The sequence below is a fragment of the Lepidochelys olivacea genome (genome assembly GCF_965140295.1).
Source record: "Lepidochelys olivacea isolate rLepOli2 genome assembly, chromosome: 24".
Classification (NCBI taxonomy): Eukaryota; Metazoa; Chordata; order Testudines; family Cheloniidae; genus Lepidochelys; species Lepidochelys olivacea.
The window spans coordinates 10,918,841-11,061,305 of record NC_140434.1 but is presented as its reverse complement, the minus strand read 5'-3'; the positions used below and the strand labels follow the sequence as shown (position 1 = coordinate 11,061,305).

General features: G+C 48.7%; 3 protein-coding genes, 1 long non-coding RNA gene and 1 pseudogene across 7 annotated transcripts; 1 reads left to right on the top strand and 4 right to left on the bottom strand.

Moving 5' to 3' along the window:
- Window positions 1-159: 159 nt before the first annotated feature.
- On the bottom strand, window positions 160-2,175 carry LOC311512741. The gene is made up of 2 exons (XR_014709551.1): window positions 2,100-2,175; window positions 160-1,095 (listed from the first exon to the last, which is right to left on the bottom strand). It is a non-coding gene; the product is annotated as an uncharacterized lncRNA (long non-coding RNA).
- A 27,135-nt stretch (window positions 2,176-29,310) lies between these two features.
- LOC311512771 (NACHT, LRR and PYD domains-containing protein 12-like) lies at window positions 29,311-55,840 on the bottom strand (annotated as a pseudogene). The gene is made up of 11 exons (XR_014714636.1): window positions 55,725-55,840; window positions 53,841-53,900; window positions 50,519-50,685; window positions 47,080-47,257; window positions 43,205-43,270; window positions 40,256-41,992; window positions 37,747-37,833; window positions 34,877-35,047; window positions 34,355-34,522; window positions 31,113-31,174; window positions 29,311-29,763 (listed from the first exon to the last, which is right to left on the bottom strand). The product of XR_014714636.1 is annotated as an NACHT, LRR and PYD domains-containing protein 12-like (transcript).
- Window positions 55,841-59,311: 3,471 nt separating this feature from the next.
- LOC311512379 (NACHT, LRR and PYD domains-containing protein 12-like) lies at window positions 59,312-93,558 on the bottom strand. The gene is made up of 10 exons (XM_084613588.1): window positions 93,519-93,558; window positions 81,999-82,066; window positions 81,472-81,638; window positions 79,535-79,712; window positions 78,073-78,138; window positions 75,234-76,968; window positions 70,884-70,970; window positions 69,530-69,700; window positions 68,159-68,326; window positions 59,312-64,122 (listed from the first exon to the last, which is right to left on the bottom strand). Exons 2-10 carry the CDS (start codon window positions 82,030-82,032, stop codon window positions 64,041-64,043), a joined length of 2,688 nt encoding a protein of 895 aa, XP_084469714.1. The 5' UTR covers window positions 82,033-82,066; window positions 93,519-93,558; the 3' UTR covers window positions 59,312-64,040.
- A 6,268-nt stretch (window positions 93,559-99,826) lies between these two features.
- CFAP126 (cilia and flagella associated protein 126) lies at window positions 99,827-106,418 on the top strand. Of its 2 annotated transcripts, none has more exons than XM_084613988.1 (5): window positions 99,827-100,207; window positions 101,952-102,014; window positions 102,528-102,608; window positions 103,511-103,687; window positions 105,190-106,412. In XM_084613988.1, exons 4-5 carry the CDS (start codon window positions 103,532-103,534, stop codon window positions 105,883-105,885), a joined length of 852 nt encoding a protein of 283 aa, XP_084470114.1. In that variant the 5' UTR covers window positions 99,827-100,207; window positions 101,952-102,014; window positions 102,528-102,608; window positions 103,511-103,531; the 3' UTR covers window positions 105,886-106,412. The 2 variants fall into 2 exon arrangements, with proteins under 2 accessions (XP_084470114.1, XP_084470113.1); XM_084613987.1 differs by lacking the exon at window positions 99,827-100,207 and adding an exon at window positions 100,692-100,780 and having other exon boundaries at window positions 105,190-106,418.
- A 5,748-nt stretch (window positions 106,419-112,166) lies between these two features.
- On the bottom strand, window positions 112,167-132,382 carry SDHC (succinate dehydrogenase complex subunit C). Of its 2 annotated transcripts, none has more exons than XM_084613872.1 (6): window positions 132,360-132,382; window positions 123,467-123,523; window positions 121,657-121,758; window positions 120,631-120,692; window positions 116,375-116,538; window positions 112,167-113,192 (listed from the first exon to the last, which is right to left on the bottom strand). In XM_084613872.1, exons 2-6 carry the CDS (start codon window positions 123,472-123,474, stop codon window positions 113,088-113,090), a joined length of 441 nt encoding a protein of 146 aa, XP_084469998.1. In that variant the 5' UTR covers window positions 123,475-123,523; window positions 132,360-132,382; the 3' UTR covers window positions 112,167-113,087. The 2 variants fall into 2 exon arrangements, with proteins under 2 accessions (XP_084469998.1, XP_084469997.1); XM_084613871.1 differs by lacking the exon at window positions 132,360-132,382 and adding an exon at window positions 132,275-132,356.
- Between the last annotated feature and the right edge of the window lie 10,083 nt (window positions 132,383-142,465).

Sequence of the window (142,465 nt, the reverse complement as noted above, 5' to 3'; positions counted from 1 at the left end):
GAATGCATACAATAGGACCACAATTAGCTTGATGAAATTCTGGGGTTACACACCCCTCAATTCCAGAGTAACCTTAGGCACCAAACTACCTGTGTGAATCTGGGCCAGACTGGCTGGTCAATAAGGAAGGGAGCAGAAAGGAAACTCAGAAGGACGATATTATGATTCAGAAGCATTTTAATGTGAATCGGAATACAAGTACACAGAAAGCGACACAAAGAATTCAGAATTAAAATAATATCTCCAAGGTATCAAGAAGGGCTACAATGAGTCACTGGCTCCAAGGTGATGCATTTCAAACCAGATGTTCTTCATTCTTCATCACAGCTGTAGATTTTACAGTCAAGTTCTCTTTGCAACCATTTTAAGGTATTAGTTTCATCACAGTCAGAATCAAATGAGACAAAGCACAACTGAAACCAAGGATGAAACTACCTCTCCAGTAAACAACATATAAAGCAAAGTTGAAAGCAGAAACAAATGGCACAAATGCATAAAAGGACTAGAACACGTAGGGCTTGATTCTCATTGACACTAAGACCCCTTTGCAGGACTTTGTAAGGAGCCTGCTTCATTTACTGTGTCAGCGTGACCAAAAGGGGCCTTCATGGAATTAAGATTCACACCCAAACACATTATTCTAGAAGAAGCAGAGAGTCTGGAAGGCAGTAGAGGAAACAGTCAACCAGTGTAACCGAGGAAATAGAGATATGGGGCAGATTTACTGAGATGCTGAGCACTCACAGCACCCATGGGAGTTGAGGGCACTCTGCATTTCTCAAACCTATTGCCCACAAACTCATCTGTGAATCTTGCTTAATTGTTTCCTGGTTTTTCCACGTTCCGGGTCTATTCCTCCTCGGCGAAACATGGCCAGCCCTTTCCAAAGCCGTGCCCCCAGCCCCAATGGCAAGGGTAAGGGTACCAACAACCTTTGGGATAGCCCCAACAACACTTGTACGGCCTTCGGCAATACCATGGCCTACAGTAGCCGTAACCTCTGGAACCACCCCAGCCCCCATAGTGGTAGGGCTTGTAATACAATTCATCACTAAAGTTTTCGTCAAAAGTCATCTTTCTGTGTCGGAGGTAAACCTGAAACACACAACAGGGAAAAGAGTCAACATAATGCACTAGGGTCATAGAGTAAAAGGTTCAATGCTCAGGGAAATGATGACCCAGACCCTCAGTTCCTGGATACATGTTGCCTCTTAGTTCCTCCTCCTAGCCGCCTTCTTCCACTCACTCTTCTGAATAACAGACTGGCAGTTTGGCTTCTAAAGTTTCTGAGCCAACAATACTTGCTAATAAAGGAAGGGAAAACCGTGCTCTGAAATGTCCCTAGTCTCTGTTTGCCATATGCTGGAAACGGGTGACGGGATGGATCACTTCAGGATTACATGTTCTGTTCATTCCCTCTCAAGCACCTGGCATTGGATACTGTTGGAAGACAGGATACTGGGCTAGTTGGATCATTGATCTCACCCAGTATGGCCGTTCTTATGTTCTAAAATACTTTTTTCAAAACAAAACATTAAGAGCCAAGTCCTGAGCGGGTAGATAAGGGCACTGTTCAGCTGAGTTCAAGGGTCTAGACTAATTTACCTAGCTTTGGATCTGCATCTAACATTGCTACTAGAGCAGGTAGGAACATAGAAATTTCCATGCTGGATCAGACCACAGCTCCTTCTCATTGATTATTCTGTCTGAAATCTGGCCGAGTACCTTCTGCTACAGAATAAGGAACAACACAGTGACCTATTCTGAAAAAAACTGGGGAAGTTTCATCCTAACTCCCCTAACTTTAAAGCTGAATATGGAATTATTGAAAGCTACTGATGGGATTCCAACACCTAATTCCTAGTGATAGTAAACATGAACTCCTCTCCCAAATGCCTAGGCACCTCTGAAAATTGAAGCATTTACTTCTAAACCACGAATGCATCAGTGCCTGCAACTTAACAACTACTGTGTTATTGGCAAACCCCCTTTACCGTGCCAATAATCACAAAGTCATGCGCAAGATGCAGTCCTAAATTAAACCGTGACTAACGGGACATCGCAATAGCTCTCGAGAGAATGAAACAAATGGGACTTACCCCGGTCGCTGAAGAGGATAAGTCAAGAGAAGTTGTTAAGGAGCCTGGAGTTGCGAGCGCTTTTATACAATTTCTTAGACTGCCTGGAGAATACGAGACACCCTTTTGCTCAAGGTCTTAATTAGTTAGAAAACATATTATGCTGTGCGAGTCACTCCTTCAATTGATATAATTTGTTTTCAGGATTATTACCATGTGTTTTCAACCTCACATGGTCTGACATGCGCCAGACAGCCTATAGGTTTCTTCCTCCCAGAAGTTACCTACTACAGGACAGGCCTAACAAAGAAAATAACAGAACGCCACTAGCCGTCACCTTCAGCCCCCAACTAAAACCCCTCCAACGCATTATTAAGGATCTACAACCTATCCTAAAGGATGACCCAACACTCTCACAAATCTTGGGAGACAGGCCAGTCCTTGCCTACAGACAGCCCCGCAACCTGAAGCAAATACTCACCAACAACCACATAGCACACAACAGAACCACTAACCCAGGAACTTATCCTTGCAACAAAGCCCGTTGCCAATTGTGCCCACATATCTATTCAGAAGACACCATCACAGGGCCTAATAACATCAGCCACACTATCAGAGGCTCGTATACCTGCACATCCACCAATGTGATATATGCCATCATGTGCCAGCAATGCCCCTCTGCCATGTACACTGGTCAAACTGGACAGTCTCTACGTAAAAGAATAAATGGACACAAATCAGATGTCAAGAATTATAACATTCATAAACCAGTTGGAGAACACTTCAATCTCTCTGGTCACGCAATCACAGACATGAAGGTCGCTATCTTACAACAAAAAAACTTCAAATCCAGACTCCAGCGAGAAACTGCTGAATTGGAATTCATTTGCAAATTGGATACTATTAATTTAGGCTTAAATAGAGACTGGGAGTGGCTAAGTCATTATGCAAGGTAGCCTATTTCCTCTTGTTTTTTCCTACCCCCCCCCCCAGATGTTCTGGTTTAACTTGGATTTAAACTTGGAGAGTGGTCAGTTTGGATGAGCTATTACCAGCAGGAGAGTGAGTTTGTGTGTGTATGGGGGTGGGGGGGATGTGAGAAAACCTGGATTTGTGCTGGAAATGGCCCACCTTAATTATGCACATTGTAGGGAGAATGGTCACTTTGGATGAGCTATTACCAGCAGGAAAGTGAGTTTGTGTGTGTGGGTTTTGGGAGGGGGGTGAGGGGGTGAGAGAACCTGGATTTGTGCAGGAAATGGCCCAACTTGATTGTCATGCACATTGTGTAAAGAGTTGTCACTTTGGATGGGCTATCACCAGCAGGAGAGTGAATTTGTGTGGGGGGGTGGAGGGTGAGAAAACCTGGATTTGTGCTGGAAATGGCCCACCTGATGATCACTTTAGATAAGCTATTACCAGCAGGACAGTGGGGTGGGAGGAGGTATTTTTTCATATTCTCTGTGTATAAATAAAGTCTGCTGCAGTTTCCACGGCATGCATCCGATGAAGTGAGCTGTAGCTCACGAAAGCTCATGCTCAAATAAATTGGTTAGTCTCTAAGGTGCCACAAGTCCTCCTTTTCTTAATGGGAATGATGTAAAAGATTGTCAGAGCTGTAACAGGTGCAAAGTCTGCCATTAGATGGAGGTCTCCACTTTGGTCCTGGTAAGCCATGTGGGCTGGTGTTGGTGGCATTGCACAGTTCTCCCTGCAATTCGTAGGAGGGAGAGAGCATTTTTCAGGGACCCCTCCCCATTTACATTAATTCTTATGGGGAAATTGGATTCGCTTAACATCGTTTCACTTAAAGTCGCATTTTTCAGGAACATAACTACAACGTTAAGCGAGGAGTTACTGTAGTCCAAATAAGTGTCTCTCCTAGTGGTGCAAGTACGGCGGTAAGTCCGGTATTCCGTACCAGTCAGATATTTATTCTAGCCAGTACGCTGTACTGCAAAGACACAGAACAGCCCCACGTCGGCAGCTTCTCCAGCGTGGCTGTACCGCCCCAAGCCCTTCCACACACCTGAGTCTCCTGTCTGGGGTCTGTACAGCAGCCCGGCCAGAGGACAGGGCTGGGGGTTGTGCTGGTGTCGGTAAAGCCACTCCAGAACGGCTGGCATGGGGCCACCAAGCGGCCCCACATTCTGCTCCTTCCGCCACTGCGGTTCTGGAGAGCCCTGCTCTTCAGAAGTCTCCAGCACAGTGGGAGTAGGACAGAGGTCCCCCCCTCAGGTAACGTCTCCCATGCCCAGTGCTGCACCCCTGCACCCAGCCCAGGGCCACTGCACTTTCCCCACCCCAGGATACCTATGGAATGGGTAAAGGGGGGTTCTCTCCTTCTCTCCATATGTGTCTCTCCCCACCCCCAGCACATTGCACCGCTCTCCCTGGCAGCTGCAAGGGGAGAGGGACACAGCTGCTTCTGCCTGAGAGAGCCTGGCTGGGAAGCAGCTGCGGTCCACACCCTGCCTGGACACAGGTGCAGGAAGGGGAGGGGAGCTCCTCCTCCCTCGGCCCTTTTCCCAGGGCCCAGGCATGGAGAGGACCACTGCTGTCCCAACTGCCAGAGACAGGGGCCGAAAGAGCAGGAGCCCCCTCTCCCCTCCGGCATGTTTCTCGCTCACTCATCCCCTATGCCCTGCAGCTGGGACGGCAGCAGGTAGCCCCTGCCCACGCTCTGCTGTGGGGACAGGGGCCAAGAGCCTCCCTCCTGCCCCGGCCACCACTGCCTCCCAGCCAGGCTCTCACAGGCTACAGCAGCTCCATCGCTCTTCCCACCTGGCTGCCAGGGAGAGCGGCTGAATGTGCCAAGTGGGGGAAGCGCAGGGAGAGAAGGACAGAGCCCCTCTCCCTCCCTGCCCCGCCAGGCCAATCTGGGGGGCACTTGGCCCCCTCATCCCTCCTCCCACACATCGTCTCTGGTCATAGTTTCGCCCCACTGATTCCATCTTACCTACCAATACACAGTTCCTGGAGAAGGAGACATAATTCATGGCCCTCAAAAAAGAATCTTTGCCCAGACACTGGCAAGTGATGGACTCCCTGTTTGCAACACCATTTGTCCTGCTCACCGATAATGCAGCTCTGCGCTGGCTCCAGACAACGCAGGACTGAAATGCCTGCCTCACCCACTGGTACTTAGCATTACAGCCGGTCTGCTTCCCTGGAGAACAGATGAAGTTGTGAACGTTCAATGAGTGCACTGATAGGGCCACTCAAAGTTGAAGGTATGAGAAGGAGTGTACGACCCCTCTAAGGGGTAAGCCTGGAGATCCCAAATAGAACAGCCTGGGTGCAATGAAGAGGACTCCCTGCTCCAGCCTAGTGACCATTCAAACAACAAGAGGAAACTGAGGAGGGGGAGGCGACTACAAGCAGAACAGCCTGTCCTAGGGGTGATCTCCCTCCAGCTCTGGAAGGTTAGCCTGGGCAGGCACAGGAACTTTGCACTTTATTTTGCAGGAGCCAAAGTTGGATCTGGAGTTAATGACCTTAGGTTTCTTGTTACATGTGCTCCTGCCCTGGGGTTCATTAAGAGAAACACACTTCTTTGAAACAACGAGGAGTCCTTGTGGCACCTTTGAGACGAACAAATTTATTTGGGCATAAGCTGTCGTGGGCTAAAACCCACTTCATCAGATGCATGGAGTGAAAAACACAGTAAGCAGTATATATTTGAAAAAATGGGAGTTGCCTTACCAAGTGGGGGGTCAGTGCTAACGAGGCCAATTCAATTAAGGTGGAAGTGGCCTATTCTCAACAGTTGATTACTTTTGTAGTGCTAACGAGGCCAATGCAATGAAGGTGGACGTCGTCCATTTCCAACCATTGACAAGAAGGTGTGAGTATCAGCAGAGGGAAAATTACTTTTTCTAGTGACCCATCCACTTCCAGTCTTTATTCAGGCCTAATTTGATGGTGTCCAGTTTGCAAATTAATTCCAGTTCTGCAGTTTCTTGTTGAAGTCTGTTTCTGAAGTTTTTTTGTTGAAGAATTGCCACGTTTAAGTCTGTTACTGAGTGTCCAGAGAGACTGACGTGCTCTCCTACCAGTTTTTGAATGTTACAATTCATGATGTCTGATTTGTGTCCATTTATTCTTTTGCATAGAGACTGTCCGGTTTCACCAATGTACATGGAAGAGGGGCATTGCTGATGGCATGATGGCATATGTGACATTGGTATATATATCACAGTGGAATAGGCCACTTCCATCTTTATTGAATTGGCCTCGTTAGCACTGACCCCCACTTGGCAAGGCAACTCCCATCTTTTCATATATGTATTGCTTTCCATGGTGGCTAGGTGTTACCCAGGGTTGTCAGAACCCAAAGCAGTGGTAACTTAACTGTTTCACTCCAGGCAGTGACAGGAATAAATCAATGGGAACACAGCACTTCCAGCTGATGAAAACTTGATGCTAGTAAGCGTGCTCTTCTCTAAAACTAACATTTATTAGATTTAAGCACACACAGACATAAGCAATAGGTTTAGAACATCCCAAATAATTACCTCAAATCTGAGACGGTATCGAGTAATTAGCAGCAGATCAGCAACGGCTGGACACTTCTCCACTGGGGAATATGATGTCAGGAAAAATGTCTTGCAGGATAGCTTCACAGAACAGTTCCAAAGTACACTCTATTATCTCGTCTTTTTATAACCAATTTTTACAAAACCTATAGCTCCTAGTGACCCCTACTGGGTCATCACTTCTCCTAACTTCAATCCATTGCCTATCACCAAAACTTTCCTAATATTCTTAGCCATAATAAGCTTCTACCTAAATGTCACCCAAACTCAAGCTCTCAGTCCACTTATTTTCTTTTAGTCTCAGTTGGCTGGTCAGTGAGGAATGGAGCAGAAAGCAAAACCAGAAGGATGATATTATGATATGACAGAATCATTTCAATGCATCTCGGAAGCCAAGTACACAGAAAGTGACAGAAAGAATTCAGAATTAAAATAATATTTCCAAGGTTTCAAGAAGGTCTACAATCAATCACTGGCTCCAAGGTGATGCATTTCATACCAGATGTTCTTTGTTCTTCATTACAGCTGTAAAGTTTGACAATCAAGTCCTCTTTGCAACCATTTTAAGGTATTAGGTTTCAGAGTAACAGCCGTGTTAGTCTGTATTCGCAAAAAGAAAAGGAGGACTTGTGGCACCTTAGAGACTAACCAATTTATTTGAGCATAAGCTTTCGTGGGCTACAGCCCACTTCATCGGATGCATAGAATGGAATATACAGTAAGAAGCTATATATGTACATACAAACAGTGGTGCACTGGAGCCAGTTCTCATGGGTTTGCGTGAACCAGTTTTAGAACCGGTTGTTAAAAATTGTGACGGCTTCCTGAGCTCCCGTCCGGGAAGCCTCCCCCGGCCCCTGCCCCACCATCCCCCCTCTCGCAGAGCCTCAGAATTAAAATGATATTTCCAAGGTTTCAAGAAGGTCTACAATGAATCACTGGCTCCAAGGTGATGCATTCCACACCAGATGTTATTTGTTCTTCATTACAGCTGTAAAGTTTGACAATCAAGTCCTCTTTGCAACCATTTTAAGGTACTAGGTGGATCCCAGTCAGAATCAAATGAGGCAAAGCACAACTTATGCCACGGAAGACACTACGTCTCCAGTAAACAATTTATACAGCAAATTTGAAAACAAAAGCAAATGGCAGACATGCAGGAAAGGACTAGAACACGTAGAGCTTGATTCTCCTTGACACCTTTGCACAGCTTTGTCAGGAGCCTTCAAGTGAGTTCAAATGTTTTTTCACCCAAACTTAAGGCCTCTGTTTAATTGTTTGTGTCAGAGTGACGTAAAGGAGTTTTCATGGAATTTAGATTCATGCCCTAACAGGTTATTCTAGACGGAGCAGAGAGTACAGAAGAGAGGGAGGAAACAGTCAGCAAGTGTAAGTTGGGAAATAGAGATATGGGGCAGATTTACTGAGGTGCTGAGCACTCACAGCTCCCATGGGAGCTGAGGTTGCTCTGCATTTCTGAAAGCCATTGCCCATCAGATCAACCGTGAATCTGTATCTTGTTTTCCATTTCCTGGTCTTTCCATGTTCCGGGTCTATTCCTCATGGGCGAAACATGGCCAACCCTTTCCGTAGCCGTATCCCCACCCCCATGGCAAGGGGAAGGGTAGCAACAAACTTTGGGATCGTAAAGGACATAAATCCACACGTGTAGAGATCAAGCATCGGAGTTTATTACGTACAGAGCTGACGGAGTGTCACCTCGCTTATTAGGCTCAGAGACACTGTCAATCAATTGATTACAATGGAATATATGGATTTTCCATGGGCGCGGAAAATGACGGGGTAGGCAGTCCCACAGGGATAAAATGGATTTTTATGGATTTTATGGAGGGTAAAATGGATTTATTTGGGGTTGGACCCCTTGGGAGCTGCGCATCTGAGTGTTAGAAACAGGAACACTTCTTAGGCCATTTTCAGTTAAGCCTGCAGTTGTTAGGGGACGTAGTTCAGACCTGGGTCTGGGTTGGCAGCAGGCTAGCGTCTCTGGCTCAAACCAGGCAGGGCGCTGAAGTCCCAAGCTGCCAGGGGTAAGAGGCTCGGAGTAGTCTCAGCATATCAGTTGGCAGTTCCCAAGGGGTTTGCTGTGATCCAACCCGTCTTGACTAATGTTGTCTTGTAATTCAGTCTAAGAATGTTCAACTGAGAGAGTAGCATGTGTCATGAGAAATTGGACTATGTGGTTTGAGCTCTATCTCTGCCCTTGACTCCTTGTGTAACCTTCAGCACAATGGACCTCTGTTTATTTGCATAGAAAATAAAGAGACTAACACTCTTGTCTGATGTTAAGTGGTATCCTTAGAACTCAGGATACCAAAGCACTTCACAAACAGTCATTAAAGTTCTTTATATGCAAATGTCATATGATTACAATAATAACAGCTTGTTCACAGAAGATGTCTATGTTTTAAGTAATAGGGTCACTTTAAATATGTATTGCAATTTCTCTCATTTGTAGCTCATAATCAGGTCCTGATATCTAGCCTCAGAATTTGTCGCTTTTTGATTTTTATTAAATAGCTGGTCCGTGGTTCGCTTGTGTATAAAATTCCATTTTATAGATTATGGGCCAGATCCTGAGCTGCTGTAAATTGTTACTGCTCTGTTGACTACAAGGACATCTGAAAATCGAAGAAATGCTCTTCCCTTTCCATGGTTAGAGGAAGCTCTCTTTGGAGTGGATGGAACAATTTTAGTCTTGTAGCTAGAACACTTAATTAAGGGTGCGATTTACAGAGCAACATATGTGTTTCCAACACCGAGATCCGATGATTTCTAACTGAAGACAGGAAATTTAATCCTTTGAAAGATGTGAATAATCTCATAGCGCCACTTTCATTGAGGCATTTTGGGAAGAAACTCCTCCACTTTCTTCTGAAAAGGGCCGTTTCAGTGCTCTACTTCATTCGGAAGTGGCTGGTACTCGTTACTGTGTGAAACACAATAATGGATTCAATAGACCTAGTCTGACCTAGTCTGAGAGTTCCTCTGTTCTTATTCTGGAAGTAGCAATTTTAGAAGCAGATCTGAAATTGAGGTAAATTATCATAGCTCCACTGAAGTCAGTATAACTGAGCCAATTTAACCCAGCTCACAACTGGTCCTTAGTATTTTGTCCTGAAAAAAATAATATTTATTTGCCATTCATTCATTAGCAAGTATTGCTGCCTCACAAGTTTGACAAACAAAAATTCCATGAAGGCCCCTTTAGGTCCCTCTGACACAGTAAATTAAACAGAGCCTTTAAGTGAGGGTGAATAAAACATTGACACTCACTTGAAGTCTTCTTATAAAGCAGTTTGAAATGGTCTTAGTGACAATGAGAATGAAGCCCTCTGTGTTCTAGACCTTTCATGCATAGATACCATTCTTTTGTTTTCAACTTTGCTATATCAGTTGTATAGCGGAGAAGTAGTTTCATCTGTGGCATAAGTTGTACTTTGCCTCATTTGATTCTGACTGGGATGAACCTAGCACCTTAAAATGGTTGCAAATAGGACTTGATGGTCAAACTTTACAGCTGTAATGAAGAACCAAAAACATCTGGTGTGAAATGCATCACCTTGGAGCCAGTGATGGATTGCAGACCTTCTTGAAACTCTTGAAATATATCCTCTCTACTTTGCATTCTTTTTGTCTCATGCTGAGTACTCCTCTTCTTACTCACATTTAAGTCATTCTGAATCATAATACCAGCCTTCTGCTTTTCCTTTCTGCTCCGTGCCTTATTTACCAAGCACTGTGGCCCAACTTCACAGAGCTCCTTAGATGCCTAACTCCTCCTGAAATCACTGGGAGAGTGGCACTTAAGGCCATGTCTGCACTACAAAGTTAAGTCGACACACGACCACCGCTATGAATATACTGCTGTTGCATTTCCACACTCTGCTCCTTGGGTCAGCAGAGCATAGATACAGTAGCAGATCTTGCATTGGCACAGACAGCAGCGCACAGTGGGTGGCTATCCCACAGTGCAACCGGCCCCAGGGTGTTTCGGGAAGGGCTTGCAATGCCTCATTAAGGTCGGCTCAGTGTCACATGATGCAGGTTTCTCAATCGCATCATTCCATAGGCATCCTACTAGTTTCCAGATGCTTTTCAACTGCCCTGGTAACCTTCGAGCCATCCATCCATGTCAGAAAGCATGGGTCCTGCACGGCTCTGCAATATCGTCCTGTGGGTAATGAACACAATGGTATGAGAGGAGCACAATGCAGGGGGGTAGGGGGCTAGACACCACTTCCCTGAACTCATCTCCCACCTCATAGAAGCGGCATGTCTGTGGAGCTGCATCAAAACCAACTCTTGGCCTCCTGCTCTGCCTGCTGTGCCTGCCGCAGCTGTTTTATTTTTACTCTGCTCTGCTGCGTTTCGCTGTCATGGCCCTTCTCCTCCGCGCCCGGAGTAACTTTCTGTGGCTGGAGCGGACCTGTGCCTGCTCCGCCTCCTCTTCCCACACACCCAGGAGACCCACCATCTCCCGTGTACGCCAGGCGGGAACATGTTTGCTGCATGGAGCCCCCATGCTCAGCTGGGCAGTAGCTATGTCAGCTCTCCACACCGAGCAAACGGGAAGAGCAAGTTCAAAATTTCCCGGGACTTTAACAGGGGAGGGGCACAGCCCTGTGAACCTGGCTGCAGGAGAGCAGAGTTCAAAATGGTGTCCAAAGTGGTCATGGTGGGCATTGTGGGATACCTCCTGGAGGTATCTAATAGTAATTAGCAGCAGGTGAGCAATAGCTGGACACTTCCCCAGTGGGGAGAATGCTCTCAGGAAAAAGTGTCACGGGATAGCTTCAGAGAACTGCTCCAAAGTACACTCAACGATCCATGGTGACAGGGTACAGCAGGGCAGCCGTTTTAGTCTGTATCAATTAAAAAAAAAGAGGAGTTCTTGTGGTACGTTAGAGACTATCAAATGTATCTGGGTATCCCTTCACATTCTTGGCTTCCAAACAGCTCACTAGGAAAAGATGTTATTGTAACCCTGTTGGTCCCAGAATTTTAGAGAGAAAAGATGGGTGAGGCAATATATTGTTGATGGGACCAGCTTCTGATGGGAAGAGAGACAAGGTTTTCAGCTTACAGAGAGCTCTTCTTCAAGTCTGAGAAATGTATTCAAATGTCACAGCTAAATAGAAGGTGGAACAGATTGTTTACCATAAATAATTAACATCCATTTTAAGGAATCATTCAAAGCCCACCTGTCGGCCTGACAGGACAGGTATGGCACCTCTTTCATTACAAATTGCACCCTGCATATAAGTTGCGTATAAAGAAGCTAAAAAAACTCACAAGACGCTTAACTAATGTTGTCTTTTAATGCAGTCTAATAATGTTCAACCCAGCAAGGAGCATGTGGCATGATAAATCTGACCACATGGTTTTATTTCTGTCTCTGCAACTGACTCCTTCTGTGACCTTCTGCATAATGTGCCTCTTTTTATTTGCATAGAAAATAAGGAAACAAAACTTGTATCAGATGTTAAGTGGTGTCCTTAGAACTCAGGATACCAAAGTACTTCACAAACAGTCATTAAAGTTCTATATATTCAAATGAACTTCTCCACAGGGTCTTCAGAGGTTTATAGGCCTTGTAGTGCCCTCCACCAGAGTGAATGCCAAATCATAGGGCCTCAAGAACAACTCACTGAAGTCAACGGAGAAATACCATTCATTACAGCGTGAATTGAATCAGATGCTTTATGGTAGATGTGCAGAGCATGCAGAGCACAGGCTCCCTGACATTGCAGTGGTTAATGCCAGAATATCCCAAACAAAGACCAGCATGGCTTTGAAAGACCAGACTGGATTCTTGTACATGCTAATGATGCTCAGTTCCAGATCTGAATTTGCTTCAGATACATTCCCACTGTAACTCCAAGGAAGTCACGAGAATGATACCAGGAATGTAGTCTACCCATGAAAATGTTCATATAAAAGAAACCTGCACGTTGTACTTTGCCTGAGAGGTTGAGATTACACTAATGAACATAAACACTGAGGAAACAATTAAATACATTGAAAGAGTCACAACAAAGAGTCCAACAAAATGTGTTTTGTAACTAATAAGGACCTCCTGCACAAATGGTGTCTTCGATCCTCCAGGCAGTTTCAGAAACTGTATAAAAGCTCCTGCCACACAGGGATCTTCTAACCTCTTCTCTTCACTTACTCTCCTCGGTGACCTGGGTAAGTCTGATTTCAATCAATCTCTTGATAACTACTGAGGTGTCACACTAGTAATGTTTTCAATTCAGGCCTGAATCTTCTATGTAGTCTCTGTGATTCTCAGCACTTGTGAGGAGTTTTTTCACAACTTTATGTAGTTAAGTTGCAGGTATTAGCAGATTCATGCTTTAGAAGTTAAGGGCGGGATTTGCAGAGCCACATATGTGTTTCCAACACCGAGTTCCTATGACTCCTCACTAGAGACAGGAAATTGGAATCCCTTTGGTAGCTCTGAATAATCTCACAGTGCAACTTTCATTGAGTCATTTTGGGAAGAAACTACCACACTTTCTTCCATAAGGGGACATTTCAGTGTTCTACTTCATTCGGAAATGGCTCGTACTCCATACTGTTTCAGACAGGACAACGGATTCAATAGATCACCGGTCTGCTCCAGTCTGACAGTTCCTATGTTCTTCTGTGTGCAGGTAGCAATTTTAGATGCAGATCTTAGGCTGGGGTAAATTACCACAGATCCACTGATGTCAGTGTAGCTGAGTCGATTTAATCCAGCTCATAATCTGGTCCTTAGTATTTTGTACAGAAAAAAGAATATTCATTTGCCATTCATTCAGTCGCAAGCATTGCTGTCTCGCAAGTTTGACAAACCAACACACCACAATCTGCTTACGGAGAGAAGTGGTCCGACTGCTGAGGCAAAATCCGCGCTAGGAAACTAACATTATGAACTTTGTCCTTGACATACTTTGTATAAACATTTTGTAAAAGGGAATAAATATCTCATTCATGCAAGGTAAAAATGGCCTATAACATATGTGTAATCTACGGACAGTATTTTTCAGAGAAAGGGATTGAGAGGGGATCAAAGGGGTTGATTGAGAAGGAGGTTAAGAGTGTGTGGAAGAAGAGGATTAGGAGGATGAAATGGGAGGCAACACGTAGCCAGCAACTGAGGGTCTACGTCATCATTTCCCTGCTCTCTCACTCTTTCTCCACTGAGCTTTGACCCATTTATTCCACCAACTCCCATGCATTATACAGTAGAACCTCACAGTTACGGGAATGGAGGTTGTTCATAACTCTGAAATGTTCGTAATTCTGAACAAGCCATTATGGGATGCTCCTGAGGGCACACTGCTCGGAGTGGGGGGTCACAGCTCTGCAGTAGTGGCCTGGTGAATGGGGGTAGAGCAGGCAGCTGGTTCTAGCCGCCTAGCAAGCGTGGTGAATGAGGCACCCTGGGGCACCAGAGCGTCGCATGCAAGCAGGAGCTCGGCTCCGACTCCAGCAGCTTACACTCCAGACCAAGTTTCAGTAGCCCCTCGGGAAATTTCTTTCCTGTGTTCTGAACTTGCAAGCTTGTTCCCCTTCCAGCCGGAGGCAGGGAGAGGGGAAAACAGCATTCACCACCTCCTACCTGTAAGTGGTTGCCCTGCACCGTGCCAAGTATGGAGTAGGTTAGGATAGGCAGCTCAGATGTGCCCAACTTTAAGATGCAATTGTTAGGCACTGTACAGTATTTGCTGGTTTCTTTGTTTGTTTGTTTGTTTTTGGCTTTGTTGCTGCCTGATAGCTTACTTCCGGTTCCCCATGGTGTCCAGTTGACCGGTTAGTCTGTAACTCTGGTGTTCGTATCTTTAAGGTTCTACTGTATTGACTCTTTTCTCTTCTGTGTGTTTCAGGTTTACCTCCGACACAGAAAGATGACTTTTGATGAAAACTTTAGTGACGAATTGTATTATAAGCCCTACCATTATGGGGGCTGGGGTGGTTCCAGAGGTTACGGCTACTGTAGGCCATGGTATTGTCGAAGGCCGTACAAGTGTTGTTGGGGCTATCCCAAAGGTTGTTGGTACCCTTATCCTTGCCATTGGGGCTGGGGGTACGGCTATGGAAAGGGTTGGCCCTGTTTCGCCCAGGAGGAATAGACCCAGAACATGGAAAGACCAGGAAACGGAACACAGGATACAGATTCCCAGATGAGCTTATGGACAATGGCTTTCAAAAATGCAGAGCGACCTCGACTCCCATGGGAGCTGTGAGTGCTCAGCAGCTCAGTAAATCTGCCCCATATTAATATTTCCCAGGTTACACCTGATGATTGTTTCCTCCACTGCCTTCCATACGCTCTGCTTCTTCGAGAATAATCTGTTTAGGCGTGAATCTCAAGTCCATGAAGGCCCCTTTAGGCCCCTCTGACACGGTAAATGAAGCAGGGGCCTAATTGGTGGGTCAAAACAATGAACACTCATTTTAATGTTCATTAAAGAGCCATGTAAAAGGGGTCTTAGTGTCAATGAGAATCTAGCCCTATGTGTTAGAGCCTTTTCATGAATATGTACCATTTGTTTCATGAATATGTACCATTATTTTCAACAGGACTATAAATGTTGTGTATTGGAGAAGCAGCTTCCTTTTTGGCTGAACTTGTGTTTTGTCTCGTTTGATTCTGACTGTGATTAAACAAATATCTTTACATGGTTGCAAACAGGACTTGATTGTCAAACTCCACAGTGATGAAGATAGAAAAACATCTGGTGTGAAATGCATCATCTTTGAGTTATTGATTCATTGTAGACTTTCTTGAAACCCCTGAAATATATTATTTCTATTTTGCATTCTTTCTGTCTCTTGAGGTGTACTCCTCTTCTTTTTGACATTAAAGTCATTCTGCATCATAATACCAGCCTTCTGGCTTCCTTTCTGGTCCATTCCTTATTTACTAACCACTGTGGCCCAGATTCACAGAGCTCCTTAAGCACCTAACTCCTGTTGAAATCATTGTGAGCATGGCACCTAAATACCTCTGTGAATCTGGGCAAGTGTGTAAACCTACACTCCTGCACAGGGAGCCAGTGCTCGCTCACACATCTTCAAGTTCTCAGATCATGGAAATACCATGAGACAGTCACACCTTGGCTTCATAAATAGTACTACAGGGCAAAGAGAGCCTGTGGGTACGTCTGCATTGGAGCTGGAGTTGTAATTTGTAGCTCGGACTGAGCTAGCGCACTAAAACTAGAAAATTGTGATTTTCAATCAAATCTCACAATTTTCAGAGCCTGACTCATGATTTTTGAATAACTGGGTTGACTACACTGCCAAGAGTTCAGGCTGTAACACAGTGCGCATTGATAACGCTCCATTGACTTCAACACTGCTGTGTGGAGCTGTGCAACATTTTTTGGCCAACATTTTTGATACAAATATTTATTTTCATCAAAATGTTTTACAAAACAGTTCATTTAAACCTTTTTAATTAATTTTTTACAATAGAAATACAGAAAAAACAAACATAAGCCCTACAGCTTGAAAACCTCTGTTAGTTCCAGAGGCGACACATGGGATGGTCACGTGCACCCCCAGAACCTTTAGATTGTGTCCCCCCAATTCTCAATAGTTACATGTCGCCTCTGCTAATGATCATTTCAGCTGCAACTGTGAAATATAATTAATTGGTTTAATTTCTATACTGGATAAGTTTGTTATTCATAAAACGACAGTCTAGTTTGGCCATTCATTAAGCAGAAAACATCTCAAATAAGACAGAACAGAAGGAAAGAAGCAAAATTGAACCCCCTTCAAAAAAACAAAAAGTGAGGGTACTTGGTTTTATGTGTGTATGTATGTGTTGATGGAGAATCAAGACCCTAGTGTAGAATTTGTGGAGAAGATCTTTCCAAAGAAGCACTTAAGCTGGTAAAACTTACAAGACATCTGAGGTCTTTGCATGTGGAAACCACTGACAAGCCAGTGGAATATTTTGAAAGAAGGGGAAATTTCTTACTAAAATCAAAAAAGACAATATACACTGTGTCAACTGTACAAGAGAAGGCTCTCAAAGCATCCTACAATGTTGCAATTAGGATCGCTAAAAACAGAAAGTCACATGCAATTGCTGAAACTTTCATGATGCCAGCTGCAATGGATATGTGCTATGAAATGTTAGGGGATGAAGCTGCTAATAAATTGAAGAATGCGCCAGCAACAAACGACACCATTAAAAGGTGAATTACAGATGTGGCAGCTGACATGAAACACCAGTTGTTACACAGGATTCAAGTATATGGGAAATAAAGCTTACAACTGATGAATCTTGGGATGTGTCTGGTGAGGTTCAGCTGTTGGTTTATGTGTGATACATCTGTGATGGGAAAACAGAAGATCTGCTGTTTTGCAGATCACTACCAACAAAAACAACGAGTGATGAGGTTTTTAAGTATCCGGATAATTTCATGACAAGCAACGACCTAGACTAGGGGCAGTGTTATGGTGTGTGCACAGAAGGTGCAGTTGCAATAATGGCGAGGCATAATGGGGGTGCAAAAAAAATTACAGATGTTGCACCTTTTGCAAAAGTAACGCATTGCGTGCCTCACAGGGAGAACCTCATGAATGATGCCAGATGACCTGAAAGATGTACTTGACGAGACAATAAAAGTTGTTAACTTTATCAAAGCACACCGATTGAATGTATGTATTTTTTTCAGCAATGTGTGCAGAAATGGGTAAATTGCATCACAACCTTCTCCTACACACTGAGGTCAGACGCCTTTCCAAGGGAAAGGTTTTGAATTGCATTTTTGAGCTTTGTGAGTCTCTGAAAGTATTTTTGGACGAGCAAATGTACAAATCTACAGGTAGATTCTCAGAGGAGAACTGGCTGGCTTGGCTTGCTTATCTTGCTGATATCTTTGATCCCCTGAATCAACTAATATTAGCAAGCGAGGGCACCACTCAGCTCTTGTCAAATTGTCAAACAAAGTGACTGTGTTCATTGAGAAACAGGATCTATGGCAGAAATGAGTGCACCAAGGGAACATGGGCATGTTTCTGCTCCTTCAGGTCTGGTGGAGGAAGGAGACCTCATGCTGTTTCTTTGCTAAGATATAGATCTCTTTCTCCCTTCCCTCCTCCCGCCCCCCCGGGCAACTTCTTGCCAAGAATGGCCACTTGATAGGTGATGGTCCATCCGTTTTTTTTGACACCTGGCTTGCCCTTTGTCTTTGAGAAAACATTCACCCTCTAATAGACATAAGGTAAATGTAGTGACTCATCACCTGTCATAGAGGAACAATTCAGCTGTTTAAGGACACGGTAAACTAGGCCTTTCACCCAATCAGCATGCTGGGTCTCAGAACTTACCATGCCTCAGCTCTGCTGCATTCATTATTTAAGGCACAAGAGCAAACTATCCCACTGCATAGGAAAGATAGAAAGTATGGCAGGAGACCACCCTGGCTTAACCAGGAGATCTTCAATTATCTAAAAATCAAAAAAAGAGCCCTACAAAAAGTGGAAACTAGGTCAAATTACAAAGGATGACTATAAACAAATAACACAAGTATGTAGGGACAAAATTAGAAATGCCAAGGCACAAAATGAAATCAAACTAGCTAGAGACATAAAGGGTAACTGTGGTGGGGTGGCTGTCCCACCCCATGAGAAAAAGGGCTGGAACAGGCCAGAGAGGCTGCGCAGACCAGCAGCCAATTGGCAAAGGCCTTTGGGGAGCCAATCAGGGCAGAGCAAGAGGCAGCCAATCAGGGCTGGGCTAGGCCCTATATAAAGGGCTGTCTAGCTAGGGAGAGGTCAGTCTCTCCCTGACTAGTAAGGAGCTAGCACCTTGGCCCGCCCTGCGTAGCAGATGATAGCTCTAGCTGCAGCCTCTGCTACAAAGGGCAGAGAAGGTGCACGGGGCCATAGGGCAAGTGGCCCAGGAAGAATAGGTGGAGAACAGGGGAACTAAGGAGGGCAGAAAGAGGCTGCTGCTAGAGGGTCCCTGGTTTGGGATCTAGAGTAGTGGGTGGGCCTGGGTTCCCCCCTTACACTGCACCTGGCCACAGAAGTTGTGGCCAATACAGACTGCAACTTGCCCCTGAACTAAGGAGATAGACTTTGGGTTGTGGTTGGCCACTGATGCAGTTGCGAGTCCCAAAGACTGCTGTTAACCAACTCCCTGCCCTGCCTGGCCCCCCGAAGCGGGTGAGTCTGGAGTAGTGGGCACTGCCGAAGGGCAGTGTCCTGAAGTGGATGCTGCCAAGCGGGGAGCAATGTGGGTCCCAGGGCAGCAGAATGGACAATGGGCAAGACACCATGTGCTGAGGATGCCTTGCAGTGGACAGAGCTAATTCCTGGAACAACCATCAGGAGGTGCCAGCGATGGTGAGTCTTGACCCTGTCACAGTAACAATAAAACATTCTACAAATACGTTAGAAGCCAGAGGAAGACCAAGAACAGGGTAGACCCATTACTGAGGCGGGGAAATGTGGAAATGCAGAGGTGCTCAATGACTTCTTTGTTTTGGTTTTCACCAAGAAGGTTGGTGGTGATTGGACGTCTAACATAATGAATGCCGGTGAAAATGAGGCAGGATCAGAGGCTAAAATAGGGAAAGATCAAGTTAAAAATTACTTAGACAAATTAGATGTCTTCAAGTCACCAGGGCCTGATGAAATATATCCTAGAATACTCAAGGAGCTGACTGAGGAGATATCTGAGCCATTAGCAATGATCTTTGAAAAGTCATGGAAGATAGGAGAGATTCCACAAGACTGGCACTATATTCTCCCTTTTCCAATCTATAAAAAGGGAAATACAGACAAATCAGTTTAATTTCTGTCCCTGGAAAGATAATGGAGCAAATAATTAAGCAATCAATTTGCAAACATCTAGAAGATAATAAGTAACAGCACGGATTTGTCAAGAACAAAGTGTGTCAAACCAACCTGGTAGCTTTCTTTGACAGGGTAATAAGCCTAGTGGATAGGGGCAAAGTGGCAGACATGATATATCTTGATTTTAGTAAAGTTTTTGATACTGTCTTGCATGACCGTCTCATAAACAAACTAGGGAAATACAACTTAGATGGAGCTACTATAAGGTGGGTGCAAAACTGGTTGGAAAACCCTTCCCAGAGAGTAGCTATTGGTGGTTCACAGTCATGCTGGAAGGGCATAATGAGTGGGGTCGCGAAGGAATCAGTTTTGGGTCCAGTTCTGTTCAATATCTTCATCAATGATTTAGATAATGGGATAGAGAGTACACTTATAAAGTTTGGACAATACCAAGCTGGGAGGGGTTGCAAGTCCTTTGGAGGATAGGATTAAAAGTCCAAATGATCTGGACAAACTGGAAAAATGGTCTGAAATAAAGAGAATGAAATTCAATAAGGACGAATGCAAAGTACTCCACTTAGGAAGGAACAATCGGTTGCACTCATACAAAATGGGAAATGACTGCTGCGGAAAGAGATCTGGGGGGGTCATAGTGGATGACAAGCTAAATATGAGTCAACAGTGTAACACTCTTGCAAAGAAAGTGACCATCATTCTGAGATGTATTAGTAGGAGTGTTGTAAGCAAGACATGAGAAGTAATTCTTCCGCTCTACTCCATGCTGATTAGGTCTCAACTGGAGTATTGTGTCCAGTTCTGGGTGCCACATTTTAGGAAAGATGTGGACATGTTGGAGAAATTCCAGAGAAGAGCAACAAAAGTGATTAAAGATCTAGAAAACATGACCTATGAGGGAAGATTGAAAAAATTGGGTTTGCTTAGTCTGGAAAAGGGAAGATTGAGAGGGGACACAACAGTTTCAACATGTTACAAGGCTGAGGGAGAAGAATGGTTGTTAATCTCTGAGGCTAGGACAAGAAGCAATGGGCTTAAATTGCACCAAAAGTGATTTAAGTTGGGCATCAAGAAAAACTTCCTAACTGTCAGGCTGGTTAAGCACTGGAATAAATTGGCTAGGGAGGTTGTGGAATCTTCATCACTGGAGATTTTAAAGAGTAGGTTAGACAAACACCAGTCAGGAATGGTCTAGATAACTTAGTTCTGCCATGATGCAGGGGACTGGACTAGACCTCTCAAGATCCCTTCCAGTCTATGATTCCCTTACCTTTTGCATATGCCCCTTCCCTTTTAATTCAACAATGTAGAATAAAAATACATAGTGTGTATTATTGTAAGCTATTTTATAAAAAAGTAGGCCTTGTACAATTTTCTCTGCAGTTACACATGCAGAAACATGGTACTGTAATTTCAGTTAAAAAGTTAGCTTTACATTCATTTTCAATTAACAAGCCCCTTTCCACATATTTTAGGGGATATAACCTAAAGCTTTCAGCTGAAGTTCTTTATCATGATGAGGGGTGGTGCTACAGGGATCTGGGCCATCCACCAAATCCCACTGGTTTCCCTCATTAGGCAAGGTAGGTCTTCCAGCTGGGAATCAGGATGTGTAAGAGGTTAGCAGTCCCCAGAAGGGTAAGGGTTTAGGTCATAATGCTAGGATCTGGAACACTGTCATTTCTGGTGCATCATTTCCACTGACAGTGAGGCTAGGAGGGACTTCTGGTGATACCAATCTCTTATCTCATCCATTTCTTTTCCTTTTTATTTAACCTTTATTAGGGTCACTCTACTTACAATCAGATTTCCAGTAAACCCCAGATATACCTGGTGACTCCAAGGCAGGGCTGAGAACAGCGGCAAATCTGATGTGAACATGAGTAACAAATTCTGGGGTTTGGCTACAAGATCAGAGTAAAGCAATCCAAGACCCTAAACACATTCTCCTCTACTGAGGCCAGGATGCCTTATGGCTTTGCTGTATGTCCTACCCTCGAGACATTGCCCCATCCTGTTTGGGCTGGTAGTGACAGTGGCCCACCCACATAAGTGCTGTCTGATGTGGAGCCTCTGCTGTGGTGGTGTTGGCAGGGGACCCCCAGAGCAGTAGGCTTGAGCTCTCATCTTAGGCTCTCGGCAGACTCAGGCAGAGGTGGTGGCAGTGGTCACACTCAGATCTCATTCAGATCAGGTAACTTGTTTTAAATGAATGTTGCAATTTACTCACCATTATGGGAGTCCAGAATGTGCACCTGTGGAGCAAGTGGCTAGAGCACTGGAGTGGGACTCAGGAGGCCTGCACTCTATTTCTCACTCTGCGGCTGGCTGGCTGGGGGACCTTGGGCAAGTCTCTTCCCTGCTGTGTGCCTCAGATTCCCCATCTGCAACATGGTGATAATGATACTTGCCTCCTTCATAAATGCTTTGAGATCTATGGAAGAAACATGCTAGATAAGAGCTAGGTGTTCTTATTATGATCCAGCCCTACCCACCTAAGTGTGCCTCTAAACAGCTCCTCCATTACAGCTCACCCAAAACTGCTTCTGCCAGGAGCTCATACTGACCCAGGCCCCCTCCAGGTTCCCACTCCAAAACAATCCCTCAGGTGTTGTACCTAAGTCTCTCCAGCTCAGACCCTCACCTTAAACCACCCACCCCAACATGTTGCTCTAAACTTCTTCCCCTCTGTCACTCACCCAAAGACAATCTCACTTGGGTGCTCATCCTAAACCATTCTCCATAGTCCTCGCCCTAAATAGCTCTTCCTAGGATGTCATCCTAAACTGCTCCCCCAGAAGCTCATGCTAAAGCACTGCCCACACAGGAGCCGAAATTTATTGTTTTAAATATCTCCTAGACCATTTTGTTTGGGCTTTCATCACAGGGCCTTCATATGGTACTAATTGCTTAAAATCCAAAGCACAGATACTTGAGGTCTCTCTGAGTGTACACTCAACAGCAAACCTTCAGTTCTTTACATTAAAGAACAGAAGGAAAAATACAATTTTTTAAAATAAAATTTCACCACTTTCCTTAACCCAGTAACCCTGGCATTGGGGAGAGCACTTTCCACTTGGCTGGTCCCGGCATCAGTTGCACTTGTGGATTCTGCAACTTCTTGGTGGGTTCAGTCAATTTTGCTTCATTCTGTGACCTTACCAGAGGGAGAGTGTTTCCTACATCAAGGGTCAGCAAAGCTCTGAGGTGTCCATGGGGGTTATCCCCTGTTTTAGGGTCAGAGGTAGCAATCGCTTATTTCCATTGGCACTTGGACATCCGCTCTTAGTTTTCCTGCTGCTTCCATTGGCAAATTTCTTTGCTTCTGTTAGTCAGAAAGTTTAATTCATTCCATGGATTGTATTTCAGTATTAGCCTGGACTAGGGACTGGGCTCCACACTTTTTATAGCCTTCTATCTTTTAACATTCCTTTTTTTTCTTGTGCTAGACAATAGCTGTCACTTCTAAATGCAACAACCATTTAGAAAGGAAACAACCTCTTATAGTCCTCTAAATCAATGGACACAGGCCAGATATTCTTTGATTGTATCTAATACCTTCCACGTCACATCTTCCAGGACTTCTCATAGGACAAGAGACATTACAGTGGAGGAACAAGACAAATTATTCACACAGAGCTGAACATCTGATAAATCAGGCAAACAAAGGTTTGAATCATAGAATATCAGGGTTGGAAGGGACCTCAGGAGGTCATCTAGTCCAACCCCCTGCTCAAAGCAGGACCAATTCCCAGTTAAATTCCCAGGTTGTTTGGATTTTGTGGGGTATCAGTCAGCTTGCTCCATTTGACCTTCAGTTTTCTGGGTCTCTCAGTCAGTTGGCTACAGCTTCCATCCTCCTACCTGGCCCATGGCTCACCTATAGGAGACATAGGGCACTCGGCATGGGAAAAGGGACAGTTATTCCTGTCGGTCACCTGGCAGGGGGTTTCCTTAGGTAGACTGAGAGAGATGGGAGTCTTAGCCACAAGTGAATGATGGGAGTCTGCTTTCCTCCTGGCTCTTGTCGTGGGACATCCCCAGTCAGATGCTCTGACCCTCCTGGGCTTAAAGGTGGTTCTTGGCTGCTCCACTACATGAGGGCCTGCTCCCTGCAGCCTTCTTGTCTGGAGCTCCAGACACACACACACCTCTCCCTCTCTATCCTCCTCACCCTGGAATAACCAGCACTTCCTCTGTCTCAGGGTGAGATTTTAAAGGGGCTGTGCTCTCTAAACCCCAAGGGAATACAGAAGGATCCATGTTTAATCAAGCTTGCATCTTTTCTCAGCATAATAGACCCTTGAGTAGCACCAAACCCTACTCCTATTAATTCCATTGTTCTGGCATCGTATCTGTTATGAACCCAGGCACTTCCTCACCTGGAATTCCCTGTAGCTCCTGCAGTAGGAAACTGCTGTAGTGAGTTAGGTTGATACATCAGGCTGGTTCATGACTTTTCCTATTTCATTTATTGCTCTTTTTCACTTTCTTAAACAGCTGTCCTGTTATCCTAGCATCCTGAATATCCTTTTCATCCTCCCCTGCATCCTCATTCTGTTTATTTATTTAACTTTGTTAATAGGTTTTGTAAGTGAACTCTCGTTTTCTGATTTACCTCTCTCAATACTGTGATATCCATATGAGTCCATGCTGATCTCCTAGTACTGGTCCTGTGTCTCTTATCTCCCTTACCCTGACTCTCTTCTCAGGCCACCAAATTTCCTTCATTCCACCCAATCCATTGATTGTCTGTCTGAAATTTTGCACTATTTTTGCAATAATTTGCATATAGAAGTGCATGTATTTTGCATGCCAGAGCTGCTGTGGTAATGAAAAATTGGTTATTCAATACTACAGGTATCATTTGGTACTGTACTCTACTATATGTAATCTGATGTTTATAATTTATCATTTAGTCCATTGTCAGGTCCTGCTTCTGTTTCTGGGCATGGTTCATCATCTTGCTTCAATTCTGGAGTAGGAGGCATCCAGTTTCTCTAGTGTTTTCAGGAGGGATAGTGCATGGTGCTCTGCCAATCCTTAATCACATTCAAATAGAAGGTCAAAGTCTCAGGCACTTTCTTGGCATGGTGGGCTGAATCATGGGCAGCAATTCGATGATCTGCTAAACTAACTGTAGTATTTCCTGCATGTGTTAACTGTGCATTATGCATGGTTAGGTTAGACTTTACCATCCCATTTAAACACAGTATCCCTTCTAGGTTCCCCAGGCCAAAACTCTACAGGTTCCTTATGCTACAGGTTCCTCCACCTTGGCTACAGTCCAGTCTGTACCAGAACACCATAGGCTTTCCTGCATGAGTACCTGGAAATCCTAAGGCCAGGGTGGCATTCTTCCCCACGTGCACTGTCACCATTGTGTCCCAAATACCTGAAAGAGAAATATTCCCACTTCCCTGTTGTTCCACAAGTAGATTCACTTCTGTGCCTCCCTCTGTATGCTTTCAGCTGCAGAGGGTGTAACCATTGATTCACCACCCCTTGTTCATGCTTTACCTGAATCAGATATACTGATGGACTAGCTTGTCCTTACATGGTAGGGATCCTCCCAACTGGCTGTTGGAAAAGGCTTTTTATCTGAGGCCTGCTCTACACTAGGAAATTAGCTTGGTATAATTACATCGCTCACAGGGGTGGAAAATAGAAAGCAGAAAGTGCTAGGTCTCCAGAAGAATTCTCTCCCCCTCCCCCACCCCCCCAGCTACCGTTTTTCAGAGAAGTGGATTGCCCGTTCCAATGGGAGAAGCCCCCTGTTGGAGCATGTAGGGTATTCCCTGAAGCACCAGTCCTGCTGCTGCAGCATTGTACAGGGAGGCCAGCCCTGAGACATTCTGCACGAGCACCTTGGCTATCAAAATACCCTCCTCATTTTTCGGTGGGTCTCCTCTAAATTAAGCAATTCATGTTTCTAAACTGACATTTTATTTTTGCATTTCAGCTTTGAATTCATTTTTCACAGGTGAGAGAACTCTCTTTTTGTTTTGGCCAGGGCTCTGTGAACGGCTGTATTTTAGCAAAGTTCTGTTTTACAGCTGCTTTGATTTCTTTATTCTTTTCTGAATCTCCACCAACTTAGATCAATACTTCTGCTGCTACACTTAAAATCTTCTTCTAAAAGACAGTGTTAGCTGCTGTGCTACTCACTTTCTTATTGAACTTATAGTTTTCTCTTTTAAAATGTGTATAATCATCCACATTCCCTTTAACACTTACCCTTTTAACACTGGCCCTACTCCAGACTGTCAAGTCCCTTCTGAGGTCTGCAGTGTTCGTAGAGTCTGTGCAAAACTCCTTCTAACTTCACATTCACGCAAAGACGATGGCGGCTGAAAGATTTCCCAGGAATCACATGCATGCAGAGCCCGGTGTGGAACAGGCTGTAACTGCTGGTTGTTCACAAGGGAGTGCATGTCTGTGCTGCCTGGCACAGTCGTGGTTAAAGAAAACCTGTGAGTTCAGCTAGCCCTGCCCCATTATACCTGCAGCCAAGGCCAGGCCTGGAGGGGGAGAAAAGAAGGGTGCCTGGCTCAGTTAGGGGCTGACTGGTGAAAAGGTAGAAGCTCTTAGTTTGCCTGCCTGAAGGCACGGACCAGACCAGCAACCTGCCAGCTACTGGAGAAAAGTAACCCTTCCCCTGCTAAGGGGAGCCTGCAGGTGTGCCCCAACTGCAAGGTAACAGGACCAGTGCAGCCACACCCCAAACTAAAGAACTTTCATAGGCAGCAGCCCAGGAAAACAGGTCCTGAACACATACCCTGACTGGGAGAAAGATCCATCTCCCCTGTTGTAGGGGGTTGAGTGACACAGACTCCTAGGCCAGGACCTGGTGGAGAGGGAGGGTCAGGTCCTCCAACAACCCCCCTGACCAGCTGCCCAGCCACTGAAAGCCTTATCACAGTGTCCTTGGGGGGAAGCAACAGTGGCTGTGCAGGGATCTGGTGCAGATGGGCCCCAATGAGAGACACTAACTGAGCCTGCCTTAGAAATCCACAAGCTCCTATTTGCTTAAGTAGAGACTGGACCCAAGGCACGAGGGCTGAAATCCCTGATTCTCAATAGGACTTCCCTAGGGACCTAAACAAGCAACGTTCTTGCTCCCTTTGAATTCAAACTCTAAGACTTTGTACCTAGAGGATTTGCAACCTTTCCCTTTCCTGTGAGCCCTAGTAAAATCACCTTTCCCTTCGCCATGTGCTAAGGGGTAACTGGGACCCACCAGGGTGAGCACCTACAAGGCCAAGCTGCAGAAGCATCTGCAGTGCTTGCTGCTGAATTGTGGTACACCTCTTTAATCTTACACTCCATCACCTGTGTCTAGGGGGAAAAGCAATTGACATTTGAAGGCATAAGAAGGCTGCAGGGCCGTCATATGCCACCTGCTGATATTGAATTGGGAAACGGCCCTTAAAACATGATAGCTTTGGGAGATCTTGCTGAGTTTTGAGCTAGAACCACAAGACCCAGCAATGGGACTCTCTTCAGACAGTAAATGTGCTGGAGAAAGAACATTGTCAACAATGCTCTATGAGTGAAAACAAGGATTTCTTGTTGTAGTGAGGTTGCAACCTTATTTACAGCATTTGGTGCTGCAAACATTACAAGTTATATTAGAATTTATGGACAGATAACACAATAGGCAAGGCTTAAAACACACCTTGCCGGTAAAGTACAGCATGTTCTGTACCTAGATCATTAACCATGTGATCAAGGCAAAAAATAGATCCAGGAATCTGTTTGTAATCACAGAGAAATTACCTTACCTACCTTGTCTCTCTCCAGAGCAGCTCTGTTATTAATTTATTAGGGTTAATTTTTATTTCACTAGCACCTACAGTCCCACTCTGAAATCAGGGTCCCACTTGACCCATGGTACTTACATGGCCCTCGGCACCATAGGACCCCACCCCACCCCAGGAGGCAGGGAAGTGCTGTTCTCCTCCTGGTTCAGATGAGGAACTGAGGCATGGAGAGGCTGAGCAACAGGCCCAAAGTCCCTGTGGTACAGGAGGGAATCGCCCCTGGGTTTCTCAAGCCCTAAGCTAGTGCCCTGACCACTGGGCCATCATTTTAGGTATTGGACAATCTCACAGTCCCTGCCTAAAAGTTTAAAGCTGGGGGGGGGGGGGGAGATTAATGCTTATATTTCCAAAATGAGCTCAACTCCCATTTAGACACCTAAACAAAGGTTTCTCCCAATTTCCAATTCTGACCTGAAAGGTTTTGATTCATGCATGGTCTGTACCCTGAGAGGCTAACAAGTTAGTCAGACACAGGACACTGAGAGTTAACAAAGAAAAAGAGAAATGTGATGGCAGACAGCTGGTAGCCCAAATCCCTCCTGCACCAAGCCCAAGTAGCTGGGCCTGGTGCAGGGGATTCTATGAGCACTGGGGCTTGGGGTACCCCAGGCTGCAATGCTATTAGTAATTTTCATTGTTATTAAACAGTAATAGGCCACCAATTGCAATCTAAATTATACAAACATAAACTAGGAATAGAATAAAAACCACTTAACATCTAAATTAGACACTTGTATGAACAGAACAGGAAATAAGCATTCCCCTCTACTCGGCACTGGTGAGGCCACACCTGGAGTATTGCGTCTAGTTGTGGGGGTCCCCCCACTACAGAAGGGCTGTGGACAAATTGGAGAGAGTCCAGCGGAGGGCAACAAAAATGATTCGGGGGCTGGGGCACATGACTTACGAGGAGAGGCTGAGGGAACTGGGCTTATTTAGTCTACAAAGACGAGTGAGGGGAGTTTTGATAGCAGCCTTCAACTGCCTGAAGGAGGGTTCCAAAGAGGATGGAGCTCGGCTGTTCTCAGAGGTGGCAGATGACCGAACAAGAAGCGATGGTCTCAAGTTGCAGTGGGGGAGGTCTAGGTTGGGTATTAGGAAACACTATTTCACGAGGAGGGTGGTGAAGCACTGAAATGGGTTACCTAGGGAGGTAGTGAAATCTCCATCCTTAGAGGTTTTTAAGGCCCAGCTTGACAAAGCCCTGGCTGGGATGATTTAGTGAGTGTTGGTCCTGCTTTGAGTAAGGGACGGGATTAGATGACCTCCTGACATCTCTTCCAACCCTAATATACTATGATTCTATGTCTCAGAAACCCTTGAAAGAAAACTGTTGGCAAATGTTGCTGCTTTAATTTACACTGCACTTCCTAATTCTGCTAACCGGGACCAACCCAAAACCTACCTGCCACACATCTGTAGACGTCCCCAAACACAACTTCCTAAATTTCCCCAGTGTCACCCTTCTTTACAGAAAGAGTTACAGGAACACATGCAAACTGCAGGCCTCTCATAGCTAGGAAACAGCATCTCAGTGCAATGTTATAGCCAGAGCCGTTTAGGAGCTGTGATGTCCTCTCTGTAAAAGCAGAGCCATCCCCAGTGCAGGCTTCTAAAGGGCCGAATGGCACTCGGTGTGACCAGATGCCTAGGATGAACCACTCTGAGAATGCTATAGTCAGGGCGGAGTGCAAGAAATAGGGCAGGAAATCCCCAGAACTGGTGTATTCTAAAATTAGATTCACCGAGCCAGTAGCAAAAGAGCCTCTGCAGTATAACACTGCTTAACCAGAAGCCAAACACAGTCCCCTTTAGGCACTCCAGCCCTTGGCTCCCATCCAAAGAGGTCTAATATAGTGAGGGGTGATTGAAAACCTAATTCACCATATGTGTGGTTCTTATTAATCCTAAAGGATCAGACACTTGCCTTCAGATCAATATGTACCTCAGATCTTACCCAAATATCACACTGTCAGCCAATCTTTAGTAAACTAACTAAACATTTATTAAGAAAAGAACAGAGTTAAAATGATTAATAGATTTATACATATAAATGATTCCAAGGTCCTTAGATCAGGATTGTAGCAGTGATGTTACAGACAGCTGGCTTGCAAAAGTCTCTCTGGTAACATCCAAAAGATTGGAAGATTCTCAGTCCATAGTTCAAAATACGTTTTTTTTTTTATTGTAAATCTCCAGTCCAGAGAATTGGAGCAGGAAAGAGACAAAATGAAGATGTCTCAAGTGCCTTTTATATCTTCTGCCATGTGCATGGAAAGTTACTGTCCCAAACAAAGCCCACAGCCCCTGTGCCTAGTCCAAGGTCACATGAGCATATCCCATGCCCCTATATGTTTTGCTGAATCACGGGGGGCGGCCATTGGCTCCTCACTGTCTGAGGCATCCAGAGGCAAAGCTGTCTGAGTGGGATGAGTTTCTCCAACGGCCTGGCTGGAGATGATGGAAATCTATATCTGGAGGCTGTCACCCAGAAATACAACACATTTAAGATACAAGTGCATAGCCAATATTCATAACTTCAGATACAAATATTATACATGCATATGAACAGGATAATCATACTTAGCAATTCATAACTCTTCTTACTGATCCCTTACATTACATACTTTGTACAAGATTTATGGAAATTGTGTGACACTGGTAACAATGGTGATAGAAATGGCCACCTTTCTTTATACACAGCATCACACTCAGTTTATGGCAATTCTTTTTGCTGTAGTTGCCATGTCACACAACAATACAAATCTGAAGTTTCCATGACAACAATGGGTTTGGAATCAATTCAAAAAGAAATAAACTATGTTGGGAATGACAGCATATTTAGACCTGATTGAAGCCTGCTTTAAATTTTAAGAGTCTTTTCTGATAATATTTCACAATGTATGCATAAGTAAAACTGTACATGTGAAGAAACTGCAGTGTAATCATGTTTGGTTTGTGTACGTGTAAGAAATTGAAGAGTACTCATATTTGTGAGAAAAAGAAAAGATAAAGTAACTAAAAAGCTAGAAAACCCCATCTTGAACTAATACTAACCCTGTACTGACAGAGGAGGAGAGTTAACATGGAAATGAGACTAATACATAAGCATAAGTTAAGAAAAGCATACAAAAAGTCATAAGTCTGTAACAAAGGGAGGTTGAAGGTGTTTTGTCCAGCGCTGGAAGTGACTGCGATGGAATCATCCTGATGAGCTTCCCACTTGTAAATGATCACTGCTTACTGAATGTTTTCCCGTGATAAAGATTGGTTAGACCCATCTGCTGAGTAAGTGAATCTCAATCCAACAAACAGGTTGACTAATGGCAGTAAGAAATGAATTCGAAGAGCAGCCCATTGCACCAGTGCTGGGGATGGAAGTTTTGGCAGGGTTTCCAGGAAGTTATTTCCAGGTGTTTTACATGTAGCAGAATGTGCATCAGATTTTTCCCCCCGCCACCCCTTCCCCCCCTGTCTTACTCCCACAATAAATCATCCCAGTGGTGGTTAAACCAGGCAGTGCATTCAGAGAGGTGCAATTCCCAGAGTCAAGTGCTGTTATCACAGGATGGAAGAGCATAGCAGCACTGTCAGATTAAAAGAAAAGGAGGACTTGTGGCACCTTAGAGACTAACCAATTTATTTGAGCATGAGCTTTCGTGAAGCATCCGATGAAGTGAGCTGTAGCTCACGAAAGCTTATGCTCAAATAAATTGGTTAGTCTCTAAGGTGCCACAAGTCCTCCTTTTCTTTTTGCGAATACAGACTAACACGGCTGTTACTCTGAAACCTGTCAGATTAAAGAGTCCTTTAAATATGAATCTTCAGACCTTCTCTCTGAAGGCTCCTCAGCTGCCTTTCCACTGCTGGAGAGAAGTCGTTCAAACTCAATCTAGGAACAAATCGGGAAAACACGCAGGGTTATTGTCTGGGAACCCACAACCCAAATGGTTATAACTCTAGTACTGTTACAAGGCAAACTTTGGCCAGTAGTCCTGTCCTATTCCTATAGGAATTGGACATGTTACCAGAGACCTGGAATATCTGTCTTCCAGGATCAGTCTGTTTATAGGACTCTATGCTCTCTGTCTTTCTGAGAGGTTGCAGTAAACTTCTCTATCGCACCTTACATTTTTCTGCAAAAACAACTCCATGACAGATGCTAGTGTCTTACTGCAGGACTCATTCAATATTATCTTTATTTGTTAAGCACTAAATCATAGAATATTAGGGTTGGAAGAGACCTCAGGGGGTCATCTAGTCCAACCCTCTGCTCAAAGCAGCACCAACACCAACTAAATCATCCCAGCCAGGGCTTTGTCAAGCCAGGCCTTAAAAACCTCTAAGGATGGAGATTCCACCACCTCCCTAGGTAACCCATTCCAGTGTTTCACCACCCTCCTAGTGAAATAGTGTTTTCTGATATCCAACCTAGACCTCCCCCACTGCAACTTGAAACCATTGCTTCTTGTTCTGCCATTTGCCACCACTGAGAACAGCCGAGCTCCAACCTCTTTGGAACCCCCTTCAGGTAGTTGAAGGCTGCTATCAAATCCCCCCTCACTCTTCTCTTCTGCAGACTAAATAACCCCAGTTCCCTCCGCCTCTCCTCCTAACAGGGTGCTTGGAGCTGTACAAGAAATTAAAGAGACTAAGTCCCTATCCCAATGACTTTTGCATTTTTAAAAAAACAGCCAGCAAACGGACATAAAGAACTTTTTAATATTTGTGATAGAAGGAGGCAGTGCTGTCTTGATATTGAGGTGGATTTATATCAGTGGGCTTTGCAGAAGCAGTGGGATTAAAATGAGAAGAAGATGGCACACTGGGAGAGATCATAGCAGATGGCCTGAAAGGAGGCATAAACACAACAGTGGAAGAAAGCACCCAAAGAACAGTGGGGCTGCAACTGCTGGTGAAGTGAAATGGATGAGGTGGGATCTGATAAGCTACAAGATCAGGGATGTTGGCCATAGAGCCTTGAAAGTGAGGATCATAATCTGAAAGTGATTTGATGCTATAGGTCAGAGGAGTCAGTGGAGAGAGCTGAATACAGGAGTGGTAGGGTCCAAAACATAAGCAAGGAAGGTGATTTTGGCTGCTGCGTTGTGAGTGGATTGGAGGGAAGCAAGGTGGGGAAGATGCTTAAAAGAAACCACACCAGTGGGCATGGTATAAAAATCTAGATACATTTGCTGGGGGGAAAAGGAGCCTTGAAAGGAAGAGACTAGAGTAGTCAAGCGGTCAACTCTTGTCCCTCTGATCAATCTTTGTGGATGCAGAAGAGATCTCTTCAATGGGGTGCTCATGTGGCCCTATTATATAGTCAAAATCCGAGCCAAATTCTTCGCTATGGTTGGCCATTGACATGATTGGTCTCCTGCACTGAGCCACCAAGACAGCCTAAAAACTTTCTAAATCCCAACCACCAGACTCCTATTACTACTGCTCATCTCTCCCTTATATCCACAGAGTTCCTGTATTGTCAATCAAATGAGTATGCACACAGGAATCCAATAGCAAGTCAGATGGGTTGGGCAACACTGAACATCTCCTTCCCAGACCATTCTCTGATCAGCAAAGAATTCCACTGACAACCATTACTCTCTTTCATATATCCACTGGAGAGGGGTATGGAGGGAACAGGAGTTATGACAGTAGAAGGTAGTGATGAGCTGCCAAAATCTTAACAACCGGTTCCCTATACAAAGTTCTGGTTTAAGGGATGTGCCCCAGTATGTATTTTTTGTACCAACAGGGTTACCATACGTTCATATTTTCCCGGGAGGAATTTTTAAAATTTAAAAATTCCTCCCGGACGGCAATTTAAGAACCAAAAAGCCTGACCTGTCTGGGAAAATACAGGTGTGTGTTAACCCTGCCTAAAGTTCTTTTTTTAAAAAGATGGGCCTGAACTAGAAATGAGCTCCGTTTCACATGTGTGGGTCCCTGCCACTCCCTGGGGGTGTGCTAGGGTGACCAGATGTCCCGATTTTAGGGTCTTTTTCTTATATAGGCTCCTATTACCTCCCACCCCCTGTCCTGATTTTTCACACTTGCTGTCTGGTTACCCTAGGGTGTGCACATGTGTGGGTTCCAGCTGCTCCCTGCCCCCCTCATTGAGGCTGGTGTGCAGGGTTACTGCCCTGGGAACTGCGGGGCACCAGTGGACGTGGGGCCAGCTGCAGACAGGGGCGTGGGGCAGGGCTAGCTGGAGGCAGGGGGGGCAGGGCTGGCTGTGGGCAGGGGGTCCGGAGCTGGCTGGAGACAGGAGGGTGCAGGGCTGGCTGGAGGCAACGGGGTGTGGAGCTGGCTGGAGACAGGAAAGGGGCTGGCTGGAGGTAGGAGCTGGCTGCGGGCAGGGCAGGGGGTGTGGCAGGGGCTGGCTGCAGGCAGAGGGTGCGGGGGTGGCTGGAGACGGGCTGGCTGTGGGCAGGGCAGGAGGTGTGGCTGGGGCTGGAGACAGGGGCTGGCTGCGGGCAGGGCAGGGAGGGGGTGTGGCAGGGATTGGCTGAATACAGGGCAGGGAGTGCGGCAGGGGGTGCGGCGGGGGGCTGGCTGCGGGCAGGGAGTGCGGCAGGGGGTGCGGCGGGGGGCTGGCTGCGGGCAGGGAGGGCAGGGGGTGCGGCGGGGGGCTGGCTGCGGGCAGGGAGGGCAGGGGGTGCGGCGGGGGGCTGGCTGCGGGCAGGGAGGGCAGGGCTGGCTGCAGGCAGGGCAGGGGCTGGCTGTGGGCAGGGTGGTGGGTGCTCACGGGGAGAGCAGCAGGACACAGCCCAGGCCCAGCAGAGCAGCCGGGGACCCACCAGGCAGCATCGGGAGCCCCAGGGCCAGGGGTCGGGGGAGCAGCAGCAACAGGGCTCGTGCCCAGGGCCAGGCAGCAGCCCACATGGCTCCCGCAGTGCAGCGCCCCCGGTGGCCAGAGGAGGAATTACATCACTTCCTGGCCGGAGCCCATCAAAGCCTCAGCGCCCCCTGCAGGGAAGAGGGTTAACAACCGGTTCTAAAACTGCTTCAAAATTTAACAACCCGTTCGCGTGCACTGGTGCGAACCGGCTCCAGCTCACCACTTTACCTGATGTCGGTGAGGCTGGGGCTGGTCAGGATAAGGAGATGCATGTCTTCTGCGCACCCATCAGTGTAAACATTTGCACTCAGGTTCAGATGCCGGAGGGTGGAGTTTTTGGAGAGAGCAGAGCAGAGTCTCCCACAGGAGTCATCTGATAAACCATTTTCCTGGAGGCTGCGTCAGAGCATTGGACAAATCCATTAGAGAAATGGGCTACATTGACAGTTCATATCTAATCGCTTGTGCCCATCTGAGCATCTCCTCACCATCTTCCCTATATTGTTATTGATATTCATATTATGAGAACACCTAGAAATGTTGATCAGGGTTTCATTCTGCTCAGCGTACAACCAGGGCTGGTCAAAACTGTTTTTCAGTAAAAAATTTGGGTTTTATGAAAAAATTTTGCAAAAAAGTGTACACTTTCCACAGAAATTTGGCGGGGGGGGACATTTTAACCAAAAAGCTGATGCTCTAGAAGCCATTAGTGCCCTCAGGCAGAAGTGTCACCATCAGGTTGATACTTACACTAATTTCTGAATCTTGCATTGTGGGGTCTCAAGCACCTCTAACAGGGTGGAAAGGCCAGTGTTCCGCATTTTGTTTCTGGTCAGATCAAGACTGAAGAGGGTCTGGTTCTCCTTGAGGGCAGAGGCCAGGGCTGTACAGCTTGCTTCTGTGAACATGTTCTGCCCTAGGCTAGAGAGCAGAGAGGAAAAGAGAGAGAGAGTGAAAGGGAGAAGGAGGAAAAGATAAAGAGGAGATGAGGAACAAGACAATGACAAGTCAGGAAATGGAGTGAAAATAAAACAGTAGAAGAAACAGGAGGACAAATCAAAAAGAGAAAGTACCCAGAATAATAGACAGTGGGGCAGGAGGGTGGGTGAAAGGAGTCGTGGACAATGAATGAAAGAAAGAATAGGAGAGAGGCCCCATGAATCACCCAGATGTGAAGGAGCAGACAAATCAGAATGAACAAAAACCACATGAGGGTGGAATGCAAGAGCCACAATGCAGAGAAAGGATGGAAGCCATAGGAGCAGAATGAGGAAGAAACAGGAAAAGGTTACGTTAGCTTTTCACTTACTACATGTTTGACGCTCCAGTACTCCACAGTGTTTTTGAGAGCCAAGCTGGCTGCATGTTGGGATATGATTCTGTCTTTGGGACTCTAGCAGAGGGATCAATACAGTGCAATAAAAGGCAGTCTCAGGAAGAGAAACGTTGAATTATGATCCAGTGTTAGACATGGGGCATCTGGTCCATGCCCAGGATGCTAGAGTAGGATTGTTCCCAAACATCTATTCTCCAGTGTCTTGGCCATACTGGCTGCAAAGTCTTTTTCAACTGTTCCTGCTTGCTAGGTTTCTCCTTCCTATCGGGTATATGTATTTTGAATGATTTATCCTTGGATGTGTTAGCTTTGTTTGTACAAGTTGAACCTGAACTTGTTTCCTGCCCATGGTTTTAATCTCTCTAGGCCCCTTTGGGCTTGACTACAAACAGATTTGCACGGAAATAATTCACATTTTAATTCACATCCTTTGTTATTTTGGTACAAGTCTGTGTGAACACTGATATTTCCAAATAAAATTATCCTATTTTGATTTAACTTACTTTGTTTTCTAAAAGCCTTTGGCTAAACTGAAATAGGACACTTTTTTTTTATTCTGAGATAAGAGTATCCACACACACATTTGCTTTGAAATAATTTAATGTGAATTCATATATTCATATATTTTAAGGCCAGAAGGGACTGCATTACCCCTTCTGCTTAACAATCTGTCCCAACTTGTATTTAGCTCAGACACTCTACTTCCTTCCCTAGACCAGAAGAAGAGCTCTGTGAAGCTCTAAAGCTTGTGCCTTCCATCAACAGAAGTTGATCTAATAAAAGATACTACCTCACTTACCTTGTTTTCTGTGCAGGTACTTATAGATAGTGATCAGTCATCCCTTAACCTTCTCTTTGTTAAACTAACAGATTGAGCTCCATGGATTTCTTTTCCAATCCTTTAAGCATTCTCATGGCTCTTCTCTGCCCCATCAGCCATTCCATTATTTTGCCCAGAAACAAAGTTAGGCTGACAAACCTATAATTATCTGAGTCATCCCTCTTTTTAAAAATTGGCACAACGTTAGCTTTCTTCTAGTCCTTTGGAACTTCCCTAGTGTTCCAGGATGTACTGAAACTCAACATTCACAGTCCAGTGATCTGCTCAGCCTGCTCTTTTAAAACTCTCAGATCCAAGCTATGGGTGATTTAAGAGTGTCTGACTTTAGTAGCTATTAAAACTGATTCAGTTTTTCCAGTTAGTTTGTGTAGACAAGCCCTTTGTATCGTTTCTGTTCTCAATGCTGTTTGCAACTCCTCCCAATTTACTGTGATCTCTGAATGTAATTAACATGGTCTTTACTCCCTGTTCCAAGCAATTTATTAAAATACTAAATAAAATGGGCCCTAACTCCAGTCCACAGAGTAAGCCACAAAGTGCCTCCTCACAACATTATGATCGGCCGTTTATCATTACCCTTCCGCCCACTTTCATGCTATATACTGACATATCCAAACCAATATAAATTAATTTTTCAAATGAGATGTTGAGATACACTGTATCAAATGCTTTACTAAAATCCTGAGCCATTATCTCAGCTGCATTCCTTTCATATAGAAATGTATTCAACCAGTTTTGAGGGTACAGGGAAAATCCAGTATGTTGTTGCAAATCTATGAATAATTATGCTTCTCCAATGACCAGTGAGATGACCCTCAATATTTTATAAGCCAAGAGTAGTTTCTATCTTAGCTATTCCCTAATTTGGACATTCAGAATTAACACAGTATAGTATTATTTACAGGAATCATTTCACCCCGTACTGAAAAGCCGTCACCTCTGCAGTGGGGACCAGAAGCTACGTAGCAGCATACAGCAATATCACTTACAGGCTAGAGCAATTAGTGAAGACTTTTCTAACAAACAGAAACAGCGGAGGGCATTTAGGGAAACAGAGTTCAACAAATCCAATTAGAATTTGACCAGGTCATGAGATTTGATGCTTCTAATCTTGTGAAGGCCACCACGGGAACTTTAATGGTCACAAGCACCCAGGAGGGACCTAAGTTTTGTGTCTCCGTAGCAAAGCCCTTGCTGGGATATTGGTTGAGCAGTGACTGAAAGGGAAGAGTGCCAGGCCACATAGTACGTGATCATCCCCACTTCACGCAGCATGCCAGCTTTGCCTGGTGAGTCACTCATCGGGTCCAATGCCACTTAGCTTTTTGAAGATAGGACAAGACCCCAGAACAAGACAGTACAACTGCAGGCATATCACTTATTTGGAAATCAAAAACACTGAATTACTCTGAGGACACAGACAGAAAACAAGCATGACGTTACCTCAGGTCTTCTAGCCTACAGTTTGGATGCTTTAGTACAGAGCAAATATTCTTCATTGAATCATCCTTCAAATCGTTGTCTGAGAGGCTGGGGGGGAAATGAATAGAGAGAATTACAGGCTTGGACTCAGACACATTGTGTTAGCTTCAAAGCTGAAATCCTGGGCTGAGCTTCCCTTTCAGTCCCTTGGAGGAGTACTGTTTACTAAGACAGCATGGACCTGTGGATAAGGCACAAAACTGACAAGCAGGACTTCTGGAATCCATCTCCAACTCTGTTACAAATGAAAAATTACAATTTGCACATGCTCAGCAGGGACTGGTAGAGCTTAACAGCTAAAAGGTCCCAAGATCCCATCCTCGCTGAGCAGGCTCCAGCCTCTTTCCACTCCTAGTGCTGCCCAGACTGCTCATGCACCATCCCCACAGAGCTAAACTGAACATGCTTTCAGCTGCTCTGGGCTGGGGTGAAACCAAAACCCAGAACTCGGAGCAAGGAACCAGCCCATCAATGTCCCCATTATCTCTTCTGCTGGGGCCCAGGCTGCACAGAGGAGGAGGATGCCTGATTTGAATGCAGAAAAGACAAAAGCCAGACCAGGATGAAGGAAAGGAGTAGCCTGGGACAAGGAGTATGGTGAGACTGGGACTGGGAGTTGAGGGGAGACTGGGACTGGCTGAGCAAGGAGTCTGGGAGCTGGTGGCGGATAGGGTAGATTGAGACTGATTGCTGGGCAAAGAAACTGGATAAGGAGCTGGGGACGCCTGGGGCAGGGCAGTAACTGAGTTTGAATGAGGAGCCCATAGATGGAAACTGGAACTGGAAACCAGTGTCGGCAGAGGGGAGAGACAGCTCAGACAAGGAGCCGGGCATCGGGAACTGGGACTGGCTGGGCAAGGAGACTGGGACTGGGCTTAGGGAAAGGGAGAGACTGGGATTGTGGGGGAGTGTGGGACTTGGACAGCAAGCCTGGAGGGATTGACTAGGACTGGCTGGGCAAGGTGACTGAGACTGGGAGGTGAAGCCTGAGTAGTGGAGACTGGGACTGGGTAGACAAGGAGAATGGAACTGGAACAAGGACCACAGGTAGAGAAGAGACCTGGCCTGACTGTGATAGGATGGAGGAAAACAGCAGAAGAGTCTGTGCCCACTAGAGCACACTCCCCTCCAAAGTCTGGAATGGACCCCAAGATTCCTGAGTCTAACCATTCCTCGCTGTCAGCAAATAGCTGTAAAATCCAGTGGCAAGGGGTGTCATCCTTAGAGACAACACAGTGGGTGACAACCTACTACTGTTACCAGTTACTCAGTTAGGTCAAGTGGTAGAGGTCTGTGCAATGGATCTAGACCCTGCTAATAGCCTATGTGGCTGTCAATAAGAGGCAACACGATGGGATTTCTGGGGGGGGGGTTGTTTGTTTGCTTTTTCTAAAACCTAGGAAATTACACACACACAAAACACAGGTCTAAGTTAAAAGAACATTATTAAGGTTGCAAAGTGAAGCACTCAAAATTTAGGAAATGCCATGTCATAAACATACAGCTAAGGGTAGCATAAAGTCCCTCCTTTACCTGTAAAGGGTTAAGAAACTCAGATAACCTGGTTAGCACCTGACCAAAAGGACCAATAAGGGGAGAAGATACTTTGAAATCTGTGGGGGAAGGCTTTTGTTTTGTGTTTGTGTGTTCTCTCTGGAGACACAAAAAGAGACAGACCAAGTAATCCAGCTCCAACTGAATGATGCATCTAAAATTACAGAAATAGTCAGTAATAGCAAGGAAATGCATTTGAGTATATCTTGTTTTAGCTTGTAAATTTTCTCTATGCTAAGAGGGAGGTTTATTCCTGTTTTTGGTAACTTTAAAGTTTTGCCTAGAGAGGAATCCTCTGTTTTAAATCTTATTACCCTGTAAAATTATCTTCCATCCTGATTTTACAGAGGTGTTTCTTTTACTTTTTTTTCTTTATAATAAAAGTTCTGTTTTTAAGAACCTGATTGGGGTTTTTAGGGTACTAAAAACCCAAGGGTCTGGTCTATGCTCACCTTGTTTACTCTCAAGCCTCCCCAGGAAAGGGGGTGAAGGGGCTTGGGGGGATATTTTGGGGAAACAGGAACTCCAAGTGGTCCTTTTCCTAAATCTTTGTCTAACTCACTTGGTGGTGACAGCGATTCCATTCCAAGGACAAGGAGGTATTTGTGCCTTGGGGAAGTTTTTAACCTAAGCTGGTAGAAATAAGCTTACGGGGTCTTTCATGCAGATCCCCACATCTGTACCCTAGAGCTCAGAGTGGGGAGGGAACACTGACATGCCAGTATTTAAGGTTGTCTGTGTAATCTTAATTAGCCCCGTATACATATTCATAATGATAGGATGGGTTTGGTGGTATGTTACCGAATGGTGTAACCTCTGTATCAGTAACACTGTTGTCTGCCTGACAGCACTGCTGAGGCCACTGACATGTCAAGTCTCTGATATTTTCAACTTTATATACAACCTCTTTTCCTACCTCAGTTCTCTGACTTTGTGCATCTCCGGTCTGAGTCGCTCCAGGCCCTCGTTCTGGATGAAGCAGGAATCTAGGGTTAGGCATTGTATTTCTTCACAGCAACTCAGAACATAAGCAAGGACTGTGCAATCCACTGGCATGAGGTATAACTCTGAGAAGTCCATGTGGGCATCTTTGCCCAACACATCACGCACAAGTTGGCTATTCCGGGATTCAAACAGCAAATGCAATAAATTCATCAGCCTTCTCTTCCCTTCAGGATCTTCTCTGCTTTGCAGCTCTTCATAGTTCATCTCACTGAGGCACTCAATAACCTTGCGAGTTGCCTCTGCAGAGAACTTCCCCACATATTTCTCCAGGGGCATCTTGGTTGCAGGATGGGAGAGGCCAACCAGGAAGCGAGAGAAGATCTCATAATCACCTTCCTTACAGGACCTGGCTTTATCCATTGTGTCTCTGAACTTGTCCTCTTTGTAATCGAGATACTGCACGAGGGCAGCAAAGAACTCCTGGATAGTGAGGTGAAGAAAGGAGTAGGTCACCTGGGCAGAGTCATCAGTTTGAGGGTTCTCCACCAAGAAGCCACTGAGGAAGGGAGAAAACTCCACATTGGCAACCTCTAAGTAGTGCGGCTGAAAGACAAGTGTGCGATATGTGAGGCCATATTCAGCCAACCGTCCGACATTTACCAATATATCTCGCATCCTCTGAGGCTCAGGCCGCTCCTGGGTGTGATTGGCCATAATATGGGTGATGTAGCTGACAAAGAGCTGGGTCACTGTTTTGGGTGCAGGCTGTGGTCTCCCTGCCGTGGCCATGAAGCAGGGTTTCAGGGCCGTGCAGGTGATCCAGCAGTAAGACGGGTTGTAGCACAGCGTGTACAGAACCTGACTGTCCCTCACATATGCAAAGGCTTTTCTAGAGGCTCGCTCGTCTCCAAAGAACATGGAAAAGTATCTTTCCCTTTCCTTGGAGAGGAAGCCCACGATACTGGCCACCCTATGGAAGACTCCAGCCTCCAAACTGGTCAACTTGCTGGGGCGGCTGGTCAGCAGCACAGAACATCCCTTCAGCAGAGTCTGATTCAGCAGGCTGGCGACAATCACAGTAACTGGCTTCACATCCCCCAGGTTCATACACAGCTCCTGGGATCCACCTCTGCTTAATTTCAAATCAGTTTTGCTCTCATCCAAGCCATCAAAGATGAAGAGCAACTTCTCAGGGTCTTCCAGGACTCTTGGGAGCTTGTCCTGGAGGTGTGGATATATTTGACAGATCAGAGATTCTAGGCTCCTCTTCTCAGTAATAGTGTTCAGGTCCCGGAACTTGAAGAAGAAAACAAAGGCAAATTTCTGGTAGTGCTTCCCCGTTGCCCAGTCAAAGATGAATTTCTGCACCAGGGTTGTCTTGCCTACGCCAGCTACTCCGCTCACCATCACAGACAGGGGGACATGGTGGGTTCGAAAGCACCAGCGGAAGAGCCGGTCAGGGGTGATGCGCTCCAGCTCACTCTTTATTCTTCTCTGGAGGCGATATTCATTCAGCTCCCCAGCTGCTGCTAGGGCTTCGTGCTCCTGGTGTGTCTGCTTCTTGAAGTGACGGTCTGAGATGACCTTGAGCTCCACGTAGCGGTTAAAGATGGGGAAAATCTGTCCTTCTTCAGATCGCCTGGCATCTTGTTTTCCTTCATCATCCCTGTGAGATCACAGAGTTTGGCTTTGTGCTCTACTTGACAAGCTGAAAAGGAGAAATATGGTTATTTCCCCTCTCCCTCACCTCATCACTGTTTGTTTTTTGAGGGTTAGTAAATGGAAGTTTTGATAGAAAAACTTCTCCTCTAAATTGTACTCTAATCAGACAATATGGTGAGGGAATTAGGTGGATGGTTGCTCTGGACTCACTTGTTTCATCTCCTCTCTCCTCTGCTGGGCCTGATCATGAATAGTTCTTCTGGAATTTGCCCTGAGTCTGACAGGGCACCGCTGCACTACCTGGTCCAGCTCATGTAATCCAGTAGGGAACAGAAATTTACCAGAATCCCTGCACTTGAGCAGAGGGACAGAGGCAAAGCAGAGATCCCCAGAGACAATTTGGATACCCAGAAAAGACTTTCGGGAAACTGGCAGTTTATTACATCACTGCCACCATTTTGAATTACAAACTGTGACTCACCTGTGTGCATAGTTTACTGGCTTTAACCTCTCAATAATTCTCATTTCCTTTTCTTAGCTAATAAAGCTTTAGTTTACTATAGAATTGGCTACCAATGTTGTCTTTGGTCTAAGATCTAGAGTACCCATTGATCTGGGGTAAGTGACTGGTTTCTTAGGACTGGCAGTAACCTGATGTGTGATTTCTGGTTTAAGTGACCTTTTATCACAAAGTCCAGTTTGTCTGGGTGGCAAGATAGACTAGAGAGTCTAAGGGGACTGTCTGTGACTCTATGGTAAGACTGAGATAGTGATCCAAGAGTTCATATTTGTCACTGGCTTGGTGCAATCTAATCATAGAACACACCACCAGCGTGGGGTCTCTTCTCTGTTTTCTGACAGTCTGCCCTGAGGTGCGCACTCACAGTCATGAGCCACTTCAGACAGTGTGACCAGGTTTGCTCCCTCCTAGTGCTTCCTGGGATACAAACCCCCAGTGGAGCAGGCAGGATGCAAGGCTATAGTCCTGTCCTTCCTCTATACTGCACACCAGGGCTGGTTGGACACACGGGTATATGCTGCATCCCTTGGATGGGGGAAGCAGAAGACATGCTCCCCCACAGGCTGCGGAACTCCAAGAGGAACTGTGCCCCATTGAAGCACAACGCCTCTCAGCACTCCCTCTGGGGCCAGCAGCCTCCACATTGCCCGCAGGGCAGGCCTGTGATCGAGCCCTTCTTGGCTTGACAAGAGACACAGTGTTGGCAGAGTTAAGTGCAGTTCAGTTCCCTCACGGTACCTTTCAGTTCTGGGTCAAGGGCATGTCCTGATTCATTCAGGAGAATTTCCAGTAACAGATTGTGACCTAAACAGAGAGAAAGATACAGACTGTGCGGTTAGCTGGCATGGAAGAGTGTACCCAATGCTTGTACGTTAGCAGCTCCAATAGATCCAGTCCAACTCTGAATTCCACCTGTGGGGCTCCATGTTTTGGATCTCAGGACCTGCAGGCTAATGAGGTCTCAGTGACATTGGACCCAAAGAACCATTGTGTTGCCCTCCCCTGCTACTGGCTGCTCTATTCTGTACCTCCCATTCCTCTGTATTTCCCCTTCGATCTCCTTCCTGCTCCCCACATTCCCGTGCCCCTGTGATGGAGTGCTGGGCAGCAGCAGGTAGACCAGGACTCTGATCACTGGATCGCCAATTCAATCGCCCCACACTAAACCTGGGGGGCAAGCTGTGCATAACTGATAGACAGGAAATGGGCTGGATTAGCCCAGAAAGTAGAAAATGTCCAGGAAAGGAGTGCTCAGGGAGGAAGGGAGTAACAAGCCTTGTGGATGGGGGGAAGCGGTGGATGTGGTATATTTTGACATTACTAAGGCTTTTGATACGGTCTTGCATGACCCCACAAACAAACTAGAGAAATACAACCTAGTTGGTGCTTGTCAAGGTTCCTTCCCCACTCTAAACTCTAGGGTACAGATGTGGGGACCTGCATGAAAACCTCCTAAGCTTACTTTTACCAGCTTAGGTTAAAACTTCCCCAAGGTACAAACTATTTTACCCTTTGCCCTTGGACTTCCACTGCCACCACCAAACCATATCTGGGTTTATTTTTATTAGGAAAGCATTGTTTGGAAACGTCTTTTCCCCCAAAATCCTCCCAACCCTTACACCCCACTTCCTAGGGAAGGTTTGGTAAAAATCATAGAATCATAGAACCATAGAATATCAGGGTTGGAAGGGACCCCAGAAGGTCATCTAGTCCAACCCCCTGCTCGAAGCAGGACCAATTCCCAGTTAAATCATCCCAGCCAGGGCTTTGTCAAGCCTGACCTTAAAAACCTCTAAGGAAGGAGATTCTACCACCAATCCTCACCAATTTGCATAGGTGACCACAGACCCAACCCCTTGGATCTTAAGAACAATGAATAAGCATTCAGTTTCTGAAAAGAAGGATTTTAATAGAAGAAGTAAAAAGTAAAAAAGAATCACTTCTGTAAAATCAGGATGGTAAATACCTTACAGGGTAATTAGATTCAAAACCTAGAGAATCCCTCTAGGCAAAACCTTAAGTTACAAAAAGACACATAGACAGGAATATTCATTCTATTCAGCACAACTTAATTTCTCAGCCATTTAAAGAAATCATAATCTAATGCATATCTAGCTAGATTACTTACTAAGTTCTAAGACTCCATTCCTGTTCTGTCCCCGGCAAAAGCATCACACAGATAGACACAGACCCTTTTGTTCTTCTCCCTCCTCCCAGCTTTTGAAAGTATCTTGTCTCCTCATTGGTCATTTTGGTCAGGTGCCAGCGAGGTTATCCTAGCTTCTTAACCCTTTACAGGTGAAAGGATTTTTCCTCTGGCCAGGAGGGATTTTAAAAGTGTTTACCCTTCCCTTTATATTTATGACAGTGCTACTATAGGGAGGGTGCATAACTGGTTGGAAAACCGTTCCTAGAGAGTAGTTAGCGGTTCACAGTCATGCTGGAAGGACATGACAAGTGGGGTCCTGCAGGGATCAGTTCTGGGTCCAGTTCTGTTCAATATCCTTCATCAGTGATTTAGATAATAGCCTAGAGAGTACACTTATAAAGTTTGCAGCTGATACCCATGCTGGGAGGGGTTGCAAGTGCTTTGGATAGGATAGGATTAAAATTCAAAATGATCTGGACAAACTGGAGAAATGGTCTGAAGTAAATAGAATGAAATTCAATAAGAACGAATGCAAACTACTCCACTTAGGAAGGAACAATCAGTTGCACACATACAAAATGGGAAATGGCTGCCTAGGAAGGAGTATTGCGGAAAGGGATCTGGGGGGTCATAGTAGATCACAAGATTAATATGAGTCAAAAGTGTAACATTGTTGCAAAAAAAGCAAACATCGTTCCAGGCTGTATTAGTAGGAGTGTTGTAAGCAAGACACAAGGAGTAATTCTACTGCTCTACTCTGTGATGATTAGGCCTCAACTGGAGAACTGTGTCCAGTTCTGGGTGCCACATTTTAGGAAGGATGTGGACAAATGGGAGAAAGTCCAGAGAAGAGTGACAAACATGATTAAAGGTCTAGAAAACATGACCTAGGAGGGAAGATTGAAAAAATTGGGTTTGGAGAAAAGAAGACTGAGGGGGGACATAACAGTTTTCAAGTACATAAAAGGTTGTTACAAGGAGAAGAGAGAGAAATTATTCTCTTTAACCTCTGAGGATACGTCAAGAAGCAATGGGCTTAAATTGCAGCAAGGGCGGTTTAGGTTGGACATTAGGAAAAACTTCCTGTCAGGGTGGTTAAGCACTGGAATAAATTACCTAGGGAGGTTGTGGAATCTCCATCACTGGAGATTTTTAAGATCAGGTTAGAGAAGTACACATCAGGGATGGTCTAGATTATACTTAGTCCTGCCTTGAGTGCAGGGGACTGGACTAGAAGATCTCTCGAGGTCTCTTCTAGTCCTATGATTCTATGAGTTGCGAGGTATACTGAAAATATGTTCCTAAAGTCTGTGTCAAGGCAGAGTTGACAAATAGGTTTTCTATCAGATCAAAGATGTTGCAGTGGGGGAGGTTTAGATTGGATATTAGGAAAAACTTTTTCACTAAGAGGGTGGTGAAACACTGGAATGAGTTACCTAGGGAGGTGGTAGAATCTCCTTCCTTAGAGGTTTTTAAGGTCAGGCTTGACAAAGCCCTGGCTGGGATGATTTAACTGGGAATTGGTCCTGCTTTGAGCAGGGGGTTGGACTAATGACCTTCTGGGGTCCCTTCCAACCCTGATATTCTATGATTCTATGTTTATTTACCTGTCCACATGTAAATTAAACATTGTAAGCCAAGACAATAGAAACTCTATTTACATATGAAGTCAACAGGGAGGCAGCTCACCAAAGAATAAGTTATGGGGGTTGTCATGACTCTGGTGACAAACAATAAACTTTGGGAGATATAAGAAGGTAAGGAAGACACCCCTTTATACTGCACTTAGTAATCACACTGCCCAATTACTTCCTGTGACGTGTCATTCCATATTCTTTATGAAAATACACTTATGATATGAATATGACATAACTGAGATATACTTTATATTGTTCTCTTGGGGACAGCAGACCTGGTATCACTGAGAGTGTTCAGTGGAGGACAGGCTGGACACTCCAGGGGGACGCTTCAAAGGGGCTCACGGACTGGGGTGCACCTAGTGTTAGCCTGAAGGCAATGTAAGGGGGCATAGCCTGGAGGAGGTTGCTCAGGTGGTAATAGGCTCATGGTGTCAGGGAGCTGACACCCAGTTAAGTACAAGCAAGACACCCTCACGGTGGAGGCAGAGGGGTGACTTACATTACTGGGTACCCCAAGAACCATCACATACGGATCTTGGCATACATGCCCATATAGCTGTGTCACAGCCCGCTATGGCACCAGTGCAGGCGCAGGGCATGACAGCATCGTAGTGTGGTCACACTATGGTGAGTTAGGCTACCACAGGTTAAATTACCCTGTGCTTAGCATGCAGTGAAGACATAGCTTATGATTAATTAATGAACCCCACAGAAAACAGCCTTGATCTGAGGGCTTGACAAGGAAAAGCCTGTAGTGAAGAACATAGGTTCCCATGGATTCCCCCAGTTGACTTGTTTCCCACTCTGTGCGATGGCTACGTTACCATTCTGAATTATTTCATCCAGCATCCCATGGAGATTAGGGTGAGCCCACCTCCTCTGCAGAGCAAACAGACACTCCCAGAGACCCAGCCTCACAGCATAGCTCACAGCGAAAATATCACCCACTAGCTTCTCTGCGGTGCTGGTTGAGTCATGGTTCTTCTCCCAGCCACTATAATCCTAAAACACAGAAGGACACAAGAGGCGGAAGAATCAGAAGCAGACTGCAATGGCAGGGCAGGGGAGGGGGAGCTTCTATAATAGTAATCAGAAGAGTGACATAGAATCATAGATATGGAGGACAGAAAAGGACCTAGATCAGGGGTGGGCAAACTTTTTGGCCTGAGGGCCACATCAGGTTGTGCAACTGTATGGAGGGCCAGGTAGGGAAGGCTGTGCCCCACAAACAGCCTGGCCCCTGCCCCCTATTCTCCCCCTCCCACTTCCCGTCCCCTGACTGCCTCCTCCTGGGACTCCCTGCCACAAACTGCCCCCCTGGATCACACCCCCTATCCAACCCCCCCTGCTCCCTGTACCCTGACTCCCCAACCTAACCACACCCCCACCCCCTGACAGGCCCCCCGGGACTCCCACACTCTATCCAATCCCCCCTGTTCCCCAACCCCTGATCTCCCCAGAACCTCCACCCCATCCAACCGCCCCCTGTGCCCTGACTGCCCCTCAGGACCTGCTACCCAACCCCCCCACTGCTGCCCCTGTACCATGCCGCTCAGAGTGGCAGGAGCTCACAGCCCCGCTGCCCACGTGGCGGCTTAGCTGCGTGGGAAGGGAAACAGTGGGGGAGGGGCCAGGGGCAAGCCTCCTGGGCAAGGAGCTCAGGGGCTGGGCAGGACGGTCCCGCGGGCACCTCTGACCTAGATAGATCATCTAGTCCAGTCTCTACCACTGACGCAGGGCTCAGTATTATCCAAACCATCCCTGACAGGTGTTTGTCTAACCTGTTCTTAACCACCTCCAATGATGAGGATTCCACAACCTCCCTAGGTAATTTGTTCCAGTGCTTAACCACTCTGACCATTCGGAAATTTTTCCTAACGTCCAACGTAAACTGCCCTTGCTGCAATTTAAGCCCATTGCTTCTTGTCCTATCCTCAGTGGTTAAAGAGAACAGTTTATCACCCTCCTCTTTACAGCAAGCTTTTACATACTTGAAGACTGTTGTTATGTCCCCCCTCAGTCTTCTCTTCTCCAGACCTAACAAACCCTTTTAAAAAAATCTTTCAGAGTAGGTCATGGTTTCTAGACCTTTAATTAATTTTGTTACTCTTCTCTGGACTGTCTCTAATTTGTCCACATCTTTCCCAATGTGTGGTACCCAGAACTGGACCCAGTACTCCACTTGAGGCCTTATCAGTGGCCCATAACATCCTATGGCCAAGGGCTACATCCTGAAAGTGACCATCTGGGCACTTGGTCCATGATTATAAGGGCAACAAAAGGCTCTGCCATAGCAGAGTGACCTGGTGATGGAGTAAAGGCTGCATGTGGCACTGATAGACCACCCCCCGCTCTCACTCCCCAAATCAACCGAGATTTGGGACACTGAAGCATTTCCATTGCTAGGAGAGGTGTGGGGTAGGGGGTCCTACTCTTACAGACCCCTCTAGTGGCCTCCTCAGGAATTATAATTAAGGGAATGGAATGAATGGATTGTTTCTCTTTCAGAAAACACTCTTGCATGCAGAGACAGAGCCGACCCATGCCTGCTGTAGCTGAAAGGGAGCCTGAGACACAAAGCCTTGTGTCAGAGCCCAATATGGGGCCTGAGACCTGAACTAAAGTAGCGGTCAAGCCTTCCTAATATAAAGCAAAGTGAGCAAGAGACAGGCTGTGCGCAGAAGTCAGGCTCTGTCTGCGTGCAGGCTCACAGAATGTGGCAAGACCAAGGCTGGTTTAACAAAAACACACACATCCCCGAGAAGTGCTTGGCATAGGACACTCATGCAAACACATTCCGGAAGGATGGTACCAGAACATCCCGATACCAAGTATGGGACAAACACACTCCCCAAAGATGATACAAGGATACACTGACCCCCAGTTAGGGTGACCAGATAGCAAGTGTGAAAAATCGGGACAGGGAGTGGGGGGTAATAGGAGCCTATATAAGAAAAAGCTCCAAAAATCGGAACTGTCCCTGTAAAATTGGGACATCTGGTCACCCTGCCCTCAGTGTGATGGATAGAGATGTTTTGATCAAACCAACAAGTACAAGGTAATGGGTGGTAACAAACCACCTTAGGGGGCAGTAACTAACTTCATCAGAGGGGCTATATGTAGCTTGTTTGTATGGGTGTATAAAGAGGTATCTCAGGGTATGCCTATACTACCCGCCAGGTTGTCTAGACACAATAAATCGACCCCCGAGCACTCTCCCGTCGACTCCTGTACTGCACCGGCATGAGAAGTGCAGGCGGAGTCGACGGGGGAGCAGCAGCAGTCGACTCACCGCAGTGAAGACACCGCGCTGAGTAGATCTAAGTACGTCGCCTTCAGCTATGTTATTCACATAGCTGAAGTTGCGTCACTTAGATCCACACACTCACAGTAAGAAAAGGAGTACTTGTGGCACCTTAGAGACTAACCATTTATTTGAGCATAAGCTTTCGTGAGCTACAGCTCGCTTCATCGGATGCATACTGTGGAAATTGTAGAAGATCTTTTTATACACACAAAGCATGAAAAAATACCTCCCCCCACCCCACTCTCCTGCTGGTGGGGGGAGGTATTTTTTCATGCTTTGTGTGTATAAAAAGATCTTCTACACTTTCCACAGTATGCATCCGATGAAGCGAGCTGTAGCTCACGAAAGCTTATGCTCAAATAAATTGGTTAGTCTGTAAGGTGCCACAAATACTCCTTTCCTTTTTGCGAATACAAACTAACACGGCTGTTACTCTGAAACCACACACACAGTGTAGACCAGGCCTCCGAGGGAATGTCTTCGGCTGGCCTCGGGGGCAGTGGAAAGTCCTGCCACTGACTGACCTGCGTCCATTGTCACAGGCATACATGTCGTACTTGTACTTGTAGCAAGTATAGGGCACTAATACTGTGCTTTGTCGACAATAAACCTGGCCGGCTGCCTTCGCTTCTAACAGGTCTATGGTTATTGGGCAGTTCGATCGGAGCCTGCTGTGCAGCCCACGCGGAGAGAGGGAGCAGAGTGTGGGCAGCTGGCTTCAGCAGTGTTACTGAGCATGCTTAGTCCCCCAGCAGAAGTTCCTGGAGCCTGTTGTTATCTCTGCATGTCATGGCATGTATGGCCAGCAGCAGCCCTAGACACTCTCCTGCCCTGGAAAAAGACAACTCGGTGTGCGCAAACCCTATCTGCCCTGATATCCACGGACAAGGTTTCTCTAGGGAAATGGGAATGGCAGCTTTAGCCGGGAGTCCATTGTTGTATGCAGGGTGCTGTACCTGGGCCTGCTGTGCAGTGATGACGCGTCCGTGGATGAGTTCCTGCAGCACCATGGGAATGTTGTTCTCTATGACATAGACCATGTCAGGGCGGAAGTGCTCACTCAGCCTCCTCAGCTCCCAAGGGCTATAATTATCCATGTGTTGGCTGAAGGCTTTAACATCACCTGTGGAGAGGACCAGCATTTAGACACCGTGGCTCTTACTGACTGGCATGGACTCGTGTCCGTTCTGTGATCTCTAATCCCAGAGCTTACCTGTACTGCAGGCAGAGTGCTGCTTGGTCCATAATGAGAGGAGCCCGTCAGTCACACTCTGCTGTGGTCACAGTGGTTGATGCAGTAGGGAGTTGGGCAGGAGCATGAGCTGTGGGGAGCTCACAGATACTCTCCTCTCATCCTTTGCCCAGATTAGACTATTCAATTATAAAAAAAACTTAGAAGTGGCTCGTAGCTAAGGCTGTAGTTTGTACAGCACCTAGCACAACGGACTGGGGATCCATGACTGGGGCTCCTAGCTGCAGCAGTAATACAGATCATAAATACAGCTACAATTTTGTCACGGAGGTCGCAAAAGTCATGGAATCTGTGACTTCCAAAGACCTCTGTGACTTCAGCCCTGGTGGCTGGGAGCTGCCTCCTGCAGTGGAAGGGAGCTGTGAGGTACCCCCGCCGCCTGAGGCAGCAGTGCCCACAAGTTCCCAGCTGCCCTGGGCAGCGGGGGGTACCCTGCAGCTCCCCGCCACTGCAGGCAGGGGTGTACCCTGCATTTCCCAACCACTGTGGGGGACAGAGGGATCCCCACAGTTCCCCTCCAGCTGCAGCGGCAGGGGGACCCTGGCAGCTCCCAGCCACCGCCATGGGGCAGGAGGACCCCTGCAGCTCCCCGGCCACTGCCGTGGGGCCAGGAAGACTCCAGCAGCTTCCCGCTGCCGCCGCGAGGCAGACGACCTTGGCAACTCCCCACTGCAGGGCATGGGGATCCTGGCAGCTCCCCACTACCGCCGTGGGCGGGGGATCCCTGCAGCTCCCCACCGCTGCTGCCATGGAGCAGGAGTATCCTGGAAGCTCCCCGCCGCGGGGCAGGGGTATCCCAGCAGCTCCCCACCGCCACCATGGGGCAGGGGGATCCCACAGCTCCCAAATGTGGAGGCAGCAGGGTGATTCCCGCAGCTCCCCACCACTGGGGAACGGGCAGGGGGATCCCAACAGCTCCCAAATGTGGGGGAGGCAATTCCCACAGTTCCCCACTGCTGGGGAAGGGGCAGGGGGACCCTGAAGCTCCCCTCTGCCATGGGGGCAAGGGGACCTTGGAGGTCTGAGCCCCCATGGGTGGTGGGGGCCCCAGAGCTCCCCAGCCACCCCACAGCTACCCAGTCCCTTCCCATGTTATCATGGATATTTTTATAAAAGTCATGGACAGGTCACGAGCTTCCGTGAATTCTTCTTTATTGCCGGAGACCTGTCCATGACTTTTACTAAAAATATCCATGCCCCAACCAGATATTCTGAAAACAGCATGAGATTGTCCACTGAGCACCAAACTCCCTTCTGCCCCCTGGATTTCCACACCCCACAGAAACAGATGTTTCTTGCAGCATGGTTGGAAGGTCAATAGACCTGGTCTATTTCAGGCTGGTGGGAAAGCTGTTCCCCAGCGGAGGGCCCCTCACAGGAAGTGCTCAGCTGCCAGCCCCCTCTCCTTAAAGCCAAGGGGGACTAGCTCAGGCGCCTCTGCCTATCACAGCTGTGCCCATCTGGTACAAGAAGAAAGGGGGTCACTCAAGCAGCAAGGTCCCAACCCCACCTAGGAGTTCACACATCAAATCCAGCACCTTATATTATTCAACCCACAAACCAATCAGTAGCCAGAGCAGATTAGAGCACGAGTAAAACATGCTGCCACCAAGGAGCATCACCTAAGAGGTGGGCTGCTGCATTCTGCACCCTTAGGTGTAGTCCTTTAGGAGGAAGCGCTGTAAGGAATGGGGCAGGGGCTATGGCAGTGGGGCTGAGCTCTATTGTAGGAGCAGTGCTGCTTTGTTCATGATTCGCAGATTCCAAGGCCAAATGGGACCACTGTGATAATCCAGTCTGCCCTCCGGTACGATGCAGGCCACAGAATTCCCCCAAATAATTCCTAGAGCAGAAAAACCTCCAGTCTTCATTTACAAACTGTCAGTGATGGAGAATCCACCACAGCACATGGTGGTTAATGACTCTCACTGTTAAAATGTACGCCTTATTTCCATTCTGAATTTTTCTAGCTTCAACTTCCAGCCATTGGATCATGTTAGACCTTTCTCTGTTTTACTGAAGAGCCCATTATTAAATATCTGTTCCCCGTGTAGATACTTATAGACTGTGATCGTCACCCCTTCACCTTCTCTTTGTTAAACTAAATAGATTGAGCTCTTTGAGTCTATCACTATCAGACCTGTTTTCTAATCCTTTGATCATTCTTATGACTCTTCTCTGAATCCTCTCAAATTTATCAACATCCTTCCTGAATTGTGGACACCAGAGCTGGACACAGGAGTCCAGTACTGGTCATAACAGTGCCAAATATAGAGATAAAATAACCTCTCTACTCCTATTCAGGATTCTCCTGTTTATGCATCTAAGGATCACAATTGCCCTTTTTATCACACCATCCCACTGGGACCTCATGTTCCACTGATTACCCATCAGGTGCCCCCAAATCTTTTTCAGAGTGACTGCTTCCCCAGGGCTTAGTCCCTCATTCTGTAAGTACAGCCTACACTCTTTGTTCCAATATATATACATTTAGCCATGTTAAAATGCATATTGTTTGCTTGCGCCAAGCTTACCATGCTCTGTGTCAGTGACCTGTCCTTTTCATTATTTACCACCCCCCAATTTGTGTGTCATTTGCAAACTTTGGCAATGATGATTTTATATTTTCTTCCAGGTCATTGGTAAACTGTCAGTTAGCATAGGGCTGAGAACTGATCCTTGCGGGACCACATTAAAAACACAGCAGCTCGATGATTCCACACTTACAATCACATGTTGAGACCTATCAGTTAGCCAGCTTTTAAGCCACTTACTGTGCACCACGTTAATTTTATATCTTTCTAGTTTTTTCATCAAAATATCATGAGGTAGAAAGTCAAATGTCTTACAGAAGCCTTAATTATATTACATCACCACTATTACCCTTATCAACCAAACTCATCAAAAAAATATCAAGCTACGTTGACAGGAACTATTTTGCATAAATCCATGTTGATTGATATTAATTATATTACTTTCCTTTAATTCTTGATTAATAGTGAGATATGCCCATCAGTCACACTCACCTTCGGTTGCCGCAGACCTTTGTTTGGAAGCCATTTTATTCCCTCTGCGCCGTTTTCTCTCTGGAAAGTTTACGGAGAGGAAAATGTTCGTCAGACAGGGGCAGGGAGATCATTTCGCTCTACAGCTAAGACAGTCTCACGTTTTGTTCTTAGTGTTTTAGGTCTTCGGAGAAATCTATGAAGACAGTTGATGCCCTCCATAAAGGGCTCCTGTCTCGGAATTAATAACATTCAGCATCAATCCAGGGATTCGCCTTCACAAACCTCAGCAAGCTCTACGAAGCTCTACGAACCGCGGTATTGCTAACACCAAAAGTTCAAACATGATGAAATTAAAAAACGATGACATCATGGGGTTTGGTCTGTCTGCAAATTGCTGACCTTCTCCCACCAGCCCCACCAGGTGTGACACCTAGTGCACGCAACTCTCACAATTGGGCCATTTCAGCCGCGGGGTGATGGAGCCAGAATACTCCAGAATGGTATTCCGGCACTTTTGCAGCCTGGAGGATGCCATTTTGCTCGCACAATAGCATCCTCCACAAAACATGTCCTTGCACTCAACACACATGCGAGGTCACACCGCATGGAGGGTGCCATTCTGTGGAACAAAATAGCACTTTCCAAACAGCGTGACCTCAGACCTGCGTGCGAGGTCGCCCCAGTGGGGGCATTCTGGTCCCGTACAGTCCATTCGGGATACAGCACTAGCTTTCAGCTGCTGCTGCAGGAGCTCTTGTTAAAGGACCTACCCACGATTGGGACCCCATTGTGCAGGGCACTGTACAAACACATCGGAAGATACAGGGTACATCTGCACTGCGGCAGGAGGTGTAATGTCCAGCTTGGGTAGAACTACATGTGCTAGCCCTGAGCGAGCTACTGCACTAAAACCAGAAGTGCAGGCAGTGAGCTGGGGGGTAACATGGGCTGGCCATCTGAGTACATCCTGTCTGAGTCCGTAGATATGTTCCTGGGTAGCTAGCCTGTGCCACTGCAGCTACACTGCTGTTTTTAGCCTGCTAGTTTGATCAAAGCTGGCACAGGTACATTTCACAATCCAGTGCTGAGCACAGTGATGTGGGAGCTGGAATTTGGACCCACCAAACTCATCTCCAGGTGCCCAGACAGCCATTAGATGGGAAAAACTTTTAATCCTAATTGTGCTGGGTAGGAATCGAACTGGAAACCTGCAGGGGAAAGGCTCCATAGTGCTTGAGCAATGAGGCAACCAGTCCCTACTGGGGCCAATGTTCCACCTTTGCAAATAAGGTGTCCTTCTGGCAAGATAACTTTGTTAAATCAAAGTGGGTTCTGACTGCATCAGGATTTGAGTGGAGAACTGTGGTTTAGAGAATGCTTTATATTAAATGGTCCATTCTAAATAGAACATGTTTCCGTTCCCTGTCATTCCCTTTCATTTGCTCTAAATCAATGGTCAGATCTATCCAAGTGTCACTCCATGCAGCTCCCTGGGCTCCTGTAACCCAGTGATGAGTAAGTATGACAAGTCCCTGCTGTGCTGATCTGCAAAGGATACGAGGTGTGTACATCAGGGCTGGGTGTAGTCCTGGTCCCCTGTCCCCTTCAAAGAGCCCTCAGGAGGCTGACTTAAGCCTGTTTTCTGACGTCCTTTACTGAGTTCATGTAACTATCTCGGACTCCTTGGCAGAGAATGGAAAAGCCCTGCTGCAGCGTCACAGACTGCACTGCCTCCTCCCACCCCGCCCCTCACGTTCACTTTCAGTCTGCCTCCCACCCCAGAATCTCCCCAAAACTGCACTTTGGGGAGATTCTGCCCCCACCCCACCCCAATCTCAGGCCTCCAGCTCTCCTCCGTGGGGGAGGGAGGTGGAAAGAGCCCAGGAAAAGCCTGTCACTTACCTTGCAGGCTGTGGGAAGAAGCACCATCTGCAGCCCCCTCCCAGATGTGTCCTCTGGTTCTGCGTGGGTCAGAGGCAGCTCAGTGCGGAAGTGAAGCCCTGCTTCTCATTTCTTATCTGCATGCCACTCCCTGGGTTCAAGGGTCCCTGTACACTATTCATAGTTTTAAACATGGTTCAGGGTTCCAAGTACACAGACTTCAGCCTGCTTAGTCCCCTGGCAAACTCACCATTCAAAATCTTAATAACCTTTTATTAAGGATACAGAACAAGAAGGAAAACAATTAGCATTTACAAAATAAAGTATTAAATAAGGTTGTCATTTTAACACTAAGCCTTGATCCCTTAGCTTTGGAAAGTCTTTAAAAGGAACCCTCCCTTCCTTTCCCTTCCCTATGTGGCAGTCTCTTAGAGAGTAGGAAAAATTGTATTTACTGTCCTTTTGGGGGAAATGAGGAGAAGTGAGTTGAGATGGGCTGCAGCTGTCAGTGTTGCTGCTGTTACAGTCTAAACCCATTTCTCAGAATACAAAACAAGACAAACACACACTCAGTAAGTACCTATTCTGTTCATTCCTTCTGGGGAACCTGGCATTGGCCACTGCTGGAAGACAGGTGTGACGTTGCACTCCATATGCTTTATGGAAGTATGCTTATGAATATGATGTAACTGGAATATGCTTTATGCAAAAGGTCTCTTGTAATGTATCATAATGAAGGTTATAAAGTACTGAATATGATCCTCCGATTTGGATGCATGTATCATTCTTGTATCTGAAGCTAGAAATATGAACTATATCTCTGAGGTCCTATTGTAATCATGCAAAGTGTGGGCGATTAATGGCGGTTTAGAATCTTGATGGCTCCCATTGACTAGGGCAATTGGTTGTAAATGCTTTCTTTACCTGCAAGCCTTCCGGTGTATGTGTGGGCCAACCCAGGAAGAATGGAGACTAGGAGTCTTATAGTGACATGTGACCATGTCACCTGATAATGAAATCCATCTTAAATCTGGTACTTTTCCATTTAGTAGGAGGGATGGGGACCCAGAGAGACAAAAGATTCCCACTTGGTGCCAAAACTATAAAAGGGGCTGCAAGTCATGAGAAAACCCCACTTCCCACCTGAAATGTCTGCTGGAACTAACAAGGGGGGAAAGGATTGGGCTCAAACTAGGGAGGAGTCTAGTCTGTGAAAGAAGCTTATTGGAACATCTCTGAAGGTGAGGTATTACCTGTAATCAGTTTCTTAATGTATTAGGCTTAGACTTGCATGTTTTATTTTATTTTGCTTGGTGGCTTACTTTGTTCTGTCTGTTATGACTTGAAACCACTTAAATCCTACCTTTTATACTTAGTAAAATCACTTTTGTTTATTAATAAATTCAGAGTAAGTGATTAATACCTGGGGGAGCAAACAGCTATGCATCTCTTTCTATCAGAATTATAGAGGGCGGACAATTTATGAGTTTACCCTGTATAAGAGTTATACGGAGTAAATCAGGTTTATTTGGAGTTTGGATCCCATTGAGAACTGGGTGTCCGGGTGCTAGAGATAGGTAACCTGCTGAGCTGTTTTCAGTTAAGTCTGCAGCTTTGGGGGCGGGGCCAGACCTGGGTCTGTGTTTCAGCAGGCTAGTGTGTCTGGCTCAAAAAGGTAGGGTTCTGGAAGTCCCAAGCTGGCAGGGAAAATGGGCTCAGATGTAATTTCACCACATCAGGTGACAGTCCCAAGGGGGTCTCTGTGACCAAACCTGTCAGAACAGGATACTGGGCTAGATGGACCTTTGGTCTGACCCAGTATGGCCGTTCTTATGTTCTGCAGTCTAAAAGAGGAAAGAAGAGAACAACAAAGATAGAAAAGGCAGCGTCTGTCTCTGGAGTTGACTGTCATTTGCACACTTACTGTTGGAGAAGCACAAGCCCAGCCCATGGTCCAGTCAGCCACCCTGAGACCTGCCAAACTTGTACCAGAATCAGGCTGTTTAGGGAAGTGCTTTTAGTTGTCTCTCTAGTCACAGACTTACACCAGAGTTGCAAAATAGAGTCTTGGCCAGCTAAGCCAGTGTCTCTTATTAGATTGACGGTAATAGGAGAGTTTACCCACACTGGCATAAAAGGGGTTAATAGAGCCCTAGGGAGGCTGTCTGGGAAGCCGTCAATAGGAGAGAGGCTGCAAGGAGCAGCCAATCATGGCCCAGGAGGCTCACATAAAAAGGGCTGCAGGGCTAGAGGTACTCTGTTGCTGCTGGGAATTCAGGGAGTGAAGACTGTGTCCCTGGAAGTCTGAGAGACCTGTAATCAAGAGACCTTGGACAGAGCAGCTGCTAGCAGGGACCAGAAGAGCACAGTTTAATAATCGCATAACACCCATGACAAACTGAGAGTAGTAAAAACTGATTAAAACCATTGAAACCACGGCTGAATTACAGGCCCTCATTATAGCCCCACATCTCCTCACCCACATTACCCTGCAATGCAAAGACATCAGCAAACTAGACCAGGGGTCTCCAAACTTTTTGAATGCGCACCCACAGGGCCTGCTCTGGAGAAGCAAAACAAAGAAAAAAAGGAAGAAGAGCTGCCGCCGGCGTGCTGCCGAAGACGGAGCAGGAAGAGCCGAGCGGACGCCTGCGTGCCGCCGAAGACGGGCCGGGGAGAGCCGAGCCGCCGAAGACGGAGCAGGGAGAGCCGAGCCGCCGAAGACGGAGCGGGGAGAGCCGAGCCACCGAAGATGGAGCGGGGAGAGCCGAGCTGCCGAACACGGAGCGGGGAGAGCCGAGCTGCCGCTGGCATGCAGCCAAAGATGGAGCGGGGAGACCTACTTTGGAACAATGTCTCTATTGCAAGAGTGTGCCTAGTGTGCACTAGCAGTGAGACTCCCCCAATAACAGCTGAAATCACTAAGAGCTGTGTTAAGTGTGGGGCCTGAAGACATCTTAATGCGGGCAGCTGGCAGAGAGGTGCGGCCAGCAGGGTGGCTGATGGAGAGGCATGGCAAGCGGACAGCAGGGCGGCTGGCAGAGAGGGTCAGAGCAGAGCCCTACAGAGAGGCACAGCAATCGGCTGTTGGGCGATGAGTGAGTGCCTGAGCAGTGGAGCGTGTAAGGTGCCTCCTTACCCCCACTCCCGTCCACACAGGGTGGGAGGTAAACTCTGCGGATGAACCTCTGAACTCTGGGCCTGCACTGGCCAAGGAAAACAACTGTGAGTGGGGTGCAAAGAAGGGATGGGGGGTGTTAAAGAGACTTTTGGGTTGCTGGACTTAAGAACCTGAGGGGAAAAGGACACTGCCCAACTTACTTGAGGGGTGGGTCTTTTGCTCATGTTTTATGTTTATGAACCCTAGTTGTGGTGTTTTCCCAAATTAATGCTGAGTTACTTCCCTCCTTTTAATAAAAGTTTTTGCTACACTCAGACTCTGTGCTTGTGAGAGGGAAAGTATTGCCTCCTAAGGGGTGGGCAAACTTTTTGGACTGTGGGCCGCATCTGGGTATGGAAATTGTATGGTGGGCCATGAATGCTCACAAAATTAACAATTCAGAGATATTCAAATAAACTCTATTTAATAAAGATATGTTTTAGTGGAAATAAACATAAAACCTTACTTACTATTATAAGTATACCATCATAACAATGTATTACAATAATTAAACCAAACTTAACCCCTTCCCACACCCTCTTTGATTAATGTGAACAATGCAGCTGGTCACCCTTCTTTACAATGGCATCAAAGTCCAGTGTCATTCTTGTTGTGGAAATCTGCAATACTGAGCTGAGATGCTGGTCAGTTATCTGTAGCAAGATTTGTTGTAATTCAGCACCTGGCATTGGCCGCTGTTGGAAGACAGGATACTGGGCTAGATGGACCTTTGGTCTGACTAAGTATGGCCATTCTTATGTTCTTATCATAGAAGATTAGTGTTGGAAGAGACCTCAGGAGGTCATCTAGTCCAATCCCCTGCTCAAAGCAGGACCAACACCAACTAAATCATCCCAGCCAGGGCTTTGTCAAGCCAGGCCTTAAAAACCTCTAAGGATAGAGATTCCACCACCTCCCTAGGTAACCCATTCCAGTGCTTCCCCGCCTCTTAGTGAAACAGTGTTTCCTAATATCCAACCTAGACCTCCCCACTGCAACTTGAGACCACTGCTTCTTGTTCTGTCGTCTGCCATCACTGAGAACAGCCGAGCTCCGTCCTCTTTGGAACCCCCCTTCAGGTAGTTGAAGGCTGCTATCAAATCCCACCTCACTCTTCTCTTCTGTAGACTAAATAACCCCAGTTCCCTCAGCCTCTCCTCATAAGTCATGTGCCCCAACCACCTAATCATTTTCGTTGCCCTCCAGTGGACTCTCTCCAATTTGTCCACAAACGTTCTGTAGTGAGGGGACCAAAACTGGACACAATACTCCAGGTGTGGCCTCACCAGTGTGAATAGAGGGGAATAATCACTTCCCTCGATCTGCTCGCAATGCTCCTACTACTGCAGCCTAATATGCCGTTAGCCTTCTTGGCAATGAGGGCACACTGCTGACTGATATCCAGCTTCTCATCCACTCTAATATCCAGGTCCTTTTCTGCAGAACTGCTGCTTAGCCGGGCTCTTTATCAGGGTCATCTTCTTTTACTTTGTTCTGAATTCTTTTTTAAGGTCCTACATTTTTCCCAGTTAAATTTGGTGATCCATCTGTAGTTACGTTTGCCAGTTTACTCCAGAGGAGCTTCAGATGTTCAAGGCAGCCAGACACCCTCTCGTATAAATCCGATCCCTTAGTTGTGCCTTTCATTGATTCAATTGATAAAAATTCCTCTGTGATTTCAAATGTGTCGTCAATTCCTCTGAAAAATATCAGTAACTGTGCTGTGTCCTTAATGGCAGAGCGGTCATCAAGAGCTAATGAAAACAACATAAAGCCCTGTGCTTTCTTGCTCAACTCAGAAGCCAAATGTTCATCAGTCACTTCTACATGGCGAGAAACAGTTCTTCATGACAAACTAATGTTCTCAAATTTGTTTTAGTATTCTGGGCACAGCATGCCAGCAGCATCAACCATGCATTCTTTCCAAAACTCCCCTTCAGCAAAAGGCTTATTTTGGTTAGCGATTTTAAACGCCAGAACATAACTTGCCTTTGTAGTGTCTTCCTGAACTGCAGCTTGTCACCCATAAATATTTTGCTGAATTTTTAAGTTCATGGCAAGTTTCTCAATTTTTCTTGCCCTTTCCCCGGTTGTTAAATTGCTGCCATAATTAGGATGTTTTGTTGAAAAATGGCAATTCAGATTGTACTTCTTGAACACCACAATGCTCTCCTGACAAATCAGGCATACAGCCTTCAAGTTCATGTTTGTGAAAAAATATTTTGCATTCCATTCTTTGTTGAAAACCCAACACTCGCTGTCCACTTTTATTTTTTTACTTTTTGCAGCACTCGTTTTTGAAAGGGAAAAGAAAATCCTAACTGCTGCCCCTATTTCAAACTGCTGTTTTACAAGACGGCATGCACTGTGAAAAAACTGGGCCCTCTCTCAAGCCTGAATTTGTCGGGCGTCAGTGCCCCTGACAATTTTGAGCCATGGCACTCTATCCTAGAACCCATGTGGACAAGAAGAAGCAGAGGCAGGGGTAAACACACCTGAAACTTTATGCCCCAGCCTCCCACAAAAAATGTTCTTACTGTTGTACTTTTGAGTTCTATTTGCACTGTTGTATTCATTGAAAGTTTGTAAGAGATGTTAGGAACGTTACTGAGGTATGGCGAGAGGACTCATGAGGTGTGGCACATGGGGGGCTCTACGGGGCAGTACCAGGGACTCCTAGGGGCCCTGCGGGCAGTGTGACACCAAGGCAGCAATGCCACATGCGGAGGCCCCCAAGCTAGGATGGGTGCAGCTGCGGCCCCTGTGCGATTTCCCTCCACTCGAGGCTCTCAAGGGTGGGGCCATAGGAGACCAAGAGGGGATCTGGCGCAATGCTGCGTAGGGATGGTGAAGTTGCACCCGCGCAATGTGGCTCTTCTGTGTGCCAGAACAATCTTCATGGAAGATGATGCTCAAAGTCAAACTGCTCATCGCTGAGTCGGGCTGGGAGCACTGGGCGGAGCACAGCAAGCCCCCAACCCCATTCCCCAGCAGGAGCAGCGGGCGGAGTGCAGCAAGCCCCTGACCCCACTCCCTGGCAGGAGCTCGAAGGCCAGGTGAAAACATGTCACGGGCTGGAAGCGGCCTGCGGGCTGTAGTTTGCCCACCCCTGATCTAGACCATCCCTGACAGATGTTTGTCTAACCTGCTCTTAAAAACCTCCAGTGATGGAGATTCCACAACCTCTGTAGGTAACTTGTTCCAGTGCTTAACTATCCTTACAGTTAGGCAGCTTTTCCTAATATCTAATCTAAACCTCCCTTGTTGCAATTTAAGCCCATTACTTCTTGTCCTGGCCTCAGTGGATAAGGAGAACAATTTATCACCCTCCTCTTTATAACATACTTGACGAATGTTATATCTCGCACTCAGTCTTCTCTTCTCCAGACTAAACAAATCCAGTTTTTTCAATCTTTCCTCATAGATCATGTTTTCTAGCCCTTTAATAATTTTTGTTGCTCACCTGTGGACTTTCTCCAATTTGTCCACATTTTTCCAGAGCTGGACATAATACTACAGTTGAGGCCTTATCAGTGATGAGTACAGTGGAATAATTACTTCTTGTGTCTTTCTTACAGCACTCCTGCTCATACATCCCAGAATGACCTTCACTTTTCTGAGGTACTATTGATTCCTATTTAGTTTGTTATCCATTATAACTCCCAGATCCTTTTCTACAGTACTCCTGCCTCAGGAGTCATTTCCCATTTTGTATTTGTGCAACTGATTACTCTTTCCTAAGGGTAGTACTTTGCATTTGTCCTTATTGAATTTCATCCTATTTATTTCAGACCATTTCTCCAGTTTGACAAGATCATTTTGAACTCTGTTCCTGTCCTCCAAAGCGCTTGCAACCCCTCCCAGCTTAGTATTGTCCACAGACTTTATAAATCTACTCTCTATGCCATTATCCAAATCATTTATGAAGATCGTGAATAGAAAGATATCCAAGACAGATCCCTGCAGGACCCCACTCATTATGCCCTTCCAGCTTGACAGTGAACCAGTGATAAGTACTCTCTGAGTATGGTTTTCCAACCAGTTGTGCACCTACCCTACAGCAGGCTGTATTTCCCTACTTTGTTTATGAAAAGGTCATGTGAGACAGTCTCAAAAGCCTTACTAAAGTCGAGATATATCACATCTGCAGCTTCCCCTCCCAATCCATAAGGCTTGTTATTGTGACAAAGAAGGATAGTAGATGGATTTGACATGATTTCTTCTTAACAAATCCAAGTTGACCGTTACTTATCGCCTTATTATCCTCTAACACAATCTAACATGTAATCTGCCACTGAAATCCAAGAAAAATGGATGCTCAAATCAGAACTTGCCTTGACTCTGGAGGAAGGGCAAGAGGCCTGGGAGACTTTTAAAATGCTGGATTTGTAGCCGAGAAGCGAGGTCCTTCCGCAGCTGAATAGGGTTGTTAGTAGAAAGAGGGGACCATACTTTTCATACTAAGAACATAAATGCTTTAGAAATGCCAGCAGCAAAGGAAAGGTTGTAGATACCCTAGGTACAGAGGCTTAAACAATTACAGTTCAAAGGGAACGATAGCAGTAAACGTTTGGGCCCCTGGGGCAGTCCAATCAAGAGTCAGGGCTCATCCCGCCTTGTGCTGGGGTGCCCTGTCCAGTCCAGTCTCTATTCCAAGCAAATAGGAACTTGTAGGTTTCCAGGCCAGGCTCAGTTAGTGTCTGTCATTGGGGCCCCTCTGTGCTGGGTTCCTGCCCAGCCGCTGCTGCTCCCCCATAAGTCCCACACAGACCTGCACCCGCTGTCATGTCGGACAGTCACAGCCGATTCCACACATGGCTGTGTTCCGCACATATGGTTCCTGGGAACTCCACTCTGAATTCAGCTTCTTCCCAACTTCCTGCTTGCCATGCAGCTGCTGTTTCATTTTCCCTGCAGCCACTTACTTACCTGGCCAGGAGGAAGGGGATGTGCAGAGGGGACTGATGGGAGTTGTAGTCCCCAGCTCAGCAGATCCATCATAGGAGATTGGCCCGAGTTTCATTGCAATGTGGCCCAATATGTCTTATGCAGTGTGCTTTACTCTCCAGCTGCTGTCACCCCTCGCACTGAATCACAGGCAGTAGACGCTGCACCAGGCAGTGCATCAGTAGCGTCCAGTGCTGCTTTCACAGCAGGGAACAGCAGAGCTCTGGTCTTCAAAAATGAATGTCCAGCCCTTCTCTCTGCAGGCTCTTCAGCTGCTTTTCCACCTCTGGAGAGAAGTCGGTCAAGCCTAGCCTTGAAGACAAACAGAAAATACCCAGGGTTACCCTCCGGTAAGTCTCATCACAAATGAACAGGACTCTGTTATTGCTCTCTCTGTTAGGTATTTATATGGCTCTATTCTCAATCTTAGCATATTTATCCATGCAGCACCCCTAGGAGGGGGTGTAATCTACAACACACGAGCCCGCTGTGCGCTCACCAGCCATGTGAACCTTGCTATCGCACGCTGAAAGTTCCCTGGTGCTCTTTGACCTACACCCATTTCAGAGCTGGTCAATGTGCACTAGGGAACTCTTAGCATGCAGTAGTAGGGTCCACACGGTCACCTAATGTGTGGCACACTGGGGCGCTGTAGGTATATACCCCAGCATGCCGCGCATTCACTGTTCTTCTTGACAAGTCCTAAGGGTGAAATTTGCAAAAGCATCCAAGTAACTTAGAATCCCAAATCCCATTTTCAAACATGGCTCAGGTGCCTAAGTCTCCATGGAAGTCAATGAAACCTAAGTATCATTGAAAGTTAGTTTTGGAAATGGGACTTAAGGGCTTTTGAAGAGTTTATCCTAAGTGACTTGCCCACAGAAACTCTGTGCCAGAGCAAGGAAATGAATGGTGGTCTCTCAAGCCCCAAGCCAGCATCCTAACCACTGCATAATCTTTCCACTTGTTACCCAGCAACCCTGGACTGCAGCGCTACCATGTTGTTATAGGAATATCACTGGTTACCAGGACCACAGAGACATGGAATATCTTTCTTCCATGATTAGTCTCTATACACAGAACACTATGATCTCTGATTTCCAAGATGTAGCAGTTCTTTTCTGTGTCCCTGTAGTGAGGCGTTCTGGTTCCCCGCCGCCCCAGAGCGGGACGAGCCTCTCTGGATGCCAAAGTGGGTGGAGCCAGTGAGCCCTGCGCCCGCCCCTCACAGGTCAAGGCGCAGGACCGGAAGTATAAAAGCCCAGCCCCAGAGCTCAGTTGAAACACAGCCACCGGAGAGACCAGATGCATGTGGTGGAGCTCCCAGCTGGGAGACCACAGCGATCGGCGGGCGACCCGAGGACTGGCCAGACCAGCCAATGCCTGATGCTAGCGCAAGCCCAGGGACACTGCCAAGCTTGCCATTCGCCAGTTACCCCAAGGAGCCGCCAAACCAACCGTGCACCAGTTACCCTGAGGAGCCCATGGTGTGCGACCCCTAAGAGGACGCCGGCCGGACCCAGGTACCTCTGGAGGGGTAGGTAGGAAGTAGCCCAGGGGCAGCCAACCCCAGTCAGGCTGCAATGCTGCCAGAGCCCATGTCAGTGTGTTGCGGCCAGGAATCCCACTGACACAGCAGCGGATCTTCTGCCACTGCTAGGGCCCCCGGCTGGGACGCAGTGGAGTGGGTGGGCCTGCGTCCCCCCTGCCACCCATCTCACGGGTGGCAGTCTCCCCCTCTCCCAGGCCGCTCGGAGCCAGGAGCCTGGGCTTTGCTATTGAACTCTTTGCTCAGCCCCTGCCTGAGGGCCCTGAGCTACTGACTGTTGCCCCGCCCTGATCCACGGCCTGGGCCTTGCTATTGAACTCTTTGCTCAAGCAGGCTAATTCCCTGACACACCTGACAGAAGTAGCGAGGCGGTCTGGTTCCCCGCCGCCCCGGAGAGCGACGACCCCGGCCGGACCGCCCTACAGTCCCATATTGTTCCTGCTCTAAGAGAACAGCTGTTTTCACTGCAAGAATCGTGTTTTATTGTTATTTGTTAAGCACTGACAGCATGCTTGGCATTATAGAAAACACAAACAGAGACCCAGTGTGCCAGTCTATACCATTATGTTCACTTTTACAATACTATGATACATTTTGTACAAAGAATACCTTGTGAGATATCCTTTCAAAACATATAATCTGCAGAATATTATTATCCTGGTAAAATATGTGTTTCAACATTGTATGTAAAGTTATAAAATTCTACTGCATAGCATTTCTGTAACATCCTCCAGAATTAGAAAAGCAGGCCCAAACAAGTTTTTTAGAGACAAAAGACACACTGATGCCCCGGCCAGGTATCAGCATAATCAGATGACCTACTATGGGCTATCGCCTAGTCTTCTTAGTATATGCGCAACGTGTCTCAGGTGGCATGTGACCAGGATTCATCACCAAATTTAGTCCGCTGGTTGGATCATTAGCTTCCCCGGCCCGGGCCAGGTATTGATGGGAAATGTGACGTGAATGCTGATCCATGCCCCCCATCACCTAGTTAAGCAGCTATTCTTTGCCAGGAAGAAGGATGTGAGCAAGAACTTTATATATTGACAATGAAACAGCTGGAGGTCCTGTCTAAAGAGACTGGCTGTCACCTGGACCCCAGTTGGAGATAATCCTCAAAGAGGGGAATGGTATAAGAATACAGGACACACACAACACAATTCACAATTCTCTTCTCCTATAGCTACTCATGGCAGCTATAGTGGTTCAAAGACAAAAGAAGCATCATTGAACTGGGAGAGGGGTCCTGGCAGGGAGGCTTTTCAGCCAGTACAGACTGCTATAAGCTTTTGGTGAGAAAAAGAACCTTTTTACTTTTTTACGTTCACTTAACTAGTTAAGTTAGGTATTAGCTTGCAGTTTAATCTTTTTATTTTCTTTGCAACCAATTCTGACTTTTATGCCTCATTTCTTGTAATCACTTAAAATCTGTCTTTTTGTAGTGAATAAGCTGTTTTGTGGCTTTATCTAAACCAGTGGATGTTTGGATTGAAGTGTTCGGGAATCTTCACTTGAGATAACAGGGCCTATGCATATCATTTTCCTTTGATGCAATGACGGACTTTCTATGAGCTTGCATTGTCCAGAAGAGTGCTGGGCAGTACAAGATGCACATTTCTGGGGGACAAGGCTAGGACTGGGAATTTACTGGTGTCGCTCTGCAATACAATTCATCAGTGGCTGGCAGAGCATTAATGAAACATAGCTGGGAGTGATTTTGCATGCTAGAGGCAACCCTGTGCGCCGGGGACCAGGATGCAGAGTGGGGAGCCAAGGTGACTTTGGCTGCATTCTGAATAGACCGGGGAAGAGCAGGACTGGGAAGGCACCACAGTGGTGGGTGTGGTATAAAATCTGAGACAAAGTAGCTGGAAAGCAGGGAGGGCAGAAAGCTGGAGGGTGGAATAGTCAGGAGGACGTCAGCTCAAGTCCCTGTGATCAATCTTTGTAGAGACAGAAAGGGTCTCTTGAATGCAATGTCCACACAGCCCTGTAAAGCTGCCAAACTCCCCCCCCCCCCAAGGCCTTCACAGCTGTTTGGCCACTGAGTCACTGGTCTCCGGCACTGGACCACCAAGACAGCCTAAAAACTCTCTAAAGCCTGACCAACAGACTCCCATCACCCTTTATCCACAGAGCTCCCTGCATTGTTCATTACATGGTTCTGCCCACGGATGTGCAAGGCCAACTCAGCCGGGCGAGGCCCGCTCTGAATAGCTCCTCCATTCGGAGGAACAAAACACAAATGGCAATCGTTGTTTCTTTAAATCATTATTTGGGGGGCAGAGGACTTTCGGGCAGTGACAAGTGCTGAACGGACATCACTGGAGTCTGATTCCTTGGCAGATTCCCAGAATAAGCACAGGACAGGAAACCCTCGTGCCCCTGCCATGCGCACTGGCACTAGCCGGTGCCTCACTCCTTACCCGGCTCCACAGCCCACGTCTTCCTTGGTGTCTCTGAGATTGCCAGCAGACCAGGGTAAGTGATGCCAGTTTGGGGACTGACTGTTGTGATGTGATACTTGTCCACTAGGGAGTGGTTAAAAGCACCATAGTTTGTGACATGGGTCACCAACCAGCCATGGGAGACAGTGACCTTTGGGCCCCACCAACCAGGATTGGATCCATTCCCAGTCCCCTGAGGCATCTCTCCCCCATCAACCTCTTCACAACCAAGAATAAAGAAATTACACAGCAGGTTTGCACAGGCAAAGGGGGCGTGCATAACGAGAGGAGAAAAGAAAACAAATTTGCCATGTCTGCCCTGCAGGACAAGCCAGGTTCGTAGCCTTACCTGATCTCGGTGAGGCTGGGGCACGTCAGGATAAGGAGATGCATGTCTTCAGCGCACCGATCAGTGAAATTATTTGCACTCAGGTTCAGATGCCGGAGGGTGGAGTTTTGGGAGAGAGCAGAGCAGAGTGCCCCGCAGGATTCATCTGACAAACCAGTTTCCTGGAGGCTGCAGCAGAGCATCGGACACATACCTTAGAGCAGTGGTTCTCAAACTTTTGTACTGGTGACCCCTTTCACCCAGCACTGCTTGCGACCCCCCCTTATAAATTAAAAACACTTTTTAATATCCTTAACACCATTATAAATGCTGCAGGCAAAGCGGGGTTTGGGGTGGAAGCTGTCTTCGCGACCCCCCCATGTAATAACCTCGTGACTCCCTGAGGGGTCCCAACCCCCAGTTTGAGAACCCCTGCCTTAGAGAAAGGCTGAAACAGAGAATTGACAGGGCTTCCTGCATTGTCTGGCTGCCGATGTCTATGTCCATCTCCCGACCATCCTCACTTTACTCCTCCATGTCACTTTGCCTCCCTCTGCCTCACTCCCTCTTTCTGCTAATCTTACCACGTATGGCAGAATCACACAGGTTTAACAAATCTAAAGCTGACACAGGGGCTGCATCCATATTAGCAGGGACTCTTCACCATGCTAATTCCTAATCGGCAATCCACTAGATGCATAGATTCTCAGACCAGAAGGGACCATTAGGATCATCTGGTTTGACCTCCTGCACAACATAGCCCATAGAACTTCCCAGAAATAATTCCTCCTAGTGCTATAGCTGACCAGTGATCTGAGTACCTAGAAACCCCTCCATTTCTACTCCCTGCTGTGCTCACACCAGCCCAAGATCAGAACAGCCCCAACCACTCTTTTCTGGAAAGCATTTTGCTTCTGGAGCCCAGGCATGATCAGGATCTTGAGATCCTTTGGGCTGGGATTTCAGAGCGGTGAAAATTTAATTGATCTCTCTCCTGTGGCAGCAACTGGCTGATCAAGGCAGGGCTGGCCATTCCTGCCAAGGACATGGAGCAGGAGTAGGGTGACCAGATAGCAAGTGTGAAAAATTGGGACAGGGGTGGGGGGTAATAGGCGCCTACATAAGAAAAAGCCCTGAGTATCGGGAGTGTCCCTATAAAATTGGGATATCTGGTCACCTTAAGCGGAGGAATGTTTCACCTCCCCTTCCCCTGGGCGGTTTGCCCCACGGGAGATGGGACCAGCATGTGTTGTGAACCTGACAAGATTCTTTGTACCTTGTGAAACTTTGCTTCTGTGTCTCCTTCTCTGACAGGATCTGAAATGATGCTTATGCCAGGAAATGGGTGAAGGGCTTTGACAGACGAAGCATCACTGTCAGACTTATACTTACCCTAATTTCTGAATCTTGCATTCTGGGGACTCAAACACCCTTGATAGGTAAGAAAGGCCCCCTGTCCGCAGTTTATTCTTCTTGAGGTCAAGACTCAGGAGGGTCCAGTTTCCCGCGAGGGCAGATGCCAGTTCTTCACAGCACTGTTCAGTGAATGCATTCTTCCCTAGGCTAGAGAGCAGGCAGGGAGAGAAGGAGCCAAATGAATGAGAGAGAAAAACAGGAAAAGATAAAGAGGAGAAAGAGAGAAACTGTCAAAGCCAGGAGGAGGATTAATGAGAAGAAACAGGAGAACAGAACAAAGAGACAAGAAGCTGACAAATGAGAACAGAGGTAGGAAGGAAATAAGTGAGAGACACAATGAGAGAGAGGCCCAAAGAACAATCAGCCAGCCAGGAGGGAGGAGACCCATCAGAACCAAAGGCACACAGATGGGGATGGGATACAGAGGCCACATGCACAGAGAGGGCAGGAGCCCCAGGGAAGAATGAGGAAGAAGTAGCAGACGGTTACATTAGCTTTTTGCTTAACACGTACTCTGCACTGCAGCACTACAGACTGCTACTGGGAGCTGCAGAGTTTGCATGCTGGGATGTGATTCTGTCTTTGGGACTCTAGCAGAGTGACCTGCTGAAATGCAATCATGCGCAGCCCCAGGAGAGTGTAACATTGCACTATAACTCACACACAGAGTCAACTCCACAGCCAGGGAGGAAGAGTGGGGGACAGGCCTGGTGAACTAGGGTCTGAGCTGCACGTGGCCAAGTAGGAGACCCAGGTTTAGTTCTCAAACTCACCCTGTCACTTCCTGGCCCTGCAGGGTCTGCGAGCCCTGTGGGAGCAGTACACCTGGCCCCAGGAGGTGGCGAGGGATAAAGCACAAATCACACTACCGAACTGAGGAGCCAGCCTGGCAGGGAGGAGACCCAGACAGGCCTTTGAGCCAGAAGGATCTCAAGGGGGATGGGTTACAGCTGGCAGAGTGAGCAGCCAAAGGATAATTAGTGGCCACAAGCACTGAGGAGGAGCTGGATTTCACAGCTCCCTAGCATGGCCGCTGCTGGGACACTGGTTCCGTGCTAACTCCAAAGGAAAAGAGCCGTGTTCCAAATCACCACCACAACCTCTTGTGCATCCTGGATTTCCCCTGGCCATCCCCCACCCCCCATCCAAGTACTGAACAAAACAAGAAGAACAGACAATGGCCCAGGAAAAAATGGCAGAGCCCCAAGCTTATCATTATGCCTTATCTCCCATCCCCATGTACACAGGCTGCAGGCCCCATGACGCTTCAGAACATGAAATACATTTGAAAGTGAGTGAATTACTCATAAGACACCGACCACCCAGTTACCTCAGAGCTTCTAGCCTACAGTTCTGGTGCTTTAGGGCCTTGCAAATATCCTTCATTGTAGGATCCTTCAGATCATTATCCAGGAGACTGGGGGGAAATGAAAGAACAAAGCATTTCAGGCTGGATAAGGAGACAAATCTGCAAAGACTGCGGGTTTGGAAAGCTGGATGGGCTATGCAAATTATGCAATGGAAGATTTGCATGTTTGTTCCATATGCATTACCTCATTTACATCAATTCCAGACCCATCAAATCCTTCTATTGCTCGCTCCTCCTCCCTCTCCAATCCATAAATCCTCCCTGCGCCTCAGAATCCTCTCTTTGAGCTTCCTCCCTGTCTCATGGCTCTCTCTGGCACCCCAATGGCATTTCCCATAGTCCTCCCGGCTGGCTCCCCACTCTCCTCTCACTGGCTGCCCTGCCCCCGCTCACACTACGCTGCGCTCCAAGGAGAAAGATCCAGCTAGCTCAGATAACAGCAGCAGCAAAGTCATGGCAGCATGGACTGTGCACGCATAGCCCACGCTGCTGCGGCTTCACCGCTGCTGTCACTCAAGCTAGATCGAAGCTACTCAGGCACGTTGACGCGGGCTGCAGTCACACCTCTGAACACAGTGTAGACAGACCCTCGGTGTGCTCCGAAACCTGCTCTGACTCCCACCGTGCCTAGCAGCTGCTCAAGTCCCCCCATCCACACTCAGTGTCCCCCACCCAGAGCTACCTCTGCCTAAAGCAGGGCCCCCAACACACTCACAGCAACAGCCGGAGCGACACCCTACAACACCCGGCACAGTGTCACTCTAGCCACAGCTCTATGGCTGCAGGCAAGTTAGGAGCTGTGCTGTATGTGGGGTCTCTGGTTAGAGACCTCCCACGGTGGGGTCTAACCATACAGACACAGCCTAGAGTGCCTCCCCACCACTCTGTGACGTGCCTAATTGGGAGAATGAAGCGGCGGCTTAGGACCAAGGCTCCTGGGAGCCTCCAGGCCAGTTGGTGCAGGGCTGCATTCAGTGCTGCGCCCCTGGGCTGAGCTCTCTGTTCATTCCTGGGGGGGCAGCATGATTCAGGCAGGCACTCACGACTCCTGCGTTCTGCCAGGACTTGCTTTGCTTTGGGCTTAAGCCTTCTAAAGACTATCCCCAGCTCAGAGATCCTGAGACAGCTAGGAGAGAATGAAACCAGGTCCAGCCGAACGGCTTTGTGCATTTCACCAGCTCCTGCCACCTGAGGATCTTAAAATGCCCTATGGACACTGATTAGTGAAACCACCCAGCCACGAACCCTCCCACCATGTGCTACCACAGTGTTGCTATTTTGAAACGGGGAAACTGAGGCTCAGAGAGGCGAAACAACTTGCCTAGGATCACACAGTGAGTCGGCGGCAGAGCCAGGCAGAAACTTGTGCTTTAACCACAAATCCATCCTTCCTTTCAAGAGCACAGCAGAGGGGGAGCTGCATCTTAACCTTCACTTGCACCGCAGCTAGCATGGGGGGACTTTTCATCCTGCAGGCTCCCAAAGTGCAAGGCCTGATCCTGCCCTTCCTGCCCACACAAAACTCCTGTGAGTTCAGTGGGAGTGCTGGGTGCACAAGACAAGCAGAATTGGGTTCCAGGGACACAGACTAGCACTGACATGCAACCTGCTCTGCAGTGACAGGCAGGAGCTACAGTGTACTACACCTCGGTGAGGAAGAGGAATTTGTCTGTCTCAGGACACTGGGGCAAACCCCTGCGTGACATTCTATACCTTGGGGGAGCGCCCTGTAACCCCCATATTCCTCATTTATATAGAATTGGGATCTTGCATATAAAGCACACCTTGTAAGGTATCAGGAGAAAGGTTATAATCTGCTGAAAGTCACTGTTTCATCTAAATATATGTATGTCATTAATCCGTATGAAGTTATGAGATTGTGTCGTATGGTTGTCAGTAAAACATGCTGTAAATTGCGGAATCGGCCAGATATTAGCTCCCCAGAGACAACAGCAAGGAAAATTACCAGTGCCCAGGTGGGGTGTCAAACAACCATCAACAGCCATTGTCTAGCAAGGGAGCTACAATGCAATGACTTACCTGCATAAGGCCACACCAGGGGAATTGCTCAACCTTGCCTGGGGACTCAGCAATCCCCATCAGACATGTCTGGACTTGTGTGTTCTCCAAGCATATGGACTAAGGGTATAAAAAAGAACACCGGGGCCACATGCTGGGTGCTTTCTCCTGCCCCCACCTATGCTACAAGCAACAAGGACACTCAGAAGACTGAAGACTCCAACAGAAGAGACTGGCCCAGATTTAAGGGACAAACCTGTATACTAAGGACTGCAATACCCAATGAGGTGAGAAAAACTGCTTAATCTAGATGTTGCCCAGTCTAATAGGATTGTAAAGGCTGGTGTATATCCACATTCCATTGATGAAGTGGTGAACCAATTAATAAGTTTGCACTGTTCATCTTCAGCAGTGAAAGACGGTATATTCCTGAGGTACAAGGCTGGGAGCTGGGGGGATTTGGCCGGTGCCTTTCTCTGTGTGATCCATGAGTGGGTCTGGGAGCATTCATGCAATCTAGCTGGGTGTGGGGCTCCACATGGGGTTGTGCTGAGTGATCACAGCACCAGGAGGGGTTTGCTGCTTGTCGCTAGCAAAGCATTGTAAGAAACAGCCCAGGCTGGAGAGTTAAGGGGGCACAGCAGTCCCACAGTTCCAGGCTGCACCCCATGCATCCCATCACACCCTGTTCTTAACCAGAGTGCCTAGGGGCCTTTACTGTCCCCTCAGAGCCTTGGTTGTTAAAGTTTGATTCATAAGAACGGCCATACTGGGTAAGACTAAAGGTCCATCTAGCCCAGTATCCTGTCTTCTGACAGTGGCCAATGCCACATGCTTCAGAGAGAATGAACAGAACAGGCAATCATCAAGTGATCCATCTCCTATCGCCCATTCCCAGCTTCTGGCAAACGGAGGCTAGGGACACTCAGAGCATGGTTTTGCATCCCTGCCCATCCTGGCTAATAGCTATTGATGGACCTTGATTCCAAGCACACATACAGTAACACCCTGGAACTAAGTATATCTTTTTGCTAAGCGGATCCCCCTGGGATTTGAATCTATGGTGGCAAGAGGCCAAAGTAATTCAGACCTTATTGTTCACTTTGTTGCCCCAATACCTCAGCTGTAAAAGCTGAGCTCCCCCCGAGACCAGCACTAACAAGAGCTGAAGACCACTGTCCTACAGAACCTCCCTGTGCTTTCCCAGTTTTAAATGTTACAGTCTGGTAACATCTTGGGGAGGATGTTTTAATTCCATTTCCTTTAGAATTTTTACAAAAAGCTGCAGCTGTAACCAAAAAACACAACGATCACAGAGATCGCAGCGGGAAGGACACCAGGGCTTCCTGCTACTTTGCAGGTACAGGAGGTAGTTTGTTTTGTGCACAGCAAGAGCCTCAGGGAGAAGAGCTGGAGGAGACATGAATGCTTCCTCCATTGAGCTGGACTCCAAACTGATTCACATTTGGCTCTGCTTGGTGGTGGAGCAATTTTATCCCAGGGATGATGTTCTGGGGAGAGTCAGGAATTCACAAGAGTGGGGAGGAATTCCTGCCACACCACTGCTCCGGAGGGTGAGTATGAGAGAAACACCTACCCTGAATCCTGACATGTTGAATGGGGATCCCTGTCAGGGCAAAGAACTCTTCTAAACTTGTCTTTTTCAGGAAGTGCTCATTCCCACTAAGTGATAATAATTACACAGCCATGTAATTACATGCCATGTAATTACATGCCATGGCATGGACACACCTTCTACCAACCCCCCAAAGAGAGAAACTTAATAAAAGCTTTAAAAAAATCTAAAAACAAAAACCCTTCTCCAAGCAGAGTTTTGACTCTGAATATAGAGAAGTGCTGGAGCTTCATCACGTCCAGATTAAGGACTTCACTATTGATACAGATTTCACGCTGAAGGTGCTCACCTACTATGATGATGGGTGCCAGTATAAAACCCTAAGATAGACAGACTGTTCCACTTGTGGGTCTGTGGACCACCAGTGATCCATGGAGCCCTTCCTTGGAGGTCTGCAGAATTAAATATTTGGGAAGCAAGCCTTAGGGAGATGAGATGTTTGGTCCATGAAATGACTTTTCTATTGCTAAATGGGCCACAAGAGAAATAGACAGAGGATGACTATAACATGGGCTTGGATCCTGTATGTTACAAAATGGTGTAATGTCCATATCTGTAACACTCTTGGGAATCACCATCTACCTGACAGCCCTGTTGAGGCCACTGGCACGTCAAGTCCTGATATTTTAAACTTTACACACGACCTCTTTTCCTACCTCAGTTCTCTGACTTTGTGCAGCTCAGGTCTGAGTCGCTCCAGGCCCTCGTTCTGGATGAAGCAGGAATCTAGGGTTAGGCGCTGTATTTCTTCACAGCAACTCAACACATAAGCAAGGACCGTGCAATCCACCGGCATGAGGTATAAGTCGGAGAAGTCCATATGGGCAGCTTTACCCACAATATCATGCACAAGTTGGCTGTTCTGGGATTCAAAAAACAAATTTAATACATTCATCAGCCTCCTCTTCCCCTTGGGCTCTTCTGGGCTTTGCAGCTCCTCATAGTTCATCTCACTGAGCCACTCAATAACCTTGCGAGTTGCCTCTGCAGAGAACTTCCCCACATATTTCTCCAGGGGCATCTTGGTTGCAGGATGGGAGAGCCCAGCCAGGAAGCGAGAGAAGATCTCATAATCACCTTCCTTACAGGACCTGGCTTTATCCATTGTGTCTCTGAACTTGTCCTCCTTGTAATCGAGATAATGCACGAGGGCAGCAAAGAACTCCTGGATGGTGAGGTGAAGGAAGGAGTAGGTCACCTGGGCAGAGTCATCAGTTTGAGGGTTCTCCACCAAGAAGCCACTGAGGAAGGGAGAAAACTCCACATTGAAATCCTGTAAATACTTCAGATCAAAGACTAGAATGTGGTTTGTGATGCCGTATTCAGCCAACCATCCAACCTTTACCAATGTATCTCGCATCCTCTGAGGCTCAGGCCGCTCCTGGGTGTGATTGGCCATAATATGGGTGACGTAGCTGACAAAGAGCTGGGTCACTGTTTTGGGTGCAGGCTGTGGTCTCCCTGCCGCGGCCATGAAGCAGGGTTTCAGGGCCGTGCAGGTGATCCAGCAGTAAGACGGGTTGTAGCACAGCGTGTACAGAACCTGACTGTCCCTCACATATGCAAAGGCCTCTCTGGAGACTCGATCGTCTCCAAAGAACATGGAAAAGTATCTTTCCCTTTCCTTGGAGAGGAAGCCCACGATACTGGCCACCCTATGGAAGACTCCAGCCTCCAAACTGGTCAACTTGCTGGGGCGGCTGGTCAGCAGCACAGAACATCCCTTCAGCAGAGTCTGATTCAGCAGGCTGGTGACAATCACAGTAACTGGCTTCACATCCCCCAGGTTCATACACAGCTCCTGGGATCCACCTCTGCTTAATTTCAAATCAGTCTTGCTCTCATCCAAGCCATCAAAGATGAAGAGCAACTTCTCAGGGTCTTCCAGGACTCTTGGGAGCTTGTCCTGGAGGTGCGGATATGTTTGACAGATCAGAGACTCTAGGCTTCTCTTCTGAGTAATAGTGTTCAGGTCCCGGAACTTGAAGAAGAAAACAAAGGCAAATTTCTGGTAGTGCTTCCCCATTGCCCAGTCAAAGATGAATTTCTGCACCAGGGTTGTCTTGCCTACGCCAGCTACTCCGCTCACCATCACAGACAGGGGGACATGGTGGGTTCGAAAGCACCAGCGGAAGAGCCGGTCAGGGGTGATGCGCTCCAGCTCACTCTTTATTCTTCTCTGGAGGCGATATTCATTCAGCTCCCCAGCTGCTGCTAGGGCCTCATGCTCCTGGTGTGTCTGCTTCTTGAAGTGATGGTCTGAGATGACCTTGAGCTCCACGTAGCGGTTAGAGATGGGGAAAATCTGCCCTTCAGATCGCCCTGGCATCTTGTTTTCCTTCATCATCCCTGTGAGATCACAGAGTTTGGCTTTGTGCTCTACTTGACAAGCTGAAAAGGAGAATTACGGTTATTTCCCCCTCCCTCATCTCATAGCTGTTTATTTTATGAGGGTTAGTAAATGGAAGTGGCTAGAGATGGAGGGAGGCTGAGGTCCCTATGACTTCCCTGAGCTCCTGTTTTCCTTCACCATCCATGTCAGGTCACAGAGATCATCTTTGTACTTTTTTTGGTACACTGGAATGAAGAAATGTGTTGAGACGGACATGGCACAAACCCAGACAGCCTTTCTCTTACACCCCCCCAGTCATATTTCTCTCTGTCTTTCCCATTTCGGACCTCCCCCTTACTGCCCATGACCATGTGCACCTGGAGAGATACCAAGCAGGGGCCTGATAGAGACACTTTTCTTCTAATTTATATTCTAATCAGATACCAAGCTGAGGCCTGGACAGATAAGTAACTGCTCTGATCTCACATCTCTGTCTTCCCTCTGCCCTTTCCTTTGCTGAGTCAGATCATGAATACTTTCTGGTTTACCCTGGAACTTGCACTGAGATGGAATCAGGTTTCCTGTTCCAGCCTGTGTGATTCAAGGCCAGCAAACCCAGCAACTCCAATAGGTCTAATTTTCACCACAGCTTGTTCCGTGTGCCTGTAAGATAAGGATCCCTAGAACTGCCGCTGCGGGTGTAGCTGAAGGAGAGCAGAGAAGCCCCAGCAGTTCAATCCATGCTAAGCCAGGTTGAGCCTAGCTGCTCTGCGCTTTCACAAGGGGGAAAGGGTGTAAGAAGCCTTCCTACCTCTACAGCAGCTGAACACAGTTGTAATGGCACAATTATCCAGCTTCCTCCTCCTGCTGCCTGCACCTTCCTAGCACCTTCTGGGACACATGAGACCCCTACAGGGGCTGAGGAGGAGGCAGGGCCATGGCCCTGTTCTGGGTGCCCTGGCTAGCAGAGATGGCTGGGCTCACAGTGGGGGGTAAGCTGCATGCTCTACAGGGGTATTTCCTCGGACCACTGTGGAGCTGTGCCCCACTGAAGCTGACCCTGAGTCAAGCAGTTCTGTCCCAACCCCAGTACAGATCAGTGCCTATAAGGCATGACTGAGCCCTTTATTGGCATGAACAGGGATGAAATTGCATCATGGTACCTTTCAGTTCGGCATCAAGAGCATGCCCATTTTCATTCAGGAGATTTTCCTGTAACAAATTTTGACCTAGAAAGAGAGAGAGAGAGAGAAGGAGCAGACTACACTGTTATGCAACATGGGTTACTGTTACAAATATGGCCTTAATACCATCACATTTCACTGTTCTGGGATCTTAGTTTTACCTCTTTATTTAACATCAGCAATGCAACACCGAGTGTCCCTTTTATATTTATTACAACTGAATCTTGTTTCTTCCCTACTATGAGAGAGAGACCGCAGGTACCCTGGGCTCATCTCCACATGGCTGGTAAAACCAGCTCCCACCCTTGTGCAGACATGAAGCCGTGTCTGAGATCAGGACACACTCCTCTGTCTCCAGACCATTTATTTGCTGTTCTTTTCTGTCTCATCACTGCACTGTAGGAGCTGCTCTCTGCCCAGCAATCTCTCTACAGGCTCTTTATCCATCCGAAAGGGGTTCCCTCTTCTGTAAAGATCCTTCTTTCTCTCTGCTTATGGCCAGCTCTGGTCACACTCGCTTTTCCTCAGCTCTCTGGTCACTTGATCATATGATTCCTGTGGATTCCCCCTCACATAGCCTTCGGGGAGGCTAGCCCCCCCCGGCCCCACCCCTTCCATACGAGGGTCCCGCCAGTGGCTGGAACCCCAAGCCCCACACCTTCCCACCACCGGAGAAGCACTGGCCAGCCTGGGCCAGCCCGAGCCACACCAGCCAGCCAACCCAAGCCCCAGGCCAGCCCCAGCCTCACCGGAGGGCTGACCCGAGACACTGGCCAGCCCCAGCCGGTCCAGCACGAGCCGCCCCAGCCATGCCGGCCGACTGGCCCAACCCCAGGCTGGACCCAGCCACCCCAGCCCCAGCCTGGCCTCAGCCACCCTAGCCCCGGGACGGCCCCAGATGGTCCAGTCCGAGTAACCCAAGCCACACTGGCCGGCCAACCCGAGCACTGGGCTGGCCCCAGGCCAACCCAGCCGCCCCAAGCCAGCCGGGCTGGCCCAAGTCATGCTGGCCAGCCGCCACAGCCCTGAGCCAGCCTGAACAGCCCTGAGCTGGCCTGGGCCATCCCCAACAACCCCAGCTGCGCCAGCCAAAGAATGAGAAATGCGGCATGCCTCCCGTCCCGTGACCCCCAGCCACCCAGCGGAAGAACGCTGAGCTTTTTATATGCACCATGCAGATTCCGGGGCGGCTGCAGAGGCGGTAGCTGCTACTCAGCTTCCCAGGTTCACCAGTCATCTTCCTGGAGTCCAAGGAGATGACTGATGAACCCAGGAAGCTGAATAGCAGATACTGCCTCCTCAGCTGCCCCAGAGTCTGCATGGCACATAATAATAAGCAAAAACCTGCAACCCAGCATCCCACGGTACCAGCTGCCTATTATACCCACCGCCTATGCCCCCCACTTCATGTGTCCCCCATTCTGTGCAATGGGTACATTACCATTCTGAATGATTTCCTCCACCATCCCATGGAGATTGGGGTGAGCCCATCTGCTTTGCAGAGCAAACAGACACTCCCAGAGACCCAGCCCTGCGGCCTGGTTCATAGCCAAAATGTCATCTGCCAGCTTCTCTGCAGCGCTCGCTGAGTCGTGGTTCCTCTCCCAGTCATGGTAATCCTAAACCACAGAGGGACACCAGAGGAGGAAGAGTCAGAAGCTGCCTGCCATGGCAGGGTGGAATGTAGCAGCTAGAATGCAATCAGAAGCGTGACATAATGCCCCATGGCCAAGGGCTCCTTCTTAAAAGTGACCAACACAGTACCTGGCCCCTGGGTAGAAGGGCAGTGAAAGGCTCTGCCAGGGCAGAGTGGTGGGGAAGTGAAAGTGGTGATGTTTTGTTGTTGTGGCAGAGATCTGGGTTCATGTCTGACTCCCGGATGATACTAAACTGGGAGGAGTGGTAGATACGCTGGAGGGCAGGGATAGGATACAGAGGGACCTAGACAAATTGGAGGATTGGGCCAAAAGAAATCTGATGAGGTTCAATAAGGATAAGTGCAGGGTCCTGCACTTAGGACGGAAGAACCCAATGCACAGCTACAGACTAGGGACCGAATGGCTAGGCAGCAGTTCTGCGGAAAAGGACCTGGGGTGACAGTGGACGAGAAGCTGGATATGAGTCAGCAGTGTGCCCTTGTTGCCAAGAAGGCCAATGGCATTTTGGGATGTAAAAGTAGGGGCATAGTGAGCAGATCGAGGGACGTGATCGTCCCCCTCTATTCGACATTGGTGAGGCCTCATCTGGAGTACTGTGTCCAGTTTTGGGCCCCACACTACAAGAAGGATGTGGATAAATTGGAAAGAGTCCAGCGAAGGGCAACAAAAATGATTAGGGGTCTAGAACACATGACTTATGAGGAGAGGCTGAGGGAACTGGGATTGTTTAGTCTGCAGAAGAGAAGAATGAGGGGGGATTTGATAGCTAATTTCAACTACCTGAGAGGTGGTTCCAGAGAGGATGGTTCTAGACTATTCTCAGTGGTAGAAGAGGACAGGACAAGGAGTAATGGTCTCAAGTTGCAGTGGGGGAGGTTTAGGTTGGATATTAGGAAAAACTTTTTCACTAGGAGGGTGGTGAAACAGTGGAATGCGTTGCCTAGGGAGGTGGTGGAATCTCCTTCCTTAGAAGTTTTTAAGGTCAGGCTTGACAAAGCCCTGACTGGGATGATTTAATTGGGGATTGGTCCTGCTTTTGAGCAGGGGGTTGGACTAGATGACCTCCTGAGGTCCCTTCCAACCCTGATATTCTATGATTCCCCATTGCATTTATCCTCAGATCAATGCAGATTGGGGGCTGCGCTGCATTTTCATTCCCAGAAGAGGTCAGGGGCAAATATCATGCTTACAGTGCCTTCTCCTTGCCAGCTCGAAGTGTAATTAAGGGTTATCTTTGTTCTCTGCACACCTGTAGAGACATCTGATGGACGGATGCAAAGAGGCCTAGAATGGAGGGCCAGGCTGAGAGCCCTCACTCCTAGAGGTATTTGAAAGCTGGAAAGTGGCTGAACAACACAGTGTCCCACCAGCCAGGGAACCGTTCAGAACAAGAGATCTCATAAAAGGCAACATGAAGTCTGTGCATGAGGGGGTGGGTGTGGGTGTGGGTGTGATTACAATTAACCATGAATTACAATAATGATGAGCTGGGGGCAGATCTCTGTCACTCAGCTTGGGTGCTCACTTCTACACTGTATTTACCTTTGCTTGTGGTTTACAGTTTCTGGTATCTGTTGTTATATCTCCCTGGACCTCATAACCAGCATTAGCCTCTCTCCTGTCACCAACAAGCGACCAGGTCTCCATGGGGAGAGCTCTAAGGTTCTAGAATACCTAGGGCCTTTCCTGGTTTCCTGCTGGTCAGTGAGCGGTGCTGTACCTGGGCCTGCTGAGCAGTGACGACACCTCTGCTGGTGAGTTCCTCCAGCACAGTGAGAATGTCATTCTCAATGACGTAGACCAAGTCGGGGCGGAAGTGGTCGCTCAGCTTCTTCAGCTCCCCGGATGAATAATTATCCATGTGATTTCTGAAGGCTACAATATTGTCTGTGGAGAAGACCAGCACTTAGACAGTATGGCACTTATAGCTTGGGGTGGGCTCATATCCACTCACTGATAACTAGCACCCTTATCCGAGACATCACAGCTACTCCAGATGCAGCCTCTACCAGAAGGTTGCATTTTAAGGAATCATATAGGAGCATTGGTCACAGTAACTGCAGTGCCAGCCTCTCCCTGCAGGAGGCGCTGCAGGGAATGGTTCAGGAGCAGGGCTGTTACAATGCCCTCACTGTTCTAGTCCCAGCCTTTCCCAGGAGGCGCTGTCAGGAACCGCACTGAGTTTTACTGTCTGTAGGAGCAGTGCTGCTTTGCTTATGATGAGAGGAGCCCATCAATCACACTCACCTTCACTCACCGCAGCCCGTTGGTTGGAAGCCATTTTATTCACTTCTGCTCTTATGTCTCTGAGAAGTCTAGGGAGAGGGAAATGTACGTCACACAGAGGCAAGGAACGTCACTTCCATCTCCAGGCTAATAGCTCAGCATAAGGGAGGAGCAGCCATATCTACATCTGGAATTTTACCTCTGTGTTTTGTATGAAAATGTGTATCTACTTCCGCTTTTCAGACCCTAGTCTCAGGATAAAGCTTGGATTGTCTGAAGACTTTCAAGGAAATCTGTTAATTAGTTTCTGAGTTCTATTCAGTTTTTTAAAAGTTTGCAGATAAGGCCTGGTTTTCTTTCACATTAAGGCCCCTGCACATCACTCTGGCTGTGTGAAAGGGCTTTACATGGGGCACACATTACAGTTTGCTGCCAGAGGCGTGTAAACAGGCAGTAGGGCCTTTGTAGTTATCGCAGACTAAGAGTGTCCACATGGGAGTTATACCAGTATAACGACAGTGGTGAAATTATGCAAGTAAATTTCCCCATGTAGACAAACCCTCAGACGTTTGAGCTCCTGATCATCTCTTACCTCTAGCTTAAATACTACAGACTGTAGAGAGTCACAAATGGGTACAGCCAGCTTTGACAGTGTGCCCTCCATCCAACCCGGGAGTGGATTTTTCTAGGCCACTAACATTTGTGTTGCACTGTAGAGGAAGGACTTAGAAAGAACAGTGGCTACTTCCACAAGAATAAGATCTTCATGAAATGCCCCTGATGAATGTGGAGCTCTGGTGCCATCTGGGCGCTTTCACAAAGATCTGCTTTTTCCTGGAAAAAGAAAAGGAGGACTTGTGGCACCTTAGAGACTAACCGATTCACTAGAGCACAAGCTTTCGTGAGCTACAGCTCACTTCCTCAGATGCATATCTTTCTTTTTGCGAATACAGACTAACACGGCTGCTACTCTTTTTCCTGGAAGTAGCCGTTGCTGTGCTGGAGAGCTTTTCTTAATCCAACAACCTGGGGAAAACTCTGCTGGTTCTGTGTAATCTACACATGGTGTCCCGACACAAATACAAGGAAATGAAAAAGTTAAGACACCTAAATGGTACGTACCCTCTACTCCTGTACCATAATAGTGGTTGTCATGGTTACAAGACTAGCTCAACCTCTCTCCCCTTGCTGGTTTCTCTGGGAGCACTCACCTCAGGTCTTGGGCCACTTGCCTATCACAGGTTGGAATTGCGGGAGTCTTCCACTCTTAGGCCAAGACTAGGTCAGGCTACCCCAGGTGCCAGTCATTAACACCTGTCAGGCAAAATTGGATTCTGGGCACCTGTGGATCTTCCCTTCAGGAGCCTGTGACCAGTGTTAATGACCAGCAGCCTCCTCAAAGCCAAGTATTTGTATTGAGCATTGGGGACAAAGCATTAGAGAAAAGGATGTTAAAAGGGACAACCTGAAGGCATGTCTGCCTTACCCCAAGTACTACTGCGCCATCACGGTGACTTGGCCAACAATGTTCCGCACATACCCCCTCAGTTTCCACATCTGAGTGAATTCGCAACCTGGTTCCCGCAGGCTTCTGCAACGTTGGCAAGTTTGGCATGGGCCAAGCCAATTCTGTAGGCTCAGCAGGGGGTCGAGCCAGCATCGTCAGAGCTCCAATAGTTCTGACCTTGTCCCCTGACAGCTCTAAGTGACCATCTTCTCCTTCCTGCCTGACCCCTCCCAAACAAGAACAAGCATCACCATGTTCATCACAGTGGTGCAGAGGCAGAAAAGCATCAGCCGCCGCATTTTACAAATAAACCGTGGGGTTGGACCAGGTCATTCCTAGCACAGCAGGGGATAGAACCTTGGTCTCTGAGATGGTGGATTCCAACCTCATCCACTTAGCACAAATCTGTCAGACCTATGCCGTTTATCACAGTTGTTCTAATTGCTGGGTCATACTCCCCTCTCAGCGCAAGGAGTAGAACTTATGCTTCCTGACCCCCAGTTTTGCCTGCTTTAACCACTAAACCACACTTCCATCTCAGAATTAAAATTAATGATAGCTTCGTGATCATCACTTGAACACATTTGTAATATGCAAGCAGAATGAAGTCCAGACCAGTAATATACATACTTTAATAGGGCCAATTTCACAAAAACAATTATGGGCCAGATCAGCTGGGAGGAAAAATGTAATCAGAAAAATGTGAATGATCATTGGGAATTATTTAATAACACCTTACTAGTTGCCCCAAAAGCCACAATCCCAAAACTGAGGAAGAAGGCTGGGCTGGTTAAACAAAGATTTGGTTTAGAGGGGAAGTGAAGGCAGCTATAAAAATAAAAAAATACTATATAACAAGTGGGGAAAAGGGCAAGTTGACAGTAATGAATATTAATCAGAAGTTAGGAATTGTAGAAAAGTTATAAGGGACTCAAAGAAAAATCTCTGGCCAGCAGAGTTAAGGACAATAAGAAGGATTGCTGAGTATGACTGCTCAGAGCTCCGGTACGAAACTGTAGAAAAACCTGAGTGTCTCTGGATTAAGTTTAGAAGTGTGTGCAACAAGTGTGATGTAGTGGTGGGAGTCTGCTATAGACCACCGGACCAGGGGGATGAGGTAGATGAGGCTTTCTTCCGGCAGCTCACGGAAGCTACTAGATCGCATGCCCTGATTCTCATGGGTGACTTTAATTTTCCTGATATCTGCTGGGAGAGCAATACAGCGGTGCATAGTATTTTTGGAAAGCGTAGGGGACAATTTCCTAGCGCAAGTGCTAGAGGAGCCAACTAGGGGGGGCGCTTTTCTTGACCTGCTGCTCACAAACCGGGTAGAATTAGTGGGGGAAGCAAAAGTGGATGGGAATCTGGGAGGCAGTGACCATGAGTTGGTTGAGTTCAGGATCCTGACGCAGGGAAGAAAGGTAAGCAGCAGGATATGGACCCTGGACTTCAGGAAAGCAGACTTCGACTCCCTCAGGGAACGGATGGCCAGGATCCCCTGGGGGACTAAATTGAAGGGGAAAGGAGTCCAGGAGAGCTGGCTGTATTTCAAGGAATCCCTGTTGAGGTTACAGGGACAAACCATCCCAATGAGTCGAAAGAATAGTAAATATGGCAGGCGACCAGCTTGGCTTAATGGTGAAATCCTAGCGGATCTTAAACATAAAAAAGAAGCTTACAAGAAGTGGAAGGTTGGACATATGACCAGGGAAGAGTATAAAAATATTGCTCGGGCATGTAGGAATGATATCAGGAGGGCCAAATCGCACCTGGAGCTGCAGCTAGCAAGAGATGTCAAGAGTAACAAGAAGGGTTTCTTCAGGTATGTTGGCAACAAGAAGAAAGCCAAGGAAAGTGTGGGCCCCTTACTGAATGAGGGAGGCAACCTAGTGACAGAGGATGTAGAAAAAGCTAATGTACTCAATGCTTTTTTTGCCTCTGTTTTCACTAACAAGGTCAGCTCCCAGACTGCTGCGCTGGGCATCACAAAATGGGGAAGAGATGGCCAGCCCTCGGTGGAGATAGAGGTGGTTAGGGACTATTTAGAAAAGCTGGACGTGCACAAGTCCATGGGGCCGGACGAGTTGCATCCGAGAATGCTGAAGGAATTGGCGGCTGTGATTGCAGAGCCATTGGCCATTATCTTTGAAAACTCGTGGCGAACCGGGGAAGTCCCGGATGACTGGAAAAAGGCTAATGTAGTGCCAATCTTTAAAAAAGGGAAGAAGGAGGATCCTGGGAACTACAGGCCAGTCAGCCTCACCTCAGTCCCTGGAAAAATCATGGAGCAGGTCCTCAAAGAATCAATCCTGAAGCACTTGCATGAGAGGAAAGTGATCAGAAACAGCCAGCATGGATTCACCAAGGGAAGGTCATGCCTGACTAATCTAATCGCCTTTTATGATGAGATTACTGGTTCTGTGGATGAAGGGAAAGCAGTGGATGTATTGTTTCTTGACTTTAGCAAAGCTTTTGACACGGTCTCCCACAGTATTCTTGTCAGCAAGTTAAGGAAGTATGGGCTGGATGAATGCACTATAAGGTGGGTAGAAAGCTGGCTAGATTGTCGGGCTCAACGGGTAGTGATCAATGGCTCCATGTCTAGTTGGCAGCCAGTATCAAGTGGAGTGCCCCAAGGGTCAGTCCTGGGGCCGGTTTTGTTCAATATCTTCATAAATGATCTGGAGGATGGTGTGGATTGCACTCTCAGCAAATTTGCGGATGATACTAAACTGGGAGGAGTGGTAGATACGCTGGAGGGGAGGGATAGGATACAGAAGGACCTAGACAAATTGGAGGATTGGGCCAAAAGAAATCTGATGAGGTTCAATAAGGATAAGTGCAGGGTCCTGCACTTAGGACGGAAGAATCCAATGCACCGCTACAGACTAGGGACCGAATGGCTAGGCAGCAGTTCTGCGGAAAAGGACCTAGGGGTGACAGTGGACGAGAAGCTGGATATGAGTCAGCAGTGTGCCCTTGTTGCCAAGAAGGCCAATGGCATTTTGGGATGTATAAGTAGGGGAATAGCGAGCAGATCGAGGGACGTGATCGTTCCCCTCTATTCGACATTGGTGAGGCCTCATCTGGAGTACTGTGTCCAGTTTTGGGCCCCACACTACAGGAAGGATGTGGATAAATTGGAAAGAGTCCAGCGAAGGGCAACAAAAATGATTAGGGGTCTAGAACACATGACTTATGAGGAGAGGCTGAGGGAGCTGGGATTGTTTAGCCTGCAGAAGAGAAGAATGAGGGGGGATTTGATAGCTGCTTTCAACTACCTGAAAGGGGGTTCCAAAGAGGATGGCTCTAGACTGTTCTCAATGGTAGCAGATGACAGAACGAGGAGTAATGGTCTCAAGTTGCAGTGGGGGAGGTTTAGATTGGATATTAGGAAAAACTTTTTCACTAAGTGGGTGGTGAAACACTGGAATGCGTTACCTAGGGAGGTGGTAGAATCTCCTTCCTTAGAGGTTTTTAAGGTCAGGCTTGACAAAGCCCTGGCTGGGATGATTTAACTGGGAATTGGTCCTGCTTCGAGCAGGGGGTTGGACTAGATGACCTTCTGGGGTCCCTTCCAACCCTGATATTCTATGATTCTATGATTTTTTTTAATATATTAGAAACAAAAAGAATGCTGACAATGGTATTTTTAATATATTAGAAACAATAATAATGCAGAAAAGGCAGAAGTGTTTAATAAATATTTCTGTTCTGTACTTAGGGAAAAAACAGATTATATAGTCTCATCACATGGTGATAACACTCCTTCTATTCCACTAGTATCTCTGGAGGATGTTAAACAGAGATACTAAAGTTAGATATTTTTAAATCTGCAGGTCCAGATAACTTGCATCCAAGAGTTTCAAAACAGCTGGCTAAGGTCCTTACTGGACCATTAATGTTGATTTTCAATAAGTCTTGGAGCACTGGGGAAGTTTCAGAAGACTGGAAGAAAGCTAATGTTGTGCCAATTTTTAAAAAAGGGTAAATGGGATGGCACTGGTAATTATAGGCCTGTCAGCATGACATCAATCCACAGCAAGATAATGGAGCGGGTGATATGGGACTCGATTAATAAAGAATTTTAAAAGGCTAATGTAATTAATGCAAGTCAACATGGATTTATGGAAAGTAGATTCTATCTGTGATAAATAAAGAGGGTGATAGCTCCCTTTGATGGACACCCACCCAACCAGTTAGCTGTAAAATCCCTCTTGGTAGCTGTTCTTTACTTGTTTTACCTGTAAAGGGTTAAAAAGTCCCCCAGGTAAAGAAAAAAAGTGGGCACCTGGCCAAAAGAGCCAATTGGAAGGTAGAACTTTTTAAAGCTGGGAAAGAAACTTTCCCTTTGTCTGTTGTTCTCTGGGCTGGAGGAAGAGCAGCCATGCTATAAGCAGCTTAAGTTGGGTATGATCATAAATCATCAGATCATGCCTAGAACTACTTATCTGAACTCAAAATGTGTAAGTAGATCAGAATGTTTAGCTAGACGCAATTAGGGTTATTTCTTTTATTTCATATTGGCTTGTGAACTCCTCTGTGCTAGCCCCAGATGCTTTTGTTTGCTTGTAACCTTTAAGCTGAACCCCCAAGAAAGCTATTTTGGGTGCTTGATTTTTGGAATTGCTCTTTTAAAATCTAGCCCTAAAAAAGCCTATGTTCCAAATGTATTTTCTTTCTTTTTGTTTTTAATAAAATTTACCTCTTTTAAAAACAGGATTGGATTTTTGGTGTCCCAAGAGGTTTGTGCATGTTGTTTGATTAGCTGATAACCACAGCTAATTTCCTTTGTTTTCTTTCTCAGCTCTTCCCCGGAGGGGGGGTGAAAGGGCTTGAGGGTACCCCACAGGGAGAAATTCCCAAGTGCTCCTTCCTGGATTCAAAGGGTTTGGGTTTTTTGCATTTGGGTGGTGTCAGCATTTACCAAGCCAGGGTCAGAGAAAAACTGTAACCTTGGGAGTTTAATACAAGCCTGGAGTGGCCAGTATTAATTTTTAAAATCCTTGCGGGCCCCACTTCTACACTCAGAGTGACAGAGTTGGGATTCAGCTTTGACACTGTCTAACTTGACATCTTTTTTTGATGACATTATGAGTTTGGTTGATAATGGTAATAATGTTGACGTAATATACATAGACTTCTGTAAGGTGTTTGACTTGGTATCGCACAACATTTTGATTAAAAACTAGAACGATATAAAATTAACATGGCACATTAAATGGATTAAAAACTGGCTAACTGATAGGTCTCAAAATGTAACAGTAAATAGGGGATTGTCATTGAGCCAGTATGTTTCCAGTAGGGTCCCGCAGGAATCAGTTCTTGGCCCTACTTGGCCATTTAATGTTTTTATCAATGACCTGAAAGAAAACACAAAATCATCCAGTTCTGGTGCCCACAATCCAAGAAGGATGTTGATAAATTGGACAGGGTTCAGAGAAAAGTCACAAGAATGATTAAAGGATTTGAAAACCTGCCTTACAGTGATAGACTCAAAGAGCTCACTGTATTTAGCATAACATAGAGAATGTTTACAGGAGACTTGATCACAGTCGATAAGTGTCTACATGGGGAACAAATATTTAATAATGGACTTTTTCAGTCTAGCAGAGAAAGGTCTAACACAGGGGTTCTCAAGCTTCATTGCACTGCAACCCCTTTCTGGCAACAAAAACTACTACATGACCCCAGGATGGGGGGACCTAAACCTGAGCCTGCCCGAGCCACGCTGCACCGGGCAGGTGGGCCACAGCCAAAGCCTGAGCCCCACTACTCCAGGCAGAGGGGCCAAAGCCAAAGCCCAAGGGCTTCAGCCTCAGGCAGGGGACCTGTAACCTGAGTCCTGCCACCTGCTGAAGCCTTCAGTCTCAGGCCTCAGTGCCACGTGGTAGGGCTCGGGCTTTGGCCCGGGCAGCGGGTCCCAGCAAGTCTAACACTAGTCCTGGCAACCCCATTAAAACGGGATTGCGACCCACTTTGGGGTCCTAACCCACAGTTTGAGACCCGCTGGCTAACACAATCTGATGGCTGGAAGTTGAAGCTAGACAAATTCAGACTGGATATAAGGTGTAAATTTTTAACAGTGAAGGTAATTAACCCCGGAACGATTTACCCAAGGTCGTGGTGGATTCTCCATCACCGGCCATTTTTAAATCAAGATTGGCTGTTTTTCTCAAAGCTCTAGGAATTATTTTGGGGCAGGTCTCTGACCTGTGTTATCCAGGAGGTCAGACTAGATGACAATGGTCCCCTCTGGCCTTGGAATCTATGACTGAGTCCCTAGACTGAGAGTTCTACCACTGTTGTGTAACCCTCTGGGAAACTGTGAGTTGCTTTCCCTTCTAGTGACTACTAGGCTAAAGGGAAGTTTGGGAATAAAACAGGTGATGCCTGTTTTATGGCTCCCATCCTGAGGACTGGAGATCTCCCAGAGGGGCTGGAGGCCACAGAAAGCGAACTACAGATGGCTTGCCAGGAGAAATAGCAGCTGGCCACCCAGGAGACCAGAGGTCTCCTGATCCTGATGCTCAGTGAGCAAGAGGGAGAAATAGAGTCTCTGAGCTCAGAGCCCTCACAAATGCTGAGAGGAAGAAGGGGTTCCACCGACTGGGCTGGTGATGGTTGGAATTGTGAGACTGGCATTCAGAACTGTGGGGAGCTTGGGGAACCCTCTCCGGCATATGTGAATTTAGATGGAGTGTGTTTGTGTAACGTGCTGGGGGAATGTTTTGTTTTGGTAAGGGGGGAAGTCAGTGTTGCCAACTCCACATAGCAGGAAGTCACCAAACAAACCCTGAAAAGTCATTAGATGTAGCTGTTTAAGCACTCAAAAGGAGTAAAAAATGTCACCAAACAAAGTTTACAGAGAATTATACCCAGAGAATTCAACAGAGAATGTTTATATATACACACACACACACCCAGGCAAGTATAGTCACAAAATCATTCACAAGCAGCTCAATAGTGTTAATAGAAACCATTCCATGCTCTTCTAAAGTATTCTTCCCTTCTTGTGTACTCAGGTATTGACCAGCTGCTTCAGGCCTTGGGAGAGAACACAACTCTCATAATTATAAAGGGAAGGGTAACCACCTTTCTGTATACAGTGCTATAAAATCCCTCCTGGCCAGAGGCAAAACCCTTTCACCTGTAAAGGGTTAAGAAGCTAAGGTAACCTCGCTGGCACCTGACCCAAAATGACCAATGAGGGGACAAGATACTTTCAAATCTGGGGGTGGGGAACAAAGGGTTCTGTCTGTCTGTGTGATGCTCCTGCCAGGAACAGATCAGAAATGCAAGCCTTCCAACTCCTGTTGAGTTAGTAAGTAAGCTAGCTAGTAAAATGTGTAAGATTTTCTTTTGTTTAATGGCTGGTAAAATAAGCTGTGCTGGAGGGAATGTATATTCCTGTTTTTGAGTCTTTTTGTAACTTAAGGTTTTGCCTAGAGATATTCTCTATGTTTTGAATCTGATTACCCTGTAAGGTATTTACCATCCTGATTTTACAGAGGTGAGTCTTTTACCTTTTCTTTAATTGACTGATTTTTCATTGTTCTTAAGATCCAAGGGTTTGGGTATATGTTTACCTGTACCAATTGGTGAGGATTATTATCAAGCTTTCCCCAGGAAAGGGGGTGTAGGGCTTGGGGGGATATTTTGGGGGAAGACGTCTCCAAGTGGGCTCTTTCCCTGTTCTTTGTTTAAAACACTTGGTGGTGGCAGCGTACTGTTCAAGGACAAGGCAAAGTTTGTACCTTGGGGAAGTTTTTAACTTAAGCTGGTAAGAATAAGCTTAGGGGGTCTTTCATGCAGGTCCCCGCATCTGTACCCTAGAGTTCAGAGTGGGGAAGGAACCTTGACGACAACAACAAACTATCACAGCTCTGTGCTGTACCAGAAGGTGCATGACAAACTGGAGGACTATGAACAAAAGGTCAACACGGCAACCTGAGATCTCTTATATCGACGAAACTAGCAGTCTGCGTGACCTGACGGGGCTGGAGACCCAGCCTCTGGGAGAGCTTGCAATGTTCTAAAATCACTGACAAGCAGTTCAGTAGTGTTAATAAAATCCATTCCATGCTCTTCTTACTACATTCTGCTGCACACCAGCAGCAACTACACCAGTACATTGTCATCATCAGAAGGTCACCCTCTGCTGATTGGGAAGGAAACTGCAGCCCTCTGCTGATTGGGAAGGATTCTCTGTACACTGCAGCCCAGGCTGGCTGGGGTTGCTTAATTTCAGCCGACTCTTTCTTGCCACCCTGGATTTGACCCAACAGGTTAGTGAAAGGGAGAGCCCAGAGCCAGGGGGAAGAGGGCATTCGCCTGGCCTGAGCTCAGCACTGCAGAGAGCCAAGAAAGTAGATTTAAAAACAAAAATCCACTTGCCAGACCCCTTCCGCCCACTTCCAGGGTTTCATTTCTGAAAACAGTTGGGCCCAGAGCCAGGGGAAGGAGTAAAGGGGAACTGAAATCAAGCTAGCTCCACCTTTGATCCTGTAATAAGGGCTTCATTCCTGGAGGCACGGTGACCCCCATCCCCTTGGGCACAGGGCCCTGTCTCATCCCACCCCACCTTCCATCCATGCGGCTCTCCTCACTGGCTAACCTGCCTCGTCCACCCAGCCCGCTTCATTACCCATCTTTCCCTGCATCACAGGCTGTGCTACCTACTACGGAGCAGCGAGAAAGAACATTTGGGTAAAAACAAGCCCTGGCTAATGTGCTGCTCTCTCCAAAGTGCGCCTGGCTTTAGCAAAGTATTCAATTAGCCTCCACAAACTTCTTTTCCTCGCCTGCAGATTACTGTGATCTCAGCCCAAGAAGTCCTGGAATGCGATTCCTTCTGAGGACATGCTCAATTGAGACATAATGACATTGACTTGGTGTGCAGCAGAATGTAGTAAGAAGAGCGTGGAATGGATTTTATCACCACTATCGAGCTGCTTGTGAATTATGTTATGACTATACATATTGGTGACTTCTTTCTCTGAATGTCACTGTAATTGGCAGCGAAAGTCGCTAGATTTGTCACTGGTCACTTTGACACTTATTTTCTCGCTAGGGAAACCAAAAAGTCACTAAATCTAGTGACAAAGTAGCTAAATTGACAACACTATGGGGCTGCACTGCCTGCCTGACGCTCAGACCCTGCTGCCTGGCCGCCTGGCGCTTCAGGGCTGGGGCCGCTGCAGCCATGCCACCCAGCGCTCCGGGGCTGGCTGCCTGGCACACCGGGGGTGCTCTAGGCTCCTGCGGGGTAGGGGGGGCAGAAGGGGAGGGGGAGAGGGAGGGGAGGGGCCGAGGGCTAGCCTCCCCCAACGGGCAGGTCACAGGCCGCCCATGACCTGACGGGCCAGCCAGCTCCAGTTAAAAGCACCACTGCTCTCGAATGAAGGGTTTGTGTGTGGACTGGACTCAGATTAGGGGCAGCACTTGAATTATAGCTCGAATTAACTCCGCACCACAGCCAAAACCTGAGACACTGAGCACAGCGGATGGGAGGTTTGGTCAGTGTGCAGAGAGGAGACCCTGCCTGTACCAGCCCCAAACTGCAGGGCTTATCTTTCATGCGCATGGGCACATGAACCAGCTCAACAGGCAGCAGCCTCTGGCAGTGAAAACTGAGCTGATCACTTACGGGTCATTGGACCAGCTGTGCAAAAACTGCAGACTTCCTGTTAGGAGGTCAAAGTCTGCCCCGGCACAAGCAGGCGACTCCAGTGAGTTCTGGGGCTGGTTGTAGGTCTGGGCCCCTGTGGAGAACCCTCAGGCACATTCTGGGGAACAGGCTCCTCGGCTGAGCTCTTGCCAAGATCTCAGGTGGAATGGAAAAGCCAGACACCCCACCCCCAGCCCCTCCGGCAGAACCTCCTCCCGCCCAACCCATCACTTTCACTTTCATTTTTATTCCGCCTCACACTCAGAAAGCTGCAGTTTGGGGAGATTCTGCCCCCCTCATCTGATCCCAGCTCTTCCCCTTGGACTGGGAAGTGGGAAGAGCCCCAGGAAATCCTGTCACTTACTTTGCAGGCTCCAGGGAGGCAGCACCGTCTGCAGCATATGCTCCCAGACTTGTACCGTATGGGTTGCCAGACTCCAGGAAGGAAGTCCTGGAGGAGGAAAACCCCGCCTCTGTGCAGACACACACACACACACACACTCATGCCCCCTCACAGATATTTAAGTTATGTGGAGTCAAACAGGGCTCCTAAAGCAAGGGGATGACTGCCAGCTGAGCTGGAGGAGACTGGGCTCAGTCATGTCATAGAATCATAGAATATCAGGGTTGGAAGGGGCCTCAGGAGGTCACCTAGTCCAACCTCTGCTCAAAGCAGGACCAATCCCCAACTAAATCATCCCAGCCAGGGCTTTGTCAAGCATGACCTTAAAAACCTCTAAGGAAGGAGATTCCACCACCTCCCTAGGTAACGCATTCCAGTGCTTCACCACCCTCCTAGTGAAAAACTGTTTCCTAATATCCAACCTAAATCTCCCCCACTGCAACTTGAGACCATTACTCCTTGTTCTGTCATCTGCTACCACTGAGAACAGTTAAGATCCATCCTCTTTGGAACCCCCTTTCAGGTAGTTGAAAGCGCTATCAAATTCCCCCCTCACTCTTCTCTTCTGCAGACTAAATAATCCCAGTTCCCTCCTCTCCTCATAAGTCATGTGCTCCAGCCCCCTAATTATTTTCGTTGCCCTCCGCTGGACTCTTTCCAATTTTTCCACATCCTTCTTGTATTGTAGGGCTCAAAACTGGACACAGTACTCCAGATGAGGCCTCACCAATGCTGAATAGAGGGGAATGATCATGTCCCTCAATCTGCTAGCAATGCCCCTACTTATACATCCCAAAATGCCATTGGCCTTCTTGGCAACAAGGGCACACTGTTGACTCATATCCAGCTTCTCATCCACTGTAACCCCCAGGTCCTTTTCTGCAGAACTGCTCTCTAGCCACTCAGTCCCTAGTCTGTAGCAGTGCATGGGATTCTTCCATCCTAAGTGCGGGATTCTGCACGTGTCTTTGTTGAACATCATCAGATTTCTTGTGGCCCAATCCTCTAATTTGTCTCAGTCCCTCTGTATCCTATCCCTACCCACTAGCGTATCTACCAATCCTCCCAGTTTAGTGTCATCTGCAAACTTGCTGAGGGTGCAATCCATGCCATCCTCCAGATCATTAATGAAGATATTGAACAAAACCAGCCCCGGGACCTTCAGGCACTCCCCTTGATACCGGCTGTCAACTAGACATGGAGCCATTGATCACTACCCATTGAGCCCGATGATCTAGCCAGCTTTCTATCCACCTTATAGTCCATTCATCCAGCTCATACTTCTTTAACTTGCTGGCAAAAATACTGTGGGAGACTGTAACAAAAGATTTGCTAAAGTCAAGGAATAACACATCCACTGCATTACCTAGGGAGGTGGTGGAATCTCCTTCCTTAGATATTTTTAAGGTCAGGCTTGACTAAGCCCTGGCTGGGATGATTTAGTTGGGGATTGGTCCTGCTTTGAGCAGGGGGTTGGACTAGATGACCTCCTGAGGTCCCTTCCAACCCCGATATTCTATGATTCTATGATTCCCCTCATCCATAGAGCCAGTTATCTCGTCATAGAAGGCAATCAGTTTGGTCACACATGACTTGCTCTTGGTGAATCCATGCTGACTGTTCCTGATCACTTTCCTCTTCTCTAAGTGCGTTCACGTTTTTAGGGTGAAAGGACAAAGTCAACCCACTAGGACTGGAAAGATCCCATTGTGACCATGGTGGGATAGAGGGGACAGCAACACCGCCTGGACACCACAACCTGAACGACACAGTTCTCGCCGCAGAATGAGGCAGCAGTGGCACCAACAAGGCAAGCTGCCCCGCTACACCCCCAAGTGGGGTCATCCTCTTTGATCCTTTCAGGCTGCTAACACTGCCAGTCAAGGGAGCCAACTGCAGCCAGTCGCAGGGTGGTTTGGGTCAAGTGGGCCCACTAGGGACTGGACTGAGAACCACAAACTCATTGCACTCAGGACTTCTCAGAGACCCAGTGTACTGGCAGCCTTAAGAATCATAGAATCATAGAATCATAGAATATCAGGGTTGGAAGGGACCCCAGAAGGTCATCTAGTCCAACCCCCTGCTCGAAGCAGGACCAATTCCCAGTTAAATCATCCCAGCCAGGGCTTTGTCAAGCCTGACCTTAAAAACCTCTAAGGAAGGAGATTCTACCACCTCCCTAGGTAACGCATTCCAGTGTTTCACCACCCTCTTAGTGAAAAAGTTTTTCCTAATATCCAATCTAAACCTCCCCAACTGCAACTTGAGACCATTACTCCTCGTTCTGTCATCTGCTACCATTGAGAACAGTCTAGAGCCATCCTCTTTGGAACCCCCTTTCAGGTAGTTGAAAGCAGCTATCAAATCCCCCCTCATTCTTCTCTTCTGCAGGCTAAACAATCCCAGCTCCCTCAGCCTCTCCTCATAACTCATGTGTTCCAGTCCCCTAATCATTTTTGTTGCCCTTCGCTGGACTCTCTCCAATTTATCCACATCCTTCTTGAAGTGTGGGGCCCAAAACTGGACACAGTACTCCAGATGAGGCCTCACCAATGTCGAATAGAGGGGAACGATCACGTCCCTCGATCTGCTCGCTATGCCCCTACTTATACATCCCAAAATGCCATTGGCCTTCTTGGCAACAAGGGCACACTGCTGACTCATATCCAGCTTCTCGTCCACTGTCACCCCTAGGTCCTTTTCCGCAGAACTGCTGCCTAGCCATTTGGTCCCTAGTCTGTAGCTGTGCATTGGGTTCTTCCGTCCTAAGTGCAGGACCCTGCACTTATCCTTATTGAACCTCATCAGATTCCTTTTGGCCCAATCTTCCAATTGGTCTAGGTCCTTCTGTATCCTATCCCTCCCCTCCAGCGTATCTACCAGTCCTCCCAGTTTAGTATCATCCGCAAATTTGCTGAGAGTGCAATCCACACCATCCTCCAGATCATTTATGAAGATATTGAATAAAACCGGCCCCAGGACCGACCCTTGGGGCACTCCACTTGATACCGGCTGCCAACTAGACATGGAGCCATTGATCACTACCCGTTGAGCCCGACAATCTAGCCAGCTTTCTACCCACCTTATAGTGCATTCATCCAGCCCATACTTCCTTAACTTGCTGACAAGAATACTATGGGAGACCGTGTCAAAAGCTTTGCTAAAGTCAAGAAACAATACATCCACTGCTTTCCCTTCATCCACAGAACCAGTAATCTCATCATAAAAGGCGATTAGATTAGTCAGGCATGACCTTCCCTTGGTGAATCCATGCTGGCTGTTCCTGATCACTTTCCTCTCATGCAAGTGCTTCAGGATTGATTCTTTGAGGACCTGCTCCATGATTTTTCCAGGGACTGAGGTGAGGCTGACTGGCCTGTAGTTCCCAGGATCTTCCTTCTTCCCTTTTTTAAAGATTGGCACTACATTAGCCTTTTTCCAGTCATCCGGGACTTCCCCGGTTCGCCACGAGTTTTCAAAGATAATGGCCAGTGGCTCTGCAATCACAGCCGCCAATTCCTTCAGCACTCTCGGATGCAACTCGTCCGGCCCCATGGACTTGTGCACGTCCAGCTTTTCTAAATAGTCCCTAACCACCTCTATCTCCACAGAGGGCTGGCCATCTCTTCCGCATTTTGTGATGCCCAGCGCAGCAGTCTGGGAGCTGACCTTGTTAGTGAAAACAGAGGCAAAAAAAGCATTGAGTACATTAGCTTTTTCCACATCCTCTGTCACTAGGTTGCCTCCCTCATTCAGTAAGGGGCCCACACATTCCTTGGCTTTCTTCTTGTTGCCAACATACCTGAAGAAACCCTTCTTGTTACTCTTGACATCTCTGGCTAGCTGCAGCTCCAGGTGCGATTTGGCCCTCCTGATAACATTCCTACATGCCTGAGCAATATTTTTATACTCTTCCCTGGTCATATGTCCAACCTTCCACTTCTTGTAAGCTTCTTTTTTATGTTTAAGATCCGCTAGGATTTCACCATTAAGCCAAGCTGGTCGCCTGCCATATTTACTATTCTTTCGACTCATCGGGATGGTTTGTCCCTGTAACCTCAACAGGGATTCCTTGAAATACAGCCAGCTCTCCTGGACTCCTTTCCCCTTCAAGTTAGTCCCCCAGGGGATCCTGGCCATCCGTTCCCTGAGGGAGTCGAAGTCTGCTTTCCTGAAGTCCAGGGTCCGTATCCTGCTGCTTACCTTTCTTCCCTGCGTCAGGATCCTGAACTCAACCAACTCATGGTCACTGCCTCCCAGATTCCCATCCACTTTTGCTTCCCCCACTAATTCTACCCGGTTTGTGAGCAGCAGGTCAAGAAAAGCGCCCCCCCTAGTTGGCTCCTCTAGCACTTGCGCCAGGAAATTGTCCCCTACGCTTTCCAAAAACTTCCTGGATTGTCTATGCACCGCTGTATTGCTCTCCCAGCAGATATCAGGAAAATTAAAGTCACCCATGAGAATCAGGGCATGCGATCTAGTAGCTAGATCAGGAGAAGGAGAACAGGTATCGGAGGCTGCATTTATCAAACAGCCCAGGACCACCATTGTCCCACTGCTAGCAGGGGATTCCTCAGTGCACTCTGGTCACTTTCTGCTGGCCTGGATGGAAATGCACAGAAAACCTGCAGAATGGGGGCTTCCTTAGCCAGTGCAATTGACATAGCAGCGCTGCAGCCCTCCCACTCCACTGGTGTCCCCAGAGTGGGGGCAGGAAGGTGCTGGTCAGGGTATCCCAGGGGGGCTCTTGCAGCCAGGTCACAAGCTAGGAAATCTGGTAGTGCAGCTCTAATCTGTGCTGGGGGCCAAATGGGCTCCTGGCAGCACCAAGAGCACAGGCCATCCCTCCTCTATCCCTGAGCAGGGCTCAGCACCTACCCAGAGGTTCATTCTTCCCTGCCTCCCAGATACATGTAGGCACCTTGCATGAGATCTGCAAAAGCATTCAGCTCCAGATCCACAAAGGCATTTAGGCACCTAACTCCCATATATTTCTATGGGAGTTAGGAGCCTAAGTACCTTCACAGATCTGGGGCTCAGGGTTGACCTAACTCTGCTCCCATGGAAATAGTAAAACTTCCATTGACTTCAACTGGAGCAGAATCAAGCCAACACTGAGCACTTTTGGAAATCCCATCCCTTTGCATAGTCCAACAGGACTTCTCTGGATACCCCAATGGATTCAGGGGCAGGTGCCCAGATCCTCCTGTCGGCATTTTGGCCATAGCAAAGGTTCTATGCCACTAGTATTTGCAATATTTCCTCACAAATCTTGTCTGTTTGCGGTTTTACTTATTGAACTAAGCAAAAAAAAGTGGGTTTGTGCCTTTTTTTGCTTCTTTCTGGTGCCTGAAGAAGACCCATTGGGGTGAAGGGGGCAGCCTCTGTCTGGTGTTTACCATGGAAAGCCCAGAATTTCAAATCCGAGCTTCCCTGGTTTTGCTGGAGGATCCAGAAATGTGTGTTGGGAGCATTCATGGCAGGAGTGTTGAACCTTTAGGAATCTGCCAACTCTTCATGGGGTGTCTGAGTCTGTGCTCTGGGAAGCTGTGCTGAGACCCACAATGCAATGATCCAACAGCAGATGAAAGGAGTGCTGTGCAGGGATACGGAGTAGGTGTTTCCCTGCTAAACGATCTGCTGTGATTTGCACTGTTACAAGGGCCTATGGGGCAACAAACATATACATACAACTGAAGTACCTATGTAACCCACACACCTTCTGTGTGTGGTGTTCTGTCCCATCTAGTGGCACTGAGACCACTTAAAGAGAGAGAGAGAAAATGAGTCTGCTCTACCGCCTTAGCTAACAGCCAGATGGCTTTTAGCTCATGAGGTAGAGGCTCATGCACTAAGCTCCAGAGGTCCTTGGTTCGATCCTGCCCACCGAGAACTGGGGTCTGTCGGTTTTACACCTGCACCTGTATGCTTGTTGGCTAGTATCCCTGGAGCCCTGTTGTAAGAATGTGGCAGCAGCCCAGAGGCTGGGCCCAGCTGTAATGACACAGCGGCAGGGACATGGGCTGCACTGAGCCAAGTGATAATCGGGAAGTTCAGCTTCAGACATCAGAACTCCTGGGAGCCAGCCCTGCCCCTTTGGAACATGCCCTGCAGTACTGGACAGCTGGGGCAGGGGAGGCACAAATCCCGCAGCCTGGTTAGCCCCACTTAGCCACAGGGCGTCACTGTTGCTCTGCAGCCGAAAATGCAGCTCTCCTGCAGCAACTGGATGTATGTCCTGCCCCTTGCCCTCTCCTGCCGCTGTCTGGCTTGGGGGCCAGCTGTTGCAGGGCTCGATTCCAGCCCTTCTCTGAGGGGTACTGCCAGCTGGCCATGACACCAGCCAGGCAAGGTGGCAGCCTGGCGTAAGGAGCACAGGGGCGGTGCTGTGCGCCTCTGGTAACAGCCCAGCACATTCCCCGCCCAGCAGGCCTGAGCCTGTGCTTCTGCCCGCCTGGGGGGCCACAGCGTCATGCTGGAGAGGACCAGACGGACCTTCGCTGTCAACCCAGCCTGGGCAGCGGGATGGCGGCAGGGCTCAGCAGCGGCTGTGCAATTCCCTGGCAAGGGCCGAGCCAGGGCAGACTCAGCCCTGGGCCAGCTGCTGTGCCCGGTCCAGACTTCGGGGGCCCAGACAGATCGTGTGACAGGTCAGCGCGGGGAGGCAGCTCTACGGGACACAGCCCCGAGCGCCGGGACTGTCCCTATAAAACGGGGCCTCTGGGCTCCCTGTCTGGGCAGGGCAGGGCCGCTGCAGTAGCAACAAGGAGCGAAACACAGCGGCTTTCCCGGCGCCCCGCGGGAGCAGCGGGCCCCGCGCGGCCGCCCCGCGCCGACCCTCCTCTCCGCGCGCCGCGCGCCCGGCGGCCTCGGGGCGGGGCGGGGCGGGGCGGGCAGCGCCGGGAGGCGGAGTCAGCCCGTCAGACGGGGGCGGGGTCTCGCGGGGGCGCTTGTCGCGGGGCCCTGAGCTGGGAGGAGGAGCCAATGCGGGGGGCCCCAGCGAAGAGGGGGAGGGAGGAGGCGGAGCAGGTCACGTGGGGCGGGGCGACAGGGACGGCTCAGCTCTCGGATAGTGACGCGAGACTTAGTGGGATTCGGGGGCGGGCCCAGGTCGCTGTTTCCCCATTGGTTGGTGTCTGCCCCGCGTGGTTGCTAGGAGACAGGTGTAAACAGAGCGGAAAGCTGCCGGACGCGGCATGGCAACGAACTACAAAGCGGGGCAGGTGAGAGCCGGGGGGCGGGCACCCCCCTGGGACCCCCCACTGACCCCGCCCCCCCGCGGGTCCCCACCGACCCCGGCCCCACCCCCCCCGCGGGCCGCCACCGACCCCGGCCCCCCCCCGCGGGCCGCCACCGACCCCTGCCCCAAACCCCCGCGGGCCGCCACCGACCCCCCCCCCGCGCGGGTCCCCACCGACCCCGCCCCCCCCCGCGGGTCCCCACCGACCCCTGCCCCAAACCCCCGCGGGCCGCCACCAACCCCCCCCCGCGCGGGTCCCCACCGACCCCGGCCCCACCCCCCCCGCGGGCCGCCACGGACCCCGGCCCCCCCCCGCGGGCCGCCACCGACCCCTGCCCCAAACCCCCGCGGGCCGCCACCGACCCCCCCCGCGCGGGTCCCCACCGACCCCGCCCCCCCCGCGGGTCCCCACCGACCCCGGCCCCACCCCCCCCGCGGGCCGCCACCGACCCCGGCCCCCCCCCGCGGGTCCCCACCGACCCCTGCCCCAAACCCCCGCGGGTCCCCACCGACCCCCCCCCGCGCGGGTCCCCACCGACCCCCCCCCGCGCGGGTCCCCACCGACCCCTGCCCCAAACCCCCGCGGGCCGCCACCAACCCCCCCCCCGCGCGGGTCCCCACCGACCCCGGCCCCTCGCGGGCTCTCCCTGGCCCTACCCCCCACCCACCCACCCACGGCCGGGAATTCGGAATCATGCTCACCCCCTTTATAGCATAGGAAACTAAGGCCCAGTGGGAAGCAACTTGTCCGAGGTCGCAGTGCAGGTGTGACCAGGGTCCCTGGCTCCGAGCTGACGCGTGACTGGCTCCCACCCCGGGCTCCTTCCCCCAGGCCAGGCTGCCTGGCCACAGGGCTGTACTGGAAGCTCACGACCTTGGTGTTTCTGGGTTGCTTCACAGGACCCAAGGGTGGCTCACATGCATCCCAAGCAGGAATAGGGTTTTGTGAGCCCTCCTCACCACCTGCCCCCTGCTGTTAAGGGCACAAGGGTGTCAGTGCAGTAGGAGGGGCTGGAGAGACCTCTGGCAGGGGAGGAGGAGGTAGGTTTGGGGGATGAGCCATCCCAGGCTATTTAAGCATACCCTGAGTACCTGCAGTGGGCAGTGGAGCTCTCTGGCTCTGTTTAATGGCCTGCCCCCTCTCTCTTTTGCAGTATGAGGATGCCTTCACTGCACAGAATTTGCAAAACTGGACCCTGCCCAAGCTCTACAAGGAGGTAGGACCTCTCTGCCCTCACCCTGCATTGCCTCTGCTTCCCTTTCATGGAGACGGGTTCCAGAGCTCTATGCAGGCCTGGCTATACTGCATCTGTACCTCACCTGTGCAGAAAGGGTGGCTGCACCATCTCACAACAGAGCCTGTGCCCCACTGGCCACCTCTGCTGTTCTTCCTGGCTGCTCCTCTAACATGAATTGGAACCCAATGGAGTGGTGTGGCAATAAGATAGTGTCAATGGAGCCAGAGTAATCTGGAGACAGACCCTGCCTCCCACTTGCCTCTGTGCTGGGATCAGACCAGAGTGGGCCAGGCAGCCAGTTTGGGGACCTATGCGTTTGGATCACATGCAGCTGGGAAACCCTGTTTGCCCAGTGCTGACAGCCAGGCTGGTGGACTCCCGCTGCCCTCCCAGGCACTCCCTCATAGACCAGCCTGAGTGGCTGTGTCCGTCCATTTCTGTTCTACCTATACATGGACACTTTAACCCCTGTTGTTTTTCTTCTGCCCTCAGCACCCCTCTGCCCGGGAAGGCTACACCCAATTTGTAGCCAATGACCGAGGACACCTGCTCCCTGCAGTGCCACGTTCAAAGGTGAGTGGGCTAGTTTGGCTCCTGTTTCCTAAGCAGTTTTCAGGTTTTGGAGTTGGGAGCCCTGCGAGTGGGCAAGTAACTATCTGCCTTGTCTCTGGTGCCCATCACCATCGTATCTAAGCCCTTCCAGGTACATCAGACCTGCACTGTGAAGGCTAGAGGGAACTAAACTGAGCAGCAGTGCCCAAGCCCTGGGTGATCAGATGGTGACGACTCCTCTTCTTCATGTCCCGTTGTTGAATCACATTGAGTAGTTAACCCTGAAGGCCCCTGCCCGTTAGCACTCAGTGCTGGTGCTGGCCCAGGGAGGGGTGTGGTCACAAACAGATGGGGATGTGCCCATGAGCCCCCACCGCAGAAGCTGCTGCATTTTGCCCTTCCTGGCCGCGGTTTGAGGGAGTTCTGTGTGGGGAAGGTATTTTCTAACCATGAGCTGGGAAACCAGCTGGCTTTATACAGAGCCCATCTTTCCCGGGGCATCCAATCCACTGTGCAGAGCCCTCTCCTGGGAGGACGAGCTCTGCCTGGTAAGGTGAAAGCTCAGGCTGTGCCTCCCTCAGAGAGGGTGCAGCTAGCCAGTGCCAGTATTTAGTCACCCTAGGAAACTGGTGCGGAGGAGCCGGAGGCAGTAGCTGGATTCCTGGGTTGTTCCTGCCCCCCTCAGAACCAGAGCTAAGGAAGCTACAATTGTGCGTGAACCTGGTTGTTGCTGGCTCGATTTTCCTCTGGGGGCAGGAAGCTTTGGGTAATGGGGTTTCACTGCCAGCTGGCTGGGTTCAGCTCCCTTCAAACATGGCTGTAGCAGTCCTTTGATGACAGTGCAGACAGGGCTGCTCTGTCTCACAGAGAAGTTCCCAGGGCTCTGCTGCCAAAGACCAAAGCCATCTCCCCCTGCCCTGCAGGCTTCCCCCTGGGGAACATTTATGGGAACCTGGGAGATGCCACTGAAGATTCCCCCAACCAAACTGAACCTGACCTCTCGCTCGGCTGCCGCAGCCTCGCACCTCACCAACTGGATCCACAAGTCCACCGCACTGACCAGCGCCTGCAACGGCCTCCGCCCGCAGATCACCGGCAAGGTAGGGAGCCCTGCGTGCAGGGGCCACACCTTCCTACAGGGAGCAGGTGGCACCAGACACCTGTTTGCCGAGGTTTGGGTTGAACTCTTGCAGAGCAGAATTGGAGGGGGGGGGGCTTGTGGGCCTCCTCAATGGGCACTAGGAAATTGCAAGTGTATATAACTGTTGGTATTAATCTGTGCCTGCCCTGACTGACATGAGGGTGTCTGGGTCTCTGGGCTGGGCAAGTCATCAAATAGTAGCTGTGCCCCAAAATACCAAGGCCGGGGTTTATGAAGCCAGCTGGGTGTGTCCCGAGGGCAGATTTCAAGGACACTCTCCTAGCCTCTTCTCCATCCTTTCAGAGCGTATTTAATCTCCTGAACATGGCAGTCTGTGCCGTGCTGGGGAGGGGCTGACTCAGCTGCATGGCAAAGGCACCTTGAAGGGCTGCCACCCCCCAATCTGCAACCCACATGCACAAATAAAACCCTAATCTCTGTACTTAGCACAGCAGAGGCTAATGCTGAGGGTTCGGTCTCATCTCACGATGGCCATGGGCTCTGGAAACTGACAGCTCCTGGTATTTGGGGAGTGGAACCTTCTCCTCCCCCCTGGTTTGGTCCCTTTCCCATTGGGTAGGTGCTGGGGGGTTTTCTCTGCTGGCTTGTAGGGCTGCATTGGCCGGTGTGACAGGGCTGCTGGGTTCAGTATAGCATTGATTGTGTACCCTGCCGTGGCAGCTTGGGGCGTGTGCCCATGCAGTCCTGCAGCTGTGCCAGCAGGGGGTGCTCACAAACCACAGCTGCCCAAAGTGGGAGCTGCCCAGAATGCAGAAATGCCCCTGCCCCAGCTGCTCCTGGTAGTGCTGAGTGGCATCTCTTTGCTTACCTGACAAACTCACTCTTGCACAGAAGCCCATGCCCCAAGCAGGTGGGGACCTCTGTCCACATTGCCCTCCCAAGGGAGGGGCTTGGAACCATAGACCTACAGGTGAAGGTAGGTCATGTTGGACATGCTGCCCAGGGCAGGAAGAAGGGGCTTTTGGTAGGAGGTAGGCAGGTCAGGCCTGACCAGTTCTCCCAGCGGCCAGAAGCCCTTCTTGAACTCATGGGATTCTGGCCAGCGCCCGAATCCCATGAGTTAACATCTCTAAAGGGTTAACTTTGCAGCACTGACAGTAAGGTCTCCAGTGCCGCTGGAGTCAGTGATGAAAGCAGATGGTCCCTGGCCGGTGCTTAAGCGGCACCAGCTCATCCTCAGGTGTCAGTGGAAACAGCCTGCTGCAGCAGCACTGCGGAAGGGAAGGGGTTACAGCCAGCCTGGGGAGGGACCTAGGAACGTGGAGACCCAGGCAGGGAAAGAACTGCAGCAAACCCCCTCTCTGCATGGGGGCCCAGGTGAAGAGCCCAACTGGCAGTAAAGAGCTTGCCTATAGTGCCAGCTCTGCTCTTCACATCCCTCTCCCCCTCTGGCTTCGCATGCTCCTCCCTGGCACTGATGGCCTCTTCCTCCCCAAACAGCCCCGAGAGCCTGAATCACACACACAGACCACAAAGGAGCTTTCCAATAAGAACAGTCGGGCATCTGGCAGAGGCTCCGAGGGCCCCAGGTCCTCAGCCAAAATGCCCCCTGAAGAGGAGGCTTATCGCAAAGGATCCACCACCCCCAAGGTCCCACTGTCACGCCAGCCTGGCTGCATGGACGTTCGAATCAAAGGAGCTACCTCCCAAGAGATCTCAGGTTCACACCAGCCAGGCTCAAAGGAGGCTTGGCACAGAGGAAGTGTGTCATCTGAAGTCCCATTGTCACGCCAGCCTGGCTGCATGGATGTTCGAATCAAAGAGATCTCTTCACCCAAAGTCCCAGCTTCCAACCGACCTCCTTCAAGGGAGGCTAATCCCAGGCGAGCCATCTCTGCCGAAGTCCCAGCTGGAAGTCGACCTGGGTCAATGGAGGCTAAAGCCAAAGGAGTCAGCTCACCTGAGCTTGTGGCTTTATGTTGTTCTGGGTCAATAGAGGCCAACCCCAGGGGAGCCATCTCGCCTGAGGCCTTGGCATCAGGCCGCCCTGGTTCAAAGGCTAGCGAAGCAGCTGAGACCCAGAAGAGGATGTCAAGGAGGGTAGCGGAGGGGAACGGGAGCATGTCGCCCAAGATGGAAGGGTCAGCGAGACCCCAGTCCTGCCCTGAAGAAAGATTTGGGCAAACATTCAACTGAAGGTCAAAGCAAATTCTATGTCCGAGACACGAACGCTAATGAGACCAAGGACAAACATCTTGCTCAGCATTTCAAGCCTTCTGGCCCTTTACTTTCTTCAGTTCTAGTCACCTCCATCCCCAGGCTGGTGGTGTTTCCTTTCCCTCCATCTAGCTGTAAATCTCAACTTTTAATCCTGTTTGTGAGCTAGTTTCTTTGCGAGTAGGAGCTTCCCCCCACATAAGAGTGAGCCCAACTGACCCAGCAGTGACACAATCGACTTCCCAGCCTGTCGAGCCCCAAGGTTGGGGCTCTCAGACCAAGATGCTGCCTCACAGGGACATTCACCCATATGCACAAATCGCTTTTCAACCTGAGCGTGGGAACAAAACCAGCCAGGGTTGATGCCCAGGTTGGCAAGAGGGTGATTGGTTCTGAAGGAGCCCAAGTGATGCTGATGATTCGACAGTACCATGTGGCCAGCGTGTGTGTTCATTGTAATCAACCCAAAAATAAAACTAAAAAAAACTAAAAAAATTCTCCCCTCACTTTTCATTTACCAGCATTAGCATCAACAAAAATGATTAGGGGACTGGAACACATGAGTTATGAGGAGAGGCTGAGGGAGCTGGGATTGTTTAGCCTGCAGAAGAGAAGAATGAGGGGGGATTTGATAGCTGCTTTCAACTACCTGAAAGGGGGTTCCAAAGAGGATGGCTCTAGACTGTTCTCAATGGTAGCAGATGACAGAACGAGGAGTAATGGTCTCAAGTTGCAGTGGGGGAGGTTTAGATTGGATATTAGGAAAAACTTTTTCACTAAGAGGGTGGTGAAACACTGGAATGCGTTACCTAGGGAGGTGGTAGAATCTCCTTCCTTAGAGGTTTTTAAGGTCAGGCTTGACAAAGCCCTGGCTGGGATGATTTAACTGGGAATTGGTCCTGCTTTGAGCAGGGGGTTGGACTAGATGACCTTCTGGGGTCCCTTCCAACCCTGATATTCTATGATTCTATGATCAGTGGCAGGCCATGGGCTGGCACTCACCATCCACTCCCACAAGCATTAGCACCCAGGGCCACGGGCCGGCGCACAGCCTCCACTCCCCCAAACGTTAGTACCCAGGGCCACTCACCCTCCACTGCCGCCCATCCACTCTGGCTCCTGACAGCATGCTCAATGCTGCACCATCAGACCATGCTAGAACACAGTATGCTGGGCCTCTTGCTCTCCACAGGTCCTGTCTTTGTTCTAATTGCAGGGGGGCTGCAATCTTCTCCATTTCAGGCCGATTAGGTGCAGCTCTGGGGCTCCTGGTGAGATGCCCTTGCAGCCTTCAGCCACACGCGGCCTCACCAAGTTTGAGGTGTTGAGTGCTTTCCTGCAGGGCTGGCTCTTCTACTAGCACAGCTAGGAGCTTCCCTCACCCCTGGAACAACATCCAATGTGGGGCAGTCTAGAGTCATGGAAAAAAACGCAGCGCCAGTCCCCAGGGGGGCTCAGTGATGTTCTGACTCTGTCCCAAAGGGATACAGGCTGCAATCCCTCAGTATTGCACCACCTGTAGCCTCACCTTTTCAGGCTGGCTCTTCTCTGCCCAGCATGGGGGACGGCGAGCCAGGCCTAACGCACTCAGCGCTGGCAGAAGAATCATCCTTTCTGAAGCCTGGGGGGCGGGGTGCTTTCACTGCACTGTAGGGCCCCTGTGCTTGTCTAAAATGCAGTGATGAGCGGCAGGCTGGGGGGGGGGCCGCGGGGGGCTGGCAGGGGCTAGGAAACCCAACACCTTTCAGCAGCTGGTCTGAACCCAGCCCAGGATTGGCATGAGCCAGAGAGGGGATGCAATGCACAGAACAGCTATCAGATTGTGGGAGCAGGGGGCCTTCTGCTCTTCCTAACGGGCATCTTCGAGCTCCCTAACAGCAGCCCCAGAGAGGCCACAGCTTGAACGGAGATGGAGGCTGGGTGGAGCTCTCCAGGGCAAGACCTGTGGCCAAGGGAAGCTGGCCCTGCAGCACCTTTATTAGCATCAATTTTCATTACAGAAAAATAATTTAAGAAGAATCAGGCTGGAGGACAACATGCCTCAGCTGTAAAATGCATCACCTGGCCAAGGCCTTCAGTGCACCCGCTCCTGACTGGCCACCACCTAGAGCTAGGCTATGGCACTCACACTCCCAGCCTCTCAGCTAGACAATGCCACCACCAGGGCCCAGCATTAGGCTCCTCCATACTCATCCTGCCATCTGCCCTCGCACTCCGACTCACCTCCCTTTGCTAGTCCCAGCCTGAAGAACAGTTTGAGCAGCAGCAGCTGTGGAGCATGAGTGGGCAAGGGTGCACAGGACTGGATCCTCCCAAACCCACCCTGGCATGCCTCCCATCAAATAAAAGCCACACCCCACTCCTGCCCAGTGCCTCCTAGCGAGCCCAGAACAATCGCCAGGAATTTAACCAGTCGGCCAGTGACATCCACCCCACTCTCTTAGGGTGGGACGCAAGCCCAGGATCAGATTTTACAAGGCAGGTTTCAAATGGACAGAAAAATTGTAGGCAACGCACCAGAAAGGGCACGATGAAAACATGGCTGCCCCAATTTCTGCAACTGTAAAACCAGCGCCTGCCTCTGTTGCTTCTCCCCCAGAGTTACCAGGGTCCTGGGCTGCCCTGATTCCCCAGAACTCAGAGCATGTCTTCCCATCTCTCTGTCTGCATTGAAGCCAACTTGGTACCGGGAGCGTTTGTGAGAGGTAATTAGGCATGGCAAAGTCCAAACATAACAGTTGGCATATGCCAAATCTCTTGATTTCAAATCAAGAGGACTCCAATTAAAAGTCATTTCAGCAACTGCAACATGAAATTGGTTTAAGGGCTGAAATATAATTTTCATTCTGAGAGAAGGTAACTCCTGCTGAGCTGCCATCAGTGGATGGCTGCAGAATACAGCTACAAAGCACGTGGGATTGAGTTTGTGTCCATCGTCCCCACACACACACTTTCTGATGCGGAGGGGAGGGCTAGAGCTCTTTTTTTTTAAAAAAAAGATATTTGTCCCCGCTTGATTTTTGAATTTGGAGATTCAGGTTTTCTCTGGGCTTGGAGACCTCTGTGGTGAATGAGGAACCAGTGAGGATGATATCGCAGGAGCCAGAAGTGAAAGCTGAACACCTGGCAGAAGGAAGGGTTTGTTCAGACTGTTACACTCCTGTGTTTGCTTTTGCTGTTTTATGTTTTGCAATTTTGTAATTGTAAACTGGGAATCATCACGCAGGTGTTTCTAGTAGGATCCCGCAGGGACTGGTTTTCCGCCCTATGCTATTTAACACTTGTTTCAATAAATTTGAAGAAAACATAAAATCGTCACTGATAAAGTTTGCAGATGATACAAAAATCGGGGGAGTGGTAAGTAATGAAGAGGACAGGTCACCTGGTAAACTGGGTGCAAGCAAATAATATGCATTTTAACATGGCTAAACGTAAACATATACATCTAAGAACAATGAATGTCAGTCATGCTTACACAACAGGGGCCTCTCTCCTAGGAAGCACTGACTGGAAAAGATTGGAGGATCATGGTGGATAATCAGCTGAATCTCTGGATCACTTCCAACGGGAATCTCGAGTAGAAGTAGAGGCGTTATTTTACCTCTGCACTGGACTGTTGGAATACTGTGTCCAGTTCTGAAGTCCAGAATTCAAGAAGGATGTTGATAAATTGGGGAGGGTTTAGAAAGCCATGAGAACAATTAAAGGATTAGAAAACATGCCTTACAGCAGGGGGCAGGCAAACTTTTTGGCCTGAGGGCCTCATTGGGTTTCAGAAATTGTATGAAGGACTGGTTAGGAGAGGGGGTTGTGGCCCAGCCTCCACATCCTATCCCCACCACACACATCCCCCCCAGGACCCCTGACCCATCCAACCACCCCTCCTCCCTGTCCCCTGACTGCCCCCTGCCACCCCATCCAACTCTTCCTCCTTCCTGACTGCCCCCCGGGACCCTAGTCCCCATTCAACCCCTGTTCCTGCCCTGACCCCCATCCACACCCCCACCCTCTGATCACAACCTCGAACTCTCCTGCCCCCTGCTCCGGCACCCCTTACTGCACTGCCTGGAGCACCGGTGGCTGGCGGCACTACAGCCGTGCCATGCTGCCACCACGCAGCACAGAGCACCAGGTCTGGCTGGGCTCGGCAGCTGTGCTGCCCCAGGAGCTCACAGCCCCACCGCCCAGAGCACTGTGCCGGCGGCAGAGTGAGCTGAGGCTGCAGGGGAGGGGGGGACAGCAGGGGAGGGGCCAGGGGCTAGCCTCCCACGACCAGGAGCTCAGGGGCTGGGCAGGAGGGGCCTGTGGGCCATAGTTTGCCCACTTCTGCCTTACAGTGATAGACTCAAGGAGGCCAATCTACTTAGCTTAACAAAAAGATGGTTAAAGGGTGATTTGATCGAAGTCTCTAAATATCTAAATGGGGAACAAATATTTAATAATGAGCTCTTCAGTCTATCAGAGAAAAGTATAACACGATCCAGTGGATGGAAGTTGAAGCTAGAAAAGTTCAGACTGAAAAGAAGTGTCAATTTGTAACAGTGAGAGTAATTAACCATTGGAACAGTTTACCAAGGCTCAGGGTGGATTCTCCCTCACGGACAATTTTTATATCAAGTTTGGACGTTTTTCTAAAAGCTCTGCTCTTCGACTGATTTTGAGGCGTTTCTCTCCTGTGTTATCCAAGGGGTCAGACAAGATGATCACAGTGGTCCCTTCTGGCCTTGGAATTTATGAATCTAACATCAGTGACTAACCCTTTGGATAAAGGAAGCCTTTGCAAGACTCCACCCCTTCCCTTTTAACTAGGGCTTTTAGTGCTCCCTTCATAGACATCCTGAGACTCCTGGACAGACATCCCCCAGAAAAACCAAGACAAGCAGACTGGAGGCTGCTAATATTTCTAAAAGCAAAAAAACCCTTTCATCCCCTGCTAGGCCCCCTGATCCAGCACAGACATGGTGCCCACACCCCATCTTGTATAAATGCTTTTCAGGGCACTTTAAGCAGACACTCCTCTATCCAGTCACCACTTGCACCAGGCCCTGACCTTACCACTGGGGCCTCCAGATCAGCCCATGCTTCTGCTTGGTCACTACTCGCCTGGCTCACTTGGGGTGGGGAATTACCAGTGAAAGACTAAAGCTGGTAGCCACCAAAAGGCAGCGCTGTTTGCTGGCTCCATGACATTGGACGGGAAGAGGGATCATCTCTCTGCCTCCTCCGGGAGAGGTGCCCATGCACCACTGCCTCTCTGGGTCTGCACCTTCACTGACAGTTTTAGGGCACTCCCCCCACACTGCTCTGTCACCAGCACTGACTAGAGTGGTTATAGCCACATGCATCTTAACCCAATGGCAACCCACACTAGGGCCTAGAGCTGTCAGGGGAGTTATAACCTCACTGTTACTCTCCGAGGCCAAATCGTCACTGGACACCAAAGCACCCAGAGCTGAAGCATTGTGTGGGGCAGTGTGAGAGGAACCTTGTGCTGCTATTGCTGGTCCTGGAGCCACTCTGGAGACAGAGGAATTCATGTTTCAGGATAGTCCATGCTGGCTCCACCACATCGACAGGAGGGGGAGGAAAACCTCTCCTACAGACAGTAGAGTCAACAGCTCCAACTGCTCCATAGAGGAGGCAGAGCCCCTGAATAGGAAGGGGCCATTTTTACAGTCACTTGGAAGAGCAGAACAGTGTAAACACAACTACTGGAGCACGTTGGGTTTTAACAGCAATCTCTAGCCCCCTGAGCAGACTCTCCAGCAGCCTGCACCTGGGGCAGCCATTACCCTAGCACAAAGTGAGCACAGACTGTGTCTGAAATGCCACCATACTGAGGCAGGAGCATTTCACATCAATGTAAATGACCTTGGGGTGCAGGCCCACAGTATCAGGTTCCTCAACTACATACCCAAGGGGCAGCCAGTCACTATGAGCTCCATAACATGAAATTAAAGGGCCCTGACTCCCAAGTCACATCACACACCTCTGCACTGCTTCTCTGAAGAGAACACGACATTCGCCATCTTCTCAGGGTAAATACTCCATATGTCTGTTCAGATTTCAGATGTTTCATTAGAGTCTATTGAAAAGCCGAAGTGGCAGCTCATTTGAAAATCTGTAACAACTCCTCAGCTGCCAGCGTGCGGTGTGAAAGAGCAAGCCTGCTTTACCAGGAAGGGTGGGTCTGTTACAAACACACGTGCCGGAGTGACAGTGCACAGTGAGAGGGAGACCGTGGCACTGGCAGTCATCCAAAAGGTTCAAAGAACAGATTTATTTTCAGAGGGGAAAAAAAAAACACATTTGATTGAAGACTCCAAAAATATACGGGTGCTTATCCTTCATCTGCTGGAAGAGTTGTGAGCTGCTGCACAGAGCGCTTTGAACTCAGCATGCCCAGCCCCCAAGCACTGGGCCCACTACAGGCTGCCCCTCTCCCCACTGTAAAGCCCACAGGATGCTGACTGCAGCAGAAAGCCAGATTCCAGCAATTAGGCATTTTACCCAGGACAGCGTCAAATTCCTTATTCCCCTTGCTAGCATCATGGGCGCTGGCGTCGGCGGCTCAGTCTGTGCTTGCCCTAGACCCAGCGCCAGCATGAATGGGGAGAGTTGTCTTTTATGTGAGCCTACACACATACACTAGGCTAGAGGCACTCACATCTCCTCCCCCAACCCCCCTCAGGCCCAGTGAGGGGGCACACAGTGCCAGTATTGTCTCAAGCTTCAGGGCAGAGCAGAAAGCAAGTGAACCAGAGTTAGTTTGAAAGAACAGCAATTAATTAAGAAAGGCAGCTCCTCTGAGCATGCTCTAGGTGGATAAGAATCAACTGTGAATCAGCTGTCAGTTACCAGCTGCTTGTGGCTACCTAGAGTCTTGAACATCCTGGACTGGGACTCCTGCTGGTGGCATTCTGGAAGGGTGTTCTGAGATCTCGCTGGGCTAGGATAGCTGGAGACAGCACATCACTCAGGGCTAGTGATAAGCAAACTCTGATCATTCACATGCTTTACAAAGAGGGAAAGCACCATCTTGCCTCAACAATTTAGTTATCTAGGAGTCTCTAGTCCCTCCTGCCCTCCCCCCATATACACACTGAGCTCTGTCTGGACCAGATCACCAGATGAATCAAATCCTTGTAGGAGAAGGGAGGGCCTTCAGGAGGGAGGCGCCTTCACATGGCTGCGAGTCCAGCAGAGGAAAGCAGGGTCAAGACCAGGACCAGGACTCCAGACTGGTAGACTTGGGGAATCTTAAATCCTTTTCCCATGTCCCACATCTAGAGACAAAGAGAACAGAGACACACTCAGCAAAGAATCAGGGCATCACACGGGGGCACTCACACAGTCTGCAACCGAACCCCAGGCATGCCAGGCCTCCAAAGCCAGGGCCATCAGTGCATTGCAGAAAATATGCAAAGAACAAGCCAGAGAAGGGAACAGCCCCTCTGACTATGGAGCTGTCGAGATCCCACTTGGAGTAGTGTGTTCTCTGCACTCCCTCCCATTTGCAGTCGGGTGTTCAGAACTGCCCAAGTGAGGAAGGGGCAGTTGAGCCTATGACAAGATCTGTAGGAGTCTCTAGGGTGAAGGGTGCAGGCTGCGCACAGGGGCAGTGCGAGCCCCAGCACTTAGACTGGACAGAGCATTAGAGATGCTGCTGCCCAGGATCATCCTGGGAATGGCCTAGATGACCCAACAGAAATGAACAACCTTTGATAATGCCCTGTGGAGTTAGCTACAGTGACTCATTCATCACACAAATGACAAACCCTGTCCCAGCGAAGCTGGTTCCAGCTGGTTTCTGACTGGCGATCAGCAAGTCTGCGAGTTTGTCACAGAGGTCACGGATTCCGTGGCTTTCCGTGACCTTTGTGACTTCTGCAGCGGCTGGTGCACCTGGCTCAGGGGCAGCTCAGGCAGCTCCTGCGCCAGCCGCACCAGCCGCTGCTGGGGCAGTCTCAGGCCACTGACCCCTGCAGCACCAGAAGAGTTTGGGTGTGGGACAGGGCAGGGGGTTGGGGCATGTGACAGGCTCTGGGTGGCGCTTACCTGGGGGGCTCCCCGGAAGCTGCGACATCCCCCACGCTCAGCTGCTAGGCAGAGGTATGGCCAGGCAGTTCTGTGCGAGGCCTCCGCCCAGAGCACTGGCTTCGCAGTTCCCATTGGCGGGGAACCGTGGCCAATGGGAGCTGCAGGGGCAGCAGAGGCAGCAGGCAGGGCTCCGCCACCCGCACTACCCCAGCACTCGCTGGGCCCCTGGGAAGCCCCCTCCCCATCCAAGTTTTAGTCACGGGTATTTTTAGTAAAAGTCACTGGCTGTGAATTTTTGTTTACTGCCCATGACTTTAAAATACCCGACTAAAACTTAGCCTTAGCCATCAGTAATGCACTGAGGTGGCAGGCAGCAACAGACAAGGCAGACCATCTTGTCTGTTCCCAGTTCTGCCACTGACTACCTGTATGAGTTTGTGCTAGTTACTTAGGCCTAAACTTTCTAAGCATCCACTGATGCTGGGTGATCAACCCAAGAATGTCCTGGTTTTCAAAGGTGTGAGGTAGCCTCAGCTCTAAACGAAAATCTAATGGAGACACCACTGGAAAAATCAGGCCCCAGATGTCTCAGAGTGAGCAACCACAGTTAGTCCACACTCCAGAAAACACTGGATGTAATAGTCACTCCGTGCCTCAGCTGTCCCTCTGTACATGGGAACTTCCTGACCCCACTCAGTATTACGCCAAGGAGCTCCACAGGAGAGCCAAAATCAGTCACAGGAGGCATCTCCCTTCTCCAGTGGGGAATCTTACCAGAGAGCAGCACTGCACCTAACCCAGCCACCCATGCAGTCAGCCCCATCCCCTCAAAGACAGGGAACGCAGCATTCAGGAGTCATTTTCCTCATCGTCTTAATATCTCTCTGATTGTGCCTCTGTACACGGGGTCTGAGTCAATCACCACAGTGTCAGACATGGACCTAGTTGGTCATTCAGTCTGCTGCTAGCCCTGGCCAATGTAGGACTGCTCCGTATCACATACAGGTGCTATCAGGTGATCAGAATATGTACCAATGCACTAAAAGTCTAAGTTAAGGGTGGAGAGAGCTGGAAATTTCAGCCTAAGCTGGCAGCGTTTTTGGTTTATGTTGCTAGTGCTGTGATAACAGGGCTGAATGTAGGCCCAGGCACAACAATAACCAGCTCTCCAGCAGTGGAGCGACCAGAGTGCATGCACGCACACGCACGCACATGCACACACCCCCAAATCCCCCCACCACAGCACTGCAATTTATTCAAGGAAATGCAACACCTAACAATGTAAGCATTAACCGTTCCCTGACCCACATTTGTGCAATGTAGCCATCAGCCTGGCCAGCTGTCAGCACTGCTGGTTATTTTAACATGGATTTGGAGGCCATTTCATTGCCTTTTTTATGTAAATACACAGTTACAGTCTTTCAACCCACATTTGACTCAAAGGCCCTAATGAGATGATTGTTAAGGCTTGTTCTATTTGGTTGACAGCAAGTCCATGAGCAAATGGGGCTCAGCCAGCTGGATCAATGCTGGAGCCCTGGGCCAGGCCTCATGTTCGCAGATCTGATCTGGAATTCTTGGCAGGCTGCAAACTGAACAATGTTTGCAGGAGTGTCAGCCATACCAGAGTCAACCAGTCTCTCCAGCTGCGGGATTTACAAAGCCCCCTCACCTCACTCCTCAGGGTGCCACTGATCACTACAGGGACAGCTCTGCCAGGTGCATGATGCGTTTCTTTCATCATAAGCATCTGGTAATACCAGAAGCAAGATACAAACTCTGGGAATCAATACTTATGCCACCAAGATGAGAACACAGTGGGCACCCAACGTGTGCAGCACAAATCCATGTTTGAAGTGCTGAAGCCACACTTGCCACACTTCCCCTAAAGCAGAAGGGATCAGGTCACACTATGAGCCAGCTGCCTCTGCAATTTTGATTTTGTAAAACTAAACATATTTGAAGTTACAGAAACACAAGACAATCGTTATCTGCAGCACATCTTGTTCCTACATTGCGGAGCCAATATTCTCTTCAGCTGTTTTTTAAATCTGCAAAGTTCTCCTTCACTGAGACGGTTTTCCAAGTTTCAGCCCAGGGAAAATATTAAGGGCTGGTTTCTATAAAGGGACTAAAATAGATCACAGACAGATGTAATATAATATTACTATATAATAGAACATGGCTATTGTGAGCTGATATTGACACTGAAAAACAGTCATTTTGGAAGATCTCACATCATCACAGGACAATGACATTACAAGCTGGGGATATTAAACAAAAGGTTACACTTTCAGGAGTGCCAAAGTGACTTAAGTCACATTGGGAAATGGGACTTAGACACTTCTGAAAGTATTACCCCAGATACCCACCCAAACCCCTGCACCTTAGACAGACACATACATGCAGCTCCATCAAGGCTACTCACAAGGTGTCGGATTCCGTTCCAGGTGTGGTAGGTGAGGGGGAAAGCCAAGGCAAACTTAGCAGAGTAGATAAGAGCAGGCCCCAGGCTGAGTGACTTCACAAATGCCAAGTAATAGGGGAACTGTTCCGGGAGAATCAAGGCAGCCAGACCAAAGAGAGACACCCCTGGAAAAGAAAGAACCCACAAGTCAAACCAGCTGCCAGTGTTAGGAAAGAGAAAGTCAGGAAAGAGAAAGCTCTGCAAGAGAATCAGCACTTCCCAGCTGAGAGCCAGGGACTCCTATTCCTGAGGCCTGAAAAGCCAGTGCTAACTCTCCACAAAATGAGCCAACTTCCTTCTCCCACTCTCCTGGTTCCTCTGTATCAGTACAGCACAACTCCCACAGGGAGCGGCCTTCAATTCTGCATGTCATAGTGAGGAGATGGAAGGAGAGTTACTTTTAGGTGATTATTGCAGGAGAGGTCACTTTTTGCTCTGACACACTTACGCCTTTAAGAACAATTCCAGTCACAGTCTCAGCTTTGCTAAATAAATAGTAACAGAATATAAGGTGTGAGGTCACTTTGTTACCACAGTATTACCCCCTGAAGTCAACAAGGCTATTAAGAACCTTACTGTTGGCCCCAGTCCTGCCAACACTGAAGTATGGGAGTAACCAGACTCATGCAAGTGGCCCCCAGTGACTATTCCTCAGAGCACAGTGACACGCTCAAGCATTTGCAGAATCGGGGCCTTAGAGCATAAGCCAAACTATCTGGGAATGCAAGTTTCAGAGGATCCCCTCAAGGTCTGAACTGTAAGAGAGGAGCTCCACCAGAAAGTCCTCTAGAGTCCAAAATAGGACAAAAATATGCACTCGCCAATCACTAACCAAACAGACAGTTTAGCAGGAGCCAGGCCCAGCCGCCCAATGGCACGTGCGGACATCAGTGAAGAGGCTGGCACACAAAGAGACGGCTTGACGTAAGTGAGCATCCTAGCTGGAGAAGTGGTGGCAGCTTCTGTCATTTCTAGGCCAAGAGGCTTTTTACAGATGGTGCTGCCAAAAGAACGGGAGTGATGAAAGAGAGAAGAGCTAGCCAAGCCGTGACTCAGTGGAGCCCGACTGCTCTCCTCTGGTACGCGGGCTTATGCAGCTCTATCAGCAGCAGTGCCAGTGCCTCTAAGCCAACTCGCTGCTTCCCAGCTCAGCCATTCGTGGTTTCAACGGCCTCTGTGTTTGCCTTGAGACAGTGCAGGAATCAAGACAGGTTTCAGAGTAACAGCCGTGTTAGTCTGTATTCGCAAAAAGAAAAGGAGTACTTGTGGCACCTTAGAGACTAACTAATTTATTTGAGCATGAGCTTTCGTGAGCTACAGCTCCGATGAAGTGAGCTGTAGCTCACGAAAGCTCATGCTCAAATAAATTGGTTAGTCTCTAAGGTGCCACAAGTACTCCTTTTCTTTTTGCAGGAATCAAGTGCTCATGTAATTGCTGGCCTGGCCAGTGAAAGCAGAGCTCCCTGCTCCGTTCCATTTTGTTGGCTGCACATCTGTCTGATGAGACAGTGCAGCCAGTGTGGGGTTACCCTTTGGATTCTAAAGGCCTGGGGAGAAGGCCTCTTGCTGCTCCCATGGCAGAGGTCAATGGAGGGCTCGTTTTGCAAGTGAGTAATAAATCCTCTTTTACAGGCAATGGCAACTCTGAGAGCTTGAACAACAACTAGCAGGTTCGATAGCACACTGGCTGCTGGCCAAGCACCCCGCACAGAAGGGCAGGCATTTCCCAGCCCTCTGGGAAGTCAGTAGCTTTGGGCTGCGGAGGATGACCAACGGGACCGCAAGGCTTGGGCCATGTTGACAAACCACCTCTCTGCCTGGCACAGTGGTGTCACTCTTCCTGGTATAGTATTACAGAGAAGGGCACATGGGCTAACTCAAAGGGCACTACGGAATAAACCCGCTGGGCTCACAAGATCCAGCAAGGAGATAAATTGCGCTGATATAACAGAGTGATCTGCAGCAAGCACTCACATCAGATTAAACACTGCTGTGCTCATTGTAACTCATTTCAGTAACTGAATTCAGACTCTGCGGCTCATGCTGCTGACATCTGGCACCTGGCTGGACCTTCAGCTTTTCTACTGGGAGACAATAATGCCTAGCTGCACAGATTAGCAATTCTGGGGTTTAACTCAGTGAAAGCCAAGAGGGAGGCAGGGAGCATATGGTCAGTTCAAGCCTTGAGGCCCAACCTACACTAGACCCCCTTCAAACAAGCAACTCTGTCTAATGAGTCCATCTGGAAGCAGCACCAAGGTTTCTAGTGCCATTTTTATATAAGCTTTAGTTAAACTCCCTCACTGGCAAAAACAGAGTTTTCTGGTCCTGTGACACATCTTTGCTGTGGATTTCATTTCAGATTCCACCCACCTTGTGGAAATCAAGTGTGGGGGGGGGGGGGCGGGTGTTGCGCCTCCCCAAAGACATTCCCCACGTTCCAGGGCCAGCTTTAAGAGTTAGAGGGGGAGGGCTGGTGAAGTTATCCTTATCAGCCCCTCACTTTCTCCCTTTCCTTCCTGATCATTTTGCTCCCACAGCAGCACACCACAAAGACCAGAGTTAAATTTGGTACTGAGTCACAAAAAAAGAGGGAAAGGCCTTAGGAGAATGAGGGTCAGAAAGACGGTTAAGGTTTCAACATTAGTGTTTTGGTTAAATGGCACAAGATCAAATTATCTGTCTGGACATGGTTTAGTGGCCCCAATCCTGGTGCCTCCTACTCCCCCACCCAGTGTGCATTATCAGGGTTTCTGTAGGGGGCCCTAACTGGGAGGCAGCTGCTATGTCTATATAGGACCTACACCAATAGGATCTTGATCCATGACTAAGGCTCCAAGGCACTACAGTAATACAAATAATAAATACCTGCAGAAAGCTTAGAAAACCCATTTGAATCTGAACTTGCTCTTTCAATTCATACCTGATGAGTGGCTTCCTCAGACAGGGGTTCTTGCTTGGGGCAGCGGCCCTTTAACAGGAAGCCATGGCAAAGCGAAAGCGAACACCACTTTGCATTTAAACTATTGCACCCCATGTGAGAGCCACAAGAGTGAGTCAGTCCCCACAGACAAAAAGTGAAGCCCTGGGAGGGTAAGTCACTTGCTCTGCGATTTCAGGCAAGGGAGTGGCAGATTTCAGACCAGAATGCAGGTTTTCCAACTCCCAGTCCCCCATACTCTAACCAAGAGAAAATGCTGCCTCCTTGACTTTCCCAGGAAGGGTACTACTTACATATGGCACACATGTGCAGGGCACCGGGTCTGACAACATACAGGAGTCTGGACACTGGTGTATAGGGCCTTGCACAGATACACAGTTTATATCCGCAGATACAAAGTGGATATCCGCGGAGCTGCAGGGCTCTAGCGACAACGAGCGAGACCAGCAGGACCATGGCCAGTGACCAGGCCCTGAACTGCAGCAGTGAAAGCAGCAGCATGTCGGGCTGCTACCTGCAGGAGCCAGCGACCAGCCAGGGCAGCTCCAAGGTGGAGGCTGTACCACCCCAGCCCTGCCCACTGGGGTGGGCACCAGGCTTACCAGCAGCTATCCCTGGTCCCACCGGCAGCTATCCCTCGTCCCACTAGTGTGTGCAAGCAGCTCGCATGCTCCCAGACAGGAGACCCGCACTGCTGGTGGAAGGGACAGGAGCATGCAAGCCACTTGCACACACTAGCATGACCAGGGACAGCTGCCAGTAAGCCTTGTGCTTACCTTAATGATCAGGGCTGGGGGCGGTACAGCCACACCAGAGGATCTGCCTGGGCTGGAAACTGCCTTCTGGGAGCAGTGGCTCAACATGCTGCTTTCGCCGCTGCAGTTCCTGACCCAGTCACTGGCCAAGTCCCTGCTGGTCTCGCTCATCGTCACTAGAGCCCTGCAACTCCGCAGATATCCGCGGATATAAATTGTGTATCCGCGCAGGGCTCTACCAGTGTATGTGGCAAGATACAGCTTGCAGAAGGAAAAAAAATGAGATTAGGAGCAATGGGTATTTATTTGTGCAGTCAGTACAGCCCATTACAGATCCCAGCTATGGCAACTACAGCTGAGACACTCCAACTCCTTGCCTTGAGGGCAAGGAGAGAGAAGGTAATCAACAGAATAAAAGTCAAGTTGTATCAGAATTAGTGACTGCGAATTAAAGCTCTCTATACTGATACTGACCACAGCCCGTCTAGTCCCAAAGGTACCTGAGGCAGAGAATCACACACCTGCACTCATTGCAACACCAGTGCCACGGTGGGCGATGGACATCAACATGGGCAGAGACCACCTGCAAAACAATAGACCTCGTCAGAAAGATGAGCCACTCCTCGAGTGTGGGTGATATGCAAACAACACATCTGGGGTGTCTGAAGCATGCTAGAGGTGAGGTTCTCTAGAGAGAGGCTTGAGGTAATGTGAGGATGAAGGACTGGCTGGGCACTGGGAACTCACATAAACCTGTTGAGAAGGGGCACAGAGGCAGAGGCATGACCGATCTGTTCCCAGACAGCTCTGTGCTGCTGGCTGTGTATTTCTGCAGTCAGAATTATTCAAGGAATCTAGCCAGAAGGAAAGGAAAATGGGTGGGGAATTTGCAGGGGTGGCTCAAGAATGACAAACCCCACTGGCAGGAATCCTGGGAGGGAGAAAGCCCATGTTTGCTAGGAGGGAGGATGGGGGGGAGAGTGCAACACTGCCGTCAATTCAGAGGGACAGGCCAGGATTCAGGCTCCTAGACACATATACAGAAATGAGAAAAATCCCAACACAACAGGAAATTCACCACAAGAGAATCAGATCACTGAGGTGGTGTGCTCTGGTGGCTTCACATGATCCCTTCCTGTGCCTCAGGTCACCCCAACACCCTTTGGACTCAAGGTTTTTGGGGGAATAATCCTTTGACCCAGTCTAGCGCCTTCCATCGAGGACGTCAGAGGGTTCTGAAGACATTAACTAGGGCTCACCACCCCTTGAGGTGGGGCAGTTTCATTATTACCATTGCAGAGATGAAGAAACTGTCACAGGTGGGAAAGTAACACTCTGCTGCTCAAGGTCTCAGAATGTCTATGACTGAGCTAGAAATACACCCAGGTCTCCCACTTCTCTTCCTTAACCACAAGGCAGGTGCTCCCTGATGACTAAAGGGAACATACAGAGTTCTTTCCAATGAAGGGGAGGATGATGAGGGTTAAGCTCTTTGCCAGACTCTGGGATGTAACCCCCAGAGATGCAGACGCCTCTGGAGTTCTTACTTGTAGATGGTGATATGAGGGGACATGGGACGGTTTGACTGGGTGTTTTTATCGCAAAATTGAGCCATCTCCTCCTTCGCTGCTGTTCCCATGGGGACCACGCTGGAACAAAAGGAGAGGCAGGAAATCAGAGAAGTAAAAGGAAGAGCAACAGAATTAAGTGACTCAGAGTTACCCTGTGCCCGTGGAACATCACTGTCTAAGCAGGGCTGTACCAGGTCCACAGAGCAACACTAGAGGGGCATTTCACCTTGCAGGACTGGTACATCCCATGGGACACTGCTCACCCATCTCCACATCAGCACAAGTCAAACAGTCCACACACAATGCCCCTTCCACTGAGCAGTTTTTTGCTCTTTGCAGTTTTATCCTGAAACAGGAAAGTTACCTGAACCATGGGCACAGTTCTGAAAATGGGGCCAGCTCATAGCTGCCCTGCAAGTCAGCACCTAGAAAAAGAACTAAAGGACGGAATAAACATGACATCAGGTCTGCATGAAGCCCAAGGAAGGTGCAGTGAGGCCATAAGTGAGAATGGCGATGCCAGGGAAGCAGGCTACTGACATGAACTCATCTCCTCCGTTCCCTGCTCAGAGGAGTATTTATTTATTAAAATTATTAAATCCATCTATAGGTGCCATCCAGTGGTCTGGGCACCAAGCCCACAACTTCAAAATTACAACTTTAACAAGGAGTGCCCATACATATAGCCACGTCAACCCACCCTCCTCAACAGCCTTAACCAAAAGGGGAAAGATAGGCTTCGCAATGTGTTTGGAAGGGTAACAAAACTGGGCCCTGGTGGACTTGTGGGTGGAGGGAGAGTTCCAAACTAGAACCCCTCACAAAAGCTGCCAGCTCAAGCACCTCTGCTGGTCTCGACTGCAGTAATGCAGCATGGATCTCTCGAAAAACAGGAGGTGAGAGAGTCAGAGGCAGCTCTAAGCATTTCATAATAAAACTTAGGATGGCGAGACAGTGCTGTGCTCAGTTCCATACTGATTTCCCTAGCTCTCCCAACTTGAAAAGCACCATCCACAGTCGAGTCTGACTATTAGCTATCTGATAACATTATATAATGCGGATACCATGCAATCTGCCCTTTACTGCCATGGTAATTGCACATTGTACCAAAGAAAGACCTTGTAATTTCATGTTCCTGAGATAACTCAGCAATTACTCTTACAGCCCAATTTAGCAAAAAGAAAACAAAAAACAACAGCTTCCCCCACCTCCCACCGAGCCCAGCTGTGCAGCTTGCATGGAGCACAGGAGGGTTTCTGTTAATCGTACCTTTGTTAGGTATAAAGTTACTGAGTACACTGCACTGCAGCTTACACAGAATGACAGCAGTGATGAGCAAAGCACAGGGATGCAACATACTGGTGCACCTGTGCGGCATGCAAATCCCGATCAATGCTATCCCAAAGCGCCTTCTAAAGTGAGCCTGCTTTTATTCCAGTTACACTATTCTAATCCAGCTGTGTCTGTACATATTCATCATTGACGCATTCAATAACAGACAATGCCCAGGACTAAAACACACCCCAGCCTCCACCCAGGAGTTTATTTTATTCCAGGACACAATTATTACCCCACAAAAGAAACACCTGCAGGTTATTTAACTAGCCACATATTTATCGTGTAATGACACAGTAAATACCCTGCCAAAACATGGCACCTGCCAGATATCGGAATGGTCAGAATTAATAAGCAGGTAGAACGTGCACACGCAGTGAAGTCTTAGAAGGGATCCCCTAGGGAGAAAGGAATTAATCCCTTTACTCTCAATAAAACCTCAAAAACTCACTGTCGCATAGAAAGGCTGGGGCTGAGCCGAGTCCACAGGCAACGCTGACCCACATGTCTGCAAAAAAGAAGACGGAAAGAGCTCTGTGAATGTCGGATAGACACAGAAAGGGGAAAATGCACACAATACAGGGGCATTTTTATAACCAGGAGCAGAGGAGACCACAGTGCAATGCCTGATGTTTTAAGAGTGAATCTGGGAGAGGAGGAATTATTTTTAACACTTGTAACGCTGAGCCTAGCTGTTGGGCAGAGTTTGGAGAGTTTAACTAAGAGTTCTCTCTTTATGATACCCTGTAATTACCATACTGAGCTGTAATACCTTGCTAATAAGACAGGCATCAACAGTACTCTGCACTAACAGCGAGGCTGATGCACGCCATTCTTCACCCTCAGGAGAAGTAATTATCAGGACTGGGTGGTAAATGTCCCAGAAAGGCATGCCTGCCAAGCAGTATGAAAAGAGCTGGTTCAGACTACAACTCTTCAAGCCTCTGAAATAAAGAGATCACCAGCTTTCCTCCTAAAAGCTCTTTTTCATTATATTGTTTCACCCTTGCCATTGGTTATTCTCTGAGTGTTAGCAAGAAGGCAGGTCAATGTCATGGCCCAACGCACACAGTATTTCAGGCACATCAACATTGGAGGTGGGAGATAAATAAGGTTTTTATGGTCCTCAAAGCAGTGGGAGCCATTCTCTACAGATCAATTGCAGTAATTGTGACTGACATTCAAGGGCATTTCTCCAGCAAGAGGGGCAGAGCCAGGCCTCCAATCCAGCCACAGCTCAAGAGTTTGCAGATGTGGGTTGGAATCTACAGCATCCACTCTCTCTCCTCAGTTACTGTCAAGGACAAGGCACAAAAGACAGCACTTCATTTCCTGGTGACATGATTAGAATTAAGTGTATAACAACACTCTGTACTTTCATCTACAGCACACTGACAAACATTAATTAACCCTCAGATGCATGCACACTGCATCTGCTCCAGCATCTCAGGAAATCTCCCACTGTTTCATTAACACCAGTTGGTAAACACAGCACTGGCATTTTTAACCATCCGCCAGCAGACCTGAGGACACAGCGGTAAAAACACCTGGGGGCCAGACCCTCAACAGAGCATCATAGCTCCATTGACCTCAACTAAGCTATAAATATTTACATAAATCGAAGCTCTGGCTCCTGGACACAGTCTACACAGATGGCAGAAGACAACAGATTTAAAAAAAAAAAAAAAAAAGAGACCGAGTATACAAAACGACCGGGTTGACGGCTCTGCACTCTGAGGATCAGCCTTATTTTACAATTTACTTAGTCTTTAGTGCAGGGACCTTCTTTTTATTGTGTTTGTACAGCACCTAGCACAACAGGGCCACGGTCCATGCCTGGGGCCCCTACGCTTTCCTGCAATTCAAAATAAAACAACAAAGAAGGGAAAGAACACACATTCGTTCAATGACTCGACCACGGTCATACTGTGAGTTAGCTGGCAGAGCCAGCATTAGCAATTCAGAACCGCCTGTCTCCCAAGATCAATTCACTGCCCCCTATTAATATAAGTACTGTCTGGGTTAATCTAGTTTACGGTTGCTCCATGCTCGGTTCCCAATGCAGTTGTCTGCAGTGTCTTTCATTACGGAGCTATGGTAATGACAACAGCAAATACTACCACAACACACGTTTAGGCTGGGGGCTTCCCGCATGGCCAGATTCCTCCCCTCATCTCTCTCCAACTTCTGTCAGTGGAAGATTTTTCTGTAAGCTGGAGGCAAACTGAATAAGGAACACAGCTAAACAAATCTGACAATTCTGCAATGAGGGGAGGAAGGAGGATCCAGACATTAGGAAGCAAGCAGGGATTCAGGATTCCCTACTCTGCCACAGACTCCCTGTATGACCTTGGGCAAGTCATGCAGTTTCTGTGCCTTAGGTCCCCATCTGAATAAAGGGGATAACAGCTCTACCTTGCCTCACAGGAGGTTGAGGATAAACACATTAAAGATTGTGAAGTGCTCAGACATTACAATAATTGGGGTCATATATGTACCATGGATAAAAAAAATTAGGAGTGCATCCGACAGTTTTGGGGGATGCAGACAGAAAGCCAGTTAGAAAATGTATTTATCAGCAGGGGAAGAGGGTATGTTAGCCTTAGCATATGTACAGAGACAGTCATCAGAGAGCACATTAAAATGCACCCATGTAATCCAACACAAATGTCACAATAAATACATGCATGGGCAAGTTGCTTCTACTTTAATGTCTGGGCTTAGTCTATGCACATCCAGGGGCCAATTTACCATTGTCCTACACTTTGTGGAATTGTTTCAAAGTGCTGCACAGTGAGTTTAGAATGCCACCAAAAAAAATCAGAATGACAGGAGTGTAATCTACTATGCAAAGTGCAAGGAAATGATGAATCAGACCTTGGCTGCTCACTTACAGCTGCCTGTGGCTTCTGTGACCGGAATTGAATCTATGCACACCTCAGAAAGCTTTCCACCCAAGCCAGCATGTTTCTTTCCATCCACACCACACCAAGCCTAAACTGTCTTTTAAAACAAAAAAGGTAAGAAAATATCTAGAAAAAAACACCACCTTTGTTAACCTCGATTGCAGTAAGAAAAAGTGTATAAGTAACTCAAGAGGGAGAATAAAGAGCCCTCTAATAGTACATCTTCTCCCTGCACTGGTAGTTATAGACCTCAGAAGATGGGGGAATCAGCAAGGTATTCCACTGCTGTGTGTTGTGGAATGAACTCAATGGTGTCTTCAGAGACCATGGATTCACAGTTTAGTGGCTCTCAAAGTGCTCCTTCCAGCATTGTTTGATTGCTGCATTGTCCTTGAGGAGGGTGGAGCCATCCTGGGAATGTAAGGGGGTTGGGCCTTTGGAGCTTGGCCCATATAGAGCTTTTGTTGCTTGAAAGAAGCTTCTCATGTCATCCTGGTCTACAAAACCCTGGATCTCAGAGGACCTTCTCTTGCCACCACCTGTTTTTGATGTCATGTAGCCTCCTTTGGACTTTGGCTTTGAGCAGATGATAGGCCTCATATTTTCGTTGGTTAGAGGAATCATTTTGCCAGTTACAGAATGCATTTCTTTTCTGCTGAATTAATGCTACGATTTCCTTGTTGTTTTTGTCAAACCAGTCTTGGTGCCGATGAGTGAAATACCCTATAGTTTCAGCACATGCACTGGGATCAACTTAAACATACTATTCACAGTGCTCTTGAATGTCAATGATATTGTCAGTAAGTTAGAGAGTTTCCCATCCTCTGAGGAATTACAGTATGCCATCACCCAGATAAAAATAATCACCAGGCCCAGACAGCATCCCAGCTGAGGTTTTTAAAAGCTGGTAGAACAATGCCCCAGCACAAACTTTGCCAATTCCTTGACAAAATCTGGACCTGTGAAGAAATTCCACATGACTTTAATGCCAACATTGTTACAATATTCAAGAAAGGGGACAAATCTTTGTACAGGAACTACAGAGGTATTGCCCTCCTCTCCGTCACAGGGCAGATCTTTGCCCGGATCCTATTAAACCACCTCCTCCCCCTTGCCGAGGAACTCCTCCCCGAACCACAGTGTGGCTTCAAGCCATCCTGAGGCACAACCAACATGATCTTTGTGGCATGACAGATTCAGGAGAAATGCAGAGAGCAACACCAGGAACTACTCATGCCATTCATCAACCTAACCAAGGCCTTTGACTCTATCAATCATGTTGCCCTATGGATGGTGCTGTGTAGGTTTGGCTGTGCATAGAAAATTATTTCCATCAGACTACTCTATGATGGGATGACTGCCACCATTCTGTGCAACGGCTCAGAGACCAAACCATTCATCATTCGCACTGGTATCAAGCAAGGCTGTGTCATTGCTCCAATACTCTTCTCCATTTACCCTGCCATGATCCTGAGTCTCACCTGCGATGGCTTTCCTGACGGAATCGGGATTGAGTATCATATGAATGGCCAACTCCTCAAACTCCTACGTCTCCAAACAAAATTTAAAGATCCCAAGAATTGGCATCACTGATTCAGTATGCAGATGATTGTGTGTGGAAGGATGACACAGAGGCCGACCTGCAAAGCACCCTAAATCTTTTTGGAGATGCCTATTACAGCTTGGGTCTCTCTCTTAATACCAGGAAAACCAAGGTATTCTACCAGCCCTCACCTGCACAAACTACTCTTCGTACTCCACAAATCACCATTAGCAGAGAATCCCTGGAAAAAGTGGACCATTTTCCATACCCTGGCAGCCACTTCTCCCAAACAGCCAGCATTGACACAGAAATTGAATACAGGATCCGCTGTGCTAGCACATTCTTTGGAAGACTACTCAAACGAGTCTTCAATTATAGGGATCTACAAACAGGTACCAAGATCTTGGTTTACAAGGCAGTTGTCATCCCCACCCTTCTCTATGGATCAGAGACCTGGGTAACCTACAAACAACATCTCAAGCAGATGGAGTGGTTCCAGCAGCACTGCCTCAGGAGGATTCTCAGGATCAGCTGGAAAGACCGACACACTAACATCAGCATTCTCTCTGCAGCCAACATCAGCAGCATAGAAGCACAGGTCATGAAACATCAACTCTGCTGGGCTGGTCACTGTGTACATATGCCTGACACTTGTCTCCCAAAGCAACTACTCTTCTCTCAGTTAAGCCAGAGAAGAAGGGATCATGGAGGGAAGCAGAAGAACTTCAAGGACATACTGAAAGTACACCTTAAAAAGGGAGACATAGATCCAACAAACTGGGAGGACTTGAACACAGAGGCAACAAACTATACACCAAGCCACAGCCCACTTTGAGAACAGACATGCTCATTAGACAAAGAAGCGACAAAGGAGGAAAGAAAGGGCACAACACTCCAGGCAACAACTATATCTCCTCCAAGATTTCACCTGTCACTTCTGTGGGAAAATATGCAGGGCACGAATCAGGCTCCTCAGCCACTTAAAAACCCCATCAGTGAACACCTTTGGCAGACATCATCATTGCATCGAGTGATAGCTGAAGAAGAGTTCTAGACCATGCTCAAGTCACCTCTTAACCTTCTCTCCAATAAACTAAACAGACTAAAATCCTTTAGTCTTCTACTGTAAGGCAAGCTTTCCAGCACTCAGATCACTCTTGTGGCTCTTCTTTGAATTTTTTCCAAATTTTCAACAGCCTTTCTCAAGCAGGGACATCAAAACTGGACACAATATTCCTTTACTCAACAGCAACATATTGAGATACAGCCACAGACTACGGTGAGATCAACCTTTGTCTGTTAGAGAAAACCAGAACTCCTGTCTACTAGAACCCATACGAACATCGAAAACCCATTCCTAGGACCATACCAAATTCACAGCCATGAAGAACGTGTCATGGACCATGAAATCTGGTCTTTTGTGTACTTTTACTCTATACTACACAGATTTCATGGGGGAGACCAGCATTTCTCAAACTGAGGGTTCCGATCCAAAAGGGGGTTGGGGGGGGGTCGCAGTATTGCCACGCTTATTTCTGTGCTGCTGCCTTCAGAGCTAGGCAGCCGGAGATTGGCGGCTGCTGGCCAAGAGCCCAGCTCTGAAGGCAGCAGCACAGAAGTAAGGTGGCTATGCCATACCATACCATTCCATCCTTACTTCTACTCCCAGCCAGTAGCAGCCACTCTCCAGCCACCAAGCTCTGAAGGCAGCACCACTGCCAGTAGCTGCGCAAAAGTAAGGGTGGCAATACCACGACCCCCCAATAACTTTTGAAGAAAAAAAAAACACACACACAGCACCTATAGGGGCAGGACCCCTACAGTTACACCACCATAAAATTTCAAATTTAAATATCTGAAATCATGACATTTACAATTTTTAAAATCCTACGACCCTAAAATTGACCAAAATGGACCAAGAATTTGGTAGGGCTTTACCCATTCCATAGGACACTGACAAAGGTACGTCATCATTCTGCCACACAGTGACTGCAGCAATGGCAATAAATGAGAAACCAGTCACAGATATACCTGTTGTTCAGCTACCTACCCTGTGCTGGTTACTACTATGCTGTGATACATTTAAAGGCGATCTGAATGAGGAAAAGTGCTTGTCTTTTGCAGGGACTGTTGGGTATTTGTTTTTTTTCCTAATTTATGACCAATGAAAAAGGCCAAAATAATTATACTGGTCCAACCCCTAGTGGGGATGAAGTTATACTCATATAAAGATGTCTTATACTGGGTTATTGTAGCTGTGTTGCCTAATATCCTGGGACCAAGGTGGGTGATGCCTGAAAAAGAGCTCTCTATACACTCCAAAGGTCCTCTCTCTCACCAGTAGAGCTGGTCCAGGAAAAGTTATCATCTCACCCACCTTATCTCTCTTATACGGGGATGAGTTATTCCCCTTCCTGTATGGGGATAAGTTACACCGGTATAAATGTGTCACACTGGGGTAGTTCACACCGCATTGCCTACACTAGTACAGTTAAAGCTGCACAACGTGTGTGTCGACACAAGCCCGGACTCACAGTTCTAAGATGCAGGGTCAGACTACCCAGGCATGGGCAGCTTAGATCCATTAGACAGTGCAACGTGACCATAAATGTCTGTCTATCTGAGCCCTCCCTATACCGCACGAGTGAGGGGAACTGATGATGCTGTTTAGGGACCTTCAGGATCTTTTGCTTATTAACACTGCAGAATTCCCTGCCCTTCCAGGGCTCTGTTTTTAAGACAAGACTATCACAATCTCTCCATGGCAGCGGGAGTTGGTCAGGCTTCACTGCAGGTCACGGAGGCCATTGACTTGGCCAGGTGCAGCACCACCATAGGTGACAGGGAGAAGCCAGGGGCAGGCTCCCAGCGCTGCCCCGAGCTCTCCAACAGTAGAAGCGCAGCCACATCACAGGCAGCCACCGGCCCACCCGCCATCTCCCCCAGGCCACCCCTTCCTCTCCCCCCTCCCCACATCGCATCGCCCCCCGAGCGCCCCTCACTCTCTCCAGGTCTCCAGCCTCCCCACCCCGCCCCCCCCGGGCACCCCTCACTCTCTCCAGGTCTCCAGCCTCCCCACCCCGCCCCCCCTGGGCGCCCCTCACTATCTCCAGGTCTCCAGCCTCCCCACCCCGCCCCCCCCGGGCGCCCCTCACTATCTCCAGGTCTCCAGCCTCCCCACCCCGCCCCCCCCGGGCGCCCCTCACTCTCTCCAGGTCGCCAGCCTCCCCCGCCCCCCCACTCTCTCCAGGTCTCCAGCCTCCCCGCCCCCCCCTCACTCTCTCCAGGTCTCCAGCCTCCCCACCCCCCCCGGGCGCCCCTCACTCTCTCCAGGTCGCCAGCCTCCCCCGCCCCCCCACTCTCTCCAGGTCTCCAGCCTCCCCGCCCCGCCCGCCCCCCGGGCGCCCCTCACTCTCTCCAGGTCTCCAGCCTCCCCGCCCCGCCCCGCCCCGGGCGCCCCTCACTCTCTCCAGGTCTCCAGCCTCCCCGCCCCGCCCCGGGCGCCCCTCACTCTCTCCAGGTCTCCAGCCTCCCCGCCCCACCCCCCCCGGGCGCCCCCCACTCTCTCCAGGTCTCCAGCCTCCCCGCCCCGCCCCCCCCGGGCGCCCCTCACTCTCTCCAGGTCTCCAGCCTCCCCGCCCCGCCCCCCCCGGGCGCCCCTCACTCTCTCCAGGTCTCCAGCCTCCCCACCCCGCCCCCCCCGGGCGCCCCTCACTCTCTCCAGGTCTCCAGCCTCCCCACCCCGCCCCCCCCGGGCGCCCCTCACTCTCTCCAGGTCTCCAGCCTCCCCGCCCCCCCCGGGCGCCCCTCACTCTCTCCAGGTCTCCAGCCTCCCCGCCCCCCCCCGGGCGCCCCTCACTCTCTCCAGGTCTCCAGCCTCCCCGCCCCCCCCCGGGCGCCCCTCACTCTCTCCAGGTCTCCAGCCTCCCCGCCCCCCCCGGGCGCCCCTCACTCTCTCCAGGTCTCCAGCCTCCCCGCCCCCCCCCGGGCGCCCCTCACTCTCTCCAGGTCTCCAGCCTCCCCGCCCCCCCCCCGGGCGCCCCTCACTCTCTCCAGGTCTCCAGCCTCCCCGCCCCCCCCCGGGCGCCCCTCACTCTCTCCAGGTCGCCAGCCTCCCCCGCCCCCCCACTCTCTCCAGGTCTCCAGCCTCCCCGCCCCGCCCCCCCCCGAGCGCCCCTCACTCTCTCCAGGTCTCCAGCCTCCCCGCCCCCCCCCCGGGCGCCCCTCACTCTCTCCAGGTCTCCAGCCTCCCCACCCCCCCCGGGCGCCCCTCACTCTCTCCAGGTCGCCAGCCTCCCCCGCCCCCCCACTCTCTCCAGGTCTCCAGCCTCCCCGCCCCGCCCCCCCCGAGCGCCCCTCACTCTCTCCAGGTCTCCAGCCTCCCCGCCCCCCCCCGGGCGCCCCTCACTCTCTCCAGGTCTCCAGCCTCCCCGCCCCCCCCCCGGGCGCCCCTCACTCTCTCCAGGTCTCCAGCCTCCCCACCCCGCCCCCCCCGGGCGCCCCTCACTCTCTCCAGGTCTCCAGCCTCCCCGCCCCCCCCCCGGGCGCCCCTCACTCTCTCCAGGTCTCCAGCCTCCCCACCCCGCCCCCCCCCGGGCGCCCCTCACTCTCTCCAGGTCGCCAGCCTCCCCGCCCCCCCCCGGGCGCCCCTCACTCTCTCCAGGTCTCCAGCCTCCCCGCCCCCCCCCGGGCGCCCCTCACTCTCTCCAGGTCTCCAGCCTCCCCACCCCGCCCCCCCCGGGCGCCCCTCACTCTCTCCAGGTCTCCAGCCTCCCCCGCCCCCATTGCTCCCCCCGCTCCTAGATGTCACCTCAACAAAGAGGCCGCCATTCCGACACGCCCCAAGGTCCGGAAGTGACCTCAGACGCACAAGGCACGTGCCCCGCCCTACTTACGCTCCCGCGGGGCGGGGTCTCGTCTCCCAGCGACCGTTCGACCCCCCAGCCGGGGCTCCTGGCCGCCGCGGGGGTCGGTCCCCGCCCGTTGCGCGTCTCCCTGGAGCGGGGCCGGGAGGCGCTGGGAGCCGGGACGCCTGGGTTCCGCTCCCCGCTCAGGCCCCGCTGCGAGCCGCGGGCAGGTCGCTGGGCTTGATGCCGCGCCCGTTAACCCCGGCAGGCAGGTGGCCCAGCCCGGCTCCATGTCTCGCGGGCCCCCAGCCCCGCGGCGGCGTCAGCGCTGTTTGCCCGGGGGCCGGGGCGACGGTGGTGCAGCCCCCGCGCTGATTTCCAGGGGCAGCAGACCTGGCGCGTGCCCTGCGGGTGTAACCGGCCCCTGAATGCTTAACGCGCATGTCACACGCGGGCCAGACGCTCCTGGCTCGAGCCCCAGAGGGAGGCCCCGGGGGGGGGTTAAATTAGATTATGAACGTGTAAAAATAAGTTATTTAGTTTTGAGAGCAAAGCCCGCGTCCCCGAAAGGTATTTCTATCCAGCTATGGGCCTCGAAGAAGAATTAACTACGAAGTCACTTTGCGGCTGGCTGTTTGGAAGCAGGACACAAACCCCAATTGGCTGCGAGCTCTATATTTAGGGTGTGTCTTCACTACCAATGTCAAAGCGCTGCCACAGCAGCACTCCAACCTGCCTGCGTAGCCGCAGCACCCGTGCTGGGAGAGAGCTGTAAAAAACCCACCCCCACAAGGGGGTGCACTGTCTATACTGTCACTTTACAGGGCTGAAACTTGCAGGGCTCAGAGGGGTGTTTTTTTACACCCCTGAGTGAGAAAGTTTCAGCACTGTAAAGTGGCAGGGTAGACAAGGCCTTAGATTTCAACCAAGTAACAAGTGTGAACTCCTCAAGCATTAGAGTTGGGAATTCAGCTGTTGGGAGGAGTTCAGTTGCACATCTCCTCTTCATGGGGGTGGGAAGGGGGAAGCAATGCACAAAGCCATTTGTCTTCTGATGTTCAGCAGTGGTTTCCCTGGAGTTGATGGACCTTTCGTTGGGCAAGAAATAGCACTTCCTGCTGGAAACAAGTATTTCACATTTGGTAATGCTTCTCTCCTCTCTGGTGATTTACAGTTACAGAGCAAACACTTAAATATTACTTTATAACATGGCCTACAGGTATTATAAGTGAGATTAATGCACACAGCAACTTACAAGCATTCCCTGAAGTCTAAACACTGAGCATGTTTTTATAACTCTAATATCTATTTTAATCATTCCAGCACACAGGTGAGGCAGACTGGCTCCAGCTATTTGTCAGCACTTGTGGGTCGCAGCAGAGCACTGGGAGAGAGCTCTCCCAGCACTCTTAAAAAAAAACACCTCAATGAAACTTGCTGCGCTCAGGGAGGTGTTTTTTCACACCCTTGAGTGAGAAAGTTACAGCACTGTAAATTGCCAGTGTAGACAAGCCTTCAGTGTTCAGTTGTCACCTAGGAGCCTTAGCATGAACTGGCCCTTCCTCTGCCAGCATCACAGCTTCAGAAACTTATCTGAATTCTCATAACCCTCCCACAAGGTAGATCAACATTATCTCCATTGTAAGGTGGGGAGGTGACATCCAATTGAGGGACAGGGCTCAGTACACACCCAGGTATCCTGACTCCTTGTTTCCCGCTGTATCCTTCCTCTCATACAATGCCCCCTGCCATTTAAAATAGACCCTACAATAAGTGAAACAATAACAGTGGCCAGTAATTTATATATGTACAACAAGGAGTACTTGTGGCACCTTATAGACTAGCAAATTTATTTGGGCATAAGCTTTCGTGGGCTAAAACACATTTCATCAGTGGGTTTTAGCCCACCAAGTGTTTTAGCCCATGAAAGCTTATGCCCAAATAAATTTGTTAGTCTCTAAGGTGCCACAAGTACTCCTCGTTGTTTTTGCTGATACGGACTAACACAGCTACCACTCTGAAACTTGATATATGTATGTTGAAAGTCACACAGAGGTCAAATTCTTATACTTTGCACCTCTTCACAAATCTTCTCTCCCCCCACACCTTCCCCATTCCTGCTACCAAAAGAGCTAAAGTAGCACCTGGCAAAATTATATTTGTACTTAAATATTTTCAGACAAGGAGCAGAGAAACTGCAAGATTTGGGGTCTGTCTCATCTGCTATCCTGCCTCTAATTGTAGCCAGTGCCAGATGTTGGCCTGAGACCTGATCAACCCCTCCCCTCCCCACCCCCTACCCCCTCCATTAAACCAGCCATGGACAAAACGCTGGGCATTCACTACTAAAATTGTGGGGGGGAAGTTCTACTGCTGATAAAGCACCCCCACCTCAGGAATGTCCTAAGGAGACTTATAACCACCAAGGTTATAAAGTAGAGACACCCAGGCACTGAGAAATTAGGAAGAATACAGAAAGAGACTCAACAAATGGTAAGAAAAGCTCTGACCAGTGTTTTATGCTCACCAGCTGCACAAACAGAAAAGGACACAGCTAAGTTACAATTTGGGCATGAAAGATAAAATGTAAAAAACTTGGGCAGGAAGGAGGACAGAGAGGTGCCAGTGTATAATTGGTTAAAATGTTTGTTATTTAGGAGTGATGGGTTTAGTGAAGTGAAAGGGGGGAGCTAGTTTTACCGATAGAATGTAAATGGAAAGCAAGGCTCTTTGGGAACCATTTCTGGACTGTAGTTCAACATCAAGCCGCTGGAACTCTGACCCCTCTGCATGATCGTGATGTGCAGACGCATCGCCAGGAACCCCCAGATGAGTGGATCCTGACTGGCCATCAGGTGAAATTTGTCTGTACCTTGGGAGCGGTGCGCATAAGAGATTTGCTTGGTATATGTATTCTCTGTGTGTTGCCAATAAATAGATGTTTAGAGCACAGCTGTCTGAGGCTCTTTCACTGGGAAAAGGTCACGCAGACCTGTACAGCCCCGAGCCCCATGGGTAGGGGCGGGTACTTAAATTGACCAGGTCTCTCCCTGAGCCCCATGAGAAAGGCTAGGTGTCTTACACCCCAAGCTCTCGGTAGGAAAAGGGTGGAAGTGCCTAAATTGACCAGGTCACACCTTGAGCCCTCAACAGGGTGTAGGCCGGGTGCCCTAGATTGTGTGGGTAACAGGGGGGATAGTATCTGAGTGGCCAGATCTTGCTGCTGTATATTCAACAGTGGCTACACTACTACTTTTAACAACCTGACTCTATCAAAGCTAGCTCAGGTACGCCTGGACATACTGCAGTCTTGCCTCCAAGTTTTAGTGTGTATATATCCTAAGGGAAAGCTCCCAGGCCCTGCTGGCACAGGGTCATAACCAGGATCTACAAATAACTGCTTGAAAGAGGCATAGAGAAAGCAAGCACCCTAGATTTTCGACCTCATTTTTCAGACTGGAACAAATCCGCTACTCATCTGGCATAGCCCGGAGGCCCACAGGACTACAGTACTCATTACCTAGAAACGCAGCCTTGAATACTCCAGCTGTGACACAATAAATAGGGCTTCGTAATCCCAGTTGTTTTCAGGCAGGGATACTGTGCAATTAAATAAAATTCCAGCTGAACAATTCTTACAGAATTCAGCTAAACGAGCATTGGCAGGGTCATAGGAGCAAAGAAAACCATTTCTCAGGGTTCTTTCCTCGGATCTGAGCTTCTTCAAATCCAATAACGGGCCTGCCTGCCCTGAAAACCTCAGCAGCTGGTGATTTGTTCTGTTGCAGCTAGAACTGACTGTCGTTTGATCCGTAAAACTGCTCAGGGGAGCTATAGTGGGAGGAATACATCACAGCTCTTGCACTAAGCACAGCAGACTGAACAGAGCAACATCACAGGAGCATGCTACTCTGGTCACCTGACTAGCATAGAGTCCAAATAAAGGACCTGATCCTCCCCTACAAAGCCTCAGCTAGGCCAGGACTTGGGTGTCCAGGTGACTGTCTCTCTCTGGGTGACCAACAGGGACCCTTATTCATAGATTCTAAAGCCAAAAGGGACCACTGTGATAATCTCATCTGACCTGCAAAACACTTGTATAGTTTCAGTCCCCCTCTTGAAAAACATTTCCAGCTGAGCACTGGGAGACAAAGAGTTGATGTGGAAAGATGTTCCCTGCTGGCTTTTTTCCACTTGTTTGAGCTTCCTTTGTTTTCCCTTCCCGCTTGGTGACTCTGTTTACTACTTACATGCAAATTAGGACAAGCACACATTCCTTTGTCTAGGACAGACCTGTTAGCCAATGTCTCTTAGCCAGGCCTGTGGGATTTGGAACATGTGTTAATAACATCATATAGGGGAATCTTATAACTTCACATGCAATGTTGCCACACATATTTTATCAAGACAATACTGACCAGCAAATTAGGAGTTTTCAAATGATACCTCACAAGGTATATCTTGTACAAAGATTATTAAAGTAGCGTGTAGGGTGTGAAATGAACACAGGGGTGTATTCCATCACAACCCCGCAATCCTTTGAAGAGTCACTGCTTCCCAGGATAGAGTCCGCCATCCTGTAAATATAGCTTAAATTCTTTGTTTCTAAATGTAGAACTTTACATTTGGCCATAATAATCGCACACTGTACGGTTACCTCCAATTTACCAAGCTATCCAGGTCACTCCATATCAGTGATCTGCTACTATTTACTGCTTCTACAATCTTTGTCATCTGCAGACTTTATCAGTGATGATTTTAAGTTGTCTACCAGATCATTGACAAAAATGTTAACTAGTGTAGGGCCAAGAACTGATCCCTGCAGGACTCCACTGAAAATCAGCCACTTGATTCCCCATTTACAGTTGCCGTTTGAGATCTATCAGACAGTTTTTAATTCGTTTAATGTTTGCCGTGCTGATTTTATATCATTCAGTTTTCTCAATCAAAATGTCATGCAGTACCAACCCAACACCTTACAACAATCTAAGTACAGTACAAGACATTAACACTAGTGCTATTATCAACCAAACCTTTCATCTCATCAGAAAAGATAACAAGTTAGTCTGACAGTCTGATCTATTTTCCATAAATCCATGTGGATTAGCATTGATTATATTACCCTAATTTAATTCTTTAATAACTGAATGCTGTTTCAGCGGTTCCATTGTTTTACCTGAGATTGATGTGAACTTGAAAGGCCTATAATTATATGGGTCACCATTTTAAATAATGTCACAGCACTAACTTTCTTCCAGTCTTCTGGAACTTCCCTAGTGTTCCAAGAGTTACTGAAAATCAACATTAATGGTCCAGTGATCTTTTAAAACTCTTGGATCCAAGTTGTCTGAACCAATTGATTTAAAAATTTCTAACTTTAGTAGTAAGACAAGGTGGGTAAGGTAATATCTTTAACTGGACCAATTTCTGTTGGTAAAAGAGACATGCTTTCGAGCTCCAGAGAGCTCTTTTTCAGGGCTAGGTCTTTAGTAACTTCTTTTAACATCCTCCAGAGATGCTAGTGGAATGGAGAGAGTGTTATCCTCACCCAGTGATAAGACAACATCATCTGTTTCCCCCCAAATACAGAACACACCTATTTATTGAGCTCTGCTGCCTTTTGGCTCATAATTGTTTTCAGTTCTGTGAAATGGGCCTTTTGACAGCACCAAGTATGTATGTGACTGGTCTGAACTTTATTCTGTTGATGGGACCGGGTCTTGGTGAAGGATCCAGGCTATGGAATTGATGTGTCCCAGAGATCAGTCGGAGCCTGACTCTTGGCATTTATGAGTTACTGAATGTGATTATCTCGTATGTATGCGTGTATCATTTCTATATCTGAAGTTAGGAATATGAACTATATATCTGTATTTCAAATGTGTTAACTTTGGGTGTCACCCCAGGTACCTTCAGATACCACAATGGAAAAGCCAGACAGAGCTAATGGGCCATCAGCAGAAACAATGGACTGTGAAAGAGCTTAGTCTTCCTGTGGACACTGGAGACAGCCTACGAACAATGGCTGCCACAGCCCTGCAGAGACATGGGTCCGAGTCACCTGGTGCTGGATACCCCTCCTCCTCTGTGGAATGCCAGTGGTTTTCCACTAGAAGACAAAGGGTTCTCGCCTTACACAAGAGCTATATAAGGCAGGGGAGTGACATCATCAAGGTTTCCTCTGCCTCCCCCCCCAAGAGACACTGAAAAAGACCTGGAAGCAAGAACTGAATGATGGGCGGGGAGGGAGGATTGAGCCTATGCTGGAAGGGCATCTAGCTTGTGAGTAATAATACCTGAGGTCTCAATAGGGAGACCAATGCAGCGGCCTTTTGGACTTTCTCTAATCTGCCTGCAACAATATCTAGGGTGAGAAATACTGTTTGTAACCAATTTCTTTAGTGAAACTAGCTTAGTTTGTGTGTTTGGTTTCATTTGCTTAGTAATCTGCTTTGTTCTGTTTGCTACCCCTTTTGCCACTTAAAATCTGCCTTTTGTAGATAATAAAATTTGTTTTGTTTACAATATAACCCAGTTTCTGTAATTTTTAACGGGAGAGGGGAGGGCGAGAAGTTGTGCATACCTTCCTCCACACTGAGGGAGGAGGTGAATTTCATAATATACCTTTGGGTCTGCATTCCAAGGGAGGTGGACACCTGAGTGCTGAGGCAAGTCCCTTAAACTGAGTCTTCCCAGAGCTGATCTGCAGCTGGGTATGGCCCTGCCTGTGTGTGTGTTAGAGGAGGCTTTACTCGCTGGGCTCAGCAAGACAAGTTAAAGGGGGCCAATGCTGGCAGAACAGGTAGACTCAGTGGTATCTCAGCACATCAGGTGGATTCCTAAGGGGCATAACCCATCACAAGAATCATAGAAATACCATCCATGGACCCCCTTTGATCTCAGGGACCTTATAGAATCATAAACGTGTAGGACTGGAAGGGACCTCTAGAGGTCATCTAGTCCAATCCCCTGCACTCATGGCAGGATTAAGTATTATCTAGACCATCCCTGACAGGTGTTTGTCTAACCTGCTCTAAAAAACCTCCAGTGACAGAGCCCTTTGTCTCTGGACACAGGAGGTCCCTTCCAGTACTATGCTCATCGAGTCCAGTCCCCTGCTATCACAGGAAACCCCTCTGCTACTAGAATCTAGTGCTTCTCCATCCCACTCACCATCCAGCTAGCATCCAGAGAGCCTTCCCTTCTGATGCTCCTGCTATCTGGAACAGCTTCCTTGTACCTCCCCTTCTATCTTCAGCTGAGAATATGTCCCTCTTCTCTTGTGTTCTCTCTCCTTTGGCCATTGTTTTTATTCACTCGGTACCAGTAAGATTTGGATTGAGGGCTTTTAGGGATGCAATTTCTAAGGAAGTTGTTGAATAAAGTTGTCTTCTCTTCTCAGTTTTTCCAATCCAGCTGGCGCACACTGGTTTGTTATTATAGGGTTGCACACAGACCCTGGGCTGTTGGGGCTGCCTGTTTTAATTTTACAGGCAAAAAGAGCATTGACATATTTGTTCTGAAAGGAAACAGCATGTGGAATCTGGAAACAGATTTAAGAAAAAGGAAGAGTAGGTCAAACATTGCTCTTAAAACCCTGAGTTCCCTTTCTGTGTGTTAAAAAGGAACCTCTCCTTCTGTCTTGCAAATGGAAGAAACTAGCAATTTCAAGAAACTGAAGAATGTGCTGTTATTAAACTACTAAATTGCAATAAATGTTTTTTGAAAAATGCATTAAAATCCATCTCAGGCATCTTGTTCTGATTTGGACCTCAATCCCAAAGCCTTTCCACACCCAACCCATCCATTGACTTCTTGTGTGTAGCATGGCTGTGCACTGTTAAATGGCTGCCACCTTTCACCCCAGAGGTGGCTGCATTTCAGTGCTGGGATGAAATGATCTCTGTGCATAAGGTTAGGTGTGTCATGGCGTCCCCAGGCACTGCTCTGGAACTACTCCTGTGACAAAGTTCCTGCTCTACCTTGGTGGGTTTTGCACTTATTGGCAGATTTGCTCACCTTGGAGTTTCATGGCAGCCCTCAGCTTGGCCGTTTTTCTGAACCCACAGTCCAGGTCGACTCCTCCTGTGTCTGACCAGGAGTTGGGAGGATTTGGGGGGAACCCAGGCCCACCCTCTACTCCGGGTTCCAGCTCAGGGCCCTGTGGAATGCAGCTGTCTAGAGTACCTCCTGGAACAGCTGTATGACAGCTACAACTCCCTGGGCTACTTCCCCATGGCCTCCTCCCAACACCTTCTTTATCCTCACCACAGGACCTTCCTCCTGGTGTCTGATAATGCTTGTACTCCTCAGTCCTCCAACACTATACGTTCTCGTTCTCACTCTCAGCTCCTAGTGCCTCCTGCTCCCAGCTCCTCACAAACACACCACAAACTGAAGTGAGCTCCTTTTTAAACCCAGGTGCCCTGATTAGCCTGCCTTAATTGATTCTAGTAGCTTCTTGATTGGCTGCAGGTGTTCTAATCAGCCTGTCTTAATTGTCTCCAGAAGGTTCCTGATCTGGAATCTTCCCTGTTACCTTACCCAGGGAAAAGGGACCTACTTAGCCTGCTCTCCTGCTGCTGCCGCCCTCTGGCCTAGGCTTTCCTTGCTTTTTGCCCCTGCTTTCAGCTTCCCCCCTGACCGGGCCAGACGCTCTCCCCGTTCTCCTCCCTTTCTTTTCTTTTTGTTGTCTTTTTTTTTTATTTCCTGCTGTTGCTAGAGTGCTGGCCAGCTGCCGGCCGGCTGTTAGCCCCCCCCCGGCCCGCCCTTGAACGCTGCTGCCGCTCCAGCTGAAACCCCCCGCCCCCCCCAGGGAGAGAGTGGAAGGACCCAGCCCCCAGACCCAGCCGCTTGCTGTTTGTCTGCGGTCCCGTCTTCGGTCAAGAGGACTCTTATCACTTACTCCAGCATTTCTGGAATGCCGTTGCTGAAAAAAAGAAAACCCAGAATAGACAGAGAAAAAGCCATCCACCAGAGGAACACCGCCCGGGGAACCTGCAAATCGCCGTGGAGGAGGCCTAAGACTGAGTAACTTTCGAACTGTGCTCTTGTGTGGGGGGAGGCCTTGACTGTGTCTTAATTGTGTTTATAGGGACACAGGGGGTGTGGCACAGAGCTGCCCCCCGATCCATCTGTGTCCTCCCAACCCCCACACTACGACCTTCCTCACTGCCCCCCCCCCCCGCCATCTTTGCTGGCTATCTAACATCTGCCTCTGGACTCAGCTGCTCGCCCTGATTCCACCGCATGGACCAGAAGCACCAGCCAACCAAACAGGACTCTCTGGACAAGCATATGGTGGTTTATGTGCCCCCCCCAAATTGTCCACCCTACAGCTTGTCCCTTTCTATCTGACCCCAACTCCTGTTAACCACCTGCCACTGCCCCTGCTGGGGCATTGGCAATGGAGGGCACCGGGGTGACCTCCACCGCTGCCATGCCCATCGCCCCTCCAGCCGGCGGGAAAAGCCAGGGCAAGAAGAAGGGGAAAGGCCCTGCTAAAACCACCGGGCCCTCCATGGCAGGGGCCACTCCCACTGCAGCGGCCCCACCACTGACCACGGCGTCCTCCCCCGCTGTCCCCTCCACCAGCTCTGCGGATGTCCCTCCCTCAGCCCCCAGGACGTATGCCTGGGCGGTGGCAGCCCCCCCACCTGCCGCCTCGTCATCTCTCCCGCCCACCACCTCCGCCACCATCAATAGTGGCTGGGGCCCCTTTCCCACCATGACAAGGAAGTACGGTGTCCGATGCCTCCTGGTGCCCACCTTGCCCCACATGGAGACCTACGTGCAGGCGTTGGCGAGGGTGCTGGGGCCCTCGGCCATTGTGACGGCCTCCAAAATGTACAGGAAGGTTGTCTTCTTCTTAGCATTGCAGGCTGCCACTCAGGAAGCGGTGGAGAGGGGCCTGGCGGTGGGGGGGCTGTTTGTCCCCCTAGAGCCGCTAGAGGACCTGGGCATCCGCCTGGTCCTGACCTCTGTCCCTCCTTTTCTCCCCAATGCTGCCCTGCTACCTGCTCTTTCCATCCTGGGGAAACCTGTTTCTGTCATCAGCCCTCTCCCGTTGGGCTGCAAAGACCCCACCCTCCATCACATTTTTTCCTTCCGCTGGCAAGTGCAACTTTTATTGCCGTCGGTGGTGCGCGATGGAG

Bases quoted from the DNA above. Each gene is read 5' to 3' on its own strand.
- LOC311512379 (XM_084613588.1), bottom strand. From the start codon at position 82,032: ATGGCTTCCAACCAACGGGCTGCGGTGAGTGAAG. The intron at 70,971-75,233 runs GTAGGAAAAGAG...ATTTCCCCCCAG, and splicing joins CACAAAGTCAGAGAACTGAG to TCTCCTGGATAATGATCTGA. The intron at 69,701-70,883 runs GTAACTGGGTGG...CCTGCTCTCTAG, and splicing joins TGTAGGCTAGAAGCTCTGAG to CCTAGGGAAGAATGCATTCA.
- CFAP126 (XM_084613987.1), top strand. From the start codon at position 100,754: ATGGCAACGAACTACAAAGCGGGGCAG. The intron at 100,781-101,951 runs GTGAGAGCCGGG...TCTCTTTTGCAG, and splicing joins CGAACTACAAAGCGGGGCAG to TATGAGGATGCCTTCACTGC. The intron at 103,688-105,189 runs GTAGGGAGCCCT...CTCCCCAAACAG, and splicing joins GCCCGCAGATCACCGGCAAG to CCCCGAGAGCCTGAATCACA.
- SDHC (XM_084613871.1), bottom strand. From the start codon at position 132,294: ATGGCGGCCTCTTTGTTGAG. The intron at 123,524-132,274 runs GTGACATCTAGG...TCTTTTTTGCAG, and splicing joins ATGGCGGCCTCTTTGTTGAG to ACATGTGGGTCAGCGTTGCC. The intron at 116,539-120,630 runs GTGTGTGATTCT...TTTCTTTTCCAG, and splicing joins TGGTGTTGCAATGAGTGCAG to GGGTGTCTCTCTTTGGTCTG.